The sequence below is a fragment of the Mesoplodon mirus genome, assembly GCF_964341445.2.
Source record: "Mesoplodon mirus genome assembly, chromosome: 17".
NCBI lineage: Eukaryota > Metazoa > Chordata > Mammalia > Artiodactyla > Ziphiidae > Mesoplodon > Mesoplodon mirus.
This window is the reverse complement of record NC_138993.1, coordinates 6,817,510-6,961,688: the sequence shown is the minus strand read 5'-3', so window position 1 is coordinate 6,961,688 and position 144,179 is coordinate 6,817,510. Positions and strand designations below refer to the sequence as shown.

Below are 144,179 nucleotides of genomic sequence, written 5' to 3'. Positions count from 1 at the left end.
GAGCTGTCCTCTCTCCCCACTACAGGAACAGTCCTCTGCTCACACACACGTCCCCGTGCCCGGGAACATTGGAAACTTGGCTTTAAAACTCACACATCCAGGGACTTCCCTGGTGGCACAGTGGTTAAGAATCCGCCTGCCAATGCAGGGGACACAGGTTCGATCTCTGGTCTGGGAAGATCCCACATCCCACGGAGCAGCTAAGCCTCTGCGCCACAACTACTGAGCCTGCATGCCACAACTACTGAAGCCTGTGCACCTAGAGCCTGAGCTCCGCCACAAGAGAAGCCACCGCAATGAGAAGCCCGCGCACTGCAACGAAGAGCAGCCCCCGTTGGCCGCAGCTAGAGAAAGCCCGCATGCAGCAACGAAGACCCAACGCAGCCAAAAATAAAACAATAAATCGATAAAAATAAATAAATAAAGCAAGTCAGTTCATAAGCAAAACCTTAAATATGTAGGCAAATGTAACCATCAGAAAACCAAAAAAGTTATTTAAAAAAAACCCTCACACATCCAGACTTTCCTGGAGGCCCACTGGTTAAGACTCCGAGCTTCCAATACAGGGGGCGCGGGTTCAATCCCTGGTCCGGGAACTAAGATCCCACATGCCACATGGCGCAGTCAAAAAATAAAAAATAAATAAACTAATAAATAAATAAATAAAAAATAAAAACTCACACATCCAGCTCAAAAGAAAGCCAGACATTCAACATGCACTGTGGCCACCTTTGTGTCACCGTGGTCCCTCAACGTTGGGAGAGATGTTTCCACCCAAACCCAGGCCTTGGCTGACTCGGGGGTCAGGGTGGGATCCCAGAGAAAGTGGGGCAGAACTTTGCATAAAGCGGTGAGTCCAGATTCCGCCTATTTTATAACACGGAGTAGCCAATCAGATGCTCCAATTCAGGGAAGTGGCTGGCGCAGCACTTCCTGAGGTAAGAGAGACAAGGCTTTGGGGTGAGGGGGATTCTTGAGCACAAGTAGCATCTATCTTCTCAGAAAGATCAAACCACATCATACATTAGAAGCTCCAAATCAATGGCTTTCTTTGCATTCTATTATCACTGATAATTGATGCTCCTTTGCAAAAGATGCCAAGGATGTGGTAAGAGTTCTTGCAGCTTAGTGACAGCGGAAACGGCCGAAAGCAACACCAACCAGAACGGGTTTTGGGTACGGAGTGTCCCACGTGGGCGTAGGATGGTTCCATGGCTAAAGACGCAAGCTCTGTTTTTCCTGAAGATGGCCACACCAAGATACACCCTCCTCCACAACTGATAATTGACCCTTCTCTCCCTGGGATGGCACTTCCCCGTGGAGTGGTAGCACACATGCTTTTGCATCAGGCTCTGCTTTCTAGGGAAATCAGGCTAAGACAAAGCTAGTGTGCCGCTGGGGAGCTCCCTTCTATCTGGGCTTCACCCTCCTCTTCCCCACTTCCTCTTGGCCAGCTGGACTGAGTGCATCTGTCTTAGGAATGTGAGCACTATTATTATAGAACAAAAATCAGTCTTCTGGCGGGTGCAGAGTGGTGCTTTATCTAACGTTTCCCAATCTTGTCATCCCAGACAAACTCAGCATCCCCAATTGAACAAGCTTTCTGGTTATATCAGGTTAAAAAAAATAGCTTTGAAAATTAAAAAAAATGGTTATCTCTAATCAGCTTCTTTATGAAAAAAATTCATTTGCAGAACTCCTTTTTAATAGACTGAATTGAATACATGAAGAAATATAGGGATAAAATCTAGACAGTTTTCCCAAACACCTCATTCCCATTTCCCTGCCCTGCCCTGCCCCGTGCATTCAGGGTCCACCCTTTGCTGGGCTCCTTATTTGGGTTCCCCTGGTCAGGTCTGGGCTTTCGCACCTGTGACACAGGGCTTATGGGAATATTCACCATTTTTCACTATGAGCTAATTCTCAACACAACTTCAATTCCCGGGAAGGTAGACAATATTCTCAATTCTTGAAGGAGAAAAATCCATAAAATTTAGAAATATTAGGCACTGATTCCATCTCCATATTCTCGTTCACCAACCTACTTGTGATTTGAAAGCATTTGGGGGACATCTGGCCAAAAGAAAATGAGTCTAATAATGAAATGGTGGTTATTTTACAGGGATGACGCTAAATGAGACCTTTTCTAAAGAGTAGCCCAACTTAAAGGGACTTAAGGGAACAAATATCTCTAATCTCTGTGACCACCTCCTCCCCCATGGAGGAGGCCCTACTGTTTGGAGCCAGCAGAAGTGATAAAGCAAATCCAGACCTGTTCTGAGTTGGAAATTCAAAAATCCAATTCAACAACGATGATTTGGTTTGATGTTGTAATCACCCCTTCTCTCTTTTCTACAAAGGCGCCATGGCATCTTACCAAAAAAAAAAAAAAAAAAAAAAAAAGCTTAAAAGATTTAATGTTGTTTCAAGAATTTAAAAAATAAGTTCTTTAAACCTACTGACAAAATTGAAACAACCCTGGTACTTGTAAAATATGGACTGGGGATCCTAGAACTCTGTTTCTAAAAAGTACCATCTTTCCCTAAGTCTTTCAATACCTATCTGATTTATACAACTCTAATTTCACAATAAACCCACATTATTTTTCTCTCAAAATGTGTTTTCTTAAGTCAGAATAATCAAATCTAATTCCATCTGTGGTTCTGCAGCTTGTGAATTCATTCTGTCATTCTGTTTAAATTGGCCAATATCGAATTAATTTATTTCCTATGGCAATGTCCTTGGTTACACTTTGGGAATTTAAGCTGCATTAAAATCCAAGGAAATTGTGAAACCATTGAAAAAAACCTTGACTTTGCTTCTTCCTTCTTCCAGATCTAAGGATCCCTGGTTACCCCTGAATTATTCCCACATCAGTAGCTGCTGTCTGCTGATTACATATCATCTGAAGCAAGCACAATTATTCCAAGAAGTTATGAACCAGCCCTGAGTTATGGCTTTTCTAAACGTTCCTGATATCACAATGACTATCAGGTTGGAGATTTTTGCTCTCAACCCAGTCCTGCTTGGTCAGTCCTGGGGTATTCAGAACATGTATTGAAAACAAAGAGTTACATCACAGCTGCCAGCTGAGGGTGTGCCTCCAGGGCTGGAGCTGGGTTCACCTCGGTCATTGGGTGTTGAGAGCCAGCAGGGTAAGTCAACATCACCAAGGTTAACAGGTGAACTTGAGCTCTGACTTTAAAAGTTATTACTAGAAAAAAAAAATCTTTTCTCCTCTCCTCCCTTGGCTCTCCCTGGCTGGTGTTTTCCTGAACCTGAAAAATGTATTTGCTTTTTACAGCGCCCACCTTCAAAACATAGTCTTGCAATTCAGCCGAATTTTCTGCTGAGCCAGCCAGTGGGAACAAACACCAGGCCCATGGCAACCACAGGTGTGTGTGTGTATGTGTGCGTGTATGCGTGTGTGTATGCATGTGTGGTGTGTGTGTATGCATGTGTGTGTGTGCATACGTACACTTTTCCTCTAGTCTCCTCCTCCAGACCATCCGCCAGTGCAACGCACACTTTCTAAAACAGAGCCCACATCCCGTCTCCCCACCCCACCCTGTACAGGGACCTAGAGCATAAATAAACCCTTGTGCCAAGGTCTCTCTCCACAGTCAGACCCAAGGACAGGAATTAGTTCTAGATTTCAACCTGCCCTTCCGGGTTCTTTAATTCTCTGACAGTGAGAGAATTTCGCCTTTACCGAATATCAATGTGTGACGCATCTGTATGGCTCAGTTCTCCTACTTTATGGAAGGAAAATGCTCTCTATGTTTAATTAATGCCAGAGACTCAGGAATCCCAGAGAGGTGGATCCTAATTAGTCAAGCAGGGTTTCCATTACACAGAAAGCTTGAAAGGAAACCTTTTGGCTATTCCTGAGTCAGAATCCAGAAGCCCAAGACAGAGCAGAATATGGAGGTGTAGTTTTGTTGGTGGCCCCTGAGAGAACCAGAGAAGGAGTTGTGAAACCTGGACTAAATCCCCGAGCAAAACCGACTGTGGTCTCAGCCCTGCCAACCTCTCATTTACAGGAGCAGCCCTAACTTCCTTGTCTGTAAAAGGAGGGCATTGGACTTGACCGCTAGATCTCCACTGGCTCACAGGTTAGGGGACACCTTAAAGTTCATCACTATTTGGTCAGTACTAAGCAGTGCCCATTGGAAAACTGGGCTCACAGACAACTTGGCGGTGGTGTTGAGAAAACCACATGGCATAGCTAAGGAAGATAACAGACAATCCAGAGAGGAGAGGGGAAAATCTACCTCTGTCAGTGTGGTGAATAGATTTTTTAATGCAAGAAGGCTAAGCCCTGGGCAAAATTATGAAATAGCCAGAGTTTATGTCCAGCTCTTATATAATCCTTTTTTCTTATCAATCTGAGTAAAGGATTTAAAATCAGCAACTTCCAATTTAGATCGGTTTGAGTGTCACTGGTTGTTTTGTTGTTTTTTTTTTGCGGTACGGGTATGCGGGCCTCTCACTGTTGTGGCCTCTCCCGTTGCGGAGCACAGGCTCCGGACGCGCAGGCCCAGCGGCCATGGCTCACGGGCCCAGCCGCCCCGCGGCATGTGGGATCTTCCCGGACCGGGGCACGAACCCGTGTCCCCTGCATCGGCAGGCGGACTCTCAACCACTGCGCCACCAGGGGAGCCCAGTGTCACTGTTTTTTCGTCAAAGGAGTATGGGAATTTAAGTCTTATTTTCAGTTGTGAAGTGAAAGCCTTTTTCCCTCTCCTGTAGCAGGAATTGCAGGCATGAAGGAGTGGCCTGGGGAACTAAAGCAGCTTCAAGGCTCTTCCTCCCTGAGAGAGGCGTCAGGGAGCCCTGCTGGGTGGAGGGCAGCCTCCACCCCACCCCCAACCCCGCCCAACCCCCCACTGGAATAGCCAAGAGCCTCAGGAGCAGGCCAGGCTCTCCTCGCTCTGTTTGTTTGCATTCCATCTGAGGAGACAGCTGGCAAACCTGTCCAAGTCTCAGCTGCATGGTGAGCACACTGGCTAAAGGCTCTGATGTGCTCAGAGGTGATGGCATGGACGTGGAGCTCACGGCAGCATCACCTACCTCCAGCCACGAATTCATGCATCCCCATGGCACCCAGGATGTGAGGGAAGGATTTCATAATCCACGCCCCAACTACTCCCAAATGAAATTCTTTTTCCCTTTGAGAGGAAGGCAGAGAGAAGCAGAAAAGACATGGCATCCCCAGGCACTGGGCATTTTAAGCAGAGAGAGGTGTCTTGTAAAATAGGGAACAGAAAGTCTTTGACTCACTACCGGCTAAGGCAGCCCAGGCTCCTAAACCCAGCAGAAGAGGAGCAAGATAGGTCACCAGCAGGGGGCGCTGGACCACTCTTGGCTCCAGGGGCAAAGGGAGTAAGTAGATGGGAGGGTTGGGCTCAGAGCCCATGAAGGGCTTTAGACTCGTTCTGACTCAGGTGCTGTTGTTGTTGAATGGTGTTGATTAGAGGCGTGCCTAAGACCGGGGACATCCTGAATCACGCCGGGGCACTTAGCTGGTGCCAGAATCACGTACTTAGCGGGTTTGTGCCTGTGCTCTGAGCCACTTCCTGACAGAACACAAATATTTGAGTTTGAAGAGCTGAGCAAAGCTGCAGAATGTTTTGTAGATTCTACACGTCTTCTCTGCCGCCACTCGAAGCCTCAGAAAGCCTCGCTGGCTGCAGCCAACACAAGAACCTTGTTTCCATAGGTGGTTTGCACTTGGAGCCAGTGACCTCATGCATTAACAATGTCCTCCCTGGCTGGTATCCTCCGTCTCTATTTGCTCTTCTGTTTTGTTTGTGTAGTTAGTGCCCAGACAGAAGTTTCAAAAGTGTCCCCCCACAATGGAAGGGCCGGGGGGTTATAGCCCAGGAAGAGTCTCCATCTCCAGCACCTTGTGCCATTCTGCAGCTAAGCCAGTGTTCTCCAGCTCAGAGCTAGAGTGCGCAGACACCGAGCTGTTGGAAGATTCAGGGGCTGGTTCCGTCTCTGCCACAAGCACGATATGTGATCTGGGTAACTTGCTTCCCCCCTGCAGGCATTAGTTTCCTGACCAGTAAAACTTATGTCCAAGGTCCCATCCAACTGCACTGTTAAGCTTAACATGTCTGGACTAAGGCCCAGGGCATTTTGGGGTTGTGGCATCAGCTCCGAGTCTGATCTGGGGTGTGGGTCCTCTTGGGAGTGGGTGTGCTGTGTCCTCTATGTCAGCTGGAACTCAGGCTCTGGGGCGAATGGGGCCTGTCCTCAGAATCACCTGAACACTTCATGGGCCTTTCATGCAGATTTTAAGTCACATTCTGGGTCTATTGGAAAAACAACAGGGATCACTAGGCCATCCAGGTCTAGGGGTCAGGGAAACAGTATAAATTCCTCAGAGCGATTGCTTCACAGAAGTCATCTGACCCTCGGAATCCATTTTCCCAATATCCGTATCTCCTATCTCCAACATACACACATTTCTCTTTCTCTCTCCTCAGAGATCACGTTTCCTCTGCCTTTTGGCATTATCCGCCACGTCTCGAATTTAATCAGCCTTTTTCTTTTTTTTCTTTTTCTCCATCTTGGCAATAGAACCACTGGGCTGGATGCTTATACTAAAGTTACATAAGTCCTGCAGTTCAAAGAGAGAATTGAGTCAGCAGGACGGGACTGACTAAGCATTCCCAGGTTGGCCACAGTGGGGACACTTCTCCAGTCCTGATTTTGGCCTAATTCCCGTTGAAATTCAATGCCCAGTAAGAACGACAAGGTTTATACATATAATTATGCACAAAGGCTTTTAAAAGGCTGGAGAGCAAGAAACAGAAATCTGCAGCTCTCTATCGGCAATTGCCCTCTGCTTATTGCTATAAAGGCCCAATTGTCTGTGTAGCCTCTGCTCACACTGGCACAGGCTGGCAGGCCGTGGCCTCCCGTGCCCTCTCCGAGGCCCTGCCCACTCGTGGCTGCTGGGACTGAACCCATCTCTCATAACAAGCCAGAGAGGAAAAATGAGAGCTGGAGGGTTGGAAGGATTTTGTGTGTCCCTCCTCCCCTCCTATGTGTCACTACCTTGTGTTTTTATCACCTAGCATTTTAGGCACTAAGTTATCTCGAACCAGCACTTGACTGTTTTGGGAATGGAGAGGGACACCAAGGAGTATTAAAACGCTGAGTCATCACGGGAGCTTAGAGAGAATGAACTGTGGAAGATTTCTAGAACAAGGAGAAATGTACGTCTCTGGGTGTTAATAGTGGCGTAGTCTGGAGATTGGCTCCCTTAAGATTCCAGCTCTTTGCTCTAGAAATAGGACTGAAAGGATCTGTTACAGAAATGGTAAACTCTCTAATGATTTTCAGGGTTTCTCAATCCCGGCCCTACGTGAGAAACACTCAGGGAATAAAAATTACTGGTGGCTGGGCTCCACCCACTGAAGCAGAATTTCTGGAAGGTAGAATCCAGCCTTTGGTGTTTTATAAAGACTCCCCAGATGGTGCTGGTACACAGGCAGGGCTAAGAACACCGAAATCTCGTAGGCACTATTTTCTTCATGAAATGAGGAAGTTGGGAGAGACCACAAGCACTGAAAAGAGACCATTTCAGTCTGAAATGAATAAGGTACAACTGATATACTATTAATAGTAGTAGCAAGGAACACGTACTATGTGCCAAGGAGCTCACTTCATTCTGACACTCATCCCTGTGAAGGACACATTATTATTAGCCCCATTTTACAGATAAGGGCACCAAGGCTCAGGGAGATGCAGCAACTTGTCCAAGGCCAACACACTGAGCTCTAATATGTGGAAGCCACGGGTACCTAAGTAGCATGGAAAATGCAAAGATGGGTAAGACACAGTCAATGACCCTCAAGTTGCTACCTTCCAGTAGAGGAGCAAAGACATACACAAATGATGACAGCTGTCTCAGAGCTGCAAAGCATGATGGAACGATGGGAAAGAGAGGACTCGTAAAGGCTTCATAGAGGAAATAAACTGAGCTTTGAAGAATGAGCCCCGGATGCTGAGGGCCAGTGATGCCTGGGGTTTGTAGCAGCAAGAGGAGAACTCAGGGAGAAAGCACAGAGCCCAGAAATCTGAGAAAGCGGCTGAGAGCTGGGACAGAGCCTGGTCTGATTAAGGTTCAAAAAGAAGCAGCAGGGCCTCCCTGGTGGCGCAGTGGTTGAGAGTCCGCCTGCCGATGCAGGGGATACGGGTTCGTGCCCCAGTCTGGGAGGATCCCATATGCCGCGGAGCGGCTGGGCCCGTGAGCCATGGCCGCTGGGCCTGCGCATCCGGAGCCTGTGCTCCGCAACGGGAGAGGCCACAACAGTGAGAGGCCCGCGTACCGCAAAAAGAAAAAAAAAAAAAAAAAAAAGAAGCAGCAGTAGAAGGCTAAGAAGATAAGTTGCCCTAAACTGTGGTATCTTGAATAAGATCTAGGAGGAAACAGGGCACCTCCGCAGGTATCCGCAGAGGGTATGTGATGGCACAGTGTTATGGGAGCCTTGGAAATGTCATCTACAGGGAAAGAAGCATATCCAAGACACTGGGCCATCCGTGGATCCAAGAAGAAGGAAAAAATGCCTAAGACACCTGGGAAGATATTTAGCAAACAGCCCTAATGTCTTATCTCACGAGCATTGAGCTACTCTGTTCTCTTCCACAAAACCTACCTTACTGTCAGGAGCTGCTGACACCCTAGCTGGGTGGGACCACACCACTGTCCCAATGTGTCAATTATTCTGTGTTAGCTGTGATTGTTGTTATAGATGTTTCATGTGAAAGAGAGTCTGGTATATTTCCTGCATATTTTGGGTTTTTGCTCATGTGTTTATTTAAATATTGTATGTTTTCTCAATGGCTATGATGACATAGGGTATCAAACTTTCCCACCAAGGCAGAAGTGAAGAAAATGAGGACACAGGAAGCTGGGCTAGGTGTGACTTCCTTATGTTTCCAGAGGGCAGAACTTTCCAAACTTTCTAAAGGAGAACCTCTACTGGGACTCAGGATTCTGGAGTGTGGCCCACGTGGCCAATGAAAAGCCTGCATTTCTTTGCAGTTTTGTGTTTTATCTTAAAATTTCATGTGACTCCTGCATTCCCATAATCTATTCACCCCTTCCTGTTATGACGTCCCAGGTTTATCCTGTGACTTCGTGGACCTCTGGCTCACCATCATGTACCCCCTTTAACAAGATGCCATCGTGATTTCTCTGTCTAGGACTGGATTATTGATTTGGACCTGGGTCATTTGAAAGACACCTTTAAGCTATCTATTTCACTATGATCAAAGAAAACAGCTTCTACATCTTGCTTTTTTTATTTGTTTTTTGGTTTTGAACTGCATAGGTTAGAGTTGGCAGGTTTTAACATATGACCCATGGGAAAATGCTCTTCAGTTAAAGATCCTTCTGTTGACAGCAAGGTCCATAGAGATAGATGGATATTAAAGTCTAATTGCCTTAAAAAAAAAAGTCTAATTGCCAACTTCTCCATAGTGTGAAACCTACACGGGGGCAAACTGAGGAGGGAAGAGGAGATTTGGAGAGAAGAGGGGGTCTTGGTCACGTGGCTGATCCAGGTCGACAGCGGGAAGCTATCCTTGACTGATTATCTTTGTGAAAAACCTCACACACAATAACACTCTCGCTTCACAAGACATCCCACATATACTCCAAGCTGCTTCTCTCCTTCCCAAACTCCTGGCTTCCTCTCAAATCTTTGACTTCTGATCTTTAACATGCTCTTTTCGGGTGAGCATTTCTATTATTTTCCTCCTCTTGGGGGTTCTACTGCTCATTCACCTTTACCCCATCTTTTTTTTTTTTTTTGGCGGTATGTGGATCTCTCACTGTTGTGGCCTCTCCCGTTGCGGAGCACAGGCTCCGGGAGCACAGGCTCTGGGCGCACAGGCTCAGCGGCCATGGCTCACGGGCCCAGCCGCTCCGCGGCATGTGGGATCTTCCCGGACTGGGGCACGAACCCGTGTACCCTGCATCGGCAGGTGGACTCTCAACCACTGCGCCACCAGGGAAGCCCCCACCCCATGTTGACGGAGTTAAGAGATTCCGTCTTCCCATCTTCTCCCATCTATCACTTCCTAGTTTTCTCCGGAGATGTTGCCTCTTCAGTGGAGTATTCATGTCAGGTTTCCCCCTAAGTCCTGACCCTTTTGTACACCTGGACTGAATGAGGGCTTTTGTCTTTGCCAGTCCTTGACACCTGGCTCGCCTCTCCGTGGCAAGGCTGTGCTTGGCGGGGCTCACCTTACCTGGGGGATCATGAGGCTCCTCACCTGCAGGCTTTTCCTGCCTCACAACCTGCTTTAGAGCACCTGCTCTGGTCCCCATACAGCTCTCCCTGTGACCCAATAGCGTGGGACCACCATGGTTGGTGATAGTTTAGGATTTGGAATGATTTAGGTAATGGTTCCTTCTAAATACCCTTGTTCCAAATGTCAGCCCATCCACTTTCGTTCCTGGCCAACCTATGTTACAGCAGATAAAATGCATTAGTCACTCATTAAATATTGCTTGATTCTGATATGCTTCTATCAGAGAACCGTAGTCATAGAAACATGCAAACACGAGCCAAGGAAAATAAATTGCGTGGCAAGTGCCCAGCGCTAATATCCTACCATCCACTTCCTGTTTACTGCTTATGACTTGATGAACCTGCATGTGCTCGTGCCCCGGGTACATGGGAGTCACCAAAACCCCTGCTGGATGACTGTGCTGATGTGGCCAGGAAAGAATTTGTCCTCTCAGAACCTGAGGACAAACTTAGGACCCTCACCTGCCAGAGTCACCGCCTGCACCGAGCAGTTGAGAAGCAGCTGGAAGGAAGGCACACCTGGGCTGCAAACATAAGCACGAGCAGTCTCTCAACCCTGAAGCTGACAGTGAAGGAAGTATCGCCCAAGGGAGTTGTCATCGGCTGGAATACAAGGTCCTCAAAGGGACACTTTCAGAGGGCCACTTTGGGGACAGTTGAAGCCATAGTTGGACCTATTACCTGACATCAGGGTTGGGTATAGAATGGTTCAGAAGAGGGGCTGGAAGCAGGAGGGAAAACTCTGGTCTCCAGTGAGTTTGGGGAGAAGAAGAGGAGAAGTAAAATCTCCAGGTCAACTCAAAGTTCCCAGTCTTGGGTGGGTCGAGGTCTGACGCTGTACCCTCACCAGGCCCTTCAGCTTCTTGCAGCAGGGCCAGAAGCCACCCTAGCAGGAGCATCTCAGCACCGGCCCAGGCTGTGAGCTTGAACGACAGCAGGGCGTGTGCAGAGTGCAGCAGGGAAGGCGGGTGGCCTCACTGTGGACAGAGCAGCAGCAGACCAGGTCCTGGCCAGCAGGGCTTTCTCTGGACTCCCTTCCCCACTGATTCCCAGGTTCTGCTAATGACAGTTGAGAATAATTACCGACGATATGATGGGAGGAGGCTGTGTTATTTATACTGTAACTGGCCACCATCAGCTTTTCTAGAAAGCAACTACAGAGCTTTCTACCCAACAGTGAAAAATTGTGAATGGTCATTTCTTTCCAAAAATAAACATAATTTCATGAGGCGTGTATCCAAACTAACAAAAGCTTTGTTTCTGAGTTCCATGCCTTTGCTGGATGGACCAGTGAAATGAATCACATAGGGAGAGCCATTTAGAACAGGCCCTGTTGATAAACGCTCTTCATGAAAAGGGGCCTGGAGTGACATTGTACAAAGATTGTCTTGGGAAGCCAGGCCTTCACTGACGCTTGTCTGAATGACTCACCAGTGTCTCCGCGTGAATGGGATTTCTTGTTGTCTTGGTTACAGCTCACAGGAATTCATTTCACCATAATGACATACATATACATCAATGGAGACATCAGATTTGACCCCTTCATGTCTGAAAAGAAGCACGGATGCCTCACTTTGGAGGTCCCATTAGGGCATTATGAAGCCCCAGGCTGCTTTGGGCTTTGAGACAATCACTTACTTCATAGTTATTGAAATCTACTATGTGGCATCTAGTGTGCTGGCACTAGAGATGTTAGCGTGAATAACTCAGTCCCTGCCCTTAGGGAGTTTAAAATCTGGTGGGAAAAAGGAAACCAACTAGGTAAGGGCATCCATGGATTGGAAGGCACTAAAAGGTCAACCCCGAAAAGACACACTGTTTAAATAAGCAGGTCTGGCTTGAGTTCCAGCAAACAGAATGCATTCCTTTCCTATTGCTGTTATAACACATCACCACAACGGTCAGTGGCTTAAAACAAAACAAATTTACACCTACCACTCTGTAGGTTAGAATTCCAACATGAGTCTCAATGGGCAAAAAATCAAGCTGTTGGCCCTGCCATGTTCCTGTTTTGGAGAGTCTAGGAAAGACTCCATTTCCTTGACCTTTTCAGTTTCCAGAGGCTGCCCACATTCCTTGGCTCGGGGCCCCACTCCTCCATCTTCAAGGCAAGCAACACTGCATCTCTCTGACCATTCCTCCATGGTCATTCTCCCTCTGGCCATAGCTGGGAAAGGGTCTCTCTTTTTTAAAAACCCATGTGAGGGGCTTCCCTGGTGGCGCAGTGGTTGGGAGTCCGCCTGCCGATGCAGGAGACACGGGTTCATGCCCTGGTCCGGGAAGATCCCACATGCCGCAGAGCAGCTGGGCCCGTGAGCCATGGCCACTGAGCCTGCACGTCCGGAGCCTGTGCTCCGCAACAGGAGAGGCCACAACAGTGAGAGGCCCGTGTACCACACACACACACAAAAAAAAACCCAACCCATGTGATTAGATTAAGCCCACCTGAACAATGCAGGCTACTCTCACCATCTCAAGGCTGTAAACTTGATCACATCTGCAATACAAAGTTATAGAGTCACAGGTTCTAGGGATTAGGACACGGATATCCTTGGGGAGGCCATCCTTCTGCCTACCACACTGAGGACAGACTTGTCGCTGTAGACATGCCGCAGATTTATTTTGTTTTGGATTGCTTCTGTATTTCTGTTTTTCCAATCATCCCTTGGAGATGCTGTTTGACATCAAAAGGCCATTTTCTGTGGTGGTGGATGCAGCGATACGCTGCGTGGAGCCACGAGGAGGGTTGTTTCAGAATCTCCTGGCGGAACGTGGAGTTTGGAAGAGGTAACAATTTTATGTTTACATTTGAAAGAAATTGTAAAAAGTCATGTTCTCATAATGCAGACGGTAGAGTTTAGCACATTTTCTTGGCCGGTGGAGCTCTGCAGACGTGCTGACACTGCTACTTATGACTGGGAACAGGCCAGGGGTGGGAGGAGTGGACACCTCCCGGGGAGGGTGGGGGGAGGGTGTCGGGAGGGTGTCAGTTGGACTCTTTCAAAAGAAGATTGAAAGGCACTGAGTCAGGCCAGGATAAAAGACTTCTAACTAGTCTCCCTCCACCACACGCTCCCCAATTTAACCCATTTCCCAGTTGTCTCCACCCAGCCGTGCAGGCCTATGAAGAGCCAGGTGCCAAAGCATCTTCTCACAGCTGCAGCCTTCAGGTTGCTATTGGCGACGCCTGGCATGGGGCGGGTCCTCAGTCAGTGTTTGCTGAATGAAGCAAATGACTGCGGTTCATGTGTGTCTGCACAGAAACCTGCCTTGGGTCCCCATCAACCACTGAATAAAGGCCAGGTGTCCCCCCACACGTCCCCCCCATTCCTTTCCATCAGTCCCATGTCCGGATCCTCTTTTTCCAGTTTATATTCATCTGCTCTGGCTGCCACAATAAAGTACCAGAGAATGAGTGTCTTTAACAGCAGAGATGTATTTTCTCACGGTTCTAGAGCCTGGAAGTCAAATGTCAGGGTGTCAGCAGGGCTGGTTTCTGCTGAGGCCCCTCCCTGGCTTGTAGACGGCTGTCTTCTCTCTGTGTCTATCTGTGTCCAGATTTGCTCATCTTATAAGTTCACCCGTCATTTTAAGTTAGGACACTCACACACACACACACACACACACACACACACACACACATCCGAGAGGTTATTTCTCTCCTCCAAACAGCCATAGCAATACTACAGGTTTTTCCTTGTGGAATTGAGCACTTTTTACCTTGCACCGTATTACCCTGTGCTATATTTTATCTTGTATTATACTACCTTTTATTATAAGCATTATATATGCGTTATTTCCCCACAGTAAGGCCCTCCTGGACAGACCCTATTTCTAACAAATCTCTGTCTCTCTCACATGACTTGATACAGTGCCTTGAACATAAAGGCAAAATAATAGTGGATGAGTGAATGAGAGTGGTGGGAGATAACGATGAAGCAGTCACTTGAGTATGAGATGAGTTCGATTATAGATGAATTATGTCTTGCCTGAAAAATAGTGCTTAGTGGGCAAGGAACCAGAATCACATGCCAGTTTGTGATTAATAAATACTCTCTGACAGGGCTAATTATGCATGCCAGCAAGGCTGGTGGGTCCCCTGACAGTGTAACTCAGGATGGCTTGGAGACAGGAGATGTGAGTCCCATTGTTGAGAACGCCAGCTCTGGAGCTAGACTGCCTGGGTTTGATCTTGACCCTGTGACCCTGAAAAACTTGTGTAACCTCTCTGGGCCTCAGGTCCCTCACCTATGAATTGAGGATAATATATCTGTCTCTACCTCTGAGGCTCCTGTGGCACCTGGAATAGTGTACTCGGTAAATGGTAGCTATTATTATCACCAGTGATTTCAGACATTTTTAAAGTGCCACCGCTTCTGCCACTCATATCTAGCCCTTAAATGGTGATCATTAAATTTCGGGGCAAAAAATATGAAAAGTTCTCCAAAAACATGACACTTCTGCCCAAAGATCTGCAATGTGACTGCATCTAATTCTCCTCTGTGTGTCTCCGGACATCGGACATCGAGCAGTGAAAGCAGGTGGAACTTGCTTGCGTCGTGATTGGGCCTCTGTGAAATGTGACAGCCAAGCCCTTAATTATTCTTAGAAATGTCAGAACTCACTGGAAGCAATTGGGTTTGACAGTTCAAGGGCTAATTAACTCCAGACCCTTCTCCTTGGGTTGCCTCATTTGCAATTCTTGGTCACTTATTTTCTTAAGCCTTTTAAAAAATTCCTTTTTGCTTTGGTGGAGGGTGAGAAGGCTGGATGCCACAGATCAGTGCAGAGGGAGCCCTCGACAGACACCAGGGCCCCATGGAGGTGCAGGGGAGCTGTAGGTGTGCAGGGGTGTCATTGACCACGTCTGACCTTGAACTGACAAGTGGAGCTAAAGTATGTGCAGGACCGCACAGAAAGGAATGCCAGCCCTGTCCTGAGTCCCTCTTTTTCAGAGGTGGTGGAGAGTTCCACCACCTGACTGTCTTCCAAAGACTTCATGAACGACAAAACAAAAATATGCTAAGTGAAATAAGCCAGACACAAAAGGACAGATATTATATGATTCCACTCATATTGAATATCTAGAATAGGCAAATTCCTAGAGACGGAAAGTAGATTAGAGGTTCCTAGGACCTGGGGGGAGGAAGGAGGGTGGAGTCGCTGTTTAATGGGAACAGATAGTCTGTTTGGGGTAATGTAATGAAAGGGTTTTGAAAATAGATGGTGGTGATAGCGGCGCACCCTTGTGAAGGTAATTAGTGTCAGTGAACCGCACACTTAAAAATGATGAAAATGGCAAATTCCATGTTAGATATGTTTTAGCACAATTTTTAAAATGTTGAAAGGCAAAAGTCCTTGTCCCGAATCCTCAGCATCACATTTAGAATGGCGTACTTGGACTCCCGCCCATGCGTCAGGGGCACCAAATGACCAGCAGCTCACAGGACACAGGGTGCTTGTGGTCCAGCCTCTGTACCTGCACATATGCTGCTCCCCTACCTGGAATGCCCTCTTCCTCCCGTCTCTCTGGAAACTCATGTCATCTTCAGAAACCGCAAGTCAATTGCCCCCTTTCTCTGTCCAGGCTTCTCTGACCACGTCCCCTACCTCCCAGGAAGAGCTGCTGTCTTCTTCCTTTGCACCTTTCACACATCACCCTATTTATTGCAGCGCTTACAGTGTTCTATTGTGATTTATTTTCTTTTTAAAAATATTGTTACAGGACATGCAGAAAGACTCACACCTTTTAGTGTACATTTCTGCAAGTTTTAACAAGTACGGTTAGTATTTAACTGTAACCAACACCAACGTAGTCACATGACACTCCCAACCTCCCAACTCCTACCCCTCCGCCAGCCCCTGACAATCACTATTCTGTTTTTGGTCTCTCTAGTTTGGCCTTTTCCAGAATGTCATATAAATGAAATCAACAAGCATGTATCAGTCTACCGTGATTTTTAAAAATGTGTATGTCCGTCCCTTCTTGTAGATTTGAGCCCTTAATATCAGGGACCTGTCTTAGCCATCTTTCCCAGAACTAAGCATGGTGTGTGGTCCACAGTGGTGCCCTGTGCCTGTTGGTGGAATGATCAAATGAAGGCATGACGTTATACCCATTATTAGAAACAATGCCAGTGTGGTGTCCTTGGCTTGGGAATACGTGGGAGGTGCCAGGTGGGAGCAGCTGGTAGCAAGACAGTCATGACCAGAAACCTCGGGAGGTAAAGTTCGCCCAGCCGTTCCTTCCAGAGGACGGACGGGATAGAATGGGGTGAGGCCCGGTCAGCACTTGTCACCCCTGAGCCAGCCTGGGAGGGCCACGCCCGTCCGCAGAGCCTCCAGACTGGGCGGTCTGGTCCCTCCCCGGGGACACTTCCTGGTGCAGGCACCTCTGGGACTCCAGGTCGGCCAGCCTAGGAGCAGCCCAGAGGGTTCCAAACCGCACTCGTCCAGGAAGTAGTGAGCATTAGCACGGCCAGGGCGGGGTGGGGACCAGGATGTTGGGAGAGAGCCGGGTCTTCAAAACCAGCTGACTTTGCCCCCTCCTACATGTTCCCCGATTCCGATTCATCCCCTCCCCCTCAGCTACACATGGTCAGTATATCCTTTGCTTGCTCTGACACCAGGCAAGAGCCATCACAAGTAGCCAACTGAGTTACTCTTTTTCACTATGGTTTTCTGTTTACCTTTCCTAGAAGAGCCTGGGGAAGTCCTCATCCCACATCCCAAGCTTGTAACTGTGGCCTCAGAAGGAGCAAGAGTCCCACATTCTCACTACCTCTCCTTCCTTCCACGCTTTATTCCATCTTTCATGAGCCCCTCCCTGGGAGCTCCCCGAGGGCCAAGTGCATCACCAGGCCCTCAGGTCGTTTTGCAGCACAGCTGAGATGAAAGAGAAATCGTAACAGAGTAAGGGCCACGTGGTAGACGCCAAATAAATATCTGTTCAATGGATGGGTTCCATAATTCATCATCAACAGTCTAGATTATCAAAGCTAGCCACCTCCTTCTCAGCCCTCGGGTTAGAATGGTCACTGCCTCTAGATCACATTCTTGGGCAGAGACAGAAAGAAATAATCCACTGCTTATGCTACGAGCAACTCTGGTTAAATTATTAACGGGAAAGAAGGTAGAAACTTATGGTGGAAGTGACGTTTGGAGAATGTGGCATGGATGCTAAATCTATTTCTTGCTCTTTCAGCAATTGAACATTGGCTTTAAAACTAACTTTGCTAATTAGTTTTTCGGTGAAAGTAAAAAAAAAAATGTTTTTAAATCCCTATCATGGATCAGAAGAGTAAGAATAATTTTCAGGCTTTTCACATTTGAAGTGACATTTCCTTTAAAACTTGGATCCCTGGCATCATCAACCAGACAGATGTGTTTTCACTTTCCCTTTTAACTCTCAGCGTTGGTTAGTCCACAGAAATAAGGAAGAACATTGCCCCCCAAAGTCATGCGGGTGCTCCGGCCCCAGCTGTGCAGGTCGGAGGCCCTGCTCACATGTGCGCTGAGGTGATAGGATGGAACCCAATCTTCTTCCGGTGATGAGGCCATGGACTCCGTCTTCCCAGAACCACGCTGTTGGTAGGTGTGTTTCACGGCAATGCATTAAAACCCATTAGACTGAATTTATTGATCCCAGAAGCATGTGCCAGCCTCACAAATCCCGCAATTGTGATATTTGAAGGCTCCCTAGGTGGAAAGAAGGCGGCTACCAGCAGTAACTGGAGCTGAAGGAAACAGGGGAAGGCGCAGGCCTGGGGGCTTTGCTACCTCTCCAGAGGCCTGGAGCCATTGCACCATATCAGCAGGCCCCCCGAAGTGTGACACGGGGGACTGCCAGCCATGCCCCCACCAGCGCCAGTGGGGAAAGAACACAGGCTTCTTCTGAGCCAGCTGAGCTGGAATCCTGGTTCCCCTCTGGACTGGCTGGGAGATTTTCAGCAAATTTCTTGATCTCTCTGAGCTTTTTCCGGAATATAGGGCTAACATCCCCTGCCTTCCAGGATGGTCAAAAGTATATAAAGATCTCACAAAGCATATAGAAGGCATCATTCTTTTTGGTCCCCCTGCCCACCTCCAGAGAATGAAGAGGCCTGATGAAGCACACCCGTGTTATAGGGCGGTGGCAATGCAGAACAGCACCGTCGGATGGTAGAGGCAGCGCGCGTTTGAATAGGGACAGGAAATCGGGAGAAGTCTGGAATGTGGAACACGGCAGGGGTTTATGCTGCTGTTTGGAGAGAACCAGCGGGTAGCCCAAGGGTGACAGTCGTACTCACCGGGGCTCACTAAGACGGGGGAGGAGAGCCAAAGGGAAACAAGGGCATTAGGAATAAAGTGCTCTCACACCTTGGCCTATGGCGAGCCCCACATCTACCGTCGGCTCCTGAAGCTGGAACGGTGTGATGGCCCCATTGATAAGAGAGCTCAGGTCTCCCTGGTCAGTCCTGCACTGGCCCGACACAGAGCTTGACTTCTCCCCTGATTCCTCATGAGGCTGTTAACCCTGAAATGCCCCTGGCCAGGGTGTTCCAAGGGTTCACCCAGAGCAGATCTGTGAAACGCAGAAAGAAGCGGCTATGAGGACAGGCGAATGGAAATCTATGGCAGTGACCATTCAAAAGCCGTCTGCCTCTGCCTTCCATCAGAATGCCAGGCTGGAGCCGACAATCACCCGCCTGGGCGCCTCTCCTCCACGCTGGATGCAAGAAGCCAGCCATAAGGTGACAGGTGGGAGGTGGCCTGGGTGGAGGTGGGGGACCCGCCACCTTGAGTGACACTGTGGGGAGGGGCAGGGCTTCCTGTCCAAAATCTCTGCATCTCTCCCCATCGGGACGCATTTCTCAATGCCCGGCCAAGCGAACACTTTCACTCAGCTTCCTGCTGCTAAGTCTTTGCTTTGTGCTTTCAGCCGCTTAACTTTTGAGCACCAGGCCAACCGTTTAAATGTCTGTATGGTCCCAGCATGGCTCTGTGGGAGCATTTGTGACTCTGAATGTAAAACGGGAGACTCCGTCTCACACTGAGACTCAGAAAACCCCCAACGACTGGGTCACTCAATCACCTCCATCACGAAACCCTGGGGGTCATGATTTCACTTTGATTTACCCCAAACTCAGACTTGATCATGAAAGGCTGAATAAATACATGATTGATAGTCTCTCTGCATAATTCAATTGCACGCATCCTGGTAGCAGGAAAGCATTTGGACAAGGTGGCAGGTTCTTTCACATTTAACAATTCTGACTTGCTCAGAGGTCGTACCAATAAGATATTATTTCCCCAGGGAAATTTTCTCCTGATGGTGTGTATTGAGCTGCTTGCAGCTTTTAGACATATGCAGATTTTGAGAATTTATCTTTCTCACCTGAAGCTATTTTTGTTTGGTTTGGTTTCGCTTCACTCTGGCAGTTCAGAGTGTTTATTACATTAGCTCAAGGACATTTCGCCCCACTTTTTACACTTATGTCCTTACTCATTTTGTCATAATACTGGATGTGATCTTCCCATGGCCTCTGACCACAGCTCTGGGAGCAAGAGATGGAAGATTCTAGGGCTGTCCTTGCCCACAGTCAGATGTGAGGGTGTAAGAAGCTATCTTCGGACATCCCTGGTGGTGCAGTGGTTAAGAAACCGCCTCCCAATGCAGGGGACACGGGTTCGAGCCCTGGTCGGGGAAGATCCCACATGCCGCGGAGCAACTAAGCCCGTGTGCCACAACCACTGAGCCTGCACTCTAGAGCCCATGAGCCACAACTACTGAGCCCACGTGCTGCAACTACTGAAGCCTGCGTGACTAGAGCCCGTGCTCTGCAACAAGAGGAGCCACCACAATGAGAAGCCCGCGCACCACAATGCAGAGTAGCCCCTGCTCACTGTAACCAGAGAAAGCCCGAGTGCAGCAACAAAGACCCAACACAGCCAGAAATAAATAAATAAATAAATAAATTTATTAAAAAAGAAGCTTCCTTCGAGGATTAGTTAGAAATGCAGGTGATTCAGTCTCAGCCTACAGAAAGCCTTCTTTTCTCAGAGGGTCATTTTTAAAGGATAACAACTATTGTTCTCCAGATAAATCTCAGAAGCTAGTAAGGAAGCATCCACCATCACCTCTAAGGCGCACTCACGTCAGACAGATAACATGTATCTCGTTAGAGAGATGAGTCAGACAGAGATATACTCTTCATTCTACATACCAAGAATACATCGGTGAAGTACCACAAAATATTCAAAAAAATTAAGAAATCAGAGATAAAGTAGATTCAGTGAATACGAGCCTCTCAAGCCCTTCAGCTATCGGTCTAAAGCAAAGTCAAACTGTAGGATCAATGCAAATCCGTCCCACTTGGACCGCTGTAGGAACTGCCCCTCATATTCAACACAGGATTTGATTTGGGTGGTGCCACTGCCGAGGGAAGTTGGAATGTGAGTGAAATGTGTTTGGGAGTAGTAACCAGACTGTCCGACTTCTGGCCTCCAAGACTGTGAGAGAATAGATTTCTGTTATTTAAGCTGCCCCGTCTGTGGTACCATGTTATGGAGCCCTAGCAAACTACTACAGTGGTCAGCCCACGCTAGGCCAACATAACTGGAACAAACTTTATTAGACCCTTTACGTGCCAAAGGAACATTTTTTTGGTCTCAGTGATGGCAATTTTATTTTGATAGGACTGTTGTCTTCATAAGTGTCTTGGGGATGCATATTCTTTCCATGTTCTAAAAAGATTAAGCCTACATGTTATGTGCATGTGGATATTCATCCAGTAAGTTGTCTTTCATTTTTAAAAATCTTTGGGTTTTTTTTTTTTTAATTTTCAGAAGTGAATTAAATAATTCGTATTTTTCCACAAAAAGGGGACACTTGTTTACATTTTTATCATCATACTTAACAGCTCTGGTGCAGTGTTACTCTCTCCTTTAAGAGCGCCAGCCAACCCCTAGCTGGTACCCTGTGCTATCAGAAATGTCTGCTTACCAGCCCTTGACGGAAAACGAAATTGCCCTCTAGCAGTGCCATGCTACCTGAAGGCAATTTGAGGAAGAAGAACCATCCCCTGCATGTGAAAATTAAGACTTGAACTCCGATCTACTGGAAATCACACGTCTCTACCTGAACAAGAGAACACATCCTGCCATCTTGGTTTCTGCTACCCAAAAGGAAGTAGGCATCTAGGCATTTGCATAAATGAAGACTCACTAAACTTGATAACTTGAGCCTCAAAGTTGATTTTATTTTAGACTTAATGATCAGGCTTCAGGATTAATTTTTAACCAATCAGTCTGTTTTTCACAGTCATGATGCCATTTTTCCTTGGCTCATTGGAAGAGCCTTGGTGTTGTACACTGAATAGAATTCAGTGCTGCTTTTCACACTTTCTGTCCTACCATTGTTTTGGTTTTGGTTTTTAGTTTAGTTTTGTTTTCTGGCTACAACTGATCTAAGTAAGGAGGGTCAAAAGGGGACTTTTAAAGTAATTCGATAGGAGTTTATATTATCACTGGGAAGTATATATCACATTCCCCTTAAATGGAAAAAGAATACAAAATCAGCTTAAGATTCTAAGTAATCACATTTTTAAAATCAGATTTTTAAAGTGGGAAAATTGCAAATCTACTTTATAAAATCATTTTTTAGAGCTAGAAAGAGAGAACTTCTGGCACCTTCACGGTTGAGAACTTTATGCGCCCTGAATTAACAAGAGAGACTAAACTACCCACTGCAGGTCAGTTGGTGAGGCAGAATAAAAAGCAAAGTCTTTAAAGACAAAAAGGCTTCCTTTTCTGCAGAAAGTGTGTTTGGCAGAAGATACAGATACAGGCTCATCACATATATATTAAAAACAAATAATCCTGAGCCTAGAAACTGAACTGAAAAGAAATATACAAAATGTCAATGTCAACAGGGTTATTTTTACAGTGGTAGGAAGTGATTTATCCCTTTTTTCTACTCTTCTATAGAAATATGTCAGTCTATTACAATGGCAACATGTAATATAATTAATTGTTAAAATGATCAAACAGCAAATCTGGTGCCATGGAACATGCCTACAGACAGCTGGGAAACAACCACGGTTGACAGAACCTGCTGTTACCCTGTTACCAAGGATGAGGAGTGGCCCAATTTGGGTGAAAAATGCTCACACCAAGGCCAAAAGGCAGGCCAGCAGCAGCAGGCTCTCCAGGTGAAGCCCCAGCTGGTTAATGGCCCAAGACCAGCCCTTGCCATGCTCACGTGTCATGGCGCCCAAGCAGGCACCATTTTTGTAGTGTCAAGCTCGTTTTGTCTTTCATCCCAGCTCGCTTTGATGTGTTCAAATGAAACGCTGAGAATTTTTAGAGCAGAGAAAGCAGTGAAGAGTCTGGCTCCCCAATCTGTCCATCTGTAGAGACACACTTTGAATCCAGAGAACTTCTGGCACCTTCACAGTTGAGAACTCCGTGTGCCCTGGAATTAGCAAGAGAGACTAAACTACTTATCGCAGGATATTTGGCCTGGTAGGATGAAAAAGACTGTCTTCAAATAGAAAAAAAAAAAAATAGGCTTCCTTTACCGTAGGAAGTACACTTTGCCGAGGATATCCCTATAGGACAAAAATATTAATTCTGAGTATATTAAAGAGGTAGCTAAGTAGGGGCTTCCCTGGTGGCGCAGTGGTTGGGAGTCCGCCTGCCGATGCAGGGGACACGGGTTCATGCCCCGGTCTGGGAAGATCCCACATGGCGCGGAGCGGCTGGGCCCGTGAGCCATGGCCGCTGAGCCTGCGCGTCCGGAGCCTGTGCTCCGCAACGGGAGAGGCCACAGCAGTGAGAGCCCCGCGTACCGCAAAAAAAAGAGGTAGCTAAGGAGGACTTTCATCCATCATCCATCCATCCATTCATTCATTCATCACCCACTCATTCATTCACACAACCAGCCATTAACCCCAGCTCTGTGCACGCGTCCTTAAAGCAGTGGTTCTTAGAATGTGGGCCAGGAACCAGCAACATCAGCATCACCTGAGCACTTGTTAGAAATGCAAATTCTCAGAAGAACCCCAAAAGTACTGAATTACAGTCTCCAGAGGCGGGGCCCAGCAATGTGTGTTTGAACAAGCCCTCTACGCGATTCCCAGGGCTGCTGTAGTTTGAGAACCACTGAGCTCGTGTATGAGTGCGTTACGGGAGAGTGGGGAGGATCACTGACGAGCGTTTCAAGTAAAAGAGGTGAGAACAGTGTGTGCAAGGAGCTCATCGTTCTAGGGAAGCACAGAGTGTGAGGCAGCCCCTTACCATGTGGACAGGGCTTTCCAGAAGCTATTTCCTTGCACCAAACACCCGATTCTGTGGTAGCTGCAGTGTTTATCTCCGTGAGATTCAGTCATAGTACTCTCTTAGGATGTCAGACAATACGTGTTCTCAGTCCAATATGGTGGTGATTCGAAGAATTGTTTCCATTGGCTTCTAGGACGAACTCAATTGAAAGGACCCAAGTAAAAATATCTCTACTCTTTCCTGCTGATGTTCTCTGATCAGAATGGCTTGTGCTCTCGTGACACGGCTATACTCCGGTCCTTATGGCCCAGCGTAAGCTTGCCAAAAGGTATTCTGCATGGCTGTGGTAGATGCCATCTGACAGGTAGCTAGAGCCACATGGCTCACTTAGAACCAACACTTCCTACCTAACAAGGACATCAACTCGTTTCTTTTATTGAGTTCCCTTCTCTTTTCCTCACAGCGTTATACTTAGCAGAGGAAATAGTAATTCTATGAGCCAGCCCTCCTATCAAATTTAACAGGCCTGGGCACAGCTGTGTGGGAAGAGGTCTGCCCATGATATGAGCCACCTCCAGGATTTCCCAGGTCATATTCTTCTTCTGCTGCAGAATCTGCGGTGTCTCACATGTTTTCTGCTTCTCTGGAGAGGCCGATTCAAGGGGTGTGGCTGAGAGGTTAATGCAGCTCTGTAGCAACAGCTGTCTGCTTACTTTATTGTCTCCTAAGGGTTTAATTTTGGATCCCATCCGAATAGCCATGTTTTGGAGAGAAAGTGCAGAAACAATCCAGCTGAGGTTGCTTTCGTTGCCTTTACTGTGGGCACCCTCCTTGTAGGTCCCAACTGGAGGACTGAGGTTATGTTTCCTATGACTAATGCATGTCTTTATTTAAATTCCAACACAGGAGAACCTAAGACCTACAACTAGTCACAGCAGTTGAAAATAATATAATTACTACCATGTATTGAGTGCTTGCAATATGCTAAGCATTATACTAATACTTCCTGATAGAACGTCGCAACAACTCTGCGGTAGATTTTATCATCCCATTTTGCAGCTGTGGAAACTGAAGCTCAGAGAGGTTAAGTCATTTGTTCAGGGTGATGCAGCAAGTAAGCTGCAGGACCGGGATTTGAATTCAGGTCCCTCTGACTCTCTCATGCTCTGGTGCCTCTCTGATACACCAACAGTGAAGGGATAAAACTGTGACAATCCATTTGACTAAAGAACACACGATTCTATCTTCTATAAATGTGCTCTGGCCAGGGCTCAGACAAAGCAGTCTAAACCAATGAGATTTCTTTTCAGCCTTAGATTCACTGAAGGAGAATTCACCCATAAATGATAGAATCCAGAGCAGGTAAGTAAGTTTCATCTCACTAATTCTGAATATTGATTAGTGGATGCCTGAACTACTGTGTTGAGAAAGATTCTGAAGCCACATGGGAGCCCAGGAGCGAGGAGGGCTGTGATGCGCGGGGGATACCTGGGCTGGCCTCGAGAGAGGCAGCAAAGAATCTGCTGCAACATACTTCCTACCTCTGATGTATCCTGGATGTCAGGAGTCTTAAGCTGTAGGCTCAGGCCTTGAATTTAGATCATATGTTGAGTCAACAATTGCCATAGAAAATTAAGTATTAGGATGATGGGCTCAATAAAATGCAGTGGGGTCCACCAGTTCTATGTGAGGTGGCGACAATGGGACACACAGTTGATCAGACTGGAATTCATGATGCAAGCATGCCTCAGTTTAAGGAAACTTGACTTTGAAAACCCAAACTCATAAAATAATTAATGATAAGATGCTTTTAAATAGTGGCCTCCCACCACCAGCCCATACACATCCAGTACTTGCAAGGGGCTGTTTACCATCCTCTGTGTGGCAGAAGGCGGAGGCAGGCGGAGAAGCATAACTGCTGGAGTCATTCTTCACTGAAAAGCAGTCAGGTGTGAGCATTTATAAAACTGATGCTGGAGCAAAAGACCAGGGGAACTAGGATTCAGTGTATCCAAATTTAACGTACATGACTTTTCAAGAACACGTCTATCAAAAAAAGGCTTAGCTATTGACATCCTTGAAGAGAAGGAAGATGCCAGTGGACGGGGAAAGATCTTTATACCTAATTCTCACAGTCCGTTCAGTGAGGCTGATTTCACAACATGTGCTCAGATGGCGTGATGCTGTGTCCTCAGTGTAATCTGGCATCTCCAGGCAGCTTTGACACACGTGGAACAACCTGCCTCTGGAATCAAATCATCACTCCAGGGACATTAGGACCAAGGGTGGCCCGGGGTCGAAGGCTTTCTGAAGACCATGGGCACCTCCTAGACCCACGTGGGGTCATCGCCTGAGATGGGCTCTTGGGGACCAGACTAGAAAGTGATGCTACCTGTACGAGGTACTGGAACTAACAAGAGTTTTCTGTGACTTTGCTCAGAAGTCTGACATCATTGTTTGATCTTCTATCTGTTTCTGGTGACTGAACACTTTCCACTGTTAAAACTATGCAGGAGTCACTGTTCCCTGATTAAAGAAATAATGTCATATTGAGAACATCTTGTACAATCACCATAATTTGGGGCACTGCTTATATTTAATGAGCTTTCAAAGGACATCTGCAATGTACTGTACCACCAGAAGACGAGGTGACCAAATGGCACACATCAGAGTTTGAAGGCCTGCAAAGCTAATCTGACATTTCATTCTCATTGGCATTGACTTGACAGAAGCAGCTCTCTTCTGGGCAGCAGCGGTGGTTCATTACATCCTGCATGTACCCAGTGGGTCACTGAAGTAACCCTGTGAGCCAGCGCCACGCAGGGCCAGTCAAGTCTCATGGAGCGAGTAGATGCCTCAGGCTGGGAAGTATGGAAAGCTGAGACCATCCATCACTAAACAGCGTCTGTCTCTACTACTCATTCGGAAGAATAAACTTACAGGAAGTATATATACTTCCAGAAATTAATCTGTACCCTATGCAGTCTTGTACGACATAACCAAGAAGCATTAGGTTGACAAAAATCCCACTTGGTCCACAGAAGTCCTTATGTATCCCCCTCCCTCACAACCTCTCCTTTCCTCTTCATCTTCCCTCCACGTTTCTAGCCAAAGGTCACAAAAACCTGCCTCTTGACAGAGCCTTTACTATGACCCATGGTGAGAAATACACTTCACACCACAACCGAGTACACACATCCACAAAAATATTGCTGAAACAAAAGACTCATGAAACAATAGTTACCCTTACTTGATAGAATGCACTCTCATGTGTTCCACCTGATTTCGTGTTTTGAGAAATGCTGGAAGTCAGTTTGGAACATCAGAGAAAGTTCTCTGAGGATGGAAATGGGCTCTGTCTACACTGTCCCAACAATGACCACGAGCCACAAGGGGCTATTGAGCACTTGAACTGTGCTGTGTAACTGTAGGACTGAATTTAAAATTTTGTTTGAAGTTAAATTTAAATAGCCATAAGGATAGCCTACATCCAACGGCTAACACACTGGATAGTTCAGCTTTAGAAAACTGTTTGGTAGTATTGTCTAAAAATAAACATGCCTCAACCCTCAGACCCAGCAATTCCAGTCCTATGAATATACCCAAGGAAAAATGAGTGAAGATGTCCACCAAAGGACTTGTAAAGTCACAGCACAAAACTGGAAATAAACCAAATGTTCAACTGTAGAATTAATGCCTTAAATTGCAGTGTATTCATACAATAAACTACCGCATGGCTATAAAAAAATGAACTACTGCCCTATGAACATAACATTCGGGTGAAAGAAGACAGATAAAAGAGTATAATTGTATGATTCTACTTATATGATGACTAAGAATAGCCAAGACTAACCTGTGGTCATAGAAGTCAAAACAGTGGTTGTCTCTAGGGAAGTGGGTGAGTATTTACTTGGGTGTCACAGGAGGGAAGCTCCCGGGTTGCAGGACATGTTCTATATCTTGATTTGGGTATTGGTTTTATGCATATATACATAAAATTTTAAATTTCTGAGCTATACATTTAAGATTTATGTATGTGGTTGTATATATTATACTTCAATCAAAAAGTTTTAAAGAATGCTGGCTCTCGGCCTAAGTTGATCTCTTGATCCTCTGCTGGGTCAGGACCTACAGTTTGAAGAACAGTGCTGACACAGATGTACCTGGCAGCCCTCTCTAGCACAGGATCCCCTCACGGAAAGGAAGAGCAGGAGTATTAAAGGGTGTTTTCTTATTCCAGCCTGGATTTCTTTCAGTTTTCTCCCAGGCTCTCGTTGTTCCCACGTTTTGACATCTTTCTAGGTTTGGGTAGAAGAGCTGATATAAATGTATATGAAATCAAATCAATTCACCCATTACCCACACGCCTTTCCCTCTTTATTGTACCTGGTCCCTCTGTTCTGCTCCCCCCACCTTTATCTGTTTGCATGGTCCCTGGATGCCATGGTGAGAATCAAGGAGGTAAATGCAGCAATAAGAAAGGTGCTCTGTAGTCATGAGCCAGCATTTTATTTCCCCTTCTCCTCTCCCTGTTGCCAGGAGAAGGCCACTCACGTGCAGACAGTGAGTGCCCTCACCCACACACCCGCAGACACACCCGGGCTAGTGGCAGGAAATGCTTCCTCCCCACCGAGTCAGAGGGGCAGTGGGTCTGCACCACCCTGGCCTAATAGCTGGTGTTCTGCCTGGCACTGCCCACTTGCTTACTGAGGACCAAGGAGACTGGATACCCCAGTGCTACGAGAGGCACACGGTCACCTGGGGAAGCCAGAGCCGAAATACCACAAAGGGGTTGCCCAAGAAAACACTGGGATGGGAAGTGCCGGGGAGGACATAACAACTAGCAGGGGAGCACCTCAAGGACCAAAGGGAAAAGAAGCTGGGATGTAGAAACTAGGTGGGAAATGGGAGACGTGTAGGAATGGAGCCCCAGGAAAACGGGACTGAGCCGTGAATGGGAGAGGGGTTTGGGCACATGCACACGGTCTGAGACCACATGAAAAAATGAGGGAGCTAGTTGAGGGTCAGTGAAGAGAACTGAGATTTATTGAATGCCTACTGTGTGTAGATTTTTTAACACTTGTGATCTCCTTTAATACTCACAGCCTGTGGATAGGTGGCATTCTACCCACTATACAGATGAGGAAGTTGAGGCTTATTTATGCTGGAGAACTTGGCCAAGTTGCACAGCTAAGACAAGAACTGATGCTGTGCAGTTGTGAAGTCCATGCTCCTTCCACTCTATTAAGTGAGCGACCCTCCAGCCAAAGCAGTGACCGTCTCCTCCCCGGACTCTCTCCTTCCAGCCCTGCATCCTCAGACCACAAGGAGGCCTTTGCGCTAGGGAAGTGGTGATTCTTTAAAGAGTAAGACAAGCTCCATTAGGTCTGGGTAACAAGAGATGAGCTTGTGTTGCTCAGGGTGATCAAAAGCATGTGACTCCAGCAACTTCAGACCAAAGACGATTTCTCGGCCCCTGGAAGCTCATTCTAGCCCCCAAACATCCCAAAGGATTCTAGTGCACTACAAAGAGGCCTGAGAGTCCTGTTCGATGTGGAAGGGTCTCTGGGAGAGTGGTCTGAGAAGTTCCCCGTCCACCCTGAAGGGCACCCAGGAAGGCGGAACAAGTTCCTCTTCCAAGGTTTCCCAGAGACTTCCGAACCGAATCGTGTCTCCCTAAACCTTGATGCCTCGAACCTTCCATCGTGCACTGGAATTTCCAAAGTAAACAAGGAACCAAGAGAGTCCCTGCTTCTTCCAGGGTGCAGGCACACTAAGTTGGTCCAGGGCTGGCAACAGTGACATTGTCCAGTGTTTGGTGATTTTGAGTCCAGACTCGGGTTCAACTAATGCTTATTAAGACCCACCAGGTGCCAGATGTACTCACATGTATTATCTCGTTTCATTCAACCAATAGCCTGGAAAGAACATGCGATTATCCGCCTTTTGCAGATGGTAAAGAAGAGAGACTGAGAGACCCGTCCAACGTCAAACCACTCATAAGTAGCAGGATTGGCATTCAAGTCCAGGATCTCCAGCCGTAAGTTCCCAGCCCATTCCACCATGTTGCTCAGCTTCACATGGGGTGTCCAGTGGAGGGGCCTCCACTATGTCATCATGGTCCTTAATTACCAGGCACTACAAAGCTCATGATAGCCTCATAAAGGAAGGAGAAAGTGCATTCACCTCACTAACAGTTCAAGTGTGAAGACGGCTTATAATTACTCCCAGAGTGTAATCAGTGTGGGCCCGTCCTGAGCATGGCTCTCAGCCCAAACAGTAAATCTCTGATGTATTTCAGCTTCTTGATAAGGATACAAATGGTTAGATACATAAAGTTCACCCCAGGTTATTCCTCAGTCTTTTGGGATCAGCCCCACAGAATCTGTAATATTAAAGGGTTATGTTTAGGATCACTTCACTCCTGCTGAGTGTCTTGGGGTTCCAAGAGATGGCAACTTGAGTAGTATTCTAGTCCCTTAAATTGAAAGACAGTGGATTTTAATAAACTTTTGAAAAGGGAGTCAGAATATATATAGATAGATAGATAGATATCAAGCATATATATATGCTTGATCCTTATCTGAAAAGCTTTGTAAAATAATAAAACTGAAATTATTAAAGTACTAACTGAACTTCAATGTTTTCATCTCAATTTTCTCTAAAGCATCTGGCAACCAGATGACAAGATTTTCCAGTTTTGTTCAACGTATGGGGTAGATAATTTACCAGGACACAAATTAAATCTGCCCCAGCAACATGGTTATCTAGGTGGTATGGTCAAGCCTGACCTTCCTGAAATGTGTTGAAAGACGGTGAACACCTCTTTTGTAAAATCTCACAGACTCCAACAGGCCCTAAATCATCACATCCAGCAAACTGGCGATCATGAGACAGATGATTCATAAAGCTGGGAGTGAATGCAAACATTACTCCCTCTTAGCCAATAAGTAATTGTTCCATAAGAATTGGCATTAAATATTTCATTCACCACACTAGAGGGGAAGCTTTAAATATATATCTTTAAATATTTATATCTTTAAATATATTTAATTCATAATTAAATATCTTAATTCAGTATAACTTAATTTATCTCTTTATAAATATTTAAATATATAAATGCTCTTACATATATACTATATACTATATTATTATTATATAATGGTATAAAATGCCAGCACAGGGATTTATCATGGGAACTTCCAGTAGTTTCATGAAGTCAAAACCAATGACCTATTTATGGTAATGGCAGTTAAACTATGCAGAACAAAGAAAACTTGAATTCATTTAGGTAAAACAAACCCCCCCAAAGCTTTTCATTTACTCTTTAAAATTCAATCAGTAAAGACTTATCATGCAAAATGTTGACAGTAGAATTTCCTGGTGTTTGCCATTCTTAAAACTAGGCTGATATAGTTAAAATCTTTTTTTTTTTTTTTTTTTGCAGTACATGGGCCTCTCACTGTTGTGGCCTCTCCCGTTGCAGGAGCACAGCCTCCGGACGCGCAGGCTCAGCGGCCATGGCTCACGGGCCCAGCCACTCCGCAGCATGTGGGATCCTCCCGAACCGGGGCATGAACCCACGTCCCCTGCATCAGCAGGCGGACTCTCAACCACTGCGCCACCAGGGAAGCCCATTAAAGTCTTTTAAGAATGTAATCCAAAAGGCTGTCACCTGATCGTGTAAAGGTTCTGGGTTCTCATCATTCTTACCTTGCTACACTTTGGTTTTCAGTGGCGTGGTTGACACTGCCAGTTGACAGTGATGCTTATAGCATGCCTGGAGAGTGAGAATGGGAGAAAAAGAAGGACAATGAGTCTAAATGAACTTGGCTTCAATGGTAACTGTAGATCTTAGAAAAATGTTTTCTTTGCCAAGGAAAGGGAAGCTATTAAACTGTGACTAGATCTCACATAGAGCGTCGACCATCAGCACTGAAGCAGGGCAGTGCAGCTCCCATCAGTTGGGAAACCAAGGTGGTCACTACTAATGAGAACAATGTAGCTCAGAGTCAATGTCAGCAACATGGTATCAGATCCAAGGCCACAGTGACAGGCAGCATTAGGCCCTTCCAACAGTCAGTGAACAATGATGCCTACGGAGGCTTCACGTGTACCACGTCCAGCAGAGGGTCCAGGACTGATTTTGACAATTACTTCCATATTCACAGGGCTTAACAAAGTCAGGACCTTCCTATTCTGATCCAAATATCCTTTTCTTCAATTCATCATCTCCAACATTATCAAAGCAAGACTGGGAAGAGGCAGGTTAGCAATGAATATTGCATCCCTTTCTATGGGCATCCTCAAAGGTCTGGTGAAGCCTTTGTCTTTCTAAAGTGGAAAAGAGCTTCTCAAAAATTAAAGATTTTAAAAAATTCATGTGAAGGTGAAGGATGGACTGAGATGAGGAAGTAGCTATCTTGGTAAATGACATAGACTAAATCTCTACAAGACCACCCACAGGATGGAAAAGAAGAAATTAAATCTTCCAGATGTTTTATCTGCATAACATGAAAAACTTCTTTGATTGAATTTTTCACTTACATTTGATGTTGTATAGACACAGTCAAAGATAGGAAAATGTGAGAAGAAAATGAAAGGTGTGTAGAAAGACATCATCAAAAATGCTTTTTTGATGCTAATAAAGTTCCCCTGTAATGTTTTAGAGTTTTCTCCCAAGCAAGACTTGATGGGTTTTATACTTATATAGGACATATATTAGCATAATTTGGGGCCTTTGGGAGCTGTTGATCTCAGTGTCTAAAAATCAAAGAGGAGAGAGCCACACACTAAATTTTGGAATGCCCTCATCATAAAAAGCTTGTTCCTGGTGGTTATTTTATTTCAGTTGTTAAACCAAAGTAGAAGCTAATGCAGGAAAACTATGATTATAGGGGGAATATCATAAAATCTGAGGAAATGCATTTAACAAAGGCAGCACAAGTAGGAAAATAGAAACACAACTCTGATGGCCTTGAAAGTCCTGTTGCTCTGAGACATTGCAGAGAAATGTGGATGCCAGGCTGGGGAGCAGATGTTTATTTGATTAGGCACCGAGGAGCCATCAATATTTACTTTTAATTTTTTGCTTATTAGTTGCCAACAACAGAATCCACTCTGCCTAGTCCAAGCTGAAAGAGAATTTCCACACAATATTAGGTAGCTTATAGAAACTTCAGGTGAGCTAAACATTTTGGCTCTGAAGCCAGGAAACAGGAGCTATTGTCATGAAAACACATCCCACCTTCACTCCTGAAGATCCAACCTCCCACATGCATTTACAGAAGAATGGATTCCTGAAATCATAAACCTGAGCTTTAGTTGCAAGGGAGTCTGGGATGTACAGTTTCTATGTTAGGAAGACATTATCCCAAAATATGGGAGGATGTTCAGTGACATTGGGCAGCTTCTACTGACAAATGTCCACCACAGCAAGGAGATGACTATAGCTGTGCTTTAGGAAAATTAATTCTGCATGATTTGTGGACAAGGATTGGCATGGGGAAAGGCTGGACAAGGGAGAAGCCTGTTGCAATTGTCAAAGGAAGCAGTGATAAGGTCTTTCACTATCATGCTTGTTAGTGGTGGGAACCGGGGGATGGGGGGGTTCTGAATCACTAAAGAGAGAGAATTGACAGCATTCACAATGATAATGTTACTGAACCAAACTTGGGTCCTCTTGACATTACACAGTAAAGCCCATCTACTGACACCCGGTGTGGTAAAGGAAAGTGAAGCGTTTATTGCAGGTGCCAAGCAAGGAGTCCAGGCAGCTAGTGCTTAAAAGACCTGAACTCCCTGAAGGCTTTCAGGGAAAGGTTTTTAAAGACAGGGTGAGGGAGGAGGGTTCTGGGGTGTGTTATCAGCTCGTGGACATTCTTCTGATTGGTTGGTGGTGAGGTAATCGGGAGTCAACATCATCAACCTTCTGGTTCCCACCAGTCTGGGGTCTACATGCTTGTGGGCAGCACACAGTTAACTTCTTCCACATGGTGGGGATTCTAGTATCTGCAAAAGAGCTCAAAGGACATGGTTCAGAATATTATCTACAGTCCTTGAGGTGGAACTAAAGGTCTTTGACTTTGTTTAATGTCTAAAGTATTATTATTTTGTCATGTTTTACTGTCTTCCTTTCTTTTTGCATTTTCTCACTTCTCTGATTAAATTTACTCTTTGGAACTTGGGAAAAGCCTGGGAGCCTAGAGTTTTCCTACAAACAAGAGGCAGGCAGAGGACATGAGGGGCTCTCTTTCCCATAGGGTCCTGCTTGGTTACAAGAGTTGATGCCATCAGCAGAAACAAGGGAATCAAGAGGAGGTGGCATTCCAAAGGGGAGGGTGGAGTACAGAGTGGGACACATTCAATTTGGGGGACAGCAAGATACCCACTGGTGGACAAATCCAGCAGGCGTTGGAAAGGTAGATCTGGAGTCCAGAGAGAGGCATCCAGACACAGGTGTTAGAGTCACCCACAGACAGATGAGAGTTGAAAAAATAGGACTGGGAGGGTGTAGTTCAATCTTAGTGTTTTCATTCCTTTTGAAAATTGGTTTCTTTTTTGTGCCAGTGTAACTGGTTTTCTGCCGAAGTGATTTAAGGAGACCTTAAACCAGAGACTTTTTTTCCTCCAGCAAAAAAAGGACGAGTTGAAGTTTTGCTCTTATCCAAAGAACACATTCCTTTCTGTTTCGAGGAACTTATCACCTGTCTTCAAACGATTCCCCTATTCTTTAGAGAACTATGTCTAGGGGGTTTGAAGACTTAATTGCATGTATCCAAGTGACGGGATGTATCATGAACCAGGAAAATCCAGACTTGTTTTTATCACAGTCATTTTTTCACCTGGTTTGAGAAGAAACTAATGCCACGGTTGATGGATCAAAAGAGTCTACATCACAAAATAGAAAGTTTCCGAATCTCCAACCTGAATAAGCCTCTCTCTGAAAGGGGAGGGAGGGGCTTGTTTCCAAGTATTTAAGCACCCTGAGAACTCACAGCACGGCCCTCACTGGCCCACATTTCCATCCTCCAGTCTCCTAACAATGCGCCTTCTCTGAGGCCCCAGAGAAAGAGACCCTCTGGAAAGTGAATGGGAGGCTTGTTACCCACCAAGAGTAAATGAAGAAGTTAGGACCAGCATTTTTTTTTACATCAAGGGACCCTTTTGTTTTGAAGGACAAAACTGTCTCAGAGCAGCCCGATGCTCCCTGGGGAAGGGGCCTCACCACCTGCTCCATTCCGAGCAGGACTGCAGGACCTCCCCTCCACACTGGCCAGGGTCAGGGACCCCAATACCCCGGAAGGACCCAGAAGCTACACCACCCTGGGAAGTGGGGTCCAATCAGCTGCTCTGGACCAGTGAATGGGCATGATGTCCCAGGTGCCCTCCTTCCTTCTGAGAACTCACCTCCTGACGTGGGACCCTCTCAGAGGGTAATGGGGAGACAACCTTCACACACACACACACACACACACACACACACACGGATGCTCTGCTACACAACCAACCCTCACACCGGGCCATCTGTCTTCTGTCAAGTAAGAGGGTCTGAAGTTGCCCAGTGCTGAGACCAGCAGGTGTCTGCTTCTCTCTGGCAAGCCATCCAGTCCTTTCCATGTTAAGTCATAAATAGTTGAGTCAGTCTTCAGAACTCTGTCTTCCCAGAGAGCCTCGGGAGAATCAGGGCATTCTTATTTAATATCTTGGAGCGTCACAAATGTGCATTCTTCTCAACAGTGACTAACATTGTTCCTGAGACAGAAAGGGTCCTTCGCCCAACTAGAAAGACACAATAGGATCGCTCAGGCAGGGCCGGGCCGGGCTGGGGGTTTCCTTCAGGAGATCGGATGACTGAAGAGGGTCAGGACCAGCATTTCTGCCCTGGTTAAACTCAAGTTTTATGCTGTCTTTGTGAGGGGGGGCATTCTGCTGTCAAAGCCTTCACAGATGGTTCTAGATGGGGCAACGGATGATGAAAGGGAAAAGCAAAGACTTGCTAGGCACAGCTCACATTCCTCAAGTGTTCACTTGGGCTTTAGATTTTGCGACTGTAATTGTAAAGGCTGTCTTGGAGGACCAGGAAGACACAGAAAGAGGTGCTGTGGACTCGGTCCTCCAAGCAGAAGGCAAGTGCTAAGGCGGGGGATTGCACAAGGAACAAGCAGTCAGCGCCCGATGACTCGGCGTGGGTTCTTCTCCTTCCCAACTGGTACATATTCGCACACAGACCTTTTTGGAGGCCTCTAGGGGCCCCTGTAGTGGCTGCATTCACTCCTTGGCCCTGACAGTGTCCCGAGGCACTTGGGACTGAGCCTCACTCACAGTACTTCCATCCAGCTGAGCCGTGATGGAAAAAAAATGTGATGTTGCTGCCGAAACCTCCCAAGTCTCCCAGCAGCAGCAATAAATCCAGGGTCAGCTTTTCTGCCCCTTAGGCACTAAGCCAGCTACAGAGAGTGAGTGTAAAAGATTTTATGTCTCTCGGTTCTGCAGATAATGAAATGTATCACAGATGTGCTCGGCTGCACCCTCAGAGGAAAGTCAAGATTAAAAAGAGGACCCAGGGCTTCCCTGGGGGCGCAGTGGATAAGAATCTGCCTCCCAATTCAGGAGACACGGGTTTGAGCCCCAGTCCGGGACGATCCCGCATGCTGTGGAGCAATGAAGCCCGTGTGCCACAACTACTGAGCCTGCACTCTAGAGCCCGCGAGCCACAACTACTGAGCCCGTGCGCCTAGAGCCTGTGCTCCGCAGCAAGAGAAGCCACCGCAATGAGAAGCCCGCGCCCGGCAACAAAGAGTAGCCCCGGCTCGCCTCAACTAGAGAAAGCCCGCGCGCCACAACAAAGACCCAACACAGCCATAAATAAATAAATAAACGTATAAAAAAAATAAAAAGAGGACCCAAAGTGTCAAAGTCTGAGTTGTCAGCTTGCCCAAGGATTGTCTAGGACAAGAAAGAAAGAGGGAAGTCCGGGGGACTCTAGGACAGAACTGGGGGTGGTCCCCCCCTGCTGTTCCTTGCCACACTCCAGCCAGGGTTGCACAAAGATGTCATTTACCCTCCAGCCACTGCACAAACATCTCTTCATGGGTGGTCCGATCCGGTCCATGGGTGGAGGGGGAGAGAATAAGACAGAGGACAGGATGACTTGAGCCCAATGACCTTTTACCTTATCACATATCTGAGGGTGGTCTGGTTCTCAATGTGCTTCAGAAAACCCTCGGTGGTCCCCTACCCCTCGGGAGGTCTTGCCTTCTTGCTGGGATTGGCTGAAAGCTTCGCCTTCGTACCTGCCCTTCTCCCTCTGACAGGCGGTTGACGATAGCATCCTCACATCTGGAGACGTGTTTACAGACCACAGAACACGTATGTGTCTGATAGCCCTCACCACAGCCCAGTGACTACTTATTATCGCCCTCATGTCCTCTACGTGGAAACTGAGGTCCAGAGAGGTGAAGAGAAGGGTCCAACATCATCCCATCTAAGGAAAGATGACCAGGATCTAGCATTTACTGAACACCTACTACCTTCTAGATAAGTGCTTTACTTGGATTTATGATTTCTTCCTTGTAACAGCCCAGAGTTGCGGGGATATTACTGCACCCATTTTACAGATGGGGAAGCTGAGGTGCACAGAGAACTTGTGCACCTTGCCCATGGGCTCAGCCTGCATGGGATGTCAGGATCATGTGAATTAGGCAGTCTGGCTCCCAAGCCTTGCCTCTTCATCCCAGGGTATTTTGCTGCTCCCACCACCAGGATCCTAGACCACCTTTCCCACGACACCAGGGACCTCGTTGAAATGCAGATTCTGATCCCACAGGTCTAGGATATGGTCCAAGGTTCTGCATTTTTTAACAAGTTCTCAGATGACATTGATGCTGCTGAGCCGCAGACCCCGCCGTGAGTAATGACGCTCTATACTACAGCTACTGCTTATTATCCAACTGCCAAATCCATTTATTTATCTCTGATACCATAATCCATGACCTCCTCCCATATACACTACTGCCATGCCTACTCCTAAATGTACCTTTTTCTTCAGATCTGACCTATTCTATGGTTGCGTCGATTAGAACAATGGTCCTTTATCAAGCATGAAGAAAGCAATCATTTGGGAAGCTCTTTCAACACAATGCTCTCACCTCACTTGCAGACCTTCTAATTCAGTGTATCAGGAGTGGGGCAAGGGTTAGCACAGAGCTGTTCTCTGCCCCTTCCAGTATAAATCAGTCCATCCTTTCTTTTACCAACACCGAAGTAATCTACATAACGAGACCCAGGAAAATGGACTAGTAAACTCAGAGTTCTCCTGGATGGTGAATACTTCTGAAAATTTGTTCTTCCCCACCACACCTGGATAGGTTGACTTCCCTGCCAATCACACAGTGTCCATGCACGGGATTGGCTCTCCTGCCTCCACCCCACCCCCCAGTGACGCAACTTCCTAACCACAGAATGCATTCTCCTGCTACTTGTCTGCTTGGCTAGCAAGCACGAATCTGAGCCTGATCGCTTCTGATCTCACAAGTATAAGACTGAAGGAGCGTCGATGTTCTTCTCTCTCCCCAAACGTCCTGAGCCCAGTAGTCTAGCCCTTCTGAGCCTTGGCTGAGAAAGAAGAACTCTTTAAGAAGAGTCCTTTCACTTTAAGGATTTTCAAAGACCAGTTCCCCGTGGGATTACGTTTCCTCCTGACTTTTTTCTACAGTTCCAGAGAAAGCCTCACATTGAGAAAAACTAGAAAGGCATGATTCAGTGCTGTCAATGCTCTCAGGGTCCCTCCTTCCAAAGTCTTTGTTAATTGTACCCAGTATCTATAGTGATAAATTTAAAGACACACGAAACAGCGGATCTGAAAGACACTGGACTATTGTACTGTCCCATTAGGTCGAAACAATGCAACAGAGTCTTGAGCCTGTTTCCAGGGCAACTGAAAATGCCAGTCACAGTCAGGTGGGCTTTCTGATGAATTTTTCAAATAGAGTTTCACATACTTTCTTAATTAAAGATGGGAAAGTTAACTTATAAGTATTTAGATAAAATTACAAACACTTTGAACAGAAAAATATCGATATACCTTTGCTTTCATCCGAAATTTTCTTTTTTGGTATTTGGTTGATTTGTGGCAAAATAAGATTTCTCATATCAGGAGAAAAAAAGACCCCGTGGAGAACCCCAAAGCAACATATTAGCAAAAGAAATTTTTTTACCCAAAAAAAATCTAGCTTAGTATTTAAATATGGCAACATAGTATAATCTGCGGGCTTCTGACATGTGGTCTTCAAATCTCTCTCTATGGCCAAACTTTGCTTGGACATCAGGCCTGGACCTTCTAGGAAGCCTGAGGCAATCAAATGCAAGTTAAGCGTTCTTAGGTGGAATCTAAAAAAAAAAAAAAAAAGGGTTCAAATGAACTTATTTACAAAACAGAAGTAGAGTCAGGGATGTAGAAAACAAACTTATGGTTACCAGGGGACGGGGCGGAGGGATAGACTGGGAGATTAGGATTGACATATACACACGCTATATATAAAAGAGATAACTAATTAGAGCCTGCTGTATAACACAGGGAACTCTACTCAATACTCTGTAATGGCCTATATGGGAAAAGAGTCTAAAAAAAAAAAAAAAAAAAAAAAGAGTGGATATATGTACCTGTATAACTGATTCACTTTGCTGTACACCTGCAACTAACACAACATCGTAAATCAACTATACTCCAATAAAAATTTTAAAAGTAAATAAATAAAGAAAAAATACAGCTGTAGGCAAAGGGTCCCAAGCTGCGGGCTGAGGGGAAGCTGCCTGTGTGTCCCACTGGACACTCTGCCCTCATTGTCTCCACCTGGCCTTGTCCGTCTCTGGCCCCAGTTGGTCCTCTGCACTCAGCTTTGATTCCTTGCGATCACCTCTCGAGCTTGACCACCCATTTTGGCAGGATTTTTCTTGGCTGACCTCAGCCTTCTCCTTTGGATACGATTTTAAATCCTTGCTCTCTAGACACATTTATAACAACTAGGAATAGAAAATTCTAGAACTATGCACTCCAATGTGGTAGCCACTAGCCACATGTAGCTATTTATATCATTTAAAACTAAATAAAATATAAACAGCCAATTCCTCAGTCACAATAGTCACATTCCTTTTACTGCAGAAAATTCTACTGAACAGGGTTGATTTAGAGACATTCCTACTCATATCCCAACCCTAAGGGGTGACCAACCTGACTTTGGCATCTTCCCCAAATTCCCCCAATCCAAGTAATGTGAAACTGAAATCACTGAATCTGGAATAATCCTGTTAGTATTCTCTGGAGATAATTCCAGGAGTGGTTCACAGTTCTTTCAGATGACTCCAGAATATCTATAGTGCAACTTTGACTATCTGGATCTCTAAAAAGTCACAAACACAGGGAACTGGATCATCAGTGAAGATTTAGGTTGAGGAACTCAGAGCAGCATGGAAAAGAGGAGTCTAGAAACAGTAGAATTCCACCTTCATTACAACACATTTGGACAGAGTGAGACTATATTAGTTTCTTTATTTGGCAAGATGCCTGACATTCCACCATTAGAGCTTCATTCCTTTGGCCTTTACAGGTATCTTCTTTAGTCTCCATACTGGGACAAGGTGCATGGGCTACACCAGAGGGCAGGAGAGAAAAAGACAGATCTGTAGGGTAAGTAGAGTATTTGTTGGTGCTCTCCCTTGACTTACCACTGCCTCGAAATAACCCTATAGGTGAGAGAGAGCAAGAATGAGGCTCTGGAGTGCCTCATCATATATCATATATCACAAATGAGAAATCATTTTAAAATACAAACTACAGTATTATATATCCAGCACAGTGCTGGACCCATAGATGTTCAGCACATACCTGATGGGCTAATTATAGATAATCAATTTTAAGAATAGTTTTAAGACTACTTTAGCATCTGAATCACTCTGAAGCATATTCATCCATCATGAATTTAAAATTAATTTTTTAAGTACACAAAGCAAGTTTTCTCATGTATTTTTGGCCTAATGAGCAAAAATCATCCCTTCCACATTCCCCACCCCCAACAAGACTTCCTTTTCTTCACTCGTTGGGTTATTGATTCATTATTCAACAGCTATTTTGTGTACCTGCTCAAGCATTGTCCAGTCTCTGCAAAGGATAGAAAAGTTGACGAATATTCCTTGGTCTAGAAGCTTGACAGGTGACTGTGAGTCCCAACTTGGACCCACAACTTGTAGAATACAAGATTCTTGCCTTTGCTATCCCTGATCTGTATCCTCCATCCCATGTTTCAGAATCCCAGTCCATCCACTAGAATTCATCTTAGGTGCCTAATTGAGGAAATCCTAAATAGTAGTGTTTACACCAGATCGAACTTTCTCTTTTAGGTAAAAAACCAGAGTTTGCCTCCAGGACGAATATGACGGCTCTTCTGGAAGCCAGGCTCCTTCTGTCCTCTTGTTTCATCAACCTTACTCCATCATTTCATGATCTAAAAATCTACATTGCAAGTGACAGAAAGAAGGGAAATCAAAGAAGAGCATCCTTCATCCTTTTAGGAGCCTCCCTCTTAACCTCATTGGGCAGAATTTAGTCCCATGGCTGCACCTCCATACAAAAGAGGATGAGAAATTTCATCTTCCCATCAGGCTTCTATCCAAAAAAGCAAGTCTAGAAGGAATGGTAGGGTAAACATCTAGCAATGTCTGCCACCTGCCACACTCTGTGCCCAAGGCAGTGAGCTATTCTAAGTACACAACCTTCAGATGCAAATATAATAATCCATGCCCTCTGGTGAGGGAAACAAAGGCCATTAAGCTTGAATGGTGTTATTCACATCACCAATGTTCTTTCAATTGTGTATATTGCAAGGTTCTAATCTCATCTTTTGCATGCTTACTTGTTTCTTTAAAATAGGAGTAAAATAGATGTCAGCAGATGCAGCTATTAAAAACTTTCATATATATTAAGACAGAACCTTTGCAGAGGCAATAAAAAAGCCATAAAACACTGAAAGCTATAAAATTAGAACATCTAAGTTTTTATAAAAAACAAAACAAAACATTAAACCGGTCATATTGACCGTGGTATTTTAAACTTCCAATTATCCTGATAATTGCAAAATCTTAGAACAGGACATGGAAAATGGGGAAATAAATTAATATTACCATGAAAACCCTAATTTTTAGACCATAACTTTGAAATAACTCTGTCTTTAGTTTTTAATGCATAAAAGGAAGAAACAGAGCAGAATGTAATACTCACAATAACAAAGTCCATGGAGGCTTTGATGTTAGTATCTGACAGAGTTAAAGAAAGGACCAGATCAGACCTTACCTGCTGCTGATATTCAGTTGGGGTTAATTAAACCACCATCAGGTTTCCCAAGCAGAAAAAGAGACATGTGAAGAAACGAGTTTCTCTAAGTTCTGCCCAAATCATAATCTAAGCTCACAGAAAGAACTTTTCTTTCAGTTGTGAATTATCGAAGGTTTTAACTGTAGCCAGTGCTTCACTTCCTTTTGCCCTGATAGTTAATGTTGGATGCTGGTCCAAAGCAAGGTCCGCCTCTCTGTCTCCCAGTGTTTCTGAGAGTTCCTGATGTGCTCCATGTGCTTGTGAAAAAGCCGAGCTGAATTTCACAGGGGCAGCTGTGGTGTTGTTTCTTTTTTCTGTTTTTTCTTCAGGCCCCCTTTTGCTAGTGACCTGGCTCTTTCCTCCCTGACAGAGTGCCACATCCGCAGGCCCAGTGACTGGTGGCCATGTCCCTGAGTGTATGGCTCCCTCAGCACCCTGTCAGCACTGATGCTCACTGACAGCCTCTCCAGTCTCCTGCTTCACTGACACACATCAGACTTCTGGCCAGCACTGCCTACAAAATTGGTAGACATGCTGAGGTGTGACTGCAACGCAGCAGTGGAACCTGCATAGATGGGAGCTGTAAACCTGTGGCAGGGACTCAGGATTCTCTCCCATTTTCCCACAGTAATAGAATACATCACTCACGGTACAAAATAAAGACCACGCTTTTTAACTTCTCCTGCAGTTAAATGTAAGAGCATATGTCTAAGTTCTGGCCCAAGAGACATAAGTGAAAATGGAAGAGAGGGGTCATACCCCTCTTTTCTCCTTCGATCTTTCTGTTGATGAGAATGTACAGGCAATGGCTGGAGCTCCAGCAGCAATCTTGAGCCATGAGATGACGGACGTGGAAAATGGAAACTATACATGCAAAAACAACCAACCAAACAAAAAGAGTTTGGGTTCTCCTGAAACTACGAAGTACAATCTAGCTCAGAAGTAACTGTCTCTGGACTTACAGAACATAAGAGAAAAACAATCTTTCTTGCTTAAGTCACTGTAACATATTACTTACAACCAAATTTAATCCTAACTATATGCCACAAATACAGAACTAGCCATAGTTAAAATAGTGACTAGGTGAATTGATTTTTCATCTTCTGGGCCCTTTTTTATGAATCTTCTCCCAGAACCCACTGTCCTCTGATGCCCTCTGTCTGCCTCTGCACTGATGTCCTCCACTGAAGCACCCATGCTTTGCAATTTTTCTAGTCACTCTTCATTTATCCAGATTTACCAATCCTATATCCCATTCCCTTGGGATCTGGCAGGTGACCGACTAGGTAATGCAATAATTAAATTTATACTAAATTATTCATGGGACGTAATGAGTGTTTTTATTCTAATATAACATTCTAGGAAGGTCTTGGGTGACTAGACTCAAGGAATGACTAACAGGCGTACCCTAGCAGGTAATTATGGTAGGTATTTTCAGGCAGGCAGGCTTCATGACATCTGATACAAGAAATATAGTTCTGCAAACTGTCAGGCAGCTCCAAGTTTACATGCATAGCACATCAGATTCAATTAGGATTCCCAGATACTTATCTCAACTTTCTCCTCATATTGATTACTTGTGTAAAACTATGCCAGTGGTGTTCAAAATAAGATACATGGAGCCTGGGTGAGAGGGAATGTGGAAGTTTGCAGTTTGAAAACTTTTAACATTTCAGACATGGTATTCTTTTGATTTTCCTACCACGGACATTGGAAACAATGTTTGAAAAAGACCCCCACGTCCAACATAACAATATGTGTTGGAAAGTCTTAGACTCTCCCTAAAATCTCCATCAGCTATTCCTCTGCTACCCCAAATAAGCAGATAATCTAAGTAAAAACAGTGCGTGCTACATGGAAACACTGCTTCTAGATAACCTTAGCTCTGGTCCTTCCAACAAAACTGTGACCCCTCAACATCCTTCCATTTGGAAATTATGGGGCTACCACAGATCGACACAATGTTATATTTTTTACTTCTTGAAACCATCAAAGCCAATTTTAATAATTATTTGTGAAACAGTAATAAGTTGTTATTTCGGTAGCTCATATATAGCTTCTCTTTAACTTCTTATAACTCAGAGCCGGCTAACAGCCAGGGAAATAGACAATGAGGAAGTACAGGAGGCCACCTGAGTCCCCGAATACCGCCTGAATAAACATCACTTTTCTGAGCCTCCGTTGGCATCGCTTCCAGTACAAATACAGTAATCTGAGCCTGTGTCCTGGACCCCGAAGCAACAGCTTATGACAGACGTGTAATTGAAAACCAATTTCCTTGAAGACAGCAGTGCCTTGAAATGCAAGGCCCACCTTGGAAAGCAGGGAGCAAGTAACCTCACGGTGACCTTTTATCTTTCCTTTCAGCGCCCTTATCTTGCCACCCTCTTCCTTCTCCCTCTCTCTTTCATCCCACTGCTGCAACAATGGACCCCCGGCAGGAAACGAGTTAAAAAAAAAAATACTACCAAAAAAAACCTAGCAATTCCAACTCAAGTGTAAAATAAAGCCATTATTTCATACAAGCCATGTGCCCAGATTTTGGAGGATGCACTCAGGCAAAACTAGGGACTAAAATTAGAAGGGATTTGGGAGAAGCGGATCCAGTGAGGATAGGGTGGAAGGGAAGCCTGAATAATAACGATAAAGCAGGCTGCAGAGGCAGGACATCAGGTTGGAGCAGGGCAGAGAGTTCTGAGAGGGAGGTAACCCAGAAAAGGCAGAAATTCAAAAATGTAAACGATCAGATGGGAAAATAGAGGCTGACACGTTATACAAGGGAAGAGATGAGGCTGTTTGAAACTTCAACAATACAACGCTGTGCTCCAGAGAAACTGCAGTTATGGTGTATGAGTCTTGGCCCTGCAGTATATGATATTTGTAGAATTATGACATATTGGTAGAATTATGACCTTCTCAAGTATATTGAGAAGATGAAAGAGGAGAAAGAAATGTAATTTTTGCCTATCAAGGAAGAAACCATCAGGAAAGGTCTAATACTGAATAAGTAAGTATGTGAATATTAAAAAATCGTCCCTTACTATACAATTGTTATTGTTTCAGGCCCTTACCGCCTAAGCTCACCAAGTCAGAGATCCAAGCCCCTGACACAGAGTCGAGAGCCGGAGCACATGTGTGGTCTGACTCATGATTTCCTGGGCGCCGTAGGGGAGTGTGAGTCACCTGGTGACATGACTGTCTTGTCGGGGGAGACAAGACAGATGAGCGGAACAATTAGAGAACAACATCAAGTGAAGGTAACTAACAATGATGTCATGCTATAAATCACTCCTTGAAATAACAACGTAGATCCCTAAAAATAGAGCCGGGGTGAGTAAGGACCTAGGTGGGTAGAGAGGTATGAGGACCGGAAAGGTCCAGTGAAGGCAGTGTGAGTCATGCCGACTTCAGAGAGAGTTTTCAGAACTGCCAAAGGCAATTGTTTGGCCAGAACTTAATCCCGTTAACGTCTTTTGTGAAATTTCAGTTTTGAGGCATTCAGCCCTGGTTAGGAGGAAAAGGACTCGGATGGGTGCCCTTTCTTCTCTACAGTGGGAAAGCCAGTCCCATCACTGGGCAGGAATGACCCGTAGCTCTCTTCTGTTGCTGCCCACGAGAGAGCCTGGGATTTCCTTCTTCAGCAAAATCCTTTGGGATGCAAGGAGAGGAAGGAAAGAGAAACCCTTCCACTAAGAAGCTATTTGAGGAAATAAATGAAAAAGAAACTAGGTTTTAATCTTCCTTTTAAGCCATATCACGCATATATAATGCCTAATTCTAATCTTTTTATAAAATGAGCAATAATTTAGATGCACTAAAGTCAATATTTAATTACCCATGAGCTCAACATAATTTGTCCCTTTGCAAATGTAAAATTCTTGCCCTTAGGAGGAAAAACCTAGTCTGAAGTGAGTAAGATTTTGCTTCTAATTCCAGATCTAAAGAAACGTTGCCTTTAAACATGGTTTAAATTGTTGGGTTCATCAATTTATGACTTTGTGTTCAATGAAATGGAGAGAAAATGCCCAGCACACTGGCTGGCCATGGTGTGTGGTGCTCGGTAACTGTTAATCTATTGTTTTTAACAAAACTGTACAATTAAGCTATGATCTGAGCATTCCACATTTTTCTTTAACTCACCTCGTGTTTTTCCACTTAGATGAGTTTAAAATGCACAATGGGAACTCTTTGAAAATATTCGGTTTTTTAATTATTCCGGACCCTCCCTTAAACTCTTGTCTCAAGTTTCTGTATTAGAGCTAATTCTCCTTTGTGTACTTTTGTAACCTGATTATCTCAGCCAAGATCTAAGGTCAGCAATTTACAATTACCTCACCAAGTGAAACAGGTCTCCACTGACAGACAAGCCCATTCTGCTTCTCCAAAGTGGGGACTTCTCCAAAGTTTAGTGCAATGTATGGATGTCTGCCTGTCATTCATTCTTAAAAAAACTCCCACCAACCCAGTCAGCGGTTTTAACAGGTATTACCTGTCAGACTTTCTCTAGTAAGTGGTTGGCCTCCTTGGCCATTTGCAGGATATCGCTGCCTTTACCCAAGAGAAGAGCCCTTGGTGTAAATTAAAGGTAAGTAAACCAAATGATTTTCAGCGCAATAGAGCTTTCAAGCAAATCCTCTAGTGGCTCTTTGCAAAGTCAAAGATTCTTTTACAGAGCAAATAATCACTTCCAAATGCATGGGGTTTGCAGATCTGGAATGCAATCCTTCAGACTTTCTTAAAACAGGTAGACATTTCTTTATTTGCTGCTCTGAGCATTGGTCTTTTGGCTTAATTTTAATGTAAAGAATAAAAGAGTCCATTGCTCCAATCATGCTCTGGTTTTGGCAGTGTTGATGATTAGTGTGTAAAGGGTAATTTGCTGTAAATGGAAGGGAACGCAAGGTACAGATGTGGCCTGGGAGCCACTGTGCCACAGAAAGGGGTGGTCAAGATCCTTGCATGGCTGAAGTTTGAATACCTTTGATTCTCTTTTAAAATTTACCAGGCTATTTGGGAGATTACATCCTACAAAAACAAACAAGCAAACAAAGAAACACCTGATATTCCACAGAGCTGAAAAAGTAGGAATAAATTTACAACTGATTCTGTTCACAGAGTGGTAGTCACAAGAGTGGGTGAATCCAGCACAAAGAGATATGAGGGCAGAGCAAGGGAATCTGTAAATTGATGTAAAACAAAACCGCGGAGATGGAAAAGGACAAACCTAGTTGGCGAAGCATGTTTTTCTAACCAGGAGAATAGAAAACTAGCCCTATCAGGAAGGGCTGGACGGTGCCCTTTATATGTCTCCTTTGTGCCCCTCACTCACATTCTTGTCTTTTATTGTGCCATCCAATCCTCCAGGGAGAAAAAGAATTTTGCTTTGTCCCCGCCAGACCTTCAAAGCAAACGTAGCCCTTTATTTCAGAGCTCTTTCACCTTCACAAAATGCTGATACAGTTTCTACAAATAGGAGGAAATCTGATGGTGGAAGTGGGAGTAGGTTTTGCAGAGAAAGAATTTTCCTTCCTGCAACCAAGACAGGATAAATTTAAAGTCATGTCCCCTGGGATAAAGACTGCTGGGCTGGTGGCCTAGACCCTTCACGCCTTTAAGGGTTCCTTTCTGGAACTTTATCCCAAGCAACATAGGAATTAGGGGAAAAAAAGAAATCTATCCCACCTAAAGGCTCCGCCTCTCCATCGACATATTTTTCTCAAGATTTTTAATTGAATGTTGTTCGAGGTAATGTATTTTGGAAAGAAAACCTCTAATTCTGACTGTTCAGCTCAGTCAACTGCTATGAACTTCCCTTTCGGGTTCTCCAAATCCTCAATGTGTTTTACTACTTGAAACGGAACGAGAGGGCATTTCAGGGGATCAATCAAAGATAATAGGAGAGTTCTGAGCTTTTATAGTTTAAAAGAATGCTGTCTTCAGAAATGGTGAACAAGAGCACTATTATGAGCATTTAATTATTTCTATGAATACATTACAAACTCCTCCATCACTAGAATGTAATAACTAAAAACTGCCTTATAATGACTTTTAAATGAATTTCATTCCATGAAAATGAGACTTTAAAATCAGCCAGGCAAACAATGGCATTTTTTTTTCCTTTTGGTTCCTCAAATCTATTGCTCCATCAAAACACCAGAAGAATGTTCCTGTCACGTAAGACGTGATATTAACATAACTTTCATCCTGATTCCAAGACCCTAGTTATGTAATATTCCAGGGCAACTCGAGGATATTGTGAAATCTCTTTTAAAAAAAAGAAAAACTAAATAAAGTTTAATACAGTTCAACTGAAAAAAGATATAGCTGGCATTAAGGACTTTTGGAGGTGGAAACATCGATCACCATTTATATGAGTATATTTGTTCTACTGTGTACATAGTCGAAATATAAATCTCTACCAATTGCCAAGAGCCCAAAGACCTGGGTCTAAAGGATGCTAGATTGAGCTATAAATATCAAAAAGAAAGAAAGTCAATGCACATTTAAAATACATTCAACTTTGACTAAGAGTTAATGATACAATTTAAGGACTTTTAATTTTTGTTCTTAATTATAACTGGACCTTGGACAATTGTTTCTTAGGATCTTCCCAAGATGCTGGGTTTAGCAAAAGAGAGGATATAAAAGTCATATTCAAGGACCTGTTCCAGCCCAGGTAAAAATAATAAATGTAAATATATATATATATAAATATATATGTTGTTACATGACCTTATGATGGGATGATATGCAGTCATTCAGTATGATATTTACAAAGAGTTGTGACGCTTGCAAAGTGTTTATGGTAGTGGAAAAAAAAGAGCAAGATTCGAAATTTTTATATATAGGTTGAGTCCAGATATTTACAAGAAATGTAGAAAACAAGACAAATGGTGTGGGGTAGGAGAAGATTTAAGGTTAGGATTGTGGATGGAGTTTATTTTTCCGTCTTTATGTCCTTTCACATTTTTCTAATGAAGATGTATTACATTTGTATTTGTGATTTTTGACAAGTTTTAAAAGACAAATTCATTTATATGCCTTTTCTGAACTCAGTCATTCTTAATTAATCCTTTTGTTATTTTTGCAAAGATTAGAGCAAAAGAAGCCTTTTAGGTATTGATACTGATTAGGCATTGATTTTATGTATTGATACAAATAGATATTCCAAAGTACCATTGTAGTGATAATCTAGTTTCATGTGAGAATGGGTCAGAAAGCTAATTCAGGCAGGGTTCATCTTGAACAGTACATGGTACAGTGTATGTATCTGTTGAATGGCTCTCATGATTATAGTGTTGTTTTTTATTGTTTTTGTTTTTGTTTTTTGTGGTACGCGGGCCTCTCACTGTTGTGGCCTCTCCCGTTGCGGAGCACAGGCTCCGGACGCGCAGGCTCAGCAGCCATGGCTCACGGGCCCAGCCGCTCCGCGGCAGGTGGGATCCTCCCGGACCGGGGCACGAACCCGTGTCCCCTGCATCGGCAAGTGGACTCTCAACCACTGCGCCACCAGGGAAGCCCAAAGCTTCATTTTTAACTTAAGTACCTCTTTAAAGCTCTCTCTCCAAAAACAGTCATATTCTGAAGTACCGGGGGTTAGGGCTTCAACATGTGGATTTTGAGAGGAACACAATTCAGCCCATATCAATTACTTACTTGCTTTCTTGCTTACCTGTTTATTTTCTGCCTCTCCATACGAAATTTTCATCATCACAAGAGCGGAGATTTGTCTTTTGTTCACTCCGTAGCTCTGCTGTTCACCGCCATGTCTTTCCATAGGAGGTGCTAAGGGTTTATTTTAAAGCAATGAACAGTCAGTGGTTTTGCATAATATTTTGTTATCTTTCCCCAACGCACCCCATTTTTCTGAAAGATTTTCATCTCCTAAACTGCATTTATTAAGTTTTTATTGATAGATTTTTCCATGGGATAATCAATGCCATCATGTTCCAGCCAAAAATCCAAGAAATGTGACATCTGAGTCTCCTGAGCAGCATTTTCAGTTACAAATATACAACGTCTATTAACCATTTTAAAGAGTTGAAATTATTTCAAGGATTCTTCCCTCCTCTCTCCCCCCATCACCATCTTTTCAGATCCCTGACGTGAAGGAACTCAAGCTGGAGACCTAGTGGATTAACCCTTACAGTATGTGCCTCTCTAAGTTTTCCTCTGATTCTAGAATCAGACTAGAATACATGGGCTGATCAAAACCTAGAAATGTCTACCCTCCACCCAGGACCATATATTCATTTACTTGTCAGCGTGAATAAAGTGAATTCCAGACCCACAGGCAGTTAGGTTAGTTGTGCTGAAAACAAAGGCTGAAAAAAGACCATCCACTTTAGCTAAAGAATCCATAATGAATCATTCCATTAAAAATGATTGGTTCCAAAAATGGTAGGTCCCTGTCCTTGATCTGAAAGCTTTGTGTATCTTGCCATCAGCAGAAAGTTTTTACAAGAATGGAAATAAACACACCCATAGCGCTATAAATAAAGGGTGAATAAGGTCGCCAGCTTGAAGGCACCCCAACCCAGTAAAGCACAGGGACCACCAGGCAGCTGTTCTGAGAACCACAGTGCCCCCCCGACAATGGAGGTACTGATGGCTTTTAATCAAGGCTTTTAATTTTATACTTAGCCTCATAAGAATTATTGTTAATATGATTTATTCATAAACTTGAGACTTCGCACATTTGATTTACCACAGAAACTAGAACAAAACAGCACATGCCCATGTAAAGAATGCACGTATGCTGAAATATAATTGGAGTTTAACTTTTGGGGGAAAAAAAAGCCACCTCCAATGCCAACAAAACCCTCCCCCAAATATTTTTATAACTGTTATTTAGCATATTCCAAAGGAATAACCTTATTCAGAGGAAACTGGTTTTTTAATTTAACGACTGTACACGATAAGCCCCAAAGAACCACTAGGTGAAGGGGAAAGCACACTCAAGTTTCAACGGAGTCATCTTTCATTTGTTCCATGTGCAGCTTGCAAGGAAATCTGAATTTGAAATTTGACAAGTGCTTCTTTAGAACACTTTAAAAAATGAGCTTTGGGCCACTTGCTTATGTCCTAAAGGGATGGAGCTTGCAAGAAAAGAATAGCAAAATGGCATAAGATCTGTTCAGGCCTCCAAGCATTTTATAGTGTCAGGAGATGCATTTAAGCTTGCCACCGTTTTATACTAATAAATGCTAGTCGTGTGATTTGATTCTAAATAAATGGCAAAGTTTTATTTGATTTCTTTGACTATGTCATGATGCAGAGCTACCTGGAATCATATTTGTACAGAAAGTAAGAACACCCTTCCAGGAATAAGAGAACCCCAGGAGTGGATTTAATGGATAAATTATATCTTTAGAAGAAACTAAACTCAAAAGCCAGCATTTTATGACTCCAATAACTTATTTCTGGGTCCCTAAAGCTACTTATCTGTATTTGCTCTTTATGGAAGAAAAGTGTATATGCATGAGCTAAAGAGAGTGAAGCTTATGTCCTTCTAAGGTTTTAACTCAACCCTGCCACATGAGTTAACACCAACTGCCACACGGTACTTTTTCTAATTGTTCCCTGCCCTTCTCCTTAATCCTTCTCAGAATTAAACGGGTCTGAGTCTGAATCCCAGGGACGTTGAGAAAGTTATCTATCTCCTGAGTCTCTTCTTCATCTGTAAAATTGGGCAAAACGATGTGACCTCACAGGGTTGTTGTAAAGCTTACATGAAATAAAGGATGTAAAGCCCCCAATGGTGCCTGACACGTGGAGGTTGCCTAGGAGAGCTGGTACCATTCAGTTCGCCTTCTGCTGCCCACTCCTTTTCTTTATATTCTCCTCTTGTCTTTTCCTTCTCTCTCTCTCTTTTAAACCATTTTTTAAATTGAAGTGTAGTTAATTTACAATGTTGTGTTAGCTTCAGGTACACAGCAAAGTGATTCAGTTATACATACATATACATATTCTTTTTCAGATTCTTTTTCATTATAGCTTATTACAAGACATTGAATATAGTTCCCTGTGCTCTACAGTAAGTCCTGGTTGTTTATCTATTTTATACATAACAGTGTGTATATGTTAATCCCAAACCCCTAATTTATCTACCCACCCCACTATCCCCTCTGGTAACCATAAGTTTGTTTTCTACATCTGTTAGTCTATTCTGTTTTGTAAATAAGTTCTTTTATATCATTTTTTTTTAGATTCAACATATAAGTGATATCATATGATACTTGTCTTTCTCTGTCTGATTTGCTTTACTTAATATGATCATCTCTAGGTCCATCTATGTTGCTGCAAATGGCATTATTTCATTCTTTTTTATGGCTGAGTAATATTCCATTGTGTATATATGTACCACATCTTTTTTCTCCATTCATCTGTCGATGGACATTTAGGTTGCTTCATGTCTTGGCTGTTGTAAATAGTGCTGCTTTGAACATAGGGATGCATGTATCTTTTTGAATTAGAGTTGTCTCCAGATATATGCCCAGGAGTGGGATTGCAGGATCATATGGTAGCTCTATTTTTTGTTTTTAAGGAACCTCCATACTGTTCTCCATAGTAGTTGTATCAATTTACATTCCCACCAACAGTGTAGGAGGGTTCCCTTTTCTCCACATCCTCTCCAGCGTTTGTTACTTGTAGACTTTTTAATGATGCCATTCTGATTGGTGTGAGGTCTCTTGTCCTCACTTTCTGTATCCTGAAAACAGGCGGACACAGGATAGAGTCTGGAAGGTTTGTGGAGGAACATTCCATGTTCTTTGCCCATTCTGTTACCTGATTAAAACCCCGTGCAGTATGAAAAATTGCAAGGGAAAGAGCTTCACAAAATCATTCCCATCCATGACTTTGTAATTGGTGTAATTCCCCTTGGGCAAGTTAACTAAACAGCCTAGGCATAATCCACAAATGCAAGTGTTGAAAGCTAGGAGGAGACGGGAGGGGGTCAAGGACCTTGCCCTGGGCTCCTCAGGGAAGAAGCAGAGCTGGCAAAGGGAGTCGTTACTATCCTCCGCCTCTTGCCTGGGGGCACGCATGGCATCTGTGCTTGTTGCCTAGTGTTCTGCTAACTGTTTTGCAAATGTCATGCCTGGGTGTACTGCTTCTGTCTCTCCCCCTTCTCTTCTGTTTATGTTCTTCATGTATTCTCTGTAGCACATAGAAATATTTGGGGGTGAAGTGTGCTTGGAGCTTCTAGGATTTGGGGAAAAGATGACTTTGCTAAAATGTAATGAAATATGGAGATTTTTCAGTGATAATGGAAATGGCTGGGCTTTACTTCTCAAATCCTTAGGCTACCATCGTGTGCATTGTAAGCATCACCAAGCACACTTTTGTGCAAACTGCTGCAGTGTTTTGAAGAACTTACAAAATAACGTGTTTTAGGGATATCTCTCATGTTAGATTTTCTATAAGTAGGAAATAACCTTTTTTTTCCCTCAGTTTTGAAGCTGGTTTAGAACTCACGTGTGTTTTCCTTTTCAAGCTAAATCCAAATGCTTGTGATTTCAGTTCTGCTTAAAGATGGTAAGACACAAATTCACTAAGTAGAGTTGGGAAATGTGCTTCCGGGGCTTTAACAAATTAACAAAATTACCATGTTACTCTCTCTTCCTGGGATCCTGATCTCACCGAAGACTTATGTTCCTACTTCAATGTCACATGGGTATAAGATCAGGGATGGAAAAGTGATGAAGGTGAAAATAATAGTAGGAAACGTACAGAGGAATATTTCATGAAAAAGCTAACCACAAGGTCAAAACAGAAAATTCCTCTCTAAATCCCCATAGAACTTTGAAACTGTCAGAACTGGCCATACCCAGGAGCCAGTGGCAGCTTTGTTTACAAATCAGAAACACAGTCATTCCCTGCTGACTCTGTTTTCCTTGCTTCCCCATGACAATCTGACCAATCTTGTAAAGCAATGTCTTCTTAACAGGAGGATAGTAGGAGAGTCCTAAGAGATGCAGAGCCCGGCTGCTGAACTTTCCTAGTATCTTCAGCTTAACTATCCCACTCACAGCACTTACTGAGCAGCTACCACGTGCTCTGATGGCATACAGGGAAGGTTAGGATTTTAGATGTGTATGCATGATACGTCCCTTAAGTGAGAAATATCTAGAACCATCTGCCCCGTGGCCCTTCACTTGATTGGTTTTCCTGGCAGCAGCCCTGAGTGAGGGTTAAATGGAGTGTATGGGACATGCTCAATACTTTAAAGAAGCTGATATTAAGGGAGGAACAAGACACAGGAGGAATTAGAAAGAGTTCTGAGAAATGGGAGAGCCTGTTTTTTTTCTTTTTAAAGATAGGAGAGATTTGAGCATATTTCCATGGTAAGGAGAAGTTTGTCTGGGGTAGTTCCAGCTTCCCTGTGTAAGTATCAACAATGCCCCCTTTTCTTTAAACTTTTCCGATTTGGGACAACATGTTATATGCTCACCCTGGGCAGAAGAACCTTGGGAGAGGGAGAGACGGAAGATGGAAGACAAGAGAAGGGTCGTTTGTTGGAACAGGGTTCTGGGGAGAGAAGGAGTGGCTCCTGGGTGGGTAGAGAGCTGATTCTTAGAAGGAGAGGCTTAGGGCTTCCCCCAAAGCTGATAAGGGAAGCGTATGGGTGCTACAGGTTAAGGGCTGGATACAAATTTGTGAGATTTCTTACCTGACTCCTTTTGTCTGTGAAGTAAGAGGCCATGAGGTCACAGGTTAGGGTTCAAATTCCATGTTCAACTTGCTTTATTCTGCTAGCCATGAGGCCGACCTTTTCATAAATGTGGTTCCATTGGTCTCTATAACAAGAGGCCGACAGTGTTGCTAGATCTGAGCTGAGCATGAACAAATAGCTGAGAACACTCGCCCTAAGAGAAGTTGGTTTAGTCGAGTTACTATCACATGTGAAAATCCTAGCATAGCAGAAAACAGTAGAGTGAGACAAACCTGTAGCCCTAACACTTGAAGCCTCTATCACTGCATCCCATTTCATTATGATCATTATAATCGTAGATTAGTATTGAGAGCTTATTATGTGCTAGAAAGAGCTCTCTTTTAGATTTATATATTTTGTATGCACTTTTTTACTTTCTTAATTTTTTTTAGATGAGAAAATCAAGTAACTCACCCACGTTTACACATCTGGTAAATGGCAGAGCCAGGATTTAAACCCAGGGCCCACACTCACAACCAATATGTTATTTTCCCCTCTCTCTTTCACTATAATCTGTTGATTTAAGTTCATTTTAGGTTTTCTCTTTTATCTGTGGTATTAAGTCAAAGGTTGTGTGATAAATTAATGACATATGAATCACCCCGAAAGATGAGATGGTAACGTGGCATGAAGGTTCCTGGCCTGCTGGATGAGATGTGCAGTTAAACATGGCAATTCTTTCTTCACTGCTGCCCCTTGTGAGACGGTTAGGTCCCGGCCCCTCTGTGAAGTCCCTGATCGGCATGGAGGATGAGACTGATGGTTATTCAGTGTAAGAAACACGGTCGTGAAATTCAGCCACAAGGGCAGTTGCCCAACAAGGCCTGACTCAAGGACCACATCAGTCATGACAGAGGCCATTCTTTGGCCTAGCCATTCCGACTGGCAACCTCCCTGTCAGTGTGATACCCTGGAAGCCTTCAAGAGCGTACACAAGGCTTTGGAGAAATCTTTCTTTGATTCTTCATTCTGCTCTCTTAGATAGTAATATAATGTGCAATGCATTAATGATGGACAGGGTCACTATCTGCCTCGGTGAAAAGAAAAAAACACAATTTGAACAGCGTGGAATAATTATGGATCAATCAATCAAAAAACTAGTGTCAAAAACAATGACTATCTGGGCTTCCCTGGTGGCGCAGTGGTTGAGAGTCGCGCGCCGATGCAGGGGACGCGGGTTCGTGCCCCGGTCAGGGAGGATCCCACGTGCTGCGGAGCGGCTGGGCCTGTGAGCCATGGCTGCTGAGCCTGTGTGTCCGGAGCCTGCGCTCCACAACGGGAGAGGCCCCAGCAGTGAGAGGCCCACGTACCGCAAAAAAAAAAAAAAAAAAGAAACTAGTGTCAAAAACAATGACTATCTGAAACTAATACAGCACTGTAAATCAACTTCCATAAAAAAATAAAAATGAACAAACAAAAGCCCAATGACTATGGTAGAGGTTATTGGGGTACAAAAGAAACAGAATTTCCAGTTCATGCCACACCCCACAAGATTAGTGTTAAGGACAGTTCTTTTGCCTACACTGATGAGAGTATAATGCTAATGCAGGATTTTTAATTTTTTTTAATTGAATAGAGTTTTATTACTTTTGGCGTTAAAATTTTGTTTCTTCATTGAATAATCCTGTGATGGTGGGCTGATTTCTGTGACAGTGGAAACCAAGAATAATGATTGTATTTTAGGATACCAATTTGATGATACATTTTATATTCATTTGGTATATTTGTCATGACTTAACACAAAGTTATATAATAATTCAACAATTACATAATGCCACTAGGAACTATTCTGCCTTTTTGTTTCTTGGAACATCTTAGAGGAAACTCATTCTCATGTACATTTGAAAAGTACAGAGAAAATGTGCGTGCTTCTCAAAAAGTTTCTATTTCCTCACTTGTTAAAAGAGTTGAAGACGATGCCATCACTAAGGTTCCTTCCAGCTTTAGCTTTAGATATTCAATAGTGTGGGCAAACATGGGGTCAAGTCAGGAAGAAAGGCATTGTGGGACATCAGCAAGAGGTCAAACACGGGTATTACTTTACTAGTGGCCTATGAACTCAGACTGCCCAACTCCCGTGGCTGTATGTTTGCAAAAACTTGCTAGAACTATGTGACCATTAAAAAACTTAACTCTCGTTTTTTCAAAAGCGAATTCCAGCCTTCACACAAAAATTGTCTTTCCGTTGGCATATTCTCTTAGTCATGGGAAAGCAATTGAGCTGAGCCTGAATATCATTTCTGCGTTAATGAGGCACACCTCTAGGTCTGAATAGAACATCAAAAAGTAATCCCCAACTTTACAAAATCATGGAACTGGTAAGAGAACATAAAGTTTCATCTCTTCCGTACACTTACTGACAAGGGTGTTGGGTGTTATTCATTCACTATGTTAAGCGTTGAGGCTACAAAGATGAATAAAACCCAGCTCAGGCCCTTAAGGAGGTTACAGATAGTTGAAGACCCACGATCCAAACAGGTAGAAAGGTGGCTGCAGCCCAAGGGAGAAATAACAAAGCTGCCAACATGTAGCAAAACTGGGTGTTACCTCCTTCACTCATGATGTGGTGGCCCCGGAGCTGTCTTATGTCAATAAATTATTTGTAAATAAGAAAATAATTTCTTTATGTTATCTGATTGATAGCTATACTAAAATGACCCTTAAAACTCCACGGTCATGTCACCCATGCCCAGCTGGAGGGAAGATGCATCCTCCCCACGTGAGGGGTCGCCCCAGCTATGCACAGGTAAGATTCTGGGGCTTTATCCACACTGGCCCCAGACCGTACTGTGCTTGCTGTCCTGTTTCTGCTTGCTCTCTGTGTGTAAGAACTGAACATTCAAAAATGTTTATTTCTTACACACAGAAAAAGGCTCAACCAGATAGAAATCATCTCAATGCAAAATGAAAAACCACAAGGAACAGGATTTTTTTTAACCTAATAAATAGCATACATAGTCAGGGACAGACCCAAAATTTCTAAACGTGAGGGGTCTCCTATCTGGTTGGGGTTGTGTGTGTGTGTGTGTGTGTGTGTGTGTATGGATGTGGGTGTGGGTGTGTTGCTGAAGCTGTGCTTACATAGAAAATACCTGTTTTTACTTGGATTGTGTCTTTAATTGGTGGAGAGGAGGGCTGATGGGGTAGTGGGGTGGAGCTCTGACCGCCCAGTCACCACCGTGCACTGCTGTTGTGTGCAAGGTATACGTGTATATTATCAACAGGTAGTACAGCTATAGATACACATAAGGGCTGGGTGGTGATGATGGTAAAGTTGGTATTCATATTCACAGACAGCATTCTAAGCAGGCAAACCCTTTGGAGAATAACTTGAATGCACAGTTCAAGGGCCATGGGGAGGCTTATAGACTTGACTCCATGATAACAGTTTCTGGACTCTCCCCTAGACAAGTAATTCAAAATGCAGAAAGACTTATTTGCACAAAGAGCATACAATTGCAAGCAACCTTTATCTCCTCCAAACAGAAAATGATTGTATAAATTATAGTACATGGACACTGTGGAATAGTATGCAACCGTTACAAATGAGGAGTAGGAAGATTAGGTAACCATTTGTAATGTTAAAAAATTTTAATGTTTAAAAAATGAATTTTCATTTAATATTGAAAAGAAAATTTTATGCATACCACAAATATGTGGAATTATGTACATAAAACAACCTGGAAGGAAATATACAAAAAACAAAAATAGTTTTTCTAATTTCCAAACTTTCTATAATATTGGCATTGCTCTTTATTTTAAAAATAAAAGAGAAAAATACATACTGGGTTGACTATGTATTGTGTAGTAGAATGACTCCTTGTTTTTGTGGAACTTTGTTAGCAGAAGAGAGAGTAACAAGCACTGCATTAGGAGTCAGTCCTGGTCTCCTATAAAACTGGCCTTTCTGATCTGAAAAAAAAAAAGGAAGAGTTGGGCTTTGACCACCTTCAGGACCGCCTAAGAGTTTTTAGATTACGTGGGTCCATGACAACTAACCCAAAACATACAGATAAAAGGTACTGTTGGAGTTCAGAAGCCCTTTTCCATCCTCCTATAAAAACAAATCTCATCATGGCATTCCCTCACCTACAGCCTTTCAATGGCTTCCATTTGCTGTCAGAGTAAATCCAAACTGCTTAGCCTCAGTTGCAAAGTGCTTGGTGACTGGCCTCCACTTTCTCTCTCCTGCCCTTTTCTTGCCTCACCCGTCCCCCATTCCCAAGCAGCAATCTGGGCTTCAGCCACCTCTCCTCCTTGACTCCTTGGCTTCTGGTCTGCAGCTCAACCCGTGTGTGTGTGTGTGTGTGTGTGTGTGTGTGTGTGTGTGTGTGCGCGCGCTCTTCCTGAACACCCCGGCTGCTCACCTGGCCTTCACCTGGTTCAACTCCAGATACCTCCAGGCTGAATTCGCCTCATTTCCTCTGTGCTTTCAAACTGCCCAGTGCTTGTTCCCATGGTGGCATTTACCAACCCATCGCATGGCATTTACAATTTCCCCCCTTGCCCATCTCTATCCCTTACTGGACTCTAAGCAGAGGGAAATGTCTTGAGATAAAGAGACTTGGGTTGTATCAGAGGAGAGGTCAAGGTCTGGGTGAGTAAATGAACACAGTGGGGCGGCAGAGGGGAGAACAGTGGGCTTATGATTATTCCTTACATCTCTGTGACTGTGGCCACCTTTACAAATCACAGTACCTACAGGCTATCACTCTTAGTATTAAGACAAGACTGGGGCAAAGGAAGGAAGCTGAACTTGAAGGAATCTGACATACACAGTGTTTCTCAGTTGTGGCTGTGCAATCAAAATACTTAGGGGAGCTTTGAAAAATACCGGTGTCAGGTCCAGTCCAGGAGAGTGTGATTCAGTTGTTTTGGGGAGGGGCTGGGGCATCTGTCTTTTTAAATGGTTCCTAGTGGTTTTTATGGGAACTGGGTGGAGAATGTCTGGTTAGGGAAGTGTAGGGTTAAAAGGCTGGACATATTTGCAACGCGTGTGTAGGGGTGCTCCTCAGGTGTGAAAATAGGCCAGCCAATGTGTCCGGGTTGTTCCCTTGCCTTACACAATATAATTCTTTTCTTCATATCCCAAATGCCTTCAGAGCACGATTCTCAAATCTACAAACATACATAGTCCGTTTATTTTGCTGCAGCAAGAGTGAAGACTAAAGGGGGAGAGTCCATCACTAAACCAGTAACTAGCAAATTATGTCTAGTTTCAGGGAAAAGACCTCGGACCTTTTTTGTGGTAGGAAATGAACATTTCTTGAGAACCCTTCTATGATAGGAGTCTTCACATTGGTTTTAGGGGGCTTCATTAGATTTTCTCATGAGAAAGAAATGTAGTATAATTTTACAAAGAAAAACCTTGATGTGACTCTTACACTGGGACCAAGGAGGACCAGGTCAGTCTTGGGTAAAACCGGACAGAGGGGGCAAAGGCGGTCCTCAAAGTTCTTACTTCCAGGGCTTCCCTGGTGGCGCAGTGGTTGAGAGTCTGCCTGCCGATGCAGGGGACACAGGCTCGTGCCCTGGTCCGGGAAGATCCCACATGCCGCGGAGCGGCTGGGCCCGTGAGCCATGGCCGCTGAGCCTGCGCGTCCGGAGCCTGTGCTCCGCAACGGGAGAGGCCACAACAGTGAGAGGCCCGCGTACCGCAAAAAAAAAAAAAAAAAGTGCTTACTTCCACTTTGCCCACAGAGTATGGTGTATCCACAACCCTTGCCTCCACCCCCCAGGCACTGTTGCAAACCTTTCTCAGCCTCTTGTGGCATTTTCCTACCCCCAGATCTTTAATAAATGACAATGGATGGCATGATGAGATAATCAAGCAAAGTAATGTCTGATTAAAGGTTACTGGTCTTATAGAAAATAATGCTTCTCTCTAGTTTAAATTCCAGAGTTTTTTGTGAAGACCCTTAAGGAATGATCCTAAGATGGGAATCATTTCAGACACCTCACATGGCAGATAGGGGAGATTATATTTTTAACAGCTTCACTGACATACAATTTGCATATCATAAAAATCATCCACCTCAAAATAGCCAAAAGGTAGAAGCAATCCAAGTGTCCATCGATGGATGAAATGGATAGGCAAAATGTAATACGTACATACATACAGTGGAGTATTTATTTCCTCTTAAAGAGGGAGGAAATTCTGACATGTGCTACAACACGGATGAGCCTTGAAGACATTAAGTGAAATAAACCAATTACAAAAGGACAAGTACTGCATGATTCTAATTATATTAGGTACCTAGAGTTGTTAAATTAATAGAGACAGAAAGTATTGTGGTTGCCGGGGGCTGGGGGGAGGGGGAATGGGAAGTCATCTATTGGGTTTGGAGTTTCAGTTTCACAAGATGAAAGAGATCTGCAGATGGATGGTGGTGATGGTAGTACAACAGAGTAAATGTACTTAATGCCACTGAATTGTGCACCCCAAAAAGGTTAAGATGGTAAATTATGTGTATTTATAATTTTAAAAAATATAAATTCTCCCATTTAACGTGTACAATTCAATAGTTTTTAGTATATTTACAGAGTTATGCAGCCATCACCGTAATCTAATTTTAGAACATTTCCATCACACCCTGCCTTCCACCCCCCAAAAAACCCCTCATACCCATGAGCAGTCACTTGGGGGAGATATTTTTAACAGATCATGGGTGTCATGTGTTATTCTTCCAGGACTTGACTTCATAGACTCTTAGAAGGGGCCTTAGAGATTTTAGTCCCACCTCCTCAGATGAACAAATTGAGGCTCAGAGAAGCAAAGTGTCTTGTCAAAGGTCACACAGCAAATTCATCACCAGAGCCAGGTCTTTTTTTTTTTTGCTGTACGCGGGCCTCTCACTGCTGTGGCCTCTCCCGTTGCGGAGCACAGGCTCCGGACACACAGGCTCCGCGGCCATGGCTCGCGGGCCCAGCCGCTCCGCGGCATGTGGGATCTTCCGGGATCGGGGCACGAACCCGTGTCCCCTGCATCGGCAGGCGGACTCTCAACCACTGCGCCACCAGGGAAGCCCGAGCCAGGTCTTTTGATTTCCCGTAGAGTTACTTTTTGTAATACAAAAATGCCGTGTCACTTGCTTCCTTCAAATTGATGCTGAGAGTAGATTGAAGGTATTATGAAGATGTTATCCTTTCCTGGGCTCTTTTTCCAGTCTCTCTTCTCACCCACATGAGTCGGGAAGTACAGAGTAAAGAGAGGAGAGTGGAAAAGTCTGCCACTGTGTCCAGTCATGCTCCCTTGTGCCTTAACTCTGTTAGGAAAGAGCTATAATGAGTCTTATGGAGAATAATGTTGCAGCCTCTCTTAGAAGAGAGATTGGAAATACAGCCAGGGGCAGGGACTTTACTTTTGAAAGATGCTGCCTTTTGTGGAGGTGGCTGGGGTAACCAGCGTCAAACAGCAACACCATGTATCAGAAATGCCAAGGTCTTGGGCTGGCAGTGGTGGTCATTATGTCTCCTGTTGTCGCATGATTGCTGGGAAACAGCAGAGGAAGTGAGTTGAGGCTTCTATACATCCTGCCACCTTCTGCTTCTTGCAGAGCCTTGGCCAGGGCAGTAGTTGGATGAAAGTTGGGGTTTGGAGTAGGGTGGAGGACTAACTTTGCGAGCAAGAGACTTCAATATTCCTTCTGAACTCACTGAAACATCTTCAGCCACCCTTATTTCCTGGAGGGCTGCTGGAAAGGCCTCTGTGGTTGCTAAACATGGAGAATGAGGCCAAGGAAAATCATGTAGCTATGGACTCAGAAATATCTATACCAAGTCCTGAAGCCTAATCAGGGCAAGATTCAGGCCTCTTTCTTCTTCTGTCCTTTGGTCTCTCTGGGAATTCAGTCTACCCTCCTCCTCCCCGGTTACCACTCTAACTCACCCCAGGATGATGTAGGCCTCCAGGAGGGCTTGGAATTTCTCCAGCCGGGCTACTCAAGAGACAGGTACTCTAAACGTTCTGTGAGTTTCCATCATGATGAGATACACCTGACTGGAGAGATTGCTGTGGGGAATGACACAGGCTCCTAGACAATGGGGGACACTGCCTGGATTATTCATTTTTGAACTCCTGGTGCCTAGCAGAGTGCCTGGTGTGTTTGTTTGCTGAATAAATAAGTAGTAACGTTTCACATCAAATGATACATTGTTATTTACAAAGTGGTTTATTTTCCCTGCCTGAATTTATCCTCACAAGTGCCCCTACTTTATCCCTGGAAGGTAGGCAAGACTGTTTCACAGATGAGGTCACATAACTGTAGGTTGGAGAGGTGGCTGTCAGACTCTTACTCTGTTGGCATTTTTATACAGATGTCTCACTGAGACGGCCCTTCCTAAAATACCCTAAGAGAGGTATGTATAGGGAGTCAGATAGACATTCGTGGTCTTTGCATTTTGTTCCTAAATCTGGGGTAGATGTATTCTTCATCTAAGTCTCTCACTAATGGTATTATTTTCTGCTGTTTGCTAATCACTGCAGGTGTATAAATTTTCAATTACATCTTTTTTTTTTTTTTTTTTTTTTTTTTTTTTTGCGGTACGCGGGCCTCTCACTGTTGTGGCCTCTCCCGTTGTGGAGCACAGGCTCCGGACGAGCAGGCTCAACGGCCATGGCTCACGGGCCCAGCCGCTCCGCGGCATGTGGGATCTTCCCGGACCGGGGCATGAACCCGTGTCCCCTGAATCGGCAGGCGGACTCTCAACCACTGCGCCACCAGGGAAGCCCTCAATTACATCTTGAGTTAAATAGAATTTCAGGGCTAGCCTGGTAAACTGGCGAATCCTCATGTAGTTTGTAGTAGCTATTTCCTGATAGAGATTTAGCATCATACACTATCGTATCTAATACAGTTTTTGGTTCATACACTATTGCATCTAATGCAGTTTTTGGTAATTTCAATTAACTAGATTGTAGCCTTATGGGCCTGAGTCTTCAAGAAACACATGTTCCAACATTCTCCCTGCTTAACGATATCCTTACTCTTGTTGAACTTTTATGACCTTATTGGAAATCAATGCTTCTGATCTTCCAAATGTATTGTTGAGGAGAGACCTAGACGAAATCACTATACAAAATGCTTTGAGATTGCAGGATGTGGAGAGCGTGCTATCCTGAAAATGAATGGTTCTGCTTGGAGGTAAACCATGTTTTAACTCTGCGTGTATATTGTGCACGAGGGAATTTCTCTGTGCAGAATAATTTTCGCCCAATAATTCCCACGATCACAGCACTTCTGGTAGCAGGTATCTCCTAACTCCCCTGCAGCAGCTTGGCTAAAGCGAGCTTTCCTCTCCTAGCAACTGTTGCTAGGAGGGGCGTGGCTTCGGAGTCGGGCGAGGACGCGTTAGGCGGCCCGCTCCCTCCGCACCGCCCCCCCCGGCGTAGACTACACTTCCCGTGATGCTCGAGGGTGGTCTCCGTAGTGACGCCTTTGGTGTTCGCAGAGCGGGAGGGAGAGAAGGAAGGCGGGGGCGGCGGCTGCGAGGGGGTGCCGCGCTCTTCCCATGTCCCCGACTCGCGCGCCGCCGCCGCCGCCGCCATGTTGGCTTGAGGGGCGATGACAGGAGGCGGCTGCGGCGTCGGGTACTGAAAAGTGGAGGAGGAGGAGGAGGAGGAGGAGGAGGAGAGACAGAGCTCTGAGAGGAAGCGGTTCCCGGGCTGAGGAGAGGAAGGACCCGGGCTCTTCCGGGGCCCAGCCAAAGTCGGCGTCGCGGGGAGCTCGCGAGGCCGGGGAGGGGAGGGGAAGGCGGAGCCGCGGGAGGCGGAGGCGAGAGAGGAGCGCCGGGAAGCCGGAGACTATGTGTCCTGAACCCCGCGGCTGCCTGGAGGCGCCCGCGGCCTGAGCCCCGACGGGCCGTGGGGTCTCCTGCCGGGCCGAGCGCCCCGCTTTCCCCGCTCGCCGCCCCGGCTCTCCGGCCCGGGCTTGCGCTTCGGCTGCCAACGAGTTAAATGCCCTTGAGCGCGGGTTTCCGCGGCCCGGCTGGCAACGCCGGCCGCCCGAGTTGAGCCGTTTCCCCGCGCCGTCCGCCGGGGGACGCGTCCATGTGTGGCCACATAGTTATCTGTGTACCGCGGCGCCGGGGCATTCTCCTCCTGCTTAATGAGGACTCGACCTGGGAGCAAGTGTGAATCACTGCCGGGCTGGGAAAGGAGGAAGACGATTTAACCCCCTCCCACCCCGCTCCATGTCCGTGTGGCACTCGGCTCGGTCCACCTGGCGCGGCCGGTCCTGGGGCTGCTGCTGCTGACGACGGCGACGGGGCTGCCACCCCAGGAGTTCCCTCCTGCTCTGGCCACACCGCTCCCGGGGATTGTTCCTCTTCGCTCGGAACCTCGGCCCGGCCGGCACTTTGGCTCCGAAAGAACTTATTTTAGGGGGAAAGCACATCTCGAACCAGTCAAGATTGATCGTGAAGGTTGATTCCTGTAGCTCGAAGATTTCTCTTTTTTGTTTGTTGTTGTCTCTTTTTGATTTTTTTTTTCCGGCGTGAACATCTGGGTATATATATCAAACGGCAAGATGTCCAGTAATGTCCCGGCGGATATGGTAAGTGAAGGATAAGAGTTACGACACCCTTTGATTTAATTGTGGTTTCCAATCTTATCTCATCAGAAAGGATACAGGCGTGGGGTGTAGGTTTGCGGGGGGGACTGTTGAAAAGCCACGGTGCTGGGAGATCTGGAGAAGTTGGAGGGTCTGGTGTCCCTCTTGAGAAAGTACTGCTTTTAATGCGGATTTTCCTCATTTGTGTTTCCTAAATGATTAAAGACAATGGAGAAGTTGGGAGCATGTAGCAAGGTAGCCTGAAGTGGAGAAAATCTCTTCTTTGCTAGAAGCCTCTGAACACTTGCGTCTTTAAAGCTTCTGAAAACGTCAGTGGCAGTGGGCAGAGCTCAGGACGGGTGTCCCTGCTAGATACAGAGGTGGACAGGAAAACGGGGATCTTGCTCGGTGGCACTGATCATTAATGCAGTAGGTACCGCTTGATATTTCCAAAAACAGGGACGTGTTATCTCTTGGAGAGAAACTTGACCAGAATTTGCTGTGAGCTTTTTGAAACGTATGGGTGAGCAAGTATGGCAACAGAAATATTAAGACGTTTTGGAATTTTCACAAATCTAGGCTGGCTGTATTTTGGTACTTTTAATGAATATTCCAGGACTTTTAGTACCAAATATTTAGTCGTATTACATCACTGGACTTTTAAAAGCTCATAAAACACATTATTGATTGAGCCTTCATCCTGGAATGTTAAGAACCTGAAACAAAAAGTACTCTGCATAAAGGTTAAGGATATGAGACTGTTGACTAACAGGAACTGTGTAGGTTTACAGTGCTGGGAGGTGGGTTTGAGTGAGTGTGAAATTACACTTTGCTGTCCTAGGGACAAACGTAATGCAATTAACAGGAAGGTGAATAATCTTGTTTATGAAAGAATTGAAGTTAACATAGTTAATGCTCACTTACATGAAGTTAACATTTGAGTGTTCGTATATTTCAGCGAAAAAACAAAATTGAACTTCCCTGATGATTAAATTTTTAAATGACAGATGTTTCAATAAGAGTGAACCTCATTTACAGGCTGTAAAATAAAAATTAAGTGGCTCTAACTGGCATAATTTGACCTTGGTTTAAAGACATTTTGCTAGCGTTTGCTTTCCCTTTTAGTGCACTATTTAAATGCAAAGGAACCACAGGGTTCTGTCTCTTGGGTGGCCACATAGCAACCTTACACTCTCCTTCCTGATTCTTGAAACTCGAGCATTGTCCTTTTAGTTTTCCCTTCCCTCCTGGTGTGCACACCGGAGAATAGTCTCCGGCCTGCTTAAGGATAGCTGGACTTGATTTCCTCCACCCTACTCGCGAAGTTGCCTGGAGAGGTCTCTGGACAGAGCTGGAAAATGCTTTTTCCTCTGTTGGATAATTGCTCTGTGGGCTCCTCACCTCCAGCAAAGATTGGCTCTCCCTCTAAAGCCTCCATCTTATATCATCATGCGCACTGTGAGATATGAGCACCCTACGTACTATTTATCTGTCACAGAAGTTGTCGTGAAATAGATTTGTGTCATTAAAACAGTGCCACAACTTTATTTAGGCCCAGTGATGAAGAAAAGCTGGAATGTGGGTAGCATCAGTCACAAATTGAGATGATTTGGGGAATACTGTTTCCAAGTCAGAGAGAAGGTTTGGAAGCTAGTGTTCGGATCAGGGGACCGGGAAGTAGTGCAAAGCTTTATTAATAGCTGCAGTTATAAAATACAACGATTTCTCTTTCAGACTGTATTTTAAGGCCTTGATGATTCTTTGGTGCTTTGAGATCCCTTTATTAAAGGTGATATGCAAGGGCAAAGCAGTATTATGTAATAAACATATAATGCCCTGGTGATGCTATTTCAGAGTGTATCTAAGGTACAGCTTAGATTAGATGGTTCTGAATATTTTTTATGTGTCATTTTCTAGCTGTCCAACTTGTTGGAGGTCTTGAGGGTTTTTTCCAGCGTTAAAACCTTTTAAACCTTCATTTGCTAGTACTTACATTGCATTTTTGCTTAAGAAGTGCCTTTATTTGATATGTACCTAGAATCCTCAACTTTTTGAAATATGACATGATAAATACTGGTTGAAAGTTGTCGATTAAATGCTTCATATTTGTTCAACTTTTTATTATCAGTAATTGACAAATCTGCATTTACATCTGTGACTTAAAGTGAGAAGACTTTTACCACTCTTGGAGAGCGTCAGCCGGTCCACTCCCACCTCTTTCCACACTCTGACATTTCCCTTGAAGTACAACTCTAAAGTGATCAGGATACACACCCTTGCAAGTACGAATACATACATTTTTGCTAGATGCAGTAAAAATGTCAAGTTTCTCAGTGGCAACAGTTCGTATGTGCTATTTAGAAACAAATGTTATGCTGTTTCACGTGTTAACGGTGCTTGTCAGTTGTATAGGAAAATCCTGTTTAGGAGACGAGGTGGGGCAGTGAAGTTATAACCCCTGCCATGTTTTCATTGGAGATTGTTCATAATTGAGCTATAATAATTGCTAAATCATTTGATGTTTTTGGTAAAGTCTTCTTACGGCAATTATTGTGACTCACTGTAAAATCGATTTTTTAGCATCACTTTTTTATTTCGTAAATATAACTAACATTTAAAATTTATTTTTAAACATTCAGTAAATTTTTTTGTTTACCATAAGTAGTCTCTTTTTCTTATAATCCAAATTTAGCAAGTCAGTCTTTTGGGGATGGGTGGGAGTGGTACCCCCAGTGAATGGATTTGCTATATTCTTTACAAAAAATAATTTGCAGTTGATACTTTTCCAATGAACATTCTGTAAAGATGTCCTATAAATTATATAAATGTGTTTACTTAAAATGTTGGCTTTTCCTTTGCTGAGAGTGATTGAGTTTGAACTAAGAGATTTACTAACATTCCAGTGTAATAACTTATTTGTGAGGAAAATCTGAAAATATCTGAACAGAATATCATTATAATACATTGTGTTTAAATGATTCATTTTTTTCGCCTCAGCGCAAATCATAGTTCATGATGGGCAATATTCATTGTTTATAATTGTAGCATGAATTATGTTAATGACTTAGGTTTTTCTGAAAGAAAATGTTTACTCTTTTGTTAGTAATAAAACCTAAGGCTAAAACCTAAGGCTGTGTAGATAAGCTGGTAATTTTCTGGATTTGGAAAGTTATCAAGAAATAAAGTATTGTATTTATAGAACTATTATATAAGACATTTGAACTACTATTTAGAGCTTTGGACTGAAATTATACTTTATGATACCTGTAAAATTGAAAACCCTACCTAAGAGAGACATTGACAATTACTGTGAGAATAATGGCAAAGCAATTTTGGTTATTCGAAATGTTTTAGATGATAAAATACAGAAGAACCCTGTGTCTTTTAAAATTATTAATGTACAATTCTAGCAGATGTAACCATTTTTAGTCTGGGGTTAAGTGAGCTAATGATAATTTGAGTTTTTTCAGTGTTTAATGAATATTTTTATTGTAATGTCATATCTGTAACATTTGTGGAAGAAATATTGGAGCCCTCTAGTGGACAGGAAATTATTAAAATGAATTTCTTCTCGAACTGAAGTTTTATCACTTTTCCAAGTTAAAATGACAGATATAGAATATGCCAGGGGAAAATGTCATGCTCGATAAAGGTCTAGAGAATAGAAAAATTTTAACTTTGAAGAAAGTGTATATTAAGATCTAATGCCCAAGCAAGGCAAAAACAACAAATAACATACAAGGGAATCCCCATAAGGTTAACAGCTGATCTTTCAACAGAAACTGTGCAAGCCAGAAGGGAGTGGCAGGACATATTTAAAGTGATGAAAGGGAAAAACCTACAATCAAGATTACTCTACCCAGCAAGGATCTCATTCAGATTCGATGGGAGAAATTAAAATCTTTACAGAAAAGCAAAAGCTAGGAGAATTCAGCACCACCAAACCAGCCTTACAACAAATGCTAAAGGAACTTCTCTAGGCAGGAAACACAAGAGAAGGGAAAGACCTACAATAACAAACCCAAAACAGTTAAGAAAATGGTAATAGGAACATACATATTGATAACTACCTTAAATTTAAATGGATTAAATGCTCCAACCAAAAGACATAGACTGGCTGAATGGATACAGAAGCAAGACCCGTATATATGCTGTCTATAAGAGACCCATTTCAGACCTAGGGACACCTACAGACTGAAAGTGAGGGGATGGAAAAAGATATTCCATGCAAATGGAAATCAAAAGAAAGCTGAACTAGCAGTTCTCATATCAGACAAAAGAGACTTCAGAATAAAAACTATTACAAGAGACAAAGAAGGACACTACATAATGATCAAGGGATCAATCCAAGAAGAAGATATGACAATTCTAAATATTTATGCACCCAACATAGGAGCACCTCAATACATAAGGCAAATGCTAACAGCCATAAAATGGGAAATCGACAGTAACACAGTCATAGTAGGGGGCGTTAACACCCCACTTTCACCAATGGACAGATCATCCAAAATGAAAATAAATAAGGAAACACAAGCTTTAAGTGATACATTAAACAAGATGGACTTAATTGATATTTATAGGACATTCCATCCAAAGACAACAGAATACACTTTCTTCTCAAGTGCTCATGGAACATTCTCCAGGATCATATCTTGGGTCACAAATCAAGCCTTGGTAAATTTAAGAAAATTGAAATCATATCAAGTATCTTTTCCAACCACAATGCTATGAGACTAGATATCAATTACAGGAAAAGAGCTGTAAAAAATACAAACACATGGAGGCTAAACAATACACTACTTAATAACCAAGTGATCACTGAAGAAATCAAAGAGGATAACAAAAAATACCTAGAAACAAATGACAGTGGAGACACGACGACCCAAAACCTATGGGATGCAGCAAAAGCAGTTCTAAGTTCTAAGAGGGAGGTTTATAGCAATACAATCCTACCTCAAGAAACAAGAAACATCTCAAATAAACAACCTAACCTTACACCTAAAGCAATTAGAGACAGAAGAACAAAAAAACCCCAAAGTTAGCAGAAGGAAAGAAATCATAAAGATCAGATCAGAAATAAATGAAAAAGAAATGAAGGAAACAGTAGCAAAGATCAATAAAACTAAAAGCTGGTTCTTTGAGAAGATAAACAAAATTGATAAACCATTAGCCAGACTCATCAAGAAAAAAAGGGAGAAGACTCAACAGAATTAGAAATGGAAAAGGAGAAGGAACAACTGACACTGCAGAAATACAAAGGATCGTGAGAGATTACTACAAGCAACTATATGCCAATAAAATAGACAACCTGGAAGAAATGGACAAATTCTTAGAAAAGCACAACCTTCTGAGACTGAACCAGGAAGAAATAGAAAATATAAACAGACCAATTCCAAGCACTGAAATTGAGTCTGATTAAAAATCTTCCAGCAAACAAAAGCCCAGGACCAGATGGCTTCGGAGAAGAATTCTATCAAACATTTAGAGAAGAGCTAACACCTATCCTTCTCAAACTCTTCCAAACTATAGCAGAGGGAGGAACACTCCCAAACTCATTCTACGAGGCCACCATCACCCTGATACCAAAACCAGACAAAGATGTCACAAAGAAAGAAAACTACAGGCCAATATCCCTGATGAACATAGATGCAAAAAATTCTCAACAAAATACTAGCAAACAGAATCCAACAGCACATTAAAAGGATCATACACCATGATCAAGTGTGGTTTATCCCTGGAATGCAAGGATTCTTCAGTATATGCAAATCAATCAATGTGATAAACCATATTAACAAATTGAAGGAGAAAAACCATATTATCATCTCAATAGATGAAGAAAAAGCTTTTGACAAAATTCAACACCCATGTATGATAAAAACCCTCCAGAAAGTAGGCATAGAGGGAACTTACCTCAACATAATAAAGGCCATATATGACAAACCCACAGCCAACGTCATTCTCAATGATGAAAAACTGAAACCATTTCCTCTAAGATCGGGAATAACACAAGGTGTCCACTCTCACCACTGTTATTCAACACAGTTTTGGAAGTTTTAGCCACAGCAATCAGAGAAGAAAAAGAAAAGGAATCCAAATCGGAAAAGAAGAAGTAAAGCTATCACTGTTTGCAGATGACATGATACTATACGTAGAGAATCCTAAAGGTGCTACCAGAAAACTCCTAGAGCTAATCAATGAATTTGGTAAAATAGCAGGATACAAAATTAATGCACAGAAATCTCTTGCATTCCTATACACTAATGATTAAAAATCTGAAAGAGAAATTAAGGAAACACTCCCATTTACCATTGCAACAAAAAGAATAAAATACCTAGGAATAAACCTACCTAAGGAGACAAAAGACCTGTATGCAGAAAACTGTAAGACACTGATGAAAAAAATTAAAGATGATACAAACAGATGGAGAGATATACCATGTTCTTGGATTGGAAGAATGAACACTGTGAAAATGACTATACTACCCAAAGCAATCTACAGATTCAGTGCAATCCCTATCAAACTACCAATGGCATTTTTCACAGAACTGGAACAAAAAATTTCACAATTTGTATGGAAACACAAAAGACCCAGAATAGCCAAAGCAATCTTGAGAACGGAGCTGGAGGAATCAGGCTCCCTGACTTCAGACTATACTACAAAGCTACAGTAACCAAGACAGTATGGTACTGGCACAAAAACAGAAATCTAGATCAATGGAACAGGATAGAAAGCCCAGAGATAAACCCACGCACATATGGTCACCTTATTTTTGATAAAGGAGGCAAGAATATACAATGGAGAAAAGACAGCCTCTTCGATAAGTGGTGCTGGGAAAACTGGACAGCTACGTGTAAAAGAATGAAATTAGAACACTCCCTAACACCGTACACAAAAATAAACTCCAGATGGATTAACGTAAGGCCAGACACTATAAAACTTTTAGAGGAAAACATAGGCAGAACACTCTATGACATAAATCACAGCAAGATCCTTTTTGACCCACCTCCTAGAGAAATGGAAATAAAAACAAAGATAAACAAATGGGACCTAATGAAACTTCAAAGCTTTTGCACAGCAAGGAAAACATAAACAAGATGAAAAGACAACCCTCAGATTGGGAGAAGATGTTTGCAAATGAAGCAACTGACAAAGGATTAATCTCCAAAATTTACAAGCAGCTCATGCAACTCAATATCAAAAAAACAAAAAACCCGATCCTAAAATGGGCGGAAGACCTAAATAGACATTTCTCCAAAGAAGATATACAGATTGCCAACAAACACATGAAAGGATGCTCAACATCACTAATCACTGAGAAATGCAAATCAAAACTACAATGAGGTATCACCTCACATCAGTTAGAATGGACATCATCAAAAAATCTACAAAGAATAAATGCTGGAGAGGGTGTGGAGAAAAGGGAACACTCTTGCACTGTTGGTGGGAATGTAAATTGATACAGCCACTATGGAGAACAGTATGGAGGTTCCTTAAAAAACTAAAACTAGAACTACCATATGACCCAGCCATCCCACTACTGGGCATATACCCTGAGAAAACCATAATTCAAAAAGAGTCATGTACCACAATGTTCACTGCAGCTCTATTTACAATAGCCAGGACATGGAAGCAACCTACGTGTCCGTCGACAGATGAATGGGTAAAGAAGATGTGGCACATACATACAATGGAATATTACTCAGCCATAAAAAGAAACGAAATTGAGTTATTTGTAGTCAGGTGGATGGACCTAGAAACTCTTACAGAGTGAAGTAAGTCAGAGAGAGAAAAACAAATACTGTATGCTAACACATATATATGGAATCTTTTTTTTTTTGCAGTACACGGGCCTCTCACCGTTGTGACCTCTCCCTTTGCGGAGCACAGGCTCCGGACGCGCAGGCTCAGCGGCCATGGCTCACGGGCCCAGCCGCTCCGCGGCATGTGGGATCTTCCCAGACCAGGGCATGAACCTGTGTCCCCTGCATCGGCAGGCGGACTCTCAACCACTGTGCCACCAGGGAAGCCCATGGAATCTTAAAAATAAAAAAAAAAAATGGTTCTGAAGAGCCTAGGAGCAGGACAGGAATAAAGATGCAGATGTAGAGAAGGGACTTGGACTTGAGGACACAGGGAGGGGGAAGGGTAAGCTGGGACAAAGTGAGAGAATGGCATGGACATATATACACTACCAAACGTAAAATAGATAGCTAGTGGGAAGCAGCCACATAGCAAAGGGAGATCAGCTCGGTGCTTTGTGACCACCTAGAGGGGTGGGATGGGGAAGGTGGGAGGGAGACACAAGAGGGAGGAGATATGGGGATGTGTGTATGTGTATAGCTGATTCACTTTGTTGTAAAGCAGAAACTGACACACCATTGTGAAGCAATTATATTCCAATAAAGATGTTAAAAAAAATCCCCCCCCCCCAAAAAAAAGATGTAATGCACAGATTTTCTCTTTACTTACAGCTCTTCTTAATTTTTCTTTCTCTTGCTGGAACTTCTTATTCCCAGTATAAGTTGGGAGGTTTTATGAAGCTAAAGGGTAGATAGTACCGTTTATGTGTATATACTTAGACACACACACACACACACACACACACACATATGTAGGTGACTTGATGAATGGCTTATTAATTAACATATCTCTTATGGAGTGTTTCTCTAAATTGTTTTACTTGAATGTGTCTTAAATTTGGTGTTCTGAATTAGGCATTTTTATTGAGAAAACAAATGACACATTATTTCCCTCTGCTTTGAATGCCTTTTCCTTTCTAGCTCTGAATCCTACTCCAGCTCATGTCCCTCTCCTGTGAAAATGGTTTTTAGTTCATTCGAGTCCACAGTGATCTTTCCTTCCTGTGAACCATTTTCTGTCAGTGTATTTCAGATTCTTACGTGATGTCAAATTTACATGAATATGTGTCTTACCTTTATTATATCTCCTGTAATTTCTAAAACAGAATAGACATTTAAAACTGTTGAGAGTTTTCTTGACTCCTAAAGCAGTACTCTCTCTGTTACTTATGGGAAAGGTAAATATTGTCCCATACTGCTACTGTTTATAATAATGGTGTTAAATATGAAGTCTGTGATGTCTGCTTCTATTACTACTTGGAATATGAAAAAATATATTTTTAGTGTAAGGCTTGAAGTTATTTTAAATTATCGATAAAGTACTGATGGCTCTAGTGGTTTTCATAACATGCAACAGTAAATATGGTTTAGGAGACTGAAGTATATACTTCTTAAATATGCTCTTTAAGAATTCCTCTCATTCTGAGGGGGGAAAAACTGAAAGTGACTAGAATTCATGGTAACTGGAAACCCTGGGTAATAAATTTTTCTGAATCAGTAAATTTTTTGAATACATAAAGGTTGTTTTGGGGAATATCACAATTTATTTTGGATTACTGTCCTATTTGCTTTATGTGTAATATGCTACGCATAATTTACTTTCCGTGACTTAGAGCCATCATTTGAATAATATTGATTCACTTCAATGAAGTCCATTGACTCCTTCACTGTGTAATGTAGTATCATTATTCTATAAACTATAGCTGTCCTACCCTCAGCATCTAATATAGATTGTGAAGCCTAATGCCCCTTCACTACTAGTAATTTACAAAGTGAGATGAGGCAAGTCAGTTGTGATGTGAGAATAAAAATATTAGAACTTCTGGTCGTTATTTTGTGCTCCAAAAAGAGGGAAGAATTGAGATTTTGTAGTAATGCATGGATTGGATCTGAAAAAGCCTCCAGGCTTTTCTAGGTCCACGTTCTCATGAGCGTGGTTTGCTGGGGGAAGGTGTGGGAATTTTGTAACGTAGAGAACAAAAGCAGCACCATGAGTTTCTCAAAGTTTCTACAGCTTTTCTGTCATAGTATATTATATAGTTACTTTTGAAAATACTTTTTAAAGGAATCTATGATACTTTGTATGGAAGTGGGGGGCAGAGGTTCACTGTCAAAGTACTTAAAGAATTGTAGAACTCAAAGCTGAATGACACATTTTTATTATTTATTTATTTATTTTTGCGGTACGCGGGCCTCTCACTGTTGTGGCCTCTCCCGTTGCGGAGCACAGGCTCCGGACGCGCAGGCTCAGCGGCCATGGCTCACGGGCCCAGCCGCTCCGCGGCATGTGGGATCTTCCCAGACCCGGGCCCGAACCCATGTCCCCTGCATCGGCAAGCGGACTCTCAACCTCTGCGCCACCAGGGAAGCTCAGCAGATAATTTTTAGAAAACAATTAGTTGTCTCTTTAAGGCAAAATTGACATTTTAACCAGTAAGTGAAAAAAATACCTGTTTTTCAGAAGAACTGTTATGGAGAGAACATTTGAAAATTTGTTTAGATTTTTCCGGTCTGTTGAAAAATCTTCCTCATAGAGAATTTCAGTGGGCTTTAGACCCATTTATTAGAAACGTAAAAAGCAACACATTTTCCTTAGTTTGCAGAAATATCTGACTGACATCAGGTAAAATAAAATTGTGATAACATTGACATCAAGTAACTGACTTTTAACAAAAACTTGTGCATATTTAGTGATACAGTAGAAAAGTGATATGATTTTGTGAACCACTAAGTGACATAGTCTTCTAATTGGATGTATGCATTTGTGAGCTAGGTTTTTCAGTTACAACTTGACTTCTTTTAAAACCAAGTTTCAGAGTACATTGAACTTTACAAAAGGGGAAAGCAAGATTTTAAAAAATAAAGAGGCATATTCAGTAACCGTGCTCTTACTTAGTATGGTAACAGTAATAGTATTTTTAGTGATTGCAATATTAAAACAGATAAAGTTTAAAATAGTTAATAATTAAAACAATATTTTAATTCTGTTTTAGTATATGTTTTATAATAGACATAAAATATATGGTTTATAAATGAATATATATATTGGCAGTATATGCTGAAGTATTTTATAGTTGGGATGTTCAGTCAAAAAATTTTAGAAGTTGTGTGTAAGATGACTTAAGATTTCTAAGTATTTTAAGTTCTGTTTGATATTTATAGTTTTCCGGTCTCCTGCCTTGTTAAACAATTACATTTTTCTGTGGTAAGTACCTATTCCTCTCTAACTTTTTACAGTTGCTGATTCTAATTTGCTGTGGGTGTGGAAACCAGATTTTCAAAGTTTATTAGAATAAAGTGTGTTAAAAATGAGCAAATGGTGTCCAAGTGAGATTTTTAGGAGTTCTTACGGTAAAGTGCATAATCTTTATTTCATGGACTTGATCATGTCTGTTTTGGTTGCTTAGAGTTCTGTTTACTTCAGGGCTTATCTTTTTTGGCTGTTAGCTGTGTTTTGCAGAGATGCAGATTCTTGCAGGGATGAACTAGGTAGATGATTAAAAAAATAAAATTACATGTATAGCTTTATTTTGAGCTCATAGGGGAGAGATGCTAACATTTGTTGTGTACTAGCAGTTTCCCAGGCAGATGCTTGGCATTTTACAGGATAACATTTAGTTTAATCCTCTCAGTGAACCTGGATAAATAGGTTGGTATATAGAAAAAGAAGCAGCTATTGCCCACCAGGTGAAGACCACCAGGAATACATCTGTAGTGGAATGAGTCAGGTTTATTGACTTGCTGCAGGGAGCAGGAACTTGTGCCTGAGCAGCCACGCAGTCTCCTAAGAGGGTATCGGGAGAGGTTCTTGCTGGCGTTTGTTCTGTACCTAATGATTCTGATGAGAGAGCAGGGGAAGTGGAGCCTAGCTCTGGATTGAATGCTGCGTACACAAAGTGGAAGTGGTTGGTAATCAGACCTTTCAGCTGTCTTTGTTTAGGAGTCAGGAGAAAGGAAGGGGGCTGGGCAGTGTTAGTCATTTTGGAGCTGTAGAGTGGCCCTGGGAGAGTTTATTACCTGTTGGTCTTCTGTTGGCTTTGTCTGTCTCTGTCTTTTAGAGGCATCACAGTGCGATTGTCAGCAGAGCTGTTTTTACTTTCTCACAACCCAGGTTCAGAGAGGGTAAGGAACTTCTTTGGAATCAGGAGTAGCTAGGAAAATGCAGAGCTAGGGTAGGAATTCGGGTCTCATGGCAATAGTGATAAACACACTAAGCCCTTTCCCCCTACTATACCTGAGCAGACAGTGCTAATCCCTTTGGCACTCCTTCCTAAGCAAAATACCTAAGATTCCCTCCCCAAACCTTGCTCTAGGTATCTTTGCAAAATACTGTGTAACCTCTGGGTTGGAATGATTTTAATGCAGGTGGATTTTCTTATTAGTTGCTAAAATTAAAGGGAGTTTTCTTTAAACTTGTTGGAACTTTGAGTCCTCTTGTATTTATATTATACAATAGAACTTTTTCCTATAAACTTATCACTTTGAATGCAGACTATTATTGCTTTATATATATATATATACACACACACACACAACACACAGATTGATTTAGTGTTTTCAGGGTATTTTGTTTTTGTCTTCATACTAGTATAACTGCTTATGTATGATGCAGATCTCTGTTGATAGATTCAAATCTAGTAGCATTTTTTATGGTCTAAATAAAATATATACTTGGGCAATTTTCTTTGACTAGATTTTGAGAAGAAAATATTCTTTCTGCTGAAGAAAATTGTCTTAAGTTAGGCATTATATCTTTTGTTTATGAACATAAATTAAGATGGCAATTCATTGTGTCTAGACAAAATGTTCTCTCATATGTTTAATTTTCTTCACTTTCATATAAAATTAGTGGTTTTGCCTTAGAAATACTCCTGCTTTTGTATCCTGCTTTTTTCATTTAGTCATATATCATTAACAGTTATCCATACAAATAAGTTATAGAACCATATTATAATTTTGAACTGATTCTGATAAATGTACATAAATTGTTTAGCTATTCCATATTCATATAGCATTTAAAAGCTATTACAAACAGTGTCGTAATACATATCTTAGAGTATATCTCTGTGCCTTGTCTGATTATTTTCTTAGCATAAAATTCTTGAATGTAGTTGCTGTGTGTTTAGATATGTGTTTAAAATTGGGGGGATGGGGGAGGGATACACATTTACTAATTTTAAAGCATCCTTGAATTTCTGGATAAACCTAACTTTTTCACTATGCATTATCTTAATATGCTAGAATATATTTCATTTACATTGCATTTTTGTTCATGAAAAGGATTGATGAGTAATTTTTAATTTCTTGTAAAGTCTTTGACACTTTTAGGTATCAAGGTTATGCTGACTTCATAAAGTGACCTGGGAAATGTTTTTTGTTCTCTGAGTTTGTGAAAATTGATTTTATTGCATCCATAAATGTTTGGAAGAATTCACTGGTGAAGCCATTTGGAGTTTTCTTGTGGGAATTATTGATTCTGTTTCTTCAATTCATGTAGGACTATTCACGTATTCTATTACTTCTTTGTCAATTTTGACAAGTTTTGCTTTTAAGGCATTTTTCTATTTTATCTAAATTTTCCAATGTGGCTTGCATTTTTTTTTACAATATACTTTCATTATCTTTTTAATGTTTGTAGTATCTGTAATGATATGTGCTATTTTTTTTGCGGTACGCGGGCCTCTCACTGTTGTGGCCTCTCCCATTGCGGAGCACAGGCTCCGGACGCGCAGGCTCAGCGGCCATGGCGCACGGGCCCAGCCACTCCGCGGCATGTGGGATCTTCCCGGACCGGGGCACGAACCTGTGTCCCCTGCATCGGCAGGCGGACTCTCAACCACTGCGCCACCAGGGAAGCCCCTGATATGTGCTTTTAAAATCTGATTGTTGGTAATTTGTGCTTCTTCTTGATCACCATTGATTTTCAAAGAGCCAATTTTCAGATTTAAAAAGTTCTTTATTTTCTATTAGGTTCTGCTTTTACTTTATTTCTTTCCTTCTGTTTCTTAAAAAATTTAATTTGCTGTTCTTTTTAAAGTTTCTTGAGATGGATACTCAAATTAGTAGTGATCAGTCTTCTTTTTTTAATGTATGCGTTTAAGTCTACGAAATTTCCCTATAAATTCAACTTTAACTGGATCTCACAAGTCTGATATATCATATTTTTATTACTCAATTAGAATTGTTTTAAATTTTCCATTGTGGTTTCTTTGATCCATGGGTTATTTAGAAGTATATTGCATAATGTCTAAGCATTTGGGGATTTTCTAGCTATATTCTTATTGTTGATATCTAGTTTAATACTGCTGTGGTCTAGGATCATTCTTTCTCTGATTTCAGTTGTTGGTAATTTGTTGACACTTGCTTTCTGGTCAGTTTTAGAAAATTAAGTGTGGTGTGATTAATATCATGTAAGTCAAGTTTATTAATAATGTTCAAGTCGACTGTATCACTACCAACTGATACGTGGGCTCAGTAGTTGTGGCTCGTGGGCTCTAGAGCACAGGCTTAGTAGTTGTGGCGCATGGGCTTAGTTGCTCTGAGCCATGTGGGATCTTCCCGGAGCAGGGATCGAACCCGTGTCCCCTGCATTGGCAGGTGGATTCTCAACCACTGCGCCACCAGGGAAGCCCTAATTCTTTCCTTTCTTTCTTGGAGTATGAATTCATGTATGTTAGGTCATTTCACAGTTTTCATACTATTTTTCCCCGCTCTGTGTATCTGGATATTTTTGCTGAACTATCTTCAAGTTTACCTATCATATCTTCTCTGTCCAATATCCAGTTATACCCAGTTATTGAGTTCTTAATTTCAGGTTTTGTATTTTCAGTCCAAAACCTTATACAGATTCAAGTTCTCACAGTGTTTTACCTATTTTCTTGAGTATATAAACATTGTTGTAATGTTTCTGTCTGATAACTCTAATACCTGCATCACCCATGAGCTTATTTCTGTTGTCTGCCTTTTGATCATTTGATCCTTTTTTCCAGTATGCCTGGTAATGTTTTATTAACGTTGTGATGAAAAATTATGGGGGATCTGAATGATGTTATCTTTCTTCAGAAAGAAAAATATTATTTCTTTAAAAATTTTTAAATTTATTTTTTTGGCTGCACTGTGTGGCACGCAGGATCTTAGTTCCCCGTCCAGGGATCGAACTTGTGCCCCCTGAAGTGGAAGGGTGGAGTCTTAACCACTGGACCGCCAGGGAAGTCCCAGAAAAATGTTATTAATATTCTCTGGCAGGCAGTTAGGACAACATTGATCACTTTGATTCATCAATGATTGAAGACATAAGCCTGAATTCAGGATAATCAGGAAATTCAAATAGCCTTTTAGCACATAGCTCTTTTGAGGTCTCATTTAAAAGTTTGAAGTATTTACCAAGATGCCTCTTCCTTGGCAAGCCCTGAATTTTAAGTATTGTGAGGCTGATGAAAGTTCTGCTTAGCTTTTAGCCTCTTTGCAACATCTTTTTGAGGAGTTTTCCTGCATTTCCATGTTCAGCACATTCCTGGAGGGTAAAAATTGAGCAGAATGCTGGGCTCATTCTTTGCGGTTCCTTTTTATCTGGGATTCTCAATTCCTGGCTGCCTTGGTGTAGTACAGAATTCCGATTTTTGTCTTCCCAGCCCAGTGGGACTGATATAAGCTCCGAAATGCTGCTTTCTGCTTGGCCTGTATACCCCGTAGTGGTAATTGGCAAATTCCTCAAGGGGAAAACAGGGACCTTGTATGTGTCTCCCTTCTCAAGGCTCCTGACGTCTTGGCTCTCTTGGTTGTTCTCTCTGTGCCTTTAGATAGCTCAGTTTGTTTGTTTGGTATTTTATGTCACTTTCATAGTTGTTTTCAGTGGGAAATTTGGTCTGATACTGCTCTTCCCTCACAGCTTGACCTAATTGTCCTTTCTGTTCGTGCTTTAGTGTCCCCTCCCTCCCTCCCTCCCTCCCTCTATTTTGGCTATAGGATCACCATGTTTTTCCCTCTCTCTTTTCTATCCTAATAGTAGCTATGAATAGCTAAAATTAATTAAGTTCTTAACTGTGTTACTTACCATGGCACCATCAGCCAAGCATTTGCTTAAGTCAGACATCTAGGAGTCATCTTTGATTTCTTCCTTTCCCTCATCCCCCAGATTCAATCCATTTCAAACTGTATCTGGAATCCATCAAGTCCTCTTCATCTCCTTGCTACCACCATATTGCAAGTGCCATCGCTGTCTCCTGGACTATGGCATTAGTCTTGGAACTAATTATTCTACCTCTTTCACATTCCCCTGTAATACACTTTCCAAAAATAGCTCTAGTGATTTTTATGAGATGTAAATTGGATCATCTTTCCCTCTGAAAAAAACCAGAAAACTTCAGCAGCTTTCCACTGAAGAATAAAGTCCCAGATTCTTACAGTGGCCCTTCAGAGTCCTGCAGCATCTGGCTCTTGCCTGTCTCTATGATCTTACCTCCTTTGGCTTCCTGTGCTTCAGTTACACTGTGTCCTCTCAGTTCCTCAGAGGCCACAAGCTCTTTCCCACACTTGGGCTGAGTCTTTGCACGTATCAGTCCCTTTGCCTGAAATCCTTATCAGTGTACTTTTGTGCCCTACATGTCTGGGTAATGACTTCTTAGCTTGCCTGTCCTCAGAGATACTTTTCCTGCCCACATCTAAGGTTGAATTCTCTCACTCCCTTGGTTTCTGACTCAGGACCGCATAGGCTTCCTCTCTGGCACTTGTCACACTTGGTAATTCATTTGTTTGTCTTTAGATTTATTTTAGTTGTCCTAGATTCTATGAGGATAGGTATATCTCTTTCATTGGCCACTGTAGCCAGTAAGTATGATGCCTTCTGTATTCTTCATAAATATTTGTGAGTTAAAGGAGTAAATTACATTATAGACACTGTGCCAAGTTAATTACTTGAAACAGATTTAATCCAACAAAAACTCTCAGAACAAGCTTATCAGGTAGGTAGGTGCTAGTATTAGCTGCATTTTATTGATGAGGAAAGTGAGACTTAATGATATTTGGTCTTTTTCCCGAAGCCAGCCAGCTAGGTGGGCCTTTTTGTATTCTTGGATATTTTTGCATTTCTAACTTTTGACCATTCTTTATCTTTTTAATGTCATATCCTTTTCATTATATCTTAAAGCTAATGACTGTGCTTATACTGACATTTTGGTATTTCAACTTTAGCTTCTTGCATTTGCTTAATGTTTCAAAATAGCCAAAATTTCAGAAAGGAAATTAGAAATTTGTACTGGAAGTTGAAAAGGTATTAATAGGATTTAAATACTTGAAGTGGTGGATTTGCAGTGTGGCTGTCAAGTATTGTGAGTGATTTTTCAAGCTATAAAATCTCTCTCATTACTTTGTGAGGAAACAGAAAGCCTGTGTTACAATTAATTGCATATATTTGAATATAGTATATATGAAACACATATTTGAAGAGAACATGTTTGAGCCTTTTGTACTTAAAGGACTGTTATATAGATTTTTACTTTTAGCACTCAATATAATCAATATAATTTCCAAGTTAGGTATCAGTTTACTTCCATACTTATCAGTATACATGTAGTAATCCTGCTATTTTTATTTCTTCGCATCATTCAGTCAATCAGCAAGTATTTGTTGAGCAGGTGCTATATGCCAGGCACTGTTTTAGGCTCTGGTGTACAGTGGTGAATGAAGCAGACAAATTTCCTCCCCTAGTGGAGCTTACATTTAAGTAGTAGGGAGACAGACATTAAACACAATAAATAAGTAAAATATATAGTATAATAGATGTTGGTATTTTTCTCCAGAGAAAAATAAAGCAGGAGAGGGGGTTGAAAAGTGCTGAGAGAGAACTCCTGTGCTGTTCAGTTTTCAATCATGCCATCAGGGGAGAGCTCACTAAGATGTCGACATCTGCACGAGGGTCTGAAGGAGCTACAGCCATCCAGGTATCTTGGGGAATCACATTCCAGGCAGAAGGAATATGGCCTCCTTTGATTTCTTTGTTCCTTTTCGGTTTCTCTCACTGCCAGTCCTTCCCTTAAATTTTTGTGTTTCTCATGGTTTTCGTTTTCTGCCCTTCTCTGTCATCTGAGTGATCAGTATCTTTCTCACTAACTCGTGCAACAAACATTTATCGGATGCCAGTGTACCAGATCCATCCTGTCAATAGTCGGAGCTAACCAGTTTTCTCTAATGTCTCTCGGATGAATTTCCTATTCTTTATCTCCACTACCTTCAACCAGGTCTTCATCCAGATATCGTTCCTCTTTATCTACTGCTATTTATCCGCCTTTCACCCTTTTCCCAGGTTTGTCTTTTGAAAGCACGGATCTCATCATTTAACTGTTCTACTTAATAACGCTTGGTTATCACTTGCAGGCCAGGCTCCTTGGGTGGTGGCATTAAGGCTCTTAGCGGTTGGGTTTCGATCCAGCCTCATCTCCTGCTGTTGCCCCTGTGTGCGCCCTGTGTTTGGGTTGTAATGAATCAATCCTCTGCTTGCCCACAGATCTTTCAGTTAACATTTATGCTTCTCTCTCTCATCCTTGCTTAGCCTGCCCTTTCTGCTCAGGAGCACCTCTCCCCTCCCTTCTTGCTTCATTTCCACTGAAGGCTTGCTCTCGATTGCAGTGTTAATTCCTTGGTAACGCCTTAATTACTTGGTCAGGGACTTCATCATTATAAGTATAGCACATGCCAGGAGCTCCAAACCAAAGGGACAGTTGAGGCAAAGCTGTTTCCTGGGAGGGACCAAGGGAAAAAAAGCCAGAGTAGCAGGACGGTTTTTTCCTTCAAGAGTTGCCAGCAGTGTGAAGCACCAAGTCCAGGAGGACAAAGCTAACGTAAATCCTGTTTAGGTTTCAGCATCTTGGTTCCGATGAGCCCAGGATTGCTAGATAGTGATGAGTCTCAGCATTATTTGCTGTACCATCGTAACACCAGGTGAATAAGGCCCCGTCCACAGAGAACCTAGATAAAAGGATTGGAATTCCAGCTAATTGGTCTGGAGTTCAGAGCTGAGCCTATTTTTTTTTTTTTTTTGCGGTACGCGGGCCTCTCCCGTTGCGGAGCACAGGCTCCGGACGCGCAGGCTCAGCGGCCATGGCTCACGGGCCCAGCCGCTCCGCGGCACGTGGGATCTTCCCGGACCGGGGCACAAACCCGCGTCCCCTGCATCGGCAGGCGGACTCTCAACCACTGCGCCACCAGGGAAGCCCCAGAGCTGAGCCTCTTCATCCGTTACTCTCTCGTAAATGTTACTACGTCTCTTCTAGCACTTCTAAATAGTTTTTATTTGTTTCATCCACTAGACAGACTGTGTGCTCCTTGAGGGCAGAGAGAGGCCTTATCTTACTCACCTTCCTATACTTCTGTTCCTAGCACTGTGCCTGTTGTACAGGGAATACTCAGTGAATGTTGAATGAGCACTGCAGCTTTGTCCAATAGACCTTTCTGCAGTGATCGAAGTATTCTTTATCTGTGCTGTCCAGTAAGGTAGCCATTAGCTACATGTGGCTGTTGAGCACTTGCAAAGTGGTGTGCGACTGAGGAATGGAATTTTAAATTTTATTTAGTTAATTTAAATGTAGTTCCATGTGGCTAATGGTTACTGTATTGGACAGTGCAGTTATATAGTTTACATAATTATTTCTCTCACTGGACTAAAGAGATCTCTGACAGTTTTTTCTTTGGCTTGTATTTCAAATGGTCCCAAATTGCTAAGCTTTTGCTTTTACTTTTTGTGATTTTTGTTCTCTCAGTTTCAGCACTCGTTTTTTGCTACTGTCATTGTGTGTACCGTCATCAGCCTTTCTTTTAACTTTCTGGGTTTTAGTCTACATGACATAGAAAGACATACAGTCAAGCTAATGGAATTCTTTTAGAAAAAGCAAATAGTATAGGTACCTGGGAGTCATCTTTGACCTCTCCTTACGTAAGAAGAATAGCCCTCTGACTTAAGGATGTGAGCCTTCTTTCGTGAGGGCTACTCCACATTCTTACTGGAATAGCCCTCACGAAAGAAGAGAGGGCTAAAAATAGAAATTACCGTGCATTAAATTGAAGAAAAATACCGATATGAGGTTACGTGAATTCACTAAGAGATGGGGAACAGCCCAAACATACAATGCCTCTATTGAGAGGTAGGAGAATTTTTAAAATGGGAAAAGGAACAGAGTTATTGGAAAAATAAACTTTTTAAAAAGTTTGACGCTCGTGAAAGCTATGCAAGGAGAAAACCCAAGGAGGAGTAGGGGTGGACAACAGAGATCGCAGGAGGATTGGGTGAGGGCCAACTAAAGTCCATTTTGTGTAATTTGGTGAAGGTTGTGTGGATCTTAACTCATTGTCAAATATTTTAATGTGGACAAAACAGTGCTTTTGTTATAATTCACAGAGTTTTCTTCCATATTGAAGGGCTAGACATAGAAGAATTCAACATGTCCACTTTTTTTTTGAAGTCATTACTGTTTCTCAGTTTTTGTGTCCATATCTACCTTTTCTCAACCCTTTCTGTTTTTCAAAGTATTTCGCTTTGCTATTATATATAATCTGGACAAGCATTAATAATACTTGCTTTTTGCTCTGAAATTGATCCTTTTTAATCCTGCACAGGGATATTCTTTATTACCTAGTAGTAGGGTTGTTGGTTCAGTAGCAACCATTCAGTTCATGCTTTGATGTTTCTTGTTTAATTCTTCATACCCAGAGAAAGAGAGGTTTACTAAAAAATTGAGACATCTCGCCTCTCAGAGATACTGTCAGACTCCCAGCTGGCATAGGAAGCAAGCAAACAGCTCATTCATTTCCCAGAGTGCTGTCTGCCTTATTCCTTTGGGACTTAGGACAGGCAGCCAAGAAAAATAAGAAACTGGGAAAACATTTTCCATAAATATCATTATTCTGAAGTAGAGATGGATTCACTCTTAGGTTGTTTATAGTGCAGAGTGCAGATGTAAGCTTCTTATTGTATTTTTATTTTCAAATTATGCCAACACACGAGTCATATCTGAAATCTCATTTCTCAAGTAGAACCACTAGCTGTATAGCTGCAGTCTTCCTGGACTAGTTCAAGTGGCCATCTCAGTTGGACAAAAGGGAGGGCAGTCTACCCTGAAACTGTAAAACCCTTTCTTGTTTCCCAGGTGACTTGAATAACTTAGTAAGTTATAGTTACCTGACACATAACACCAAAGATAATCAAAAGTACAGAAGGGGAGATGTCCTAGAATAGGTACATCAGGTAGTACAAAGGCAGGAACAGTAATACCCACTTCTACTCTTATCTATTTGAAAACATAGTCGGTACCTATGTGGTCATATGGTATTAATTTTAGCTAAGGTGTAACTTTTTTTTAAGATAAACTACTTAGAAAGGTAATCATAATTGTGCATTATCAAGTAGGTTAGTGTGATTGCCACTTAGCAATCAATGAAATATAACTTATCTTCAGCAGTAAGATGAATGACATTTATCCTTTCTGTGATGTCTCCATGTACTTGACCAGTGTTTTCTAAAAGCAGGTGTTTATCTAGCTTGTCTTATTTGCCCTTTCTTGGCCGTAATCTATTTATTTTATGTATTTAGTTTTAAAAATGTAAACTTCATTGTTTTGTTTGTTATTGTTTTATTCTAATTCTGTAACTGATTAGAAAGCAATCGGATTATTGAAAAACTTGTAAAACATTTTAAAGAAAACAATACCGTTTATAAAATTCTTTTACTTAGTATAAATGCTGTTAATGTTTTTGCTCTCTACCCTCTAGACTTTTTCTGTGTGTGGTATATGTAAATGTGTGTATGTATACAGTTGATGATTCACTTTGAAATGTTCTGATTTGGGGAGGTCTTAAAGATCAAATTTAGCTATGTGTAGTCTTACACATTCACTCATAAGGTTACGTTTACTCTTAAGTTTCCTTTAAGTCTTTGGTTTTTCCAAAGAATAAAATAGCTTTATATTTTAATGGGTACCACTTTTGCTTTATATTTATATTTTTAAAAATTATTTTATTGAAGTATAGTTGATTTACCATGCTGTGTTGGTTTCTGGTGTACAGCACAGTGATTCAGTTGTACAAAATATATGTATTCTTTTTCATATTCTTTTCCATGGTGGTTTATCACAGGATATTGAATATAGTTCCCTGCGCTATACAGTAGGACCTTGTTGTTTATCCATTCTCTATATAATAGTTTGCATCTGCTGATCCCAACCTCCCACTCCATCCCTCCCCCAGTCCCCTCCTCACCCCCCCACCGGCAACCACAGGTCTGTTCTCTATGTCTGTGAGTCTGTTTCTGTTTCATAGATAAGTTCATTTGCGTCGTATTTTAGATTCCACATGTAAGGGATACCACATGGTATTTGTCTTTCTCTTTCTGACTTACTTCACGTAGTACGATAATCTCTAGGTTCATCCATGTTGCTGCAGATGGTATCATTTCATTCTTTTCTATGGCTGAGTAGTGTTGTGTGTGTGTGTGTGTGTGTGTGTGTGTGTACATACATACACACATACATTACACCACATCTTTATCCATTCATCTGTCGATGGACATTTAGGTTGTTTCCACGTCTGGGCTATTGTAAACAGTGCTGCTGTGAACATAAGGGTGTACATTTTTGCTTTTTATTTTTATTTTTTTATAAATTTGTTTATTTATTTTTGGCTGCGTTGGGTCTTCGTTGCTGCACGCTGGGCTTTCTCTAGTTGCGGCGAGCGGGGTCTACTCTTTGTTGCGGTGTGTGGGCTTCTCACTGCTGTGGCCTCTCTTGTTGCGGAGCACAGGCTCTAGGTGCGCAGGCTTCAGTAGTTGTGCCGCGCGGGCTCTAGAGCACAGGCTCAGTAGTTGTGGCGCATGGGTTTAGTTGCTCCGCAGCATGTGGGATCTTCCCCGACCAGGGCTCAAACCCTTGTCCCCTGCATTGGCAGGCGGATTCTTAACCACTGTGCTACCAGGGAAGTCCCCATTTTTGCTTTTTAAGATGCAGTCTTCTTTCTGGGGATTCTGTGGAGTCTAATATGGAGTGCCAGTGACTAGAAATATTTTGCTGATTTTATTTGGTAGCTCCCCTAAAGTCAAAGCAAAAAAAAAAAACTCACCTAAATCAGAGTACTTTATCTCAGTAGAATCAAAGAAGGAGGAGTTTGAGTTTATTTATATTTGAGTTTTGCAAGAATGCTTAAAGGCATTCTGATCTTACAAAAGGACTCAACCTTTTTTTTTTTTTTAAGTTTTTCCCTTCTCCAATTAGTACTTTGCTTTATCCTGTTTCTAGGTTTGGAAATACATATATGATATAAAGATAACGTCTGTATACATGTTTATGGTACGTGAGATTTTTTAAAAGAATAGTATACTTTACATTCTATTTATAGTTTATTTACTCTCCAGTCCACCTGTCAAAAGTAAATAAAATAAAAACAAGTCTCTGAGTGTATGATTTACAAAATTTATACGTTCTGTTTACTCTTTAGAAATCACATTTGTGTAAAGGTCATTGACTTACTGAGTTCGGTCTCTGCCAGTTCATAAGCTACTTTGTCTGCCAGATATATTCAACCAATGCAGCATATTACAGTGATGTTATTGTTAATTATATAAAAATTAAGAACATCAACACTATTTCTCAACAGTCCTGAATGAGATTAGATTTCTAGATCTTCTAATTTAAGTAATTTAACAAAGGACTTTAGAAGACCAGTTGCAATCACCTGGCAACTATTTATAAAACACTCTTAATTTCATCTGAATTCCTTGAGAGCCACTGTTGATGATTCTATTTTGGGGATTTTTCGTGCAATCAGAAAATTCAGAATATGTGTTTCTTTACAAAGTCAGTACACAATACTATAAACTGAAAGTAGGTTTAAAGAAGGTCAAAGTTTATATTATGGCCTTGTATTAGAGAAATATTAATTTTTCTGAAAGAGTTTTATTGGAATACTAAACTTTGCTATCCGTGGAATACATGTTCAATGAATAAAGGATATACAATAGAAAATGGTAGAGAATTCAACCAAAGAACTTAGCGTGTTCTTTTGGAAAGGACTGAGTCTTCAAGCCCCAGGTGAAATTTAATATCTGTAAGCAATAGTAGCACCATCTCTTACTTCATTTTAAAGGTTTTAAAGTTAGACCTACCAAGAAACTTGGGCAGAATAGCTTCCTGAGCAATTTGATTAGTTACCAAGAACCATGACTACTATGAGATGACTTAGTACAGTTATAAATAATAAACACAGTTTCAGTCCTGATATGTGTTACAGCTTTGTTATGTCACAAGGGAGGTATTTCACTTTTCTCTGATGAATTTAGTGTAATAAATCAGGTACTACAAACAACAGGTTTAAAAAAAAAAACCACAAGTAGTATCAGATATACTGAAACATTGCTCAGATTTCAGTCTTTTATAACAAGGTCCTTTTGGAACCTAAGTCAATAAGCCTTCTTGTCTAGTTTCTGTTGTTTTCAATATGTAAATACAGTTTAGCTTAGTTAGTATTGAGTGCCCAGGTGGGCAGTATTCCAAGTGTTTCACACACATTCATTCAATAAAACTTCCCCACAATGCTATGAGCTAGGAATTATTATTATCCCCATTTTACAAATATGGAAACTGAAACATGGAGAAATTAAGCAATTTGTTGGTGACTGATGGAACCAGGATTCAAATCCAGGTATTCTGTTTCCAGAGCCTGTTATGTGAGTATAACATCTCTGGAATTCTGGGAAGGTGTACTGTATTATTCAGTACTACTATGTACATTAGAAATGAGCCAGTTTCTTTTATGTATACATGTAGTAAGATTGCAGAGCAAAAAAGGAGCATTTATTTAACAAATAATAGCAAATCAGGTAAAGGGTCTCCTTTAATATCTTTATTATACAGTTGAGTTTCTTGTTTATATCATGGTTGTAGCCTAGCATGTTGATTTGAACAGTGTCCATATCTGATTCTTTAGATTGAAAGAACAAAGGAGGGGAAGATAACTCAAGGGAAAAAAAACAACCTTGAATTTAATATTTTTAAATGTCTAATACTATTTCAAATATAGGAACCATGAATGTAAAATAAACTCTAAGACTGCAAGGAATCTGGGAGTAGTCTAAATCCAGAATTCATTCTATGTTACTATAAAAAGTCTAAGGACCTCTCAGTGAGATCCTGCTTATCTCTGGTACATCTTTTTTTGCAGGATCACTAACGTACCACTGTCTTCATTAGAGAAGCTTCTTTCCAGAAAACAAAGAAAATACCATGTAAGGGGAATACTATAAGTTTAGGAGACATTGTTAGGCTTATCCAAATACCGTGAATCATTCTATTAAGCTTATTTGTAGAATCTTTCACATTTCTGAAGTGGTTGACATTTTATCCTTGCAGTTGTCTATAGAAAAACTTGGGGGGTAGGGAGTGGGGAAAAGGGATTATTACCCTTGAGTTATTCCTTGTGATGGAGGTCTCTGGCCTTTTAATCAGCCTTTAACATTAATGAATGTTGCTCATTAATTCTTTGGTGGGGGAGGGGGGTCCTTGAATTCTTTCTAAATTGTTTCTCTCTAAATTACTTAATATGATTTTCTTCTAACTTTCTTTTTTTTTTTTTTTAAATGATGTCCTTTCTGGTGGAAAGAGGAGTACATTTTATTTTATTTTGGAAAACTGCTCATAAAAAATAAATCTGTATAATTTGCAGTGTCCTAGCAGTTTAATTCGTTATTGTAAATAAACAGTAATTATCCAGGATGGATTACAGAAAATATATAACTGTTTTATTGTATTAAGTCTTCTAATTCTGTGAATAGGTAGGTTAATTTCTTCCGGATTTGTAAAAGTACCATTATAACACCCACCTTAGTTCATGGACTTGGTGGAATCTTTTATTCACTGGTGGCTGTATTTCTTTTAAACTGTATCATCATGTTTCTTTATTCCCGGACTTCTGGTATGGATGCATACTGCAACAAAACACCTTACTTGGCCTTTCTCTTCCGTATTACACTATGAATATTTCTCATTTTCTGTCCCAAAGCTAAATGACCAGCTTTACAGTTTGATTCAACTCCTTTAGATGACAACATTAAGAGTCCCTTAGGTGGGATTTTGTAAACACTTATTTTAAGTTTTATGAAAAATTTCAGATATTTACAGAAGTGGAGAGATGAGTATAATGAAACCCCCATGTATCCATATTCCAGCTTCAACAATTATCAGCTCATAGTCAGTCACGTTTACTTGTTTTTCTTGAATGATTTTGAAACAAATCCCAATTATCATGTTACATGTGATATTTATGTATGAAATATATGATAATGACTTTTAAAACAACCACAGTAATCATCACAGCTTCAGTTAGCAGTAATTACCTAATATCAATCATACAGATATAAAAGCATATAAAGACAAGTTTTTATGCTACCTTTTAGTAATTTTGAACTGAAGGTGCTGAAAAATTTAACATTTCAAAATCTGTTTAGCATTAAAGTGATTTTTGTCTTATGAACATTGAGAAATGTTGAAGGCATAGTATAGCAAAGTTCTTTTCTAATCCTACTTTAGGCAATATTCTTAGAGTTCTCAGTTTTTCTCTCTTACCTCTAAAGGAAGTAAAATGTATTCTGACTTTGCCGTCAGCATATAAAAACTTAAACATTGGCCACTAATGTTGAGCACAAGCGCGCTTGTGACATACATATTATATGAAGTAAGAATTTTTTCAATAAGTAAGAAACATTTTTGAAAGCTAAAAAAATTGCCTAAAGATTTAAAAATAGTTCTTGGACAGAGCGATATCTTTCAGGTGATTGGCTTTAATCTGGGAAATCATTAGGTTGCTATCTTCCTTTTTTATCGGAAGGAAAAGGAAGAAAATAGTGTTTATGTGTCTGGTCAGTGACCTAAACAGTTTATTCTCATTTTCCTTTGCTCTGCAATAGGTTAGTAGTCATTTAAATAATTGATGTTAAGTGTCTCTGCATTCCTGTGGTTTGAAGGCTTTGCAGATACTATTAAGTTTCTCTTCCTGACTGAAGAGGATGTGTGTGATACTGTCTTTTTTCCTTAGTCCAAATTTAGACTTCTTGATCATGAATTAGAAAGCTTGTGAGTGTATCTGAACTAGAGGTAAAGTATGGCTATTTTCTTATTTTTTAGCTTTATTTTGCTGCTTCCTTTTCTTCACTCCTTTATGCAGTTAAGGCGAATGGAGAGCTAAAAATAAACATTTGCAAACAGTTCAAGCTAGAGGTTATTTTTCTATAAGCCTTGAACTGAATAAAAGCAAAAGTTTAAAAAAATTCTCTGAATCAAGTTTCATTTGGAATCCTTGGCTTACAGAGAAGGCGTTTCTTTATGTCTGGTTGCCATTCACCCAGCTCTCTGCTCTCCCATCTCTCAAAACCCTGACCCAGTTCTGGATCCGAGTAGGGACTGGCCACATGTGCAAGTTTATCCATCCATGTACATGTGTACCTGTGAATTTGCACTTGAATATCCCTTTTAACAAACTTGATGACCTTCTTTTGGCTGGCGATTGTTTTTTCTCCTATGATTACTTTCTGCTTTTAGAGTTGGATTACAGGTTGACATTCAAAACATCACAAGCCTCTAGAAACCCTGTTTTTTTCTAACACATTTAAGCTCTTTTGTTTATGGCCCTTTCCCTGTTCCTCCCCTGACCCATTCTCTCATTACAATCACTGCAACTATCCTCCTCATCACACACCCCCAACCCCCAAGAGTGGGGAGGGGACTAAGGCAGTGATTAAATCACAAGAGCAAGCCTGGACAACTGAAATCACGTTTTTAAAAATTCAAGGTTTCTGCTGCTTCTGCACATCTGTCAAACAGGAGGCAAAGTAAACAGAGGAACTGAAATTTATTTATTGAAATTTATATTTTTATTTTAAACATTATAGCTTACTGAGCTATGTAGTAGTAGCCTTTCCCCGTGTTGACATTCAAAGTCTAAACTAGAAAATGCTTCCGTTCCTTTATTCCAGAATGAATAAAATAAAGCAGACAAGAAATTAAATTCATGTATTCACCTTCTACGTGTGATTTTAAAAATCGAAGTGGTTTAGCATTTAGCACTGTAGCTTGGAATTGAACAGTCCTCAGCACAAAATGTCCAGGGATAAAGAGGACACAGCATAGCAGCATTGCCACAGTTTTGTCTTGCGCTTGAGGATTGTTACATGCAGCCAAGGTAATTCGTGTTCCATGTCTTGAATCAAGATATAATACAACGTAGGATAGATAACCCCTAATTTACCTAGTGGCTATATAGCAATCTCTGCTGTGTAGAGTTTAGCCAAGACCAAGAAGATAACAATGAAGGCCTCTAAACAGCAATTTTTATAATCAGTTCTTATAACCAAATTGATTTTGGTTACAAGATTTCCAGAGGTCAACATTGATGGCATAGTTGCTCTTATTTTAGACACAGTTTAAAACTGATTATCTTAGCCCGTAGCAAGAGAGAAGCTCTCTGGGTAGCCACAACAGGCAGCTTCTATTACAAAAAACTCTTTACTATTAGTTGGTTCTAAAAGTAAATTCCCTAAATTCTGTGATGATATTTCATAATCTAGTCAGTTCAGTGCCTTCAGTGCTTTAACTGAGGAGAAGAAGGGACTCTATGCAAAGTAACATAATAATAGTAACATTAACATAATTAAATAATACTGATAAAATTGCAGTATATTTATAGAGTGCTTTTCATATAGTTAACAAAATGCTTTCATTCATATTGTCTTATTTAATAGATTATTTCTTCTGATTCAGAGTCTGTTGACTGAAAAAAGAAGTCCTAAAAAGAGAATTCCTAGCAAGCATTCTGAAAGTTTAGGGGAAAATATCCCTGAGCACCTACCTAATAGGTCCTAAAGGCATCATTGTGTGATAAATGAAATTTATAATGGCTCCGTGCAGGGACTGGTTGTTTGATAACTATTGAAAGCTTATCTCCATTAGAAATGTATAGATTAGTTGGCCCCAGAAGGTAAAGTTAAGAAAGGACTGTATGGGTTTCCTTTATTGCATTAAGAGAGTTTTCCAGACATCTTCCACTGCGTGCTTTTCCTGTTTGGACTGGAATCCATGTAACCAACCTGTGACTGATAAAACCAATTGTTTGCCCAGGTGTGGAACTCATCTAGTAACTTAGAGTTAGATCTCTATGCAGTACAGGAAGCACAGCTTCCTGAGAATTTCCACAAAATGCCAGTAATGTTGCCTGAATTTTTGTTTTGTGGTTCTGAATTGAGAAGGTAGTACATATTTGGGGATTAAATAGTGTTCAGAAGACTGAGAATAAAACAAGGATGTTTTTAGCTTTGCAGTGGGTTAAATATATTCCTTGACTTCTGGCCCTCCCAAATTTATTCAGGAAACTTCTAACTTGGTAAAGTAATTTTAATGTTAATCTCTTTGATTCCTTTTTCCATGGCAGATTGGTAATTCATTGGTAATTCTCAAAGTATGTGTATTTACAATTCTATAGCCTCCAGACTAGAGGATCTCAGAGGTTTGAAGGCAATGTATTATAAGAGGTATTTCCCCCATCTACTTTCCACTTGACTAACTCCTATTTGAGATCTCGGTGTAGGAACCCCTTTCTCTGGGATGCTGTTCTAGGCCTTTTAAGTCTGTGTTGGTGCTTGTTGGCTCTGTGCCTGTGAATGACACAGGATCTCTTTTGTAGTGCTGAGTTACACTGGATTGACATTTCACTTGCTACTTTGTTTTGCCTGGGGTTGGGTCAGTTCATGTGGGTTAGGAACTAATAATAATATTTTAAAAATGTTTGCTCAACATGTATTTAATGGAATAAGGATAAACTAATTTTATTTTCATAACATTTCCACATAGAAACAAATACCTTACGACTTTATTTCTGCTGGCTACAGCAAGGTCAATTTTCGAAAAAAGAATTAGACAAAACATTTCCCAAGTTTTGGTAGTTTTAATTCATGAATTTTCTAAAGCAGAGAGCTTCTTAAAGGGCATTTAAAATTTAGATAATAACATTTATTATTCCTCATAAAAATCTCTATACTGTTCAGTTTTGGAGCTTGAGCTGACTTTAGCTGTACTGGACAGTATAGTCCAGTGGTGTTTTAGTGTCCCTTATAGACCTGAATTCCTAGACAGCAGCCCACCTTGGCCCTGCTTAATCACACTCTGGTTTCCCCAGTGAGAGCATGAGACCTGTGCATCTTATTCAGCCTTGTATCTTGGGCCTGTTACGGTGCTTGAAAAACAGTAGGTGTTCAGTGACTCTTTGATGGATTGTTGAAAAAGTATTAGTTTTTCTCCCCTTTACCCATGTGGAAAATTTGGCTTGGAAAGTCAGAATTAAAATCTTTATTATTGTTTCTCATTACATAGTTGGTATATATCTATATGAAATGATCTATTCATGTGAAGAATAGAAGCAGACTTTCAGATTGTTACCATGAGTTTCATTTCTAGATTAAGTTTTCTGTTTGGTGGAATATAGATTTGTTCTTCTTGATAACATCTGTAAGCTAGTTGGTATGCTCAGTTTTAGTTAAGGACTTATGAGTAAAATAGGTAACTGCCGGAAGATCTTGTTGCGCTTACGATATATAAGGTAATTAAAAAATCTATACTTATCATATTGGCTGTAAATAAATGAGAGAATTTCACAAAATCTTTAGTCAAATAACATTACATAATTTTTTTTTTTAAACCTTCTAAGTTAGACCTGAAACTGCTGTTTCCTCTTTGGTTAGGCTTAATAGGAGTGAATTCCCATGAATGAATTCAAGGAGCCTGATTTGGATTCCTTCTTTTGTGACTCTAAACATTATTTCATTAGATAAAGCAGAACGGTGTCACCAATATTCACTAATGACATATTTGTCCTCTAACAATTTTCATCTTATTTCAAGAGTGACTCTGTTTCTCCTTCTCCAAAGTATATGAGAGTGCCTTGAACAACATGGGTTTGGACTGCACGGGTCCACTTGCACATGGATTTTAAAAAAATAGTAAAAACCACAGTACTGCACGATCTGCAGTTGGTTGAATCTGTGGGTACAGAACCATGGATACGGAGGTACTGTATGTATGGAGGGCCGACTATAAGTTTACACTCGGATTTTCAGCTGCTCAGAGGGTCCAGACCCCTGTCCTCCCATGTTGTTCTAGGATCAGCTGTATTGTGGTGTGTTGTTTAAAGGTTGCTTTATTTTCATTGAAGAGAATGAATTATGCAGAGTAAATTAGAAAATGAGAAATAACAGTTTAAGGAATTGAATACAATTTTTTATATTTAATTTAAGTTTTGTTTTTAGTGTTTATCTAGGCTTTGATGCTTATTGAAGGTTATTTCCTACCCCACTGCCAAAAAAAAAAATTTGTGACTTTCAAAAAGGAAAATAAAATCTGGGCACTAGGTAGAGAAGTGTCCCTGAAGAGTCTATACAGTTAATAAAGTTTTGGCTTTTATTTGGCTCTGAGCTTCCTATGGGCAGAGCAAGAAGAGGTGCCTCATTTGTAATAAGATTTGCATTGTTCCTAAAATAAAACTATACCAGTTGCTTAGGAAAAGGAATTTTTTCCTGACACTGAAGTCTGAGAGAAATTTCAGACTTACACAGGCCTTTCTAAAGGAGACATTGGGTAGCACAGTGAGTAGCTCTCTCCAAGTAAATGTAATAGCGAGTTTTAAATAGCATAACTCTTAGTCACAATTGGGTAAAAATGATTCTTTAAAGAACAGTACTGTCCAACAGAAATAGAATGCAGCAATACAGATAGTTTAAAATTTTCTAGTGGCCATATTAAAATAGTAAAAGAAATGGGGGAAATAAATTATTTAAATATATTTTCACTTAGTATATCCAAAATATTATCATCTTAACATGTAACTAGTATAAAATTATTAATAGTATTTTACATTTTTTCATACCAAGTCTTTGAAATCTACTTATAGCACATTTCAATTCAGATGTTAAATTTTCATCGGAAATACCGTCTGTATTTAGATTTCATAAAATCTACATTTCAAAAGTAAATCCACACACCCACATTCCAGACATAAAGTTTTCCTATAACTGAATCTCACATCAGATTTTAAATTTAAATTAATTTCAAGTCTTCAATAGGCACATATGGCCAGCAGCTACCTTATTGAACAGTGCAGCTGTAGAATACCTACAGCAGAAAAATCTTACCCAGGGGTACACATCAGTGTCACCTGGGACCTTCAACATGTGCCCTTGGAAATGCGTCAGTAGGTTTGGGATGGTTCTTGGTGTATGTATTTTGGAAAAGTTTCCCAGATACATTCAGATTTATACTTAAGAATAACTGATGCAGAAGAGAAAATACGTTGCATATACTTACAGTAATGTAACCATGAGTTTACAACTAGGCTTTCAGTTAAGAGAAGCAAAAGAGCCACAGTGCAGGTATTCTGCATTCCCAGCCTGAAAATTCTTAGATTGAATTCTGTATTGGCTAATTGCTGTGCTGATTTGAACGGGAGGGTTTACATGGGGAATAAGGTAAAGGGGGTGGAGAATGGTGAGTGCCTGTCAGTAAACGACTGGAGAGCATTGTGGGCATCGGGACCTGATCCCTGTGGCTCCTTTGGAACAGTTCTTGAGGAGCACAGGAATTAGGTTATAGGCCCTTTAAGGAGTGACAAGATTTAGAAGGGAGAACATTGCAAGGACAGGCACATTAGTACAATTTCACCCTATGTTGGAGAAGAAACTTGGAAAGGAGATGCAAAGCCAGAGTAAAGGAGGAAATGCTACACTTGGATATTTGAGAGAAAGTAGGAATGCTTTTTGCTGGGGGAAAAAAAAAACTTAAAAAAATAGTAAATAATAAATGACTTTATCAATAAAGACACTTTAACTCTCTTAAATCCGGAGAAAGGCAGTCTGGTTTAGCAGTTGGTGGTGCCGTCAAGCAGCCAGGGCTTTTCCGTTATTGGAGATGGGCTTTTCATCCTTGTGCTTGCTGTCCTGTGGCTTCAGGATCGCACGTGGCTCCAGATATCACAGCCAGTTCAACAGGCCAGAAGGGCAGAGGGCCAGAGGTGGCGTGGAGGGCGTGGCAGGGGCAGCCCGGCTACCATTTTTCTTCTTGTCATCAAAGGGCTACCTTTCCTAGGAGCCCCCACCAGTCTTCCTTGTACCTCACTGTTCACAGCTCGATCACATGCCACCCCTTGTTGCAGTGGAATTTGCTGTAGCTCTGATGTCTTCATGTATTAAACATTGCTTCTTTTAAAAATACTCTTACTGAGGAAGGAATGAAATGAACATATCCTGTATCTGCTAGCATTGTGTTTAGCTATTATGGCTTAAAACAAGTGAGGGGTTTGCATGCCTCCTCCAGCAAGAAATCTGGAAGGTGGCTTTTTAGGGCTAATACAGTGGCCTGAGCCTGCCCTCAAGGAACCAGCCTCCTCCTGTCCCTCCGCTCTACCCTCCTTGGCCTGTGGATTTCCTTCCCGTAGTCGAAAGATTACTATAATTCCAAACGTCCCATTGTGTTCCAGGTGGTGAAAAGGGGGGAGGACAAAAGGCTTTTCCTGAGCAGCACTTTATTTGAGAAAGAGCCCTTCCTCCCCAGGTACTTTAACCTGTACCCCATTAACCTGAAGTTGTCAAGGGCCCATGCATACATGGGTGCTGGAGATTTGAGTATCTCTTTCAGGCCTTTATTGTAGAGGCTGGAAATTCATAACTGTTAACGGTGAGCAAAGAAACACACCGCCAGCATGGCAGCCAGCCTTTCAGACAGAGTAGCTTTGCGCCCCTGTGTGTCCTGTGTGCAGCTGCTTTTTCCTGCATAGAGGGCTAGGTCTTCATCATAGTTTGTATTATAAACAATATTGGTTCACATAAGGTAAATCATGTTCTTTAATTGAATTTAAAATATCTAATTCCTATGTAGAAAACTCCCTTTTATAGGAAAAATGGCTGTATTTTCACTCAGTGGGATATTAAGAGGTCATTACATGTTTACAAAGGTTGTGCACAGAATAGACTGCACGCCACGGAAACTGTTCTAGGTCGTTAGTGATCTCTCGGTTACAAATCCAGACGATGCTTCTCTGTCTTCATCTTACTTGACCTCTCAGCAGAACTTAAAATAGTATAGCCTCTGGTCTTCCTTTAAACACTTTCTTTTGGTTTCCACGACCCCACACACGGGGCTGTCTTGCTCCCTCATCAGCCCCTCCCTCTCAGTTTCCTTTGCCAGCTCTCCGTCTGCTTTCTGAATGTTAGCCTTCTTCAGGGCTCGGGCTGGGCTCTCTTCTTATCTCATTAGCTACTTTATCCATACAGCAGCCAAGGTGATCTTCAGTGGAATTTGGATCATGTGCCTCCCTGTTTAAAACTTTTAAATGGTTTCACAGTACGACGTTCTGAGCACTACTCAGACTCCTCCCGGCTTGTGTGGGATCTGGCCCGTGTGCCCTTCAACCTCATTTGTGCCAGTCTTCCTCGGCTGCCAGCCTGCCCTTAGCATTTGTGTTCTCTTTCCTGAAATGGGCAAGGTTTTTCCTTTTCTCCCTTGAAGTCTTCATAAATGCTGTTCCCACTGCCTGGAGTGTCCTACTGCCTATTCTTTGTGTTTCTGGCTCCTATTTTAGGTCTCAGTGTAAGTATCACCTCCTCAGAGAGCCCTTCAATGAAACCTTCCTAAAGTTTCCTATTCTAGAGCCTTGTTTCCTTTATAGCACTTTCTTACAGGTTATCTTTTGTTTGGTTGCTTGTTTACATACCCAGTGTGTCCATGATAGGTGCTATTTTTTTTTTTTTTTTTTGGCTGAATGCATGATGAATACCATGGAGAGATTCTTAACATTATCTTGAGGAAAAGGAAAAATTTATATTCTATTGAGCGTGATCATACTGTGTAAAAAAAAATGTTAATAGTCTTTAGATGGTGGGAATCTATTTTTTTTAATTAACTTATAATAGCAAAAGAAAAAAACTCTTCCAACTTGCAGTTTTACATCTAGATATAACTTTCGAGATCATTGAATACAATCAGTACCTCCCTGATCAGGGAACATGGATAATAATATGCTAGTTTACATTTCTACAAAAAGATGTAGAGTTTACAAAATACATTCACATACTGTCTCATTTGAGCTTCAGAGTAGATTGTGAGTAGTTAGGGTATTCTCTGTATGTAAGCCCTGATCTAGCCACCAGGCATGTGACCTTGGGTAAGTCATCTGCAGAATGAGAAAATGAGGGTGGTGTGAATATCCAGTAACTTAATATATATCAAAACATTTTGCAGACTCTGCAGTATGAAACAGATGTTGATAGTAGTGATGTTACAACTAAGAAACTTAGCTCCCAGAACAGTCAAGTATTATGTCTGGGATGTCACAGCTATTAAGTGCTAGGTCTGATAACCAAACCCAGGCTGTACAGTGAACTGGAAAAACCTTCCACTTAACTTTGGCAAGATATTTAACCTCAGTTAAGCCTCAGTTCGCTCATCTGGAAGATAAAGATAATATCTGCTTTATATAATTATAGTTAGCACACTTTCTGACACACGGTAAGTAGTCAGTAAATCCTATTGTTATCACCACCACCAATAATATCAAGCATGTCAAAAATTACTAGAATGGTAGTTTGATGAGTCTTACAGGTTTTTTAATTCTTTGCTGAATTCCCTCATCTGAGAAGTAATTCACATATACGTTGTATAATAGCTGTACTGCAGCATAGTAAGCCCACTTAGAAGTGGTTTGTTTTCCACGTATTTTCTAATTGTACATGCTTCAGGCTACCTTACTCAGATTTAAATTATCAAAATAAAATGGCTTAAAGACTGAAACATTTGTAGAGTGATTGCAGGCATTCAGAGGACCTTGAGTCTTTGGAATAAGGATTGTTAGTAAGCATGTGGAATGTAGCTGCTTCATTTTAGGGTTACCTCTTCAGTGGTTGCTATGGCTTGTTGAAGACAGCATCCTGGTCATCATGGTATTTTTCTCTTCCTCTCTAATGGCCCCCTAATGATTTTATTGACGCACGTTAGGGAGAATGATTAGCTGGTTCAGTACTGTACCGTGCCTTCATTAAGGCTATTTAATAATGCTGCCACAAATACCCACTCTGTAAAAAACTGGTCAGTGGTGAGAGGAAGTAGAAGGAAGTACAGACGCAAAGGAATGGAAGTTCTTGTGTTTCCTGTCCTTGAGGAGTTTATAGTCTAATTGAGGAGATAGGAGTTATATGTTTAATTGATACTCAAAGGATTAATAGGCCTAAATGTATGGCAGACCTCATATATAAGGCAGGACATAATTGAGCAAGGTTAGGAAAAGGACAAATCAAGGATAGCCATTTTATTTGATTGAAGCAAATTATTCCTTATATATAAATATGAGAGCACTTTAAGGTCTTAGAATTTAGAGTAAATGTTCATACTTATTTTAAATGTCTGATCTTTGCAGTAGCCAAAGGTACTTTACTTTAGAGGTAAAGTAACAGTCATTAAAGTGCCTCCCAAATGCATGTAGGTAATGTATGTAATGTGAATTAAATAACAGATTTGAAAACATATTGGGGAATGTCAGGGGGGAATTAGGAGAGTAATAGTCTCTAGCACTATCCTGGCCTAATGTAAATGTGTTAGGAGACCTTAAAGAAGATGAGGGGTATTCACCAGAGAACCATATGTTGATGAAAACGTCCTATGGAGACATTACCCTCCTTTAATTCTAAGATTCTGTTTGTACTCCTCAAAGATATTTTACTCACCAACTAAGCTTGTGTTGACTGTATGACATCTCATTCACAAAATAACAAAGCATCTAGCATATACTTTTCCTCTTTCCTTTCCTTTTTTGTGACCTGAAGAAATGTACAGTTTTGATGGGGAGACAAAAACAAACACAAACCAACAGAACACAGATGCACAGAACACAGAATATGGGGAATAAGAAAAATACATTAAGATTTTTTTTCCTTTAGAGCCTATTTGATTAGGTTGTGTTTTCGTAAGGTATTTCTACTAATAAATATGTAAATGATTAATGTGTAAGTACACGAACTGCTTATTCCATGACACTGTAATTGAAATGTCAGTTGTTAAAGAAAAGAGACACTTACATGTTCTCTTTACGTGGCAGGGACTCCCTGCCCTCAAGTTTTTTCCTAAAATTTTCCTGTCATCTCCTTAAACCTAGAATAGGAAACCCTTGGGGAATAGCAGCTGAATTTAGAACAGTACCTAATTAAAAAGCTGAAAGAATCTGCAAATAATACCTTTCAGTAGAATGGCCTTACCAGTTGTGATCAGAATTCAGACCAAGTCATGAAAAAGATCCAAGATTATATCCTTATTAGTTTATCACCTAAAAGAACTGTGGCTCCACAAGGTAGAAAATATATGAAATACATACAAACCAAGTTCAGGGTTCTTATATATTTACATGGGAAGACATTCACATATCTTAAAATTCAGATAAATGCCACATCTAATCAGTATTGTAGCCACCCAAGTAGAGTTATAGATTTCTTTGAGTAAACAGAAAAATTAAGCATATATACATTAATAGTAAACTTGAATCTAAGGGTCAGAGTTGTCCCACCCAAGGTAGAGGCACCATTCATATTGAACGGATCGTTGATTATTTTGAAAGTTTTTTTCATTTTTTATTATAATTGTTGACTGCAAAGACAGATGATTTGTATGTATATGTTTGACAACTTTCTGGCAGGTAACGGTCAGTGTCTCGTTTGGAGACATCCTTTAGGTTGTAAGACATCCTTTAGGTTGGAGGCAGGCTGCTGAGGGACCCGTCTCCTTCTCTAAGTTCTGGCGTCATTGATGCAACAGCTATCATGCAGGTTCAGCTGGCAGTTGTGGTTGCAGGCAAGAGTCTGTCCCTGGGCCTGTCTGATCTTGAAGAAATCTTAACAGCTGAGATGGTAGCCCTAAAAGTTTCATAGGAAAGTTATCCCAAAATTGTTTGTGATGGTATAATTGTTGTATTAGACAAATGTCTTTTACTTCCTGGAAGATATTGAATTAAGTTTAAAAAGAATATACAAATAAGCAATCTCTCCATATTTGGCAGTTTATGTAGTTTTCACAGTTAAGAGAATTAGACTTATTTGAATAATGAGGACTGCCTTATAATTTAAAAAAACTTTTCATCATAGAAAGTTTCAAACGTTCATAGAAGTGGAAAATATAGTCTAAAGGACTCCTATGTACCTATTACCATGCTTCAACAATTAAAAACATGTATACCATTCTTATTATACCTATTCACCACCATCCTCCCCCAACAAGTTGTTTTTAATAGAGTATTTTAAAACAAATCCCAGGTTTCTGGTCACTTTTCCTTAAATTCTTAGGTATGAATCTCTAACAGATAAGAATCTATATAATCGTGACTTCATTATCACAGTAATTCCTTAATAACATTTACTCTGCAGTCCATATTGAGATCTCCCTTATTTTACTTAAGAGTTGGTTTGTTCAAATCGAGATCTAAAAGGGTTTGCACATTGCATATGATTATGTCATTTGAGTATCTTTTATTCTCTTAGTTCCCTCCCTCTTTAACCCCCTTTCTCTCTCTCTTCCTATGCCATCGACTTGTTGGAAGAGCTGGACATATGTCTTGTACAATGTACTGCATTTTGGATTTGGTTTAAGTTTTGCCTTTTCATAGTGTTATTTTATTTGTTCCTCTATTCCTCAGTTTTCCTGTAAACTGGTATTGAAGTCTAGAGACTCAATTAGATTCAGGTTCAATGTAATTCCAATTCTTAAAAATTGAGAAATAATTCACATACCATAATATTCACCCCTTTAAAAAGTGTACAGTTCAGTGGATTTTTTGGAATGTTCACAGAGTTGTGTAAACATCTTTTTAAGGTATCTTTAAATAGAAACACATATAACATCAGGTTATGTATTCATTGGTTGATGAAATTGTTACCAGAGGCTCACAACCTAACCCTAATAGTAGTGGCTCAGTATCCTCTTAGTCAGCGTTCATGAAACTGTGTAGAACAGAACTACTCCGTATAATGAGAATCAACCATACCTAGGACTGGAATTGCTGGATCATAGGACAGCTCTGTGTTTAACGTTTTGAGGACCTGCCAAACTGTTTTCCAGAGCGGCTGTACCATTTTACATTCCCCTCAGCAATACTTGAGGATTCCAGTTTCACCACACCTTTGCCAACACTTATTGTCTATTGTTTTGGTTATAACCATCCTAGTGGGTTTGAAATGATATCTTATTGTGGTTTTGATTTTGATTTCTCTGATGGCTGACTAAATGATGCTGAGGTCAATGTACTTCCAATGTAAAATATGTAATTGAGTTGGGTTTTTTTTTTGCTTGTGATTTCTAGGATAAACACTTATAAGTTTATTTACATTACTGTGACATGACAAGAATTTAAGGTTCATGTTTTTATAAGTTTAGTTTATTAGTTTTATAGGAATTATTAAGTAATTGGGAAGATTTGCCATCAGGTAGTTGAAATATGTAAAAAGGAAAAAAATCTATTGAATTTATAATTGCAGTTTAAAATTTAAGAAGTTAATCAAAAGTCAAGTGATAATATTTTGACAGATTTGTAAATTGAATAAAAATTAAAGCTAATTGTAGAAGCTAGAACTAACTTGGAGACCCTGTCTCTTCATTTCTTTCTCTCTAGTTTGAGTCATCGCTGAGCTCTCTCTCCATCCTCCAGCCCTTCACCCCTGCCTTCTTGTCTTCACAGAACAGCTAGTCCAAAACTAGTCCTGTATGCGCACCAGTGAATCTTTTGGATTTGAACCTCTGTTAGTAGTTCCTTTGAATCTTTGTGTCTTGGGGTGAGGAGATGGTGCTCCAAGATTGGTGTTGCCAAGAGCAGTGGAGGGGGAAGTTGACAGAAAACGAACAGGTGACGCTATCAAGCCCCCAGTAAATACAACATAGAAGACAACATTAAGAACAGGAATCATGGGCTTCCCTGGTGGCGCAGTGGTTGAGAGTCCGCCTGCCGATGCAGGGGACGTGGGTTCGTGCCCCGGTCCGGGAAGATCCCACATGCCACGGAGCGGCTGGGCCCGTGAGCCATGGCCGCTGAGCCTGTGCGTCCGGAGCCTGTGCTCCGCAACGGGAGAGGCCACAACGGTGAGAGGCCCGCGTACCGCAAAAAAAAAAAAAAAAAAAAAAAAGAACAGGAATCAAAGTTAATTCAGTATATTTCTGGAGTGATTAGCAGAAGTCATGGTAATTGTTATTCCATTTAACTTCCTGCTAGAGATTATTTATTTGTTTTTTTATTTTTAAAAAGCAGAACAACTCAGATTTGTTTATTTAGGAAGCATACATTTTGGAGACAAATGGAGTAGTCCAGGTGCTTCAGCCAGGGGCCAGGGGCTCTGACCATATATACTGATCCTGAAGTAAATTCCACGTGCACATATGTGAATAATTCATTAAATAATAGTGACTGAGTGAAGTAATGAAACCAACCTCAGAAGAATCTTTGAAAGTATCAGATGAGTCATTTGAAGTAAAAAACCATGATGTACTTTTAAAACTTTGGATGCTCTGCAGGCTGAACTAAAACTTGTTAATAATTAGAGGCAATTTAGCCTAGTGGCTAAAAGTGCAGGCCCTGGAACCAGGGTTGGATTGAAACCCAGCTCTGGTACTTCTTAGCCAGGTTTGGGTAGGTTATTTAGTCTCTGCTTAGTTTCCTCCTCTGTAAACACGGGCATAGTATAGTAACTTTCCCATAGGGTTGTTGTGAGGATCAAATGAGTCAATATATGAAAAACACCTAAAGGATGGATGACCTGGCACACAGTAAGAGTTATGAGTGTTTGCGATTACTAATAATGTTACTGCTTTTCACTGCATATTAGGTGTATTTTAGTCATATTATTACAATAGATTAAATAGACTTAGGAATTCGCTGGGAAACTAACTGCCGTAAATAGCCTTTCTTCTATAGAAATGTAATCCAGGTTTCAAACAGTGGATTTACACATGAAGCCTTGGGACATCAAAGCTTATAAATTAGAGTTGGTTAGGATCCAGATTACTTAGTATTTGCTAGATTAAAGTCACTACCAGTAGAGTTGTTCCTCGAAGGCATTAGGTCCTAGGCACATAAAAATTTATGTATATGTGATCAAAACCACTAATTCCATTCATGAGTGAATAGCCTGAATACTTGAATGTGAAATGAATGTTTGCAGTCTGATAATTTAGGAGTGCCAAGAAAAGACTATTTTGGCTCCAGTAGGTAATAATCATAACAGTAACTTTGGGTAGAATTCTGCCTTTGTTATTTGTAGTCCTGATGCATTTAGTTCTTCCCCACAACTGCTGCAAGAAAACATAATCAAATGCATAGCACTGTGGAATTACTTTTGAAGAAAACTGGAAAAATAATTTTTTTCTATTCCCTAAGAAAACCATTTTTATGCCCTATTAGTACTTTCTAAAACGGCAGATAGAGTAAGGACAGTATGTTAGAGGTTGGTAATTGTTCAAACATTAACGTCAGGAATATTCTGAAAATAAGCTCTAATGTAAGAAATGAAAGTGATAGGAACACTTATTAAGTTCTTACAATGACAGATCGAGAGACTCATTAAATATCTTTCCCAGACTTTTGTATCTATTTTATGGTGTTCGTTACTCTGAGCTATTGTTGATATATGTTAGAAACTTCTGAAATTCCTCACTTATTCTTGTGGATTTTGTTTAATAGACATGAGCGTAGGCTATTTTATTGATTTAAAAAATAGAGCATTGCTCAGTGTATAGCATATAGTCCAGGTCAGAAGATAGTCATACTTAACTGACCTGCACCAATTTATCTGGATTTCTAACTATCTTCTGGTTTTTTTTGTAACCTTAGACAATTTTTCTTTAACTCTGAACCTGAGTTTCTAAATTTGAAGAAAGCATAAGTGATATTTTCTAGCTCAGTGCCAGGGGTTCTTTAGTTCTTGAATTGTTTCTCTGGCAAAGATGCATTCTACTCTTTTCATGTCCATGTCTCTAGGCAGTTGTCTAATCTGCTCATAACAGTCTTTCCTCTTTATAAATATTCCTTCTTTTGCTCTCTGTTAGTCATTTACTTTTTCCCAGGAGTTCATCTGCCCTTTTCCTTAACTATTTCTTTGTAAAATTTTTCCTTTTAGTTTTAATTTGTACTTTACTATTGTGTAGTTTTCTTCTTTATTTCCCCTCTTTGAAACCATCTGCTGCCATTGCATTTGCTTTCTGTATTGTAATGCTAAATGTTTTGATGCTGCTGGATTTATATTTATATTCAGTAACAACTTTTATGAACATACAGTTCTTGTGTTTTTTTAAATGAATAGCATGATGCATTCACCCCCAATGATGAACACTTAGTGATTATGTTAATTAATAACATTCTTAGCTTAGATGGTATACCCGGCATAGATGCAGAATTTTGTGCTCTGTTTTCCTGATAATTGTACTTAATATTATATGCTGATGTTGATGCATTTACATGTCTGCCTTTTTCATTTCCTGCTTGTTTTATAGAGTTCTGCTGCTAAATAATTCTGTCACACTAAGCCTAAGTAAACTAATTTATTATGGTTTTAAAATTTAATAAATAATAATGAATAAAACAATTATATTCAAGTAAGAATTCATGAGTATTCCAGAGACATTAACTTATAAATGAGAACCTCAATGTTAAGAGCACACGAGGTTGTGGCTATCTGGGGCACTGCTGAGAGACAGTGTCACTAGGCACAGGTTGATGCAAATTGTCTGTGTGAGCTGAATAGGCCTGTGAAGCCCAGGCAGCCTGGAACAATCGTCATCTTCATAGCCAGACAGAATGTGTTCTTCTTAAACAGGAGAGTTTGCTATCGCTTTTGAATAATGAGTTGACTACAAACATACTGTAAAGAATGGGATGATTTTTTAAAATGTCTTTTTCTTTTTTCCCTCTTCAGGGCAACTGTTTTTTATTATCACTATGGGCTGTTTCAGGGCATGTAGTCCATGATAGTTGTGTGTGGAAAACAGTGAGTCTGTCATCACCTATCTGTGTATAATAGTAAAAACATGAGAATACATATTTTTCTTGGTAGTTGTCGGTAGATCCACTTCCTGGTTATACTTAAAGTATCCTGTTACATTACATTATTGAAATATTTGAGGAATGTTGGCTATAGTCTGGCATATTCTGGTACATTATTCTTTCATCTTCCAGTATATTAAATACCTAGTATTTTTCAGGCACAGTGACTGAGGTTAACTATATGAATTAATTTAAAATGCAATTTTCGTCTCTAGAGCTAAAAGTAGGATTTAATTGGGAAACAAAACACAGCCAAAGGCTCATCTCCAAAATTGTTTTGTCGCACACACATAAGCAACTGTGCTTGTGTATGTTAAGTTAGCAACTTATGAAAGAAGAGAGCTATGAAGTTTTAAGATTGATTTTTCCACCCTCAAGGACCATGATATAATTGGAGAGTTAAGACACATGACATAAACTGTATCTTCCTACAATAAATGATATGATATATGTAGGATGACCTTATTATTTATTGTCTAGATTGAGATATTCTGAGAGTAAAGGGGGCACTGTGCATCATAATAGTGAGAAAACAATTATACAACAATGATCACAACTGTTCCAGGCAAACGTGGACACATAGGGTCACCCCAGTATACACCCATGATTGGGTAGAAACTGTGAGGTAGGAATGAGCAGTGTAGGCTGGAGTTGTCACGTAGGCTTCAAAGGAGGCACTAGAACTGAAAGAGAGGAATCAGGAAGTCATTCTTGTGATTCTTGCCAGCATAGGATTTATAATGAATATATCAATTTGGCTGGAGTAGAAATTTGCATAGGGAAATAGTATTACCGTCAGCCCTCCATATCTGTGGGTTCTGCATCCGTGGGTACAGAGACCCTAAGCCTACTTACTGTACTGTGCCATTTTGTGTAAGGGAGATGGGTATCCGCCACGGTCCTGGAACCCCAATCCGGTGGATACCGAGGGACAGCCGTGGCTGGATTGGACTGAGAAGTTTCGCCCGTGACTATGTGACCTTGAGAAGTTACTTCACCTCCGTGTCCCCATTTACCATCTATAAGATGGCGAGAGTAGTAGCTGTCTCACAGGGTTGTACGGCCGTGAACTGCATACTTCCATGCAGAGTACTGTGCAGCACATTCACGTGATAAGTAAACGTTAGCTACCTGTAGCACACGGACGATTTTAATGGTCAAAAGTGTTTGGAAATGTGCAGGGGGGGTTGGGGGTGAGAGAGTCAGCAGAGGGAACCTGAAAGAATTTAGTAACAGAGAGGGGAGAGGAGAAAACAGGGCAGAGTAAACGATGACGCTGAGCTTTCAAGCCTGAGTGACTGGGAGGCCGGGAGAGCTGAGCAGAAATAAACAAGTTGGGAGGGATACCTGTTGTTTAGGAAGGGATACGTTCAAATTTAAACATATGATTTTGAGGGAACAGCAGGCTCTCTAATTAGAAATGGTCGCCGGCAGCTGGAGAAGTGAAAGTGGTCCTCCATGGAGAATGGGGGTGTCCCAAATGGGGCAGCTGAGGCCTCGGGTGTGGATGAGGATGTCTCCTGGATAGGGTGTTGGAAAGAAAAGATTGATGAGGGAACCTTGGAAAGCCCATATTCGGAGTAAGTACAAGAGGAAAGAGAACAACTAAAAAGAGGCTCAAAGGAGCAGGAAAATATTCTCCAAAGTATGTTTTACTGAACACCAGATCTGTGGGATGGTAACAGGTAATATGGGAAAGAAAATTGGTTCTGTGGTTAAAAACTACAACTGTGTGAAAGTTAAATGAATTTGTTCATTGCAAGAATTCTCTGGGTTTTTAGTATGTTAGCATACATGGCAAATCTCCAAGAGGGGAATATATGAAGTAATGTTTTGCAGATTTATCCGATCACTGAACCCTTTTCTCCCCCAGAATACTTAATGGATGCTAGTGTTCCAGAAAACACATTTTGGGAATTATAGAAGCCTAACAAGGAAAGATTTTCAAGAAGGAAGGAGTTAAACTGTGCCAAATGTTGCAGAAAGACTAAGGAACATGAGAAATGAGAGGAAGCTATCTATACTTGATGTTTTTTATTAGATGGCCCTCGGTGACCTTCACGAGGACAGTTCACTAGTGTGACTTCAACAGGCACTGGTTTATAGGGAATTAAAGATAAGAGTTAGTGATGTGACGAGGAAATGAAGGCAGTGGGTTTACATCATTACATCTCTGTTAATTCAAATATGAAGTGTGACGGATAGGAATAACTTGGTCATTAGTGAATGTTTATATATCCTATGCATTTTTATTATGCATAATAAAATGGTTATATTTCTAAATAACATGCCCTTTTTGTTTAATGTTAATCCTATATTAGAGCTGGTAGGGACTTTAACAGTCATCTGGGACAATCCCTCAGAGAACTATTAAGTTTTTCTTTCTTAGGGCAGAGGCACACATTAAAATTATTTTCTTTTCTAGCCACAGCCAGACCATCAAGTCTAAACCATTTTCCTCATGTTTTTTTAAAACTATATGGGAGGGACTTCCCTGGTGGCGCAGTGGTTAAGAATCTACCTGCTGATGCAGGGACACGGGTTCGAGCCCTGGTCCGGGAAGATTCCACATACCACGGAGCAACTAAGCCTGTGCGCCACAACTACTGAACCTGTGCTCTAGAGCCCGCGAGCCACAACTACTGAGCCCACGAGCCACAAGTATTGAACCCCGTGCACCTAGAGCCCGTGCTGTGTGACAAGAGAAGCCACCGCAGTGAGAAGCCCACGCACCACAACAAAGAGTAGCCCCCGCTCGCTGCAACTAGAGAAAGCCCGCGTGCAGCAACGAAGACCCAATACAGCCAAAAATAAATAAATTAATTAATTAAATTAAATAAAAAAGTATATGGGAAAGATACGACTTACCAATTTTGTGTTTTTAAGGGGTCCATTTTATGTGAATTTTACTCTAATATTAAAGATCATTTTGGATATATACTGTCATTTGACAGTGATGCAAATATTTAATTCACAGTTATGCTGTAAAGAGGAAAGTCATTTTGACATCCTCTAACAGCAGGTGTAATTTTAATTAAAACTGTTTCAGCATTTTTTTGTGATAAAATATGCCATAGAACTGATGGCTGATTTTCTGTTACATGCAAATCAGGTTCTGCATCAACACACCATGCCCGACAAATTTGAAAATCCGTAATGAGTGGTGTAGGCTGGAGTGGTCACATAAACTACTCCTGTGTGACATTCAAGGAAACAAACTTGAATTTCAGTGACCTTCTTGTGTTAGCCCCACTGTCTGTGGAGGTGGGTGAATGCTTGAGAGCCAACGCAGAGTACTGGGGAGCTACTGATCATCTTTGTATCTTCTACAGCATCTCGCCTAGTTGCTTGTTTAACAGACATTTGTGTGTTCAGTCTCTGGGAATATCAGCTGAAAGTAGAACAGTCTTGAATACTCTGATGTAGACCCCTGTTCCCCTTGGAAATTCACAAATTCATTTTGGCACATGAAAGATTCTGAGAAGTTTTTCAGTGAAGAAACTTTGAATTTTGTTTTATAAATATTTAGTGTGTGTTTAGATTGTAGTAAAATACATATAATATTTACCATCTTAACCATTTTTAAATGTACAGTTCAGTGGTATTAAAGGCGTTCATAGTGTTCTGCAACCATCACCACCATCCAACTCCAGAACTCGTTTCATCTTGAAAAACTGAAACTCTTTACTCATTAAACAGCAACTCCACATTCCTCCTTCCCCAAGCTCCTGGCAGATACCTTGTTTGAATTTTTTAACTTGGCACTTCCAAACTTATTTTACGGTAAATGAAAACTCTTTTCCTCTTGACATTTACTTACTATATTCTGTAGAAGTTCCATCATTCAGAGAAATGCAGGATTCGTTTTCAGCTAGTATGTAGCAGATAAGGAGTATTTTTGCCTCAAAGGTTTCATGACTCCTAAGAGAAAAGCAAGCCCTTCTGGAGTGCCTATCTGAATAAGACATAAGTCCAATATTTTGAAAGCTCTAGAGGAGACTGGGAGGGTGGTTTAGGGAGGCATTGAAGTTATGCTGGAGCAAACCCTGACCTAGGAGAGAGAGGCTTGGGTTCCTGTTCTGCTTTGCCACTAACTAGCTAGTCTTTCAGGGCCTCTTTTGCCTTGTCTGTTCCCTGTCTATGAGCTGGATGAATCCTGAGACTCCCTCCAATCTTAAAAGTTGAATGATTGAGGAATACTGTAAAAGGCATGGAACTTATAGTACTGAGAATTTGATAATAGCTTAGAAGAAGTAGGAGGAAGAGGATCTCGGAATTGACACCCACAGGAACCTCAAATGTAACCTGGCATGCACCTCAAATAATGGCAAAGCCAAGACAAGTGTAAGAAGCATAGATGTCTGAAAGATTCATCCTGTGTCATACCTGGATTTATCGGAGTAGCCAGGTGATTAGAGAGAAGAGAAAGTGCTATATAGTAGGTGCCAAAATACAATGTATGTAAGGAAAAGTTCTAGTACTTAGCTGGTATTCAATAAATATTAGTTTCTTCTCTCATGATTTTAGGCTGTTAGCCAAAAAACTTAACACCATTGTATTTCCACTAAGGAGAGATGGGCAGAGAAACAAATTGTCACCTTCCTGAAATACATGAAAACATATATTATGAATATAGAAAAAGTTCTCTCCCTTCCGCAGTGTCCGTTATTGCTTTGCTTTTGCCATTTCCCTTTCTCCTGTCTGTAATTTAATATATTGAGTGCCTGGTGGACAGAAACAACTGTACTGAACTGTTGTTCTTATTAAAGTGAGTTATAAGACCTAAAAATCCTCAAAACAAGGGCTTCCCTGTATACAAACCCAGTGTCCCAAAGAGAGTGCTTGCTTTACTTTCATTCAAAGTTGCTATTTAGTTGATAGTATGTATAGGAAATCAGACTGCTACTATTTCATATTGAAATCTTGTTAAAGCAGCTAGTTTGCATCCTATTTAGGGGCAAGTTTTAAAGGGATATCCTATAGTCAGGTTTTAAAGTGATGCAAAATCATAATTTCATTACTAACATGTTTTCTAAGTTTACAGGATTTAGAACTTGAAGGAAAAATTATAATATTAAGAATAATTTTCAAGAAAATATATTATCCAGTTTTCTCATGGAATTTTAATTTTATCCAAGTTTCCCAAACTTTTTTTTAAAGTAAATGTACATTATAAAGTATCTAAAGAAAGAGCACCATGTGGTTAGTATTAAATGACTTACTAAACTGATGATGGTTATGATGACAATGGTAATAGGTGACCTGTGGTAAGAGTTAATTAGGCACTTACTATGTGCCAGGCACTAAATGCTATATAAATTTTAAGCTACATTGTTTGATTTTAAATTGTACTTATAAGAACTCAACATTTTCTTTGTCTCTTCCCTGATGAAAAAAAGTCTATATAGAAAGCAAGTAGGCTAATCACTATTATTATAAATTCATTTTTATTGTCCAGCAGATTCTTATTCATGTTCAGTGGTCAAAAAATAATGAATATAAATAGTTGATGGGTTCATGTAATTCAAAAAGCATTAAGTGTTGCTTTGGGATGTAGTTCTTCTACGTTTTTAAATGAGTCAAATGTTCTGGAAATTAACATTCCACGTAACATGAGATGTTGTAAAAGTTTTACTTGGGAACTTAAGCTAGAGAACTCTCTGACCTCCCCTTTACCTATTTTTCAGGGTAGGTAAGTTTCTACAATTAAAAATAAGGAATGCCACTGAGTTTTTAGCTCTAAAGATTTAATATTTCATGTATATTAGACTCTACATCATTTTAAGTGTTAAAAAGAAGACAGAAAAAGATCCCACAGTTTTAATCCATTTAGCAAGTTTCAGTGTACCTGAGTTTATGACTACATAATACAAGTGAATTCCGAGACAAGAATTCAGGTGTATTTTCTTAGAAGTTAAAATCTGTTTTCATGAATGCCTTATATTAACTTCTTCACAAATAGGACTGACTGCTCCTTCATTCCAGTAAGAAGTAGGAATGCTGTCTTGGCTTCTTCAGTTCTATTTTGAAATTCTTCTCCTGCTCTTTTTTCAAAAATTTAATTTTATCGTTTCATCCAGGATGATTAGGCTCAGGACCATCCCCTCTCAAACATATAAGCCCAGAGCGTGTGTGGATCGGGGTGGGGAGCATGGGGCACCGAGCGTTCTGACCGGAAGGAACAACCTGGGTAAAGGCCTTGAGGCAGGGAAGAACTTGGCAGTTTTGAGGAACTGAAAGAAGGTACCTGTCATTGGGGCATAATGGGGGCAAGTGTGATCTAGATGACAGAGAATAATCATGGAGACCATGGTGAGGAATTCGCCAGGACCGCTTGGTTTGCTTGAGCAGAATGGCAGACAGCGGGTTCTGTGTTGTCAGTGCACTGGGTTCAGCTCTCAGCTTCCCACTTGCTAAGGTCTCTACACTCACTCCCACAGCTCTGAAATGTGGGTGGGAACACCTGCGTGAGAGCCTGGCTAGACTAGTGCTAACTAGGTGCCTGTGTAGTAAGCCACACAAAAAATGGCAAGCTGGTAGCATTTTTACTTCTTTACCCTACCCTGGAATCTCCAACTCACAGGGTCTCCTTTCTGTTCTCTTTTATGTTCATTCAGCAAATATTTGTTGAGCATTTTGTAGCCACGCCTGTCCTCCATAATTATGTTTGTATGTCTCGTAGCTTCAAGGGTATGAAATCCTCCAGGGATTTCATATTAAATGTTTTGTAATCCAGGCACCAAACATAGTGTCTATTTCAGAAAATGTTTGAATAAACAACTAAAAGGAAGTTTGTGAAATATATAATTATCATATTTAAGCACTGTAGTTACTTGAATAATTTGTTTTAAATCAGTCCTGTGTAGAAACATGAACACATTCCTCCTCCATTCCATTTTTCTTTAACATACAGTTAACAAAAATCCAAAATATGCCATTTATAAATCTATAACTCTAGAAAAGAAATGCTTATCTATTTTCAACGTCATACCTTGTCTTAAGTCAATGGTCGGTTTATATTTTTTCCTCTAGATCAAGTAGCTATTTTAATACAAGATTGTGTTTTAAAAAGTACTTTTCATCGTCAAATAAGAAAAATAAGACAAACATAATACCATGTAAATTTTTAGCAAGTTGAGCGCATGTTTTTACATCTTTTTATTTCAAGGTAATTATGGATCACATGCAACTGTAAGAAATAGTACAGAAAAATCGCATACACCCTTCACCTACTTTTCCCTAATGGTAGTATCTTATATAACTAGTACAGTAGCCCAACAGGAAACTGACGCTAATAAAATCCACAGACTTTATTTGGATTCCCCCGTTTTGCATGCACCCATTTGTGTCTGTGTGTATAGTTCTGTGCAGTTGTATCACATGTGCAGATTCATGTGCCACTTACACAGCGGTACACATTGCAGTTCCACCCCCGGGATCCCTGTGCTTCCTGTATAAACACAGCCACTGCCTTCCCTTCTTCCTAAACCCTGGCCACCACTCGTCTCTTCTCCATCTCTACCTTAGTCATTTCAAGAACACTGCATCCGTGGAATCATACAGTAGGTAGCCTTTTGGATTGACTTTTTTTTTTTACTGGGTATAATCCCCTCGAGATAAATTGAGAGCTTTTAAAAAGTGATTTTCAAAGAAAGTCTAACATCTTTCCCACTGGCCCCTTATTCATCCTTTAGCAAAAAAGGCAGGAATGAGCCCTGCCAAGGCAAAGGTGCTTCCCTAGGAAGTGGAGGAGAGCGCCCCAGGACTCTGTTTACTCCTCAGAGACTCTCAGGGAAGTCAGGAGTCCCTTTTCGATCAACATGTGGATCTTTTTGTAGAAAGCAGTCATATTTTCATACGTCTTTTAAAGGGCGTGGTCCACCTCCTGTTGCCCGTTTATCTTCCAGTCAGTCCCATCTTCCATCCCCCGCTCTTTCCTTCCTCTAAATGTTTCCATCCTGACCAGTTGAAAACAAATTGTTGAGTGAATTAAGCTCTAGATGAGATTTCTCCAAATTGATATAATCTAACAAATAGGAATGGCAGTCCATTTGACCGAAAACTTTTTTTTTTTTTTTAACTTGAAATTACATGCATGGCAGAGCTTCTGTTGTTTCCATTGGTCTTACGGGAAATGATCATGGTAGTTCTACCACACTAATAGTCTTGTTTTGATTTGTTTTGCCTCAAAAGTCATTATAAAATATATAATTCATTTGGATGACCTAAGTGCCATCCCTTGGGAACTTCATTACATAATGGGAACTCCATCTCATACCAAGTCATTCAGAGTCCTAATCAACAGTTTTGTTTTTAGAGAAGTATGTATATCAGTATATCACATTTTAAGCTGTAAATAAGAGTGTTGTTTGTAACCCATTGTCGATGTGTTGAGAATCCCACTACCTCCTAAGCAGAGGTTCTTCTAAGGTATTTTATAGATTGATTTGGCTTCAAAGAAGTAAAAGGTCTTTCATTAATAAGTATTTAAATAATTAATACATAATCTTCTAAAAGAAAATTCCTACAAAGAAATTTGTAGGAATTGCTATACATTTACTGAGGGGAGCTATAATTGACATTACTTATCTGAATAAGCCTGAGAGATTCTAACTATAATATAAGAACAATTAACTACTGACCAACCTGTGTGGCTGGATGTTTGTCTGGGTGATTGCTTTCAGGATTTCTTCTGAAGGAAATGATGGGAATTCAGTGTTTTCCTCCCTTGGTGTTACAGTCCTAAGATATACTTGACTGCATACTGAGGCAGATAGATTCATGCTTCTAGTCTAGGGACAAGGCTGTCACATAGATATAAGCATAGGAACAAGTCCAGACTCGTCTGTTAATCTAACGCATCAATAAACCCAGTCTTTATCTTCATTTGAAAACTAGGCATAATATACATGTTAATATGGTAGCTCAAGATTAACTTCACTTTTCAGAGCGCCTTACTAAATAATAGCATTTATATAAATTGTGGCATATTGCTGACACTAAAGATCCAGACCCTGACAAATTAAACATTGAGGGTTCTACACATTGAAATATCCACATGTCCATGTCACTACCACAAAATTACTATCCATTCTCATTCTACTTACTACACTTGTCATTTAATAAAATGCCCAGAATGTGGAAGCCTGGATTTTGATCTTGGTGCTGACCTATCTAGTCTGCATCTCTACTTGAGTCTTCAAACTGAAGAAACTGAAATATTTGTGAGTCAGCAAATACTGGTTGAACACCTATTATGTGCCAGGCACTGTTCCAGGCAGTGGAAGTGTTTCAGGCAATGTGTTACTTTACTCAGCCACTTAATTTTGTGGGTTTATTGCTGTTAGTTTTAATTTTGGACTTAAGCTTCTTTCCAAATGCAGTCTTTAACTGCTATTGTCAGTTATAGATAGTTTAACGGTAAGATTTGATAAATTCTTAGATTGATGTACTTTTAGACTTATTCTTGCAGTTTTCATGTTCTCCCCTTTCCCCACCCAAAGGGGTGATTAGTTTCCCTCTAAGTAGGTTTTAAAATCTTACTCTGCTTTCTGTTCTCATTTTGTAGCCCAAAGTCCCTTTCAAACTTTACCACGAATTATAAACTTAAATGTTTTCTGGGGCCAGCCAGGTATAAGTGTATGAAGCAGACCAGTGTGAGTATATTGAGATTAGTAGGGTGTGTCAAACTGAAAAGTTCATGCCCACCTGTAAACATTAAAAAAAATATCTTTTAACCTGTGTCAAACACATCTGCAGGCCAAAAGTTTTCAACATTCTGAACATCTAGATAAACAAATTTGTTAGACCGTTGACTTTTAAATATGAAAGTGAAGTATCAGTTTATTAGTGACAGGATTATATCAGTTTTAAAATAGGAAATGCCAAGAACTTTGCAGCATGAATGCATTTAGTGTTATGTATTTATGGGGTGGAGGTATGTGGATTATTTTGTTTTTGTTTAATATATTATGGATATCTTTCCATGTCAAATCATATAGGTCTATATCTTATGTCATTTAATGACTGTGGGAAATTTCCATAGTAAGGATGTGCCATCATTTACTTTTCCATTTCCATATTGATGGATATTAGGGAAAATCTAAAGTATGCATTAGTGTAAACTTTACAGAAGATAAGGATTCAGTCCTCCTTCCCTCTTTTCTTTGCTACTTTTAAATATAATTTGAAGAGAAGCTCAATAGAAATGAACGTTAAACTTAAAAAGTTGATTCCAGGAAATAGTAGGTTCATATCACTTACATAACTCTTAGGAAGCCTGAATGTAATTATATTTCTTTCTGGTTAAGCAGACACATGTGGCTGAACCATTATGAAGGGCATAATTTCTTGGGCATTAATAACTGAAGGGCTGTTACACAGCAGTTTGAAGCTATTAAAAGATTCCATATAAGTTCAGAGCAAATATATATTTACCAATATTCACACGTAAAGAGACAGCCTTGAATAGTGATGTATGTGTGAACTAAAATTCACATTGTATTGTGTAGATGTTAGGTTTCTTGCTTTGGGAATCACTCGTTACTTACTTGTTATAGGAGATAAATAAGGTGGTGCTTTCTTACAGTATAATCATTCTTGCAAACTATTACTTGAATTTTGTTCTAATGGAACTTGGACTTTCTGAATCAAATTACTTCTTTACAGCAGTGTGATTTCATCAGATCTCTTCCTGTATTAAGTTCTTTGGTCTACTTTCATTTTAATTGGGAAAGGCAGCAAAAATTCATATCGGACATATCGAAAGGGCTTTTCACCTGAAATGTAGATTTCTTTTTCTTTTATCTTTTAAAATACTTTAAAAATTGAGATATAGTGTACATACAGTTAGAATACAGTTTCTAATATGGAACCCAGTTCTACTCCATCTACTATGGAATCCAGTTGCATTCCATTGAATGCAGAATTGTTTGTGTATGGCATTTTTCTAGAGGAGATATTTTATAACTTTCAGTACATTTTCAAAGTGGTGAGGCACTGGGAGTGGCAGTGGCCACTGTTGTGGCAGATAGTAAATCAGTGACCTGGTATCTTGGTGTTGCTGCAGTAGGCACCAGTGTTTTCACTGTAGGCTTTGTCATCTTAAAGATTTTCTGGGGTTTTTTTTCTAAGAAAAAAAAAATGTTAGTAACTGAGGAGGAGAGCTTGGGTAACCTAGGACCTGGCACAATTCAAACTGGTACAATGACGTTCTCTGTTCTCTCTATATAAAGAAGCTAGGCTAATCCCAGCGCTGAGCTCAGGAGTGGAAGTTTTAGGAAGGTGTTATTTGCTCTCTTAACAGAGGCCTGGAGGTATAGAAAACCGCCCTTGTATTTCTGTAACTTACAGGGGAAATGAATGAATATCGTGGTTTTAAATAATATCATTAATTGTGGATAAAGACAAAAATGAAAAGTGAACATTTTGGAAAATATATTAAGATTGGTATAAGCAAATATATATTGACTTGGAATTGTAAATCCAGTGGATCTCAAAATTAGTAGTTCTCTCGTCCATTTTAGGTTTTCCGGTGAGGATGAATCTGTGTTCTGTGTCACACATGGCGCCTCCTCCCCTCCCCACAGAAATGAACGATCATGTAATTGGGATTAAAGTAATTACAATCACTGAATCCTCTATTAGCTCTAATAAAGTTCTTTAAAATTATAGTTTCTGGTTAATTTGTTTAGGTTTGAAAATTTTTTTATAGGATAAAAAGTTGTATATAATTCTTGTCTCTTTCTTTTTCCTAAGCAGCAGATTAGCAAGTAACTATTTTTCCTGTTTGTTGATGTGATCTGCAGGGTAACCACTTCTATTAGCTTTTCAATGGAAAATGTATGTTTTATAGTTATAGTGATAACCTGTAAAAGTCCAATTCTGAGCATTGCTGGAGTAGTTAAGTTTAAGAGTATAATGAATTTTGGTTTTCCTTTGCTCGTTTATTATGGTAAATCCCCCCCCCCAACACACACACACATATTAAATAATGGAAATAAAATCATGTCTCAAATTCCCATTCTTTAAAAAGAATCTTTTTATAATTTAAGTAAATAAAAACCAGAAAATGGCATTAGTAATAACTGAGAATGTTATTGAAATGAAAAGACTATGAGTCATTATTTTATTTTAAAAATTTCAAGGTTTATATTAAAAGAATCATTGTCTTCTTTCAGATAAACTTGCGCCTCATCTTGGTAAGCGGGAAAACAAAAGAGTTCCTGTTTTCTCCTAATGATTCCGCTTCTGACATTGCAAAGCATGTGTATGACAATTGGCCAATGGGTGAGTGGTATTTTTCTCTTGGGAATGAATAATGTTAATTCTTCATGCCCTACCTTGTTTCACAAACATTTTGAAAAAGTTGTAAGTAAATAAAAGAGAACAAACAAATGATTGAGGGTATAAGGCTTAAAGTTAAGGGGGTTGCTGCATCCTTCCTGGGTTTTGCTTTTCAGCTCCTTCACTGCAGAATGATAACGGAGCCAGTGCATCAAGTCCCTGGTTGGCTTTAGAGCTGTTTTAATGTATTGATAAAAGAAAATTATTTTTTAAAAGAATACACAAGGTAGCTAACACACACACACACACACACTTTCATATCAGTAACTCTATTTATACCAAAACACAAATAAAAGGAAAGAAACACTATCTTTAACAAATTATAATACATTCTCTTTGGTCTATTCTATACATAGCCTATTTAAAATTGAGCTTGACACAAAGTTAATTTCTAATTCATGTCACATCCTATGTTCTCTGAGCTACTACAAGGTCAAGAAGGTATAAAATCCATTTATACATTGCATTTTCAAGCCAGTATCCATGACAAACAAAATTTGGGCGCGGGGGCGGGGTGTGTATGTATGTGGTATTCCTTTCTCTGGTTCTTTTCTATGTAATAAGACTGTCTTGCCATTCTCAAGTGAGTCTTTAGCTTATGTTCTTCCTTTGAACTTAACCCAAGTCATCTTGACCTTTTAATGGCATGTACCATAGTGATATGACTGTTTCAGCTGATTTCACTTAATTTTACTACCAAAGCAGCTTGGACTTTTAAATCACAAGACTTGTTTTAACAAAGAACACAGTGTATACAAAATGAATCAATTAGATCAGTGTTTCTCAACCTAAAAAATATATATGGAACTCTTTACAGGAAGAAAATTCTTGTAGATTCCCTAGTGCTGACTTAAATTATTTTTGTTATAATGTTTATTTTTAAGGATAGAGACATATAACTCAATTAACTCTTTATCCTCATTAACTTGTATACAACCATAAAACTAAAACAGATCTACAAAGAAAATGCAAATATAACTCTAAAACCAGTAATGTTCAAATTAACAACTTCAATGTGCCACATGATATATTTTTGCTAAAACTAACTCACTGCTTGCACCATGAATATGGTACTGTTGAGTGTGGCATGCCTCCGCTACTACTTGCTGTATGAGAACCCAGTTATCTGCAGATTCACCACAAAACCTTCATTCACACAGTGTACCAAATTGTCATTCAGCCTTCACTTAACAAGAAGGCATCGTTTATGTATTAAGTCAACCTCTGTTCTTTTCTTGTTAACCTCTTGACAAAGAAGTACTGCTTGGCACCAGTACAATCATAAACTTAAATGCATACATGGGCACTAAAATCCCAAGGCTATACTTGGTTGTAAGGTAATTATTTGAATTATCTAGATAATCTCTTGCAGATGATCATTAAAATGAAAACAGAATCTAGAACTTATTGAAGAGGACTTTGAGACCCTAAGAGCCCGTCTTTGTGGATTCATAGACCCGAGTTTAAGAAATACTGCTTTAGACAAACACTTTCAAATGACTGGATCTTTCTTCTCACTGATAACCAAGGAACAAGTCAACACTAGCTCCTAAATCAGGAAGAGACTGAAGCTAGAGGTCATAGATAAGAAGGAATTTCAGAAGAGCTGAAGTAAATTAAACTTGGGCTCTTAGAATACTGGATTTTCTTCATAGCCAGGCAGGGTGGATAAGTAAGAGTATGGAAAGCGTTTTTAATTACCTCTGTGGTGGTGATGTACTAAGTGTAAAGATGCCTTTTGTGACTTTTGTGGGGTGGAGGGTGAAGATAGGCTTTTGACATCTGTGGGCGTGTTGTAGAAAAGGGCACTACAACCCTGGCTGCAAGGGTTACGCCATAACTTGAGGTAAAGGAAATACTTTCACCTTCATGATTGTTTGACTTAGACATTAAAATTAGTTTCAATTCCTTAAAGTATCCTGATTAATGGTAAACAAAGGTGAGATTCAAGTGCAGGCCTGTAGCATAGTTTCCCAAACCATCTACCAGTGTTGGAAATTGACTGTATCAATTCTATGTTACTTATTTTGATAGAAAAAGTTTTTGAACCCAATCTTTTCCTCAGTTTGCCAGTTCTACTCAGCAATTTTAGACACTACAAGGAATACAAATAAATAATTTTTATTTTATATAAAACATTAAAAAATCTAGGTCTGCTTTGTATCACATAATGCACTTTAGGTCAGCAAATGTAAATATTTATTGGTGCTAATAATAAAAGTGTAGTGAATATTAAATCAGTAGAAAGGAATACTTTGTGCAATATATTTTTGGAAGGAATTGGTTTCCTTCGGTATATTCTTGTGCAGCTTAGTGGAATTTTGTTAATAGATGGAATAGTCAGGCACATAGTGTTACTGGGTCAGAGTTCCAAAAAATAACCCACTAAATATATGTTGCTAGTAGCTGAAAGTCCTCCTGTAAGCACTGTTCTTCTAAAGGTCTCTTTAAATTTCAGATCCTCTGAGAAGGAAAGGAAGATAGCATATTAAACCACAGAAGCACATGAGAATCATGACACTCTCTGTAGGATAAAGAAATATGTGGCGTCACGTTTCTGCATCTCAAAAAAATACTTTATAAACATGTTTAGAATTTTTTTTCCGTGTAAATTAGACAATTACTCTCATTTGTGTTTATATCTTGACCAGAAATATTCATGTATCTGATAAGGGTCTAATATCTGAAATATACAAGGAACTCATACAACTCAACAGCAAAAAAACAAACAATCCAGTTTTAAAATGGGTAGGAGACCTGAATAGACATTTTTCCAAAGAAGACACACAGATGGGCAACAGGCACAAGGAAAGATGCTCAACATCATTAATCATCCGGGAAATGCAAATCAAAACCATAACGTCATGTTACCTCACACCTCTTAGAATGACTGTTATCAAAAAGACAAGGAATAACAAGCGTTGGTGACGATGTGGAGAAAAGGAGGCCAGTTTACATTCCCAGCCACAGTGGTGGGAATGTAAATTGGTGCGGCCACTTTGGAAAACAGTATGGCGATTCCTCAAAAAATGAAAAATAGAACTACTATATGGTCTAGCAATTCTGCTTCTGGGTATTTATCTGAAGAAAATGAAAACACTTAATTCGAAATGATACATGCACCCCTATGCCCATTGCAGCTTTATTTACAATAACCAAGATATGGAAACAACCTGAGTTTCCATCAGTGGATGAATGGATAGTGAAATTGTGAGAGACACACACATACACAATGGACTATTACTCAGCCATTAAAAAGAGTGAAATCTTGCCATTTGCAACAACATGGATGGACCTGGAGGGCAATTATGCAAAGTGAGATAAGTCAGAGAGAGAAAGATGAATACCGGATGATATCTCTTATATGTAGAATCTTAAAAAAAAAAAAAAAGCCAAGCTCATAGATAACAGAGAGCAGATTGGTGGTTGCACAAGGTGTGGGGAGGGGAGAGATGGGTAAACTTTTTTTTTACTTTGAATAAACTGAATGAAAATTATTTTAAAAAGAAAAATTATAGGAGAATATTTTAACCCTGGCATTTTGACATTGAGGACATTTAACACAAAATACAATTTGACCCATGTAAAATTAGATTAGGTAGAAATTATCATGACAGAATAAAATGAACAACGCTAAAGGAAAGAAAAAAGAAATATTCTATTAAACAGTAATTTTGGGTGTGATGAATTCAAAGTAATCCATACGAAAGTGTTAGCAAGTGACAACGTATTCTTTCTTCTGGAGAAGAGGGACCTGGGAGCCCCGGGGTCAGAAGGCAACAGAGACACCCCAGGGGGAGGGATGGGACGGGGGCCTGGGGGAGAATGAATGAGTTTCAGTTCTCCTTACCCATTCCTTTTGTGCTGAGTCACTGGTTTTATCAAATTCGTATTCATCATTTTGAACACTCAAAAAAAGGCAAGAAGAAGAGCGCGCTACTTACCTCCTTTCTCTTCTGTCCCTTGCTCTTCAGGCTATTTTAAACTAGTTTGTGTGTTGAGTTATCATCTCCTGAAAACAGGAGCTTATGTAGGAAACAAACACATGATACTAGAATTCTTGAGGAAGATGATGATGATGAAATTCTCAAACCTTTCAAAATCAGAGCTTGCAATTCTGTATCTACAAGCTAGTGAAAATTACTAACCCCATACCTTGTCATGATACTAGTGTTCTCAAACCATTATTTTAACAGAATCATATCCTGTATTTTACTATAATGTAAGTTATACACTAAAATGAAATATTCTGTTATTCATTCTACCCACCAGTTTCTCTTTTGATTTTCTTTGTACATTATCCTAGCTTTCATACTTGTATAGCACCTTCTAATATCTGTTATTTTTCAAGTTTATACTGAGAATTTTGGGTAAAGTGAACTAAAGTTGTGTCTTCTGTAATGTTTATCCATTGGCTTCAAAAAAACAATAGTTATCAACATTACCCAAAAGTAAACAGTTTTTTTGTTCTTTTTTAAATGTTTGTTTTCCAGTTATTGAGGTATGATTTTTTGTTACGCTCTCTATCAATATATTAATTCTTTAAAAAATCTTTGTTAAACCTATTGTTTCCAGCCTCAAATGTATATTTTAAAAGGTACAAATATTGGTCATATTATAATATTTTCTGTTAATTACTGGTTATTAAAATTTTCAGCTGACATTTTTAAAACTAGGATTAGATTTTCCCCAACTCACTTGTTTTAGTTTTTAAACTTCAGGACCATATTTTGGCACATTTTAGTGTTCTTTAAGAAGCAAAAACTAGCCTTAAGCAGCTCTTGCTATTTAATGAGAATAACAAGAACAGGGATTGCGTGGGTAGCGACTGTTCCAATTATTAGGAAGCTCCAAGCGTCTTCTCTGATGTATTCTATCTGATTTGGAGCCGAATTTTAAAACAATGCACTAATACCTTAATTTTATGTTGAAGTGCACCTAACAATTCCCTGGTTTTTTTCAGACTGGGAAGAAGAGCAGGTCAGCAGTCCAAATATTCTACGCCTTATTTATCAAGGACGATTTCTACATGGAAATGTCACATTAGGAGGTAAGAGTTACCTTTGTAATGGGATTTAATGCCTGTCTCATTGGCAGCGTTATTCATTTGTTTGTTTAAATGCTAATGTCTGATTTTACGAAAAATATATAATTTCGAACTGTGAATTTTGCCTAATTTTTGATATGTCTACTTCTTTACATTTTGCATTCCATTTAATTTTAGCACTATGATTAAGTGTTTACTGCCTTGAGGCATAAACTCTAAGCCATTATAGATGGGAGTCCATACCGATATTTTATAAATGTAATTTAAGTGTACTTCTGGATAATATAATTTAGATGTAATATTTTTAAGTTAAAGCAAGACACACAAACTAGGAAAAGTTTATGGTAATGGATTTTCAAATAGAATACTGAAGGTATGTTTAACTGATGTAATTGCTAATCATGCAGGAATAAAGGTAAGTGAGTAACATTAGAGAAACTGTAGTGTAGTGACTGAAAGAGCAGATTTTAGAGCCAGATTGTCTAAGTTGTATCTTAGCTCCACTACTTACTGGCTCTGTAACCTTGAGCAAGTTACTTCACTGCTTTCTGTCCTAGTCTCCTCACCAGTAAATTAGGATAACCATAGTGCCTACCTCATAGGTTGGGAGGGTTGAATTCGTTTATATATTCAAAGCACATAGAACAGTACTTGGCACATAGTAAACACTTTAATTGTTAGCTGTTACTGCTCTTTATATGTGAATGGGGAAATGTAGCTCAATAGTGCCCCCTTCTGGGTGGGACATTGTCTACCATCAGCAGGATTTGTTTTTATTTAAGTACAGGTATTTCAAATGTATTATGAGAATTAGACATTTGTAGGCAAAGGAAGTGATCTATTGTCATATATCTTTGTTTACATGTAGTCATGACTTTTTTCCTCTAAACCTAATAATCGAAATGTTTAATCTGTTCTTCCTTAAAGGTAGAACATTTTCGTTCATTCATTCATTTATTCAGCATGTATTTATTTCTTACGTGCCAACACTGCTAAGCAATTAAAGATACAGGGTTGAAAAAGAATCTCTTCCTTCAAGGTGCTCTGGTATTACATAGTAGAAACACATAAAATTTACTGTTAAAATACTGTGTGACTTGGAGTAGATGAATGCAAATGATTATTATGACAATACCAAGTAGATGGAGTGTTTCAGTATGTAATTTTACACACCGCCACGTTTTGAAGGCAGTGATAACACTGGTCTAAAAAGTGCTGCTATCTACTGAGAGGTATCTGCCGTTTAAAATATAGCTTTTTTGGTTTGTAGTTATTGTTATTATTTCTTTATAGCTCTTTGTGTAGTTACATGGACCAATTCTTAATGTGTTGTCCATGGCTATATTTTACATTCATTAAGGACGGGACCATATTTTAGTCTTTTTTTGAGTCTGTGCCTCACATAAGCTTTTGTAGTGTTGATGGGTCAATGTTGATTGAATTAATCTATTGACTCCACGAATGAGTCTTGAGACTCCATTTCCCTTTGAGTATTGATCTACATGAGCAATTTCTTATCAACTTAATTCTTTAATTACCCCTCTGTTGTGGCCCCAAAGTTCCAACTTCATATTAAAGATAATAGAATTTGTGTTAAAATCAAACTTTTGACTTTTTTTGGAATTTGTTTTTGACCGATTAACAGATTGACTTAGTTATTACTGTCATTCTATGTTGCTGTCAATCTTTTCAAGAACAAACCATCTCTGGTCTTAGTGATTTAGACAAAGAGCATAGGAATATAACCTAGACCTTTTAAGTTGATCAGTAAATCTGGGTAATAACACTGAACTATTTGTGGCTTTTTGGTCGCTGTTTTTCTTTGTCTCCCTGTATTCTTTTTTTTTTTTTTTTTTTTTTTGCGGTACGCGGGCCTCTCACTGCTGTGGCCTCTCGCGTTGTGCAGCACAGGCTACGGCCGCACAGGTTCAGCGGCCATGGCTTACGGGCCCAGCCGCTCCGCGGCATGTGGGATCTTCCCGGACCGGGGCACGAACCCACGTCCCCTGCATCAGCAGGTGGACTCTCAACCACTGCGCCACCAGGGAAGCCCCTGTCTCCCTGTATTGTTGAATGCGGATAAGGAGGAGACGGCACACAGGGTCATACAGTTGAATGGCTAGCGTGGAGAAGGCCTAGGCTTGCTTTGCACGGCTTGAGACTTGCTCTGTATGTATAGCCCTGTGGGCATCGGATACTTATTTTTAAATGCAGATTTCTGCATGCCCACTCTCCCCCCTCCCCGTCTCCCAATCTACTACCGATTTGAAGTCCCTGGTAATTTTTATGTAAAGGTTGAGAATCTTTTCTGGATACTGTGCAGTGTCACAGTAGAAAGCAGAAGCACCACAGTGAAGGAGAGAAAACATCTTGGATCTTGTATCCCTCTTCCTTTACCTTCTCTTAGTATCAATATCTACAATTTCTAGTTAAAATTCAGATGGAGAAGAAAACTAAGTCCCCATCAATCAAATTTGTGGCTTCAAACAGTAAGCCCCTCAGCAGCTTTCTAGGCCTGCCCAACATTTCTCCAGATTTCCATCTCGGTTCACTTACCTGTTCTCTGAGATCTATTTTCCTGGCTGCTCAAAAAGATGATGATCATGGTAATATTTATGGAATGCTTTTTTGGGCCAAGCCCTGAGGTAAGCCCTTGCCTTGGATTGTTTCTTTTAATCAATACAGTGGTAGGGGGCAGGTGATAGAGTTACTATGTCCAGTTTAGGTGGAGGAAGCTGAGGCGTAGGGAGGGGACAACAGAACTCTCAGAACTCAGCTCACAGTCAGTAAGTAGCGGGGGGCAGCTGTAACCCAGGTCTGGCTTACTGGAGTCAAGGAGGTGGAGTGAGAGTGGGACACAGCTTGGTACGTGGGCATTTTAATTCAGTCAGGCTTTCCCAATACATTTAGTGCAATGTTTCATAATATAAAGTCCTGTTTGCATTTCAGTGTTAAGTCAGGCCTAGGAGATTATCCAGTAAAGGCCCTCCTTTTTTTTCAGCCTAGTGTGTATTTTGGGGCCATGATGCTTCATTTTAACTTCGGAAATTAAGAGAACAGACCAAGTAGTGGCTGGCTAGCTTTAAATAAGATGGAAACTCACCTTGATTACATGAAATATTAGGAATATTGAAGATAATTAGGGCTCTTTTTAACCAGCATCCTGTAGAGCAGGTTTAAAGAACAAGTAGCAGGAGGACAGTGCTTGCTAAGTAATGATCTAAGCCTGCCTTAGGTTTGTAGTGAAGAGACTAGTTTGAAATGTCAGAACGAAAACATCACAGCTATGGAAACAACTCCAGATGTTAGATCTACCGGCTGCTTCTAATTTTATACACAGAATGACAAAAGGATTTGCCATGAAACTTTTGCGTAAGTGGTTCGTGGATACATGGGTGCGTTATATTAGTCTGTGTCTGAAATATTTCATAATAAAAATGATTACTTATAAATGAGAAAAACCTTTTAAAGACTTGATTAGAAAACAGTGATTACTAATAATGCCAAGATAGTGATTCTTTTAAAGTAACCTTTTTAAGAAAATTATTTTCTAATTGAAGCATATAAGGTTAAAAATAATAAATTTATTATATTATGTTTAAAATTATGTTTGTCATTTCTTCTGTTTCTACACTATAGTGGCCTGTTTGGTGCAGGAATTTTATTATGTGACTAAACATAATTAGGTTTAGAAACAAATGTCTCTTAATCTAAACTTCCCCCTAATTTAGAAAAAGTATTCTTTAAAAACTTTTTGAAATTCCTTCTCTCCTTTAAAGATTATCCAGTATTAACCAGTTATGCATTTTCTCTTGTTCCCTTCCTTAAACAATGTGTATATATGTGTCAAGCTGATAGCCATAGCTAAATAATTTCTGAATTATAAAAATTGTTTCTGATAATATTAACCTAATTTCGTTTTGTAAAAGATGCTCTGTCTGGTAAGAAGTGCCGTCTGTTGAGGAAGTCATACAAAAAGCAATCAAGGGCCTCCCTGGTGGCGCAGTGGTTGAGAGTCCGCCTGCCGATGCAGGGGATACGGGTTCGTGCCCCGGTCTGGGAGGATCCCATATGCCGCGGAGCGGCTGGGCCCGTGAGCCATGGCCGCTGGGCCTGCGCGTCCGGAGCCTGTGCTCCGCAACGGGGGAGGCCACAACAGTGAGAGGCCCGCATACCGCAAAAAAAAAAAAAAAAAAAAAAAAAAGCAATCAATTTTTTAAATGGTTTCAATTTTGGTTAGTGATTTCACCAGGTTGGTGTATATGTAACAAGTTGTCTTCTACTTTTCACATAGCATTAAAACTTCCTTTTGGCAAAACAACAGTGATGCATTTGGTGGCCAGAGAGACATTGCCAGAGCCAAACTCTCAAGGTAAGCCATGCACTAGAGAAGTTTCTCACTTGAGCCACAGAGACAGGCATTCAAAAATGGCTCAGGTTTTCTTGGAAATTCTGAGGGAAAGAAGTTTTCAGTTTATGGTGACTAGTTCTTAGCAGTCAAACCAAATCAATGTGTCCCTTGATTTTCCTCTGTGTTTACGTGTGTGAGTGTGCGTGTGTATCTTGGTTTGGGGGAGAGGAGGGGGAGGGGCAGGACTGTGGAGTCTCTAGGGTGTCTGGGTAGGTAAGTGGGCCTTTATGTTAAAAACCTCTGGGGGCCTCTGTTTTGGGGGTGAAGACAGGTATCACCCCAACCCCCACGCCCAGCCATTTGGCCTAGACACTGCTTGCCCTGTGGAAGCCTTCTGCTTCCGGGAAGGATGAGGTGCTACCATCCGTCCTGGAGCTGGGTCTCAGTGGAGAGGGAAGGTGACTTTGTGGATGATTGCTAAGACCTAACTAGTCACCAGAAACTCTATTCATAGTTTATGAATGGAGCTTGTTAGTAAGCAAATAACCAGAGAGTTTGGAAGCAGGCTAAAATTAAAAGGGCATTTACTATAGGTTTTTAATTTAAAATAATGCAAACATTAAACAGAAAAATCCTGTTTCTTATTATGCTTGCTGTTTCTTATTATGCCCCTTTCCGCATGCATTTTTATGAACAAGGCTTCTCTTCACTTTCCCTAGGTCAGAGGAATCGCGAAAAGACCGGAGAGAGTAACTGCTGTGTGATCCTGTAAACGCTGTCTGCCAGGTGTGGTGTGATGCAGTCTTTGTCTTTCATGCTGCTGGGCCGGAGGAGACCCAACGTCGCTTCAGAACCTTTAGGATGAGTCTGCCTGTAAATACGTGGACCTGAACTATCACATGGACACTGTCATCTTTTCTCACGAAAGTAAAAAGAACCAAGAACATTTTTCACTATGATTTTTTATGTCTAGTATTTTTGTTTATGTTGAGCAGTTTTAAAATGTATTGATTTTTGAATGCAAGTCAATCTCCAGGGGAAAAGCTAACAAGTTATCTTTCATAGCAGAAACGATTTTGCTGCCACAAAAATTTTCATCACCAGAACTAACAAAATCAAGTGTTCCAAATACAGTATGCACTAAAAAAGACAGTTATTTTCTTCATCAGCAGAATTTATAACATGGTTTATGGTACCTAGAAATATACTCATATATACCAATCCACACTGGAAGACACTCAGCAATTAATGAAGTTAATTACTGGGCCAACTTGAGAGTAAAAAATGGAAAAGAAACTAAAATGTTGGGTGAATTCTACCAAAGTCAGCCATGGCGGCTGCACTGGCACAGAATCCTACAGTGAGTGTGACTGTTCTCTCTGCAACAAGTGAAAAAACAAAACGTGCCTCTTGTTGAAGTTACTCAGCAGAGGGCTGATGAACCTAGTTGTTTCTCCTTTAACATGTGTACTCTAGTCAGACAGTGACTGAGGGCTTGTTCACATAGCACAAGACGGGTGAGAGCTCGCGTCCCGGCCTTAACGCGGGGGTAAATTCCAGTCACTCGCAGACCTCCGTGATTGCGCAGAAATATTAGAAAACCTCACTTATTCATCACTTTTGTGTATTTGAATATCAGCAAATTAAATTTTTCCATAATTATTGCTCACCTCTGTGTCCAGTGTCACAGTTACTCATTAGAGACCTCAGATAAATTCTTAAAATTAAAAAATTCTCCATAGGACTAATTTTGTTTCTTTATGTAGTTTGCATTGGGTATTAGTGCTTGCAATTGTATTAAAGTCAAAAGCTGATTTTCAAGGCACACTTGATTAGGGATGCCAGTTTTTTGTTTTGTACCAATAATTTAAAAATTGATATGCTAAAAACAATTTGCACAGCACTAAAGCATGAGCTAGTTTCATCTAAACCTGTAAAAAATATAAAAGATTTTATATTTTTTCACTGGGAAGAAATTCTTCCTGGATGAAATTACAAATATGTGTAGAATATATTTAATAAAAAACTTATAAAATACCTAACTATAGAACTTAAATATAGATTGGCGTGTAGTATATAGAACAATGTTCCATATAAATAACTTTAGCCTTTATAAAAATGCAGTTGCAGGCTGACGTCACGTTCTGTACTGAAGTGAGTGTCCACGGCCCTTACAAATGGTAAGTGTAAATGGTTTCAAACGGTCAGCTTTGTTTAAAGGTAATCAGGTTATTTTATTCATTGTTAATGCTTTGACGAAAAGGCTTTATATGCAGTAGATCTAAGAAAATATTGTTCATACTGATCAGAATTAAATTTGTATAGAGCAGAGTTTTAAAATGAATGTAAATAGCACTAAACATTTTCCTTCTGCAACCTGTACTTAGAGATTCTTTCTGTAAACTAAATAAAAAAAAATATTGTAGTGCATTTTGGTGGTAACTTTAAAGGTCTTGATTAGGTTGATAATTGTTTAAGCACTGTCTCATCCATGTTAAAATTGTTTTTATTTCTGAATCTTTTAAGAATTTGTTTAATATTCTACTGTTAGGTTTGGGACGAATCCCAATGTATCTCTGGTATTTAACCTGGTTAATTTGTGCACAGTCACGACAATGGGTAGAATTATGTAGTCCCTGTTATCACTAAGATGTTCTATTCAAGAGATGTTGAATATTTATATGCTTTGTTGACTAGCTCACATGTGAATTCTGTTAGTGTGGACTAAAGAAGAATCTGGTAGTTACTTAATTGGGCAATTAAGCCATTTATGGCTGTATTCTTTCCTAATACAAACTACTGGTAATTATTTTTAATACCTATTTTAATTCTAATTATTCTTCTGTTTCTCCAAAGTTAAAGACTCCATTTAATTGTGATTGAAATTTTATGATGGTTAACCATATTCTCTGTTGGTTTTCAATATATTTTTCTGTGTGTTCCCACATTATAAATTTCCCTTCACAAGACCTCAATTTAGAGTTTGCAAAATGGATGAACTGGTTCATCAGTAGAGAATTATGTCTCTCAATACCTAGTATCATTGTTGTGCAAAATGAAAAGAAGAATTTGAAAATTGCAGTAAAATTATATACAGGAAACACCAAAAATTTAGATGCCTTAATAGTGTATACGTGAAAATACTCAACCATCCCTTTGAAAATAGTTCCTTGGACTGCCTGCCGGTTAAAATCGATCGATCATATCCCATTGAAGGTCCCTCTGCCACAAACAGCTTGCTTGCTGAAAGGCGAGAGCCGCAGAGGTCCAGTCCTGTAAATAAAACCAGAACTATGGGCCTGTGACCCTGCCCAGCACTTGGTATTTAACTCATGTCTTTTACCTAAATTGTCCTAGACTTGAAGTATTCTGGACAAGGCAAAGCTTTTCTTCTTTATTAAAACCTCAGCATGTCTCCTTGATCTGACTTATTTGGTTCCTCTTCAAGATAAGTTGTATCTTATCATGAAAAATGTAGTATTTAACATCATCATGCACATTACATGAGGTTTTCTCATGACAAACATCTATCCTTAGTTTTATGTCATCTCGACCAATGTTACAGTAATTTCTGTTAGCTGACTGTGGTGAACAATGTTTAATGTGAAAAGAAATTAAAACTTTCTTCATCTGTTGTAGAATATTTCCCTTCTTTTAAATGACTTCATAATTTTGGTGTAGAAATATTCTTTGTTGCTACTGTTTTTCTCTTTTTTCCTTCCATTTACTTTATTACATTCTTCAGTAAAATCAGCATTATGTCAGCCGTTTTTTCTTCTCTATTACTGAAATCAAAGAGAAGTGATCAACCAAAATTTTGTGTGCCTTCACACCATCGTTACTGGTAACTGTTGCAGGCATCTCTTTTATTTTTTTCCCATTATTATTCTGTAATATAGCCACTGGTTAGCCAAACAGAGTGACTGGGGGTGGGAGGAGGGCTTGAAGAAGGGTGTGTAACCTATACTTGTGGTTGAAACAAAACTGCAGGCTGCTGGCCGTCTCCTAGGCACGGTTTCCCTGGCCTAGCAGAGTGGGCTTCTCGGACGTGGGCAGCGGGTGGTTGGCTGCGGCTGCCCTCAGCGGAGCCCCCCCGAGTGCTTGGTGCGCTTTCTTCGGAAGAATACAGCATGTGTGAAGCCTTTTCACAGACCAGGGGATGGGGGTGGGGACTGGCTTCTGAAACAGTTCGTGGACAAAGGTAAATAAACGTCCAAGTCTCGGTAAAGTTTAAGCCAGCACTAGAATATGAAAACATATTTCATTTATTAAGTTATTTTGTGGCTCTTGACAGTGACATCAAATGTCCTTCGATATTTTTTTATTCTGCCTCTTTTTCAAAACGCCAACTTTCAAGCAGTACACAGTAGGCATGGTAAATCAATACTTGGGGGAAAGGGGATGTCAAGCTCTCCTCTGATTCAACCAATAAAAAAAGGAATTGGGGGACTTCCCTGGTGATCCAGTGGTTAAGACTGCACTTCCACTGCATGCCGCGTGGTGGCGGGGGGCTTGGGTAAACTAACATATTTCTTAATGGCTCTGGAAGTGATTTGCTTTAAAAACAAAAGAGTCTGAGGCAGAGACTCTTAACTGATTCTAGAGTGTAGTTATGACACATTCAGACATTGTTCAGTATCTGAGTTTTATTTTCTACAGACATTTCTCAAGCCTTATTTTGGTGTAAGGGGAGTCTACGTTGTAGTAGAAGACACTTTGCTCCTTTTAAATAAGGAGGGAACAGGATCTAGAGGGGAATAGTGCCTGACCACAAGCAGAACTGGAACCTCAAGCTTTTAATCGGTGCTGCTTTTTAGACTGTCCATACGGTCCATGTGATAATAAAAGAGGGGATTTATTCTGTTCTCAGTTGTCTGCTGGATAAGATGGCTTTTCCGGCGTTCTGGAGCCTGGCCCCTCTCACGGTCCCCTTCCACATCACGAGGTTTTCTCTCCGGGGGCTTTGCTTAACTGAGTTCCACTAATTAGCATGCGACCTTCCACCAGTGTTTCTTAAGCGTTTTAAAAAATTTGATGAACACATCTCCATTTTGACTGATACTGCCAGTCAGTCCTCAGACTGCAGGATACCGTGCCCGAGAACAGCAGGGCTTTGGAATCAGGTCTGGCTTCGAGGTCCAGTTACTTAATCTTTGGGCTTCCATTTTTTCATATATAGAGTAAGGATAATACCTATTTTGTAGGGTTGTAGGAATTATCTTAAAATAAACATTTTTAGCACTGACTGGTCCAAGAACTCATCTGACTGCCCGTCAGAGCTGTCAGAGGGCCTTACGTCGGAAATGGAGGGCCCAGCACCCGTGTGTGTTCTAGACATCATGAAGAAGAAGCTCACGAAAAGGAGAGAAAAAAATAGGAAGATTCTGCGTGCAGATCTCTCACAAGTAAATCACTATGTAGTCACAAATTATCCTGATGAGGAAGGAAAAAAGACATTGAAGAGATCACTGTGGCCACAAGTCAGCTCTCCCGTCATAATTTAAACAGCACGAGCAGAACTGGGTGTTTGGCTACGTAAATCAAAGAGAAATCTAGTAAGTGTCAGACACCTCTGAGAATGGTGTTAGAAAGGTCTGAAATGAACGGGGGTTGAATGGAAATAGAAAGTACACAATTGCTGTGCTCAACACAAAAAGAACATGGCAGGGATACACTGCTGGGAGCCAGCCCTGGCTGCATGCCGGAACCACAGGGGGAGTTTTCCTTATTTTTTTACTTTTTCCTATTGACGCCTGGGTTGCTCACATCAGCTGAACTAAATCGGAACACTCGTGACTCGGAATGGTCTCCTTAGTTCTTGCCGATGACCAAAACCAGAACCACTTAAATACCGAGAACACAATACAGTGGAAAGACTGCAGTAAGTCGAGTTAAAGTAGAAATGGAAACCGGGCGAGAAGATGGAGATGGGGAATAAGGGTCCCGGGCGCTTTGGGTTCAAGTCACCAGAGCCGGATGACAGATGACATGCTGGGCCGGATTCTAGGCCTTGCGCACGCCGAGTAGTACAGCCCCCGCGCCCCTCCCGCCGCATCGCCCTAGACCCACTCCTCCCTGCGTGCCTTTACTCATGCTCACCACCGCCACCCGCTCCCAGGCCACGAGGCCAGACGCCCAGAGTCCCAGCCGCGATACCCACGTGGCCCTGGGATGTCCATTTTTCTGTTCCCATTTCCTACCCACCCCCGTGTCCCCCTCCCACACCCCAATGACTCCAAGAAACCCTTTCACTGCGCCCTCTGGAGCTCAGGGTCCAGCGGAAACCTTCCAGACTGCCTCAACCTCTTTTCTGGAAGTTCCTTTCATTTTCTTGCTCTGATCTCTAACTCTCCACCCGCCCCCCCCACAAGGGTCCCTCTCCCGCTGCAATGCTGGAAGCCTTACGTTTTCAAAAGCTGTCATTTATTGAGGCTTACTTGGTGACAAGCACTGTGCTAGGGTCTTGGCAGAGGTCCGTTTTACAGGTGATAGAACAGGCCCAGAGAAGCACAGTTTCTTGTTTGAACATAGACGTTTCCATTTTCCCAGGCAGACACTATGCTTGAAAATATTCTTTGTTGTTTTTTCTTCTGCTTTTTCTTCTGCTCGTTGTAGAACATCTCGTAATTATAGGAAAGTTGAGGAAAAAGAAACTAATCCCATCACCTAGAATCAACTGCAGGCAGACCTCAAAGATACTGTGGGTTTGGTTCCAGACCAACACAACAAAGTGAATATCATGGTAAAGTGAGCCACACGAATTTCGGCGTTTCCCAGTGCACATAAGAGTTACGATTACACTACAGTATAGTCTGTTAAGTGTGCAAGAAAATTATGTCTAAAAAAATGTATAAACCTTAATTAAAAAACTTTATTGCTTAAAAGTGCTATCCATCATCCAAGCCTTCAGGGAGTCAGAGTAGTAACATCAAGGGTCACTGATCACAGATCATCATAACAAATATAATAATGTCTTACGTTCTCTGATATCAGCAGTCCAGCTGTGTTACCACAATATGGTGCAGCCCTGGCCAATAAGTCCCTTTCCACAGAGTGCTGAGGGCGACCTGTGTTCTCAGCACTAGGTGAACCACTAGGGATGCTGAGTCACCTGCTCTCAAGAAGCCCATTAAGTCTAGCGGAGGAAGAAGACAAGCAGAACTTAGAAGCCAGCAACTGTGATACAACCTAACAAACCTGATGTGTACAAGATGTCATGAGAACACAACGGACAGATACCCAACCCCAAACAGGGGAATCAAAACTGGCTTTGGGGAGAAATAATGTCCAAGTGGAATCCATAAAAATGAGAAGGATTTGTACATCAGTGTTCATAGCAGCAGTATTCAGAGTACCCAAAAGGTGGCAACCACCCAAACAGATGAATTGAAAAGCAAAACGTGGTATCATCAGACAATGGAATATTACTCAACGTTAAAAAGGATGGAAATTCTGACACACGCTACAACACGGATGAGCCTTGAAGACACTGTTCTAAGTGAAATAAGAGGCCACAAGAGGACAAATATTGTGTGATTCCACTTATACGAAGTACCTTGAATAGGCAAGTTCATAGAGATGGAAAGTAGAAGAGAAGTGACCAGAGGCTGGGGGAAGGCAAGGATGGGGAGACGGGGACAGAGTTTCAGTTTGGGAAGATGAGGAGAGTTCTGGAGTGGATGGTGGGGATGGCTGCACAACATCATGAATGTACTTAATGCCCCGACCTGTACGCTTCAGAATGGTTAAAATGGTAAATGCTATGTTACATATATTTTACCACAGTAAAAAAGAAAATAAATTTTTTTTTCAAAAACATGAGTAGGCCTTGCCCAGGAAAAGGAGCCTAGCAGAGCCTCAGAGACGATGGGCAGAGGGTGATGCAAGCAGAGCAAACAGAAATGCTAAGGCCCAGAAATGAACGCGGGCAAACTGGCCAGGAAATTGTGAGGAGCTCGGTGTGTGGCTGGAGCACGGAGGACTTGACTTTGACAGGGAGGGAATGAGGAAGTTGAGGCTTGAAAAGCGAGCCGGGGCCACGACGCGAGGAAGCTCAGAAGCCCTGCCCGTAACTCCGAAATCTGGACTTTTCCTGCAGGTGGGGCTGCACCACTGAGTGTCATGCACATTCACACACCCCAGAAGGGACTTGGCGATTTCCCTCCAGCCTTTCTACTGTAATAAATTATATAATAAAATATACTGTTTCTCTATTTAAAAAAATGCTTATTATAAAGAATTCAGAGTCTTAAACATGAAGAGGTGAAAAGTGTTTTCACTTTAGTTTTACCCCAAGCCCATCACGCACAAGTAAGAACATGATCTGAATATTCTGTTCATATTGACAGCAGAGACGGTTCGTAAGCAAAACTGCTTTATAAACTTGGGGTCATATAACAGAAGCTGTTTTGAATTTTAGTTGCATTCAACAAAAGACATGGAAATGAAACTCAAAGAATCACCGTCACATAAAAGTTTCTTCACCACCAGAGGGTTGTTTCCTAAATATCCCTCTAGGATTAAAGAAAGAGTGATTATGAAGAAAAAAGAAGGGGTTACTCTTTATCTTTAGTACTTTATGTTTCAGTTTTGGACAAAACTAATTGATTCCTTTCTCTGAAAAAGATGAAAGAGGTATTACTTCTTCCATCTGACCCCCTCTGAATTTTGTAAGTTATACGATTATTTTAATACTTCCCATATTTCTAACACATACACTGCTCTCTAATTATGTGGCATAATTATTCAGTTTTAACTCTACATTTAAATGGATTCCATATTCACTTACCAGTCTTTCATCAAAGCTTCCCTAGTCCTGATGATTTTTAAATCATGAGTCATCTATCAGTGGGTAAGTTGTTATTGTAAAATATCTTTTTAAGAAGATTCACAGCACTGCCTAAAAGATGTCTGGGGCTTCCCTGGTGGCGCAGTGGTTGAGAGTCCACCTGCCGATGCAGGGGACACGGGTTCGTGCCCCGGTCCAGGAAGATCCCACATGCCGTGGAGCGGCTGGGCCCGTGAGCCACGGCCGCTGAGCCTGCGCGTCCGGAGCCTGTGCTCCGCCACGGGAGAGGCCACAACAGTGAGAGGCCCGCGTACCACAAGAAAAAAAAAAAAAAAGATGTCTGTCTGTTACCTTTACGTTTGAATGACACCTTGATGGGGTGGAATGATCTTAGGCTGCTCGTTCTTTCAGAACTTGGTAGACGTTACTCCAATGTTCTCAGGCTCTGACTGTTGTGAACAATTCTGAGGCCAGTCTAATTTGTCTCTCCTGTAGTTGATCTGTGTTTTTCTGGATGCCTGGAGATCTCTTTGTTTAAGCCTCAAGTTCAACAGCTTCTCCAGGCTATGCCTTGGCAAAGAGCTTTCAGTGTCAAAATCTCCAAGAATGTGGAGTGTGCTTTTAACCTGCAGAATCGGTTCTGCCTGGGACATTTTTCATTATGTGTCTCTCAGGACACCTTCTGGTCCTCTTGTCAATCCTCTGCTTCAGGGACACCAATTATGCTTCTATTGGATTCTCACCATTCACGGGCCGGATCTGTTATCTTCTCTGCTTTAACATTGGTGTCTTTTCCGTGTGCAGTCACTGAGATGACCTCCATCTTTCTTCTAATGTCAGCACTTTGATTCTCAGCTGGGTCCAGTCCTTTGCTTTTTAAGAAATGTATACTTTAGTTCTCTAAGTATGATGTTCTGGAGTTTGTGGAAACGGGTGGTGGGGGGAGGGGATGGAAGGAAAAGAAAGAAAACTCAGCTGCGGGGTGTGCAGGCTCTGTTGGAGAAGCTTCCCCTGCTCTCTCTGCTGCTGTGTCACTGAGTGTCTGGAGCTGGTGTCCCCCCGCCCGGCTCAGGGTGCTGTTCATTCCCACCTGGGGTGACCCTCAGGGTCGGATTATTCTCCCAACTCAGGCACCGTCCTAGACCGTCACTTCTGCCAGAGAATCAGCTCCATTTTTCACTTCCTCCCATTCCTGCACCCCTCCGTCTCTCCCCCCGCCCACTCTTTGTAAAGTGCCTTTCTAGTTGCTGGTCACAAAGAGGGAAAAATAGCAAAATCTGTTGTCTCATTGTTTTAAATAGTTATTTAAGCACCTGCCTTTTGATGATCATTTACCATCTTGACTTGTCTTTCTTGCTCACCTGAGGTTCATTCATTGGGCATCTACTGTAAGCCATGCACTGGGGGAGGCACTAAGAGTTCAAGGACAAGTGAGACAGTCTCTGCTCACAGAGTTTGTGGTTCATTTTGTTACCTGTCTCATCAGTCACTGAATAGTCTCAATTTACTGTTAGTTATTATTTTCTTCCTCTCTGCTCCTGCTGTCCCTGCTCCAGGCCTTCATTATCTCTGAGATTATTAGCAGATCACAGCAACTGTCTCCTACATCTTCTTTTTTACCTAAGACTTCCGGGTGACAAATCTAGTTGGAATAATGTTTTTAGATAAATCTTTTCAAAGTCACTTTTTTCATGACGCTCCTGGGGCCGAGAACTTATCAGTGACTCTTCACTTCTGACCACAAAAATCCAAGCTCCCTGGCACAGGTCTCCTTCCTGCGGCTCCAGGCTCTCCACCTGCAGCAAATCCCAGGGACTGGCTTGTTCAACACTCATTCCAAACCCTTTTGCATTAGCTCCACAAGTGAGAGCTAAGATCCATTTTTCTGACTCTCTTGCAGCTAGAGGTCCAGTTTTCACTTAAGTTCCTCCTCTCGGAGGCAACCCAGGGAGATTCTGATTCACAGCTGGGGTTATGTGGGAAGAGGAGCCAGGCACAAAGCATCCGTTTTGCTGGTACAAATGACACAGTGGCCGTGCGTTCTGGTTTGGAAGCAGTGAATTCCAAGCAGTGACATGGAGAAGATATTGGCCTTTATCTTTAGGGCAATGGAACGTCATTGAAGGATTTTAAGTAGGGAGGTGACATAATCGGCCTTTCAAAGAACACTCTATGGAAAACTGGTTGGATGAGACCGGTTAGGAGGCTGCTCGGTCAACCACGTGAGATATGATGGTGGCGTTGACCCAGATGAGTGTGGTGGAGACCAAGAGAGACAAGCTTATAGCAGATATATTTGAAGTTCAGCCAAATGAACGTGTTATTGGGTTCTACAGCAGAAAGTGGAAATGCAAGGAATTGAGGATGGAGCCCAGTAACCAGGGGGCGATACTGATGGGGCAGCGGTGATGGCGCTTCTTACTAAGAGTGGGAGAGGATCAGACGTGGACTGAGGGAGGCCCTTCTAGGGCTCTGTTTTGTATGTTAAGACTGAGGTGCCCGGGGCAGCCCTAAGCGGGAATATTATTGATGGACCTGCTTAACGGGAGAACACAGAGACTAGAAGAGGGCCCAGGGCCAAGTCTTGAGCAACTCCCACAACTAGGGGACAAGAGGAGGAGGAGAAGCTGGCAGAAGAGCACGCAAGAGAGGCCAGCGCAGGAGAAGACGGCAAGGACAGGGCGTATCAGAGATGCCCAGGGAATAGTGTCCGGTAGAGCAACAGGAGGACCAGAAAGTCCACTGGAGTTGGCAGTTTGGAGGCTGTGGGTAATCTAGCCATGCACAGTTCCAGGGTAGAGATGGGTGGCTGGAAGCTCCATTGGTGAGGAAGTGGATACAGCTCTTGTAGACAGCTCTGCTGAAAGCTTTCCCTTTTTGCCAAGCAGGGGGGTCCAGAACGGGGCCCCGCACCATGGGGCAAGAAGACAAGCATTCTGCCCATTAAGCACACTCAAGCCCTCAGCCCAGACACCTTTTCCAAACAGGAGAACCTCTTCTTCCAGCTGCATCCCCACCATCCTCATAATTGTCCAGCTGAGGGTGGGATGGGAAGGGACCGCTTGCTTCGGGCCTCTGTGGGGGACACCTGCTCCTTTCGTTGCCTAGGCGCCCTCCCGTCCCTCTGCTCACAAGCCCCACACCCTCCATCCACGCCTTTTCCACCTGGGCTCACTCATGGAAAGTTTCTATTCCTTACAACCAAGCCACCCTGACTGATACACCCTTTCTTCTGAAATGGTTCAAGGCCGGCGTTTCTTGACCTCCTCCCTTAGCCAACAATGAGGTAAGACGTGAAAGAGTCTAAGAAACACTGGAGGGTAGGAAATGAAGGAGAATTTGGAAGAATGCAATTGTCCTCACAACATTTTGATTTTTCAAAGTTTGCTAAACTAACCACATTATGGGAAATGGCCCATGGAGGAATATTGATTTTTCCGAAGCAGTGCGGTGCTTTAGGAAGAGATTACATGGCTTTTATTGACATCGCAGAATCGCTTTATTTTGTACGTGCCCTCTGTAATGGCCTGGGAAGAAGAATGTGTAATAAAAGCAAGAAAAGGAACAGAAGGAACTTCATTCAGGGTAGGAGGCTGGAACACGAAGGTTCCAGCTCTTACATAACTGACGAAGGGTAGAAATGGAATATCGGGAACAAGAGGAAACAAGTCAAGTGAAGTAAGATGCAGCAGGTCTGATTCTCACATCACCAGCCAGTTAAACTCTCCTTTGCAGATCAGACATCTTTTCTCTATTTGCAGCAAAGCTTCAAAGCTACAGGCTGGCATCAGGCCATTAGAGTAATTCAAACCACACTGATGACACTTCCTGGAGTCCAGCTTCTAACCACATCCCCTCTCTCCCCTCATCTGCCCAGGTCCTGGCACCAAAAAGTTAAAAAGACGGGAAAAGAGAATATTCGTTCCTTTCCCTTGCGATGCCCTCTGTGCCTCTCAACAATGTCATATAGTTCCCAACTTTCCCCAGATTCCCCACCCCGCCCCGTCCCACTGTTTCCAGGCAGTTACAAGCCAGGGTAGTCTGGGTGGACCCAGAAGAACGCATGTCTTTTTCTCTAAAAGCCCTTGTGGGAAGTTCCCACTAACCTATGGGGGTAAAAACGCAGTCTGTTTGGTTCATTCTCTATTTCCAGTGCCCCCGGGGCCAGGCGCGTGATGGACAATAGTATTTCTTTAATGAGTAAATGGATGAATGAGTGAGTTTTCCAAGAGGATATATTCAAATGCTAAACATCTCATATCCATGTGCTTCCAATTACCTCTAAAGAAGTTTCCCTGGTTTGTTTTTCTATCCTTGTGCCTTGGGGGAAAAACTCAAAACAGCTGAGATTGTGAAGCGTAGAAGGGTGGGGTCTTGGCAAATGTGTGAAGCTGATGACGCCTTCGCGGGCTTGACTCCCTCTCAGGGTCTCACTCACGGTGTGTCTCCCTCCCCACCTCCCCATTTCTCTTCTTTCCCCATCCTCCTTCTCCCTGATCTCCAGGGCTCAGCCGTGAATTCTGCTGCCTAAAATATAGCTCGTGAGGACTGAACTCTCCTAGAATTATTGGAATTTTAGTAAAAGTTTCTTGAGGACCAGCACAAAGGAATAGCCCTAACTGGTAAAACTTCAGGAGGTGGGACCAGGTGATTTAGGAGGACTTAATTTTTCTATTTCAAATTATCCCCAAATAGGCAGCTATATATATTCCGACCATTCATCAGGCTGTGTCTGTTCCTTGATACTCTGATGGACCAATTTGGATTAGGACCCAGAGTTGCACGATCGCCTTTAACCCGTAACTACCATCCCTGCATCCATCCATTTATCCATCTATCCCCTTCATTCACTCATTCATTCACTAAAGAATGAAAATAATGAATTCCCTGGCGGTCCAGTGCTTAGGACTCCGAGCTTCCACTGCAGGGGGCGCCCGGTTCAATCCCTGGTTGGGGAAGTAAGACCCTGCAAGCCGTAAGGCGCAGCCAAAAAAGAATGAAAATAGTGATGAAAAAGACAACTACATGCCAGGTCTCTCACAGCTTACAGAATCGGGGAGAGAGATGGTGACCAAATAATCCAGCAAGTGAAAGAAATTCCTGAAATTAAAGGAGTGAGGCTATGGGAGTTTGTCACAGGGACTGCGGGTGTCTAGAGGGGCTTCCCAGAGGAATGGGGGAGGGAGCATGGCTCTCCCAAGGTACAGAAAGCGGGCTGGAGGGGCTGGAGTGGACGATTAGCTGGAGAAGAAGGCCAAAGCCAGACCATTTAGGCTCTCTGGGCCATGTTTAAGATTTTATTCTTTATGTTAAGATCAGCAGGAAGCTATTGAGTAGTTTTTTTTTTGTTTTTGTTTTTGCAGTACGCGGCCCTCTCACTGTTGTGGCCTCTCCCGTTGCGGAGCACAGGCTCCGGACGCGCAGGCTCAGCGGCCA

At 41.3% G+C, this 144,179-nt stretch overlaps 1 protein-coding gene across 1 annotated transcript; it reads left to right on the top strand.

Moving 5' to 3' along the window:
* Positions 1 to 64,135: 64,135 nt before the first annotated feature.
* UBL3 (ubiquitin like 3) lies at positions 64,136 to 133,708 on the top strand. The gene is made up of 5 exons (XM_082601959.1): positions 64,136 to 65,229; positions 120,392 to 120,500; positions 125,521 to 125,607; positions 129,899 to 129,976; positions 130,675 to 133,708. Exons 1-5 carry the CDS (start codon positions 65,203 to 65,205, stop codon positions 130,725 to 130,727), a joined length of 354 nt encoding a protein of 117 aa, XP_082458085.1. The 5' UTR covers positions 64,136 to 65,202; the 3' UTR covers positions 130,728 to 133,708.
* The last annotated feature ends 10,471 nt before the right edge of the window (positions 133,709 to 144,179 follow it).

Excerpts from the sequence above, each read along its gene's own strand:
- UBL3 (XM_082601959.1), top strand. The coding sequence starts at position 65,203 with ATGTCCAGTAATGTCCCGGCGGATATG. Across the intron at positions 120,501-125,520 it reads GTATGACAATTGGCCAATGG|ACTGGGAAGAAGAGCAGGTC; the intron begins GTGAGTGGTATT and ends GGTTTTTTTCAG. Across the intron at positions 129,977-130,674 it reads GCCAGAGCCAAACTCTCAAG|GTCAGAGGAATCGCGAAAAG; the intron begins GTAAGCCATGCA and ends CACTTTCCCTAG.